At 40.7% G+C, this 144,179-nt stretch overlaps 1 protein-coding gene and 1 long non-coding RNA gene across 2 annotated transcripts; both read left to right on the top strand.

The window, feature by feature from the left end:
* Positions 1–13,828: 13,828 nt before the first annotated feature.
* Positions 13,829–14,582, top strand: LOC102391314 (elongation factor 1-beta-like). Its single transcript, XM_044926673.1, has one exon. The coding sequence runs from the start codon at positions 13,848–13,850 to the stop codon at positions 14,523–14,525; it is 678 nt and encodes a 225-aa protein (XP_044782608.1). The 5' UTR covers positions 13,829–13,847; the 3' UTR covers positions 14,526–14,582.
* Positions 14,583–55,533: 40,951 nt separating this feature from the next.
* Positions 55,534–123,620, top strand: LOC123328715. Its single transcript, XR_006543741.1, has 2 exons — positions 55,534–55,659; positions 123,516–123,620. It is a non-coding gene; the product is annotated as an uncharacterized LOC123328715 (long non-coding RNA).
* The last annotated feature ends 20,559 nt before the right edge of the window (positions 123,621–144,179 follow it).

Genomic DNA, 144,179 nt, shown 5'->3' with positions numbered 1-144,179 from the left:
AGGGAAGCCCAAGAATACTGGAGTGGGTAGCCTATCTCTTCTCCAGTGGATCTTCCTGATCAAGGAATCAAACAAGGGCCTCCTGCATTGCAGGCAGAGTCTTTGCCAGCTGAGCTACCAAGGATGCCCTCTCTAAGAGACGATGTTGTCAACTGCACAGAGTATTGAGATCAAGGAAGGGTTGGCAGAGGAGGCAACGTTTGAGTTCAGTGTTGGAGATAAATAAGGTTGGCCAGGAGATGAGGGGAAAAAAACCAGAAAACAGTATGAGTATAGATACGATAATGTGATGGCCCAGAAGGCTTGTGTGAGTGGGAAAGGCAGCTGTGGGTTTCACTGAAATGAGATCTGTACCATCAGGTGCTGTCAGGTGGAAATGGCAGGGTAAGTAGCATATTTGATAGCAACCAAGATAAGGCTCCCTTGCAAATTGAACTTGAAACAAGCTGGATATAAATACAGATCTATTAAGGCAAAGCGCTTCATGTGTCAGTATCTATTAACTGCTTGATGCTAAGATGTATTTGTGCTGAGTGGCAGGAGCTGGTGGGCCTGCCAGTCCCAGTAGGGTGTAAGATCCAGAGAGGTTTTTCCCAAAGATAAGTATTTGCTTACAAGTACACACACCCCCTATTGTATTACAATGTGATTATACTTCATACTCTTCTAAGAGATAAAATTGTCTATGATGGAAATCAGAGGGAGAGCACAATGCAGGGCTAGGGGCTGGTTGGCAGCATGCAAGATCAAACTCCCTTTTAACTTGTATTAGACGAGGGATTAACATTGGATTTTGTGATATTTTTGACTGACACTCTTACAGTTCCATTAAGAATAATCTTGGGAAATTATCTGAATGCATCTACTTAAATGACAAGAATGGATGATAAATTATATATCTCCATAGCTGTCTGTAAAAAGAGGGGGAGGTTCTGTAGACACTGGAGATTAGGCTTTGCTCTGTATTTTTGTAGTTATATTATTTTCCCATCTTAAGTTAGTGAAGTAGAGTTGATGGCTTTACCTAGTTTCATGGAGAGCAAGCATATCACACTGTGTCTGTACATGCTCAGCCACTCAGTAGCGTCCAACTCTTTGTGACGCTATGGACCATAGCCCACCAGGTTCCTCTTTTCTCAGCAAGAATACTGGAGTCATTTCCTCCTCTAGAGAATCTTCGCAATCCTGGATCGAAGCCGCATCTCCTGCATCTCTTGCTTTGGCAGGCAGATTCTTTACCATTGAACCACCTGGGAAGCCCTTACTTGGGAAACCAGAAATTGTCTTCCCTGGTGGCTCAGATGGTAAAGTGTCTGCCTGCAATGCGGGAGACCCGGGTTCGATCCCTGGGTTGGGAAGATCTCCTGGAGAAGGAAATAGCAACCCACTCCAGTATTCTTGCCTGGAGAATCCCACGGACAGAGAAGCATGGTAGGTTACAGTCCATGGGGTTGCAAAGAGTCGGACACGACTGAGCAACTTCACTCACTTCACTTGTTTATATCACCTCTGAGATACCATAATACAAATGTCTCTCACTGTGATGAAAAATGCACATGTCTATGCAGAATAATATCTGATTCAACATTGTGTTTGTGTTTTTCCAGTAGGCCCCTTTGAAAGGACGAACACATGCATTTCCTTTACCATCTGATCTTGATTTTATTCTAACCCTGTTATTTCCCACCCACGCAGGGCTTTGTGGCTTCCAACCCAGATTTATGAGATAATAGACCAGTGCTGCTGCCTCAGGAAAAGGTGCAACAATGAACGTTTTTCTGTTCAATAAAATTATTAAATGATGTTTTTGCTGTTTTTTCCCCAATATTTTTTATGAACTTTTACATTCACAGAGTTTCATAAAGTCCTGTGGCTCTTCAAGCAATAACCAATTACAATTGTTTGTCCTGTTGCCCAGGGTGAGATGTGATTGAAGTAGGACCAGGTCTGAATGTCCAATGAACACTTTCAAATTTCAGTAAAGTTCGTAATGTTACTTTATTCATGAAAGTGCTTTGAAAGGTTTAATTTTACTGATTGGATAGAAATTGGGAATATGACTGTTATTGCAATGCATATACTTCAGGCTACACCAGTGTGCATATAAGGATAGTGTTTCAGTAACATTTACAAACGGAGAAGGCAATGGCACCCCACTCCAGTACTCTTGCCTGGAAAATCCCATGGACGGAGGAGCCTGGTAGGCTGCAGTCCATGACATTGCTAAGAGTCGGACAGGATTGAGCGACTTCACTTTGACTTTTCACTTTCATGCATTGGAGAAGGAAATGGCAACCCATTCCAGTGTTCTTGCCTGGAGAATCCCAGGGATGGGGGAGCCTGGTGGGCTGCCGTCTATGGGGTCACACAGAGTCGGACACGACTGAAACGACTTAGCAGCAGCAACATTTACAAAAGCAGTTGCACATTGACTGGTCCTTCCTTTTACTTTTCCCCAACAGTTCTGAGAAACCCCAGAATCTTTAATGTAACCTGTGGGCCTGTCAGTTTTCTTTGCAACTAGAATTAGCCATTTTTTTCCCACTATGCTGTGACTTGCTCTAATGATGTCTGGTACTTCAATATTCTGTCTTGCTGTCCCTATTAAACCATTTAAATGTTCTAGTAATTTTAATATCTTTCATCTAGGTCACATCATCCCAGCTTCTTCTTGCCCCTGAAAGCAAGATAAATATAATTATCCAGACCATAAGCTACACTCTCAGATTGAAAATATTGTCACAGCTTATATCATCATGTTTTCCAGTAAGAGGATAACTAGTTGTCACTTGTAAATCTTTCTCTTTTTCAGATTTCGTATAAGATAGGATATGATCTGTAGTCAAATGAAGCAAATCTATTCCAGTCATTAGTTTTCGCTGTCTGTTGGGAGAATGGGGGAAAGTAGGAAAAATGTTCCTGGTTTGACAGCCCTGCATAATTTACCTCTCTGAGTAAAGCTAAAATGAAATATCCTCTCTGGGTCAAACTGAAATGAGCCACCTTGTCAGTTAGTACTAGTATCTTCTCCAGTAAATAGATCTGTCTCTTTGTACTGCTTTTTTGTGTGGAGGACAAGGTTCCCCAAGGTGAGAGCTGTTAGTTTATTATGGTGGTACACAAGTCTTTAGTTTTGTGTTGGTCACATGGCTTATATTTTTAGATCAAAAGATTGTCCCTTTGCAAATTCTTCCCCCTGGGTTAACTGTAATTTCTCAAAAATATATGACAGATGAGGCAGCTTTGGGTAAACATTTATGTACCATGCATTTCAGTTGGACTGGAACTTGGCTTCTAGTTAGGTAGAACAAGTAACACCACTTCCCTACAATCAGTTGCACAGTTTGATTTATATTAGGTTGAGACATCTACTGGGAATCCAACTCAAACAGCAATGGAGTTCAGGCACATCTAGAAGCCTGGAGGATGGGTAGACTCATTGATAACCAAAATGCAAAGTGAGGGTGACTGTGTTCCACAGAGTGAATTGACCATAATAAAACACGAAGTCTGGATTCATGATCAAGATTCTGTAACAGGGCATGAGGTTGAGAAGAAAGAAGCAGTTCTGTTTGTAACATGTTAGCTGGTGAAAATAGCATCATCTGGAATACAACAGGTGACCTTTGCTGGCTCTTTCCTTTCTGTTTCTATCAATAGTTATACGTATGGACACTTCTTCTTTTCTAACGAAAAATACAAATGCATATTTACACATTTATTTGTATAATAGATTAAAACTTCAATCCGTATATTGGAGAAGCATAATGACATTCACATATAAGTATTTGCATATGAAAGTCCTTGATTTGCATGGACAATTATAAGTACTTTTTTTGCTGATGCAAATGAAGAAACACCTTTGGAAAATTGGCCTCATAATTTCTAATCATATATCATTGAATGGTGCATACACTTTTAGGAAAGGAATTGGCATCATTTTAAGAATAAGAAGTCATTTAGCAAGATTTTCTCTGGGAGAAGTGCTTCACAGAATGATCTTTTTTCTAATAATGCTTAAAAATTGAGCATTCAGTAGTCCAAAGCTGAAAGATGAAAGACTGACTTGGTGGTTCCTGGGTAAGCACAGAATGGCATACTTGACTTCACTTGACTGTTATATGAAGAATTTTATAAATGTTTTCATTAGAAGCAATCAGAGGATTGTTTGTTTATGATCTTTACGTTACAGAGGATTGAAATCTCTGAAAGGAAAGAGTGGCAGGAGGCCACTGGTTAAGTTTAAACAGGTCAAAGCTCAGCTTAGAAGGCCAGGGGCCATCCTAGGCGTTTTCAGTAATATTCCCAGGTTTCTATCGCTGCAAATAAATTTCAAAGTGAGCTAAATATTTCCTGAGGGCGTGAAACTCACATTAGAGTTTGAGCAGTTGTCAAAAAAGCTCTAGATCTCTCAGAAGACTGAGTATGTAGCATGATCTTTACTGTCGACATTCTGTCCAAAGTGTTTGGTCTGTCTCAGGGTGTTTCTCCCTGGTTATCAGTGATTTAGATATGTGAAATTGCTTCTTGTCATAAGCATGATCAGGAGGAGAACATTTTCAGTTCTATCATTTATATGCTTTCAGTAATTTCACTTCATTTACTGGGTCATGAGAAATGACATTTTTGTTTCTAAGTGAATAGTGTTATAATGAATTCACTTCAGATTGTTAAATCTTGTCTGTAACTGAGGTGACTCTGCCCTTATAAAATCACTCTGCAGTAAACCTTTTTTCCTCCTTGTTCATCCAATAACATAGCCATCCTCGGCACATGAAACAGATGCCTCTTAGAAGGCTGCTGACTTCTTTATCCAGGGTATTTTATGAAAGGGCATGAGGACACCATGTTGGGGACATATTTTATGAAAGGGCATGGGGACACTAACCACGGTCCAGTGACTCAGGCTCCAGCAGAATGTTTTTCCGGCTTGGTGCAGTGAGCCATCTCCCTTTCCTTCCCCTGAGGCCTGAATGGATTTGTATGTCTGCCAGGAAGGATTCTGGGCATCATTCTCCTCACGCATTTCATTCTTGTACTTTCGTATCTGTTAGCAGTTCCAGAAGCTGTCATTGCTTTGGCATATTAATTAAATTTAAACTTAGAATTGATTTCCAGTCATTTCATTCACATATATATGTATGTATATATAATATATACATCTATATTATAGACTTGTGAATTATATGTCTATAAAACTGAATATATATGTATACACATATAATATATGTATGTGTTTGTGTGTGTGTCTTCCAACTGAAAAGTTTATCCATAAGGATAATAAAATTTTTTCCACTCTCATGCAAGTAGGTTTGAAATCTGAAAAAAAAAATTGGGGAACACTTCAATAATTACAACACTTTTTGTATATCTGTAACAGTTCTTATGTTTATAGTAATCTTATTGTGAAGGTAGGCCAAAATAACAGTCCCTAGTTTATAGATGAGAAAATGGAGTTTGAGGAGGTTTAAATGATCTGTTCAAGGTGATAACATGAGTCACTGCAAGACCCAAGGCTGAACTCAACATCAAGGGCCCTAGTTTGGTGTTTCTTCTGGTCCCACCAGGCCTGTATCTTCTTCTCTTGTATATCTAATAGCAGCTTCCACAGCCTTGGGTAGAGCTTAGAGTCTAGGCTGTGCTTGTTAAATTAATAGAGGCTTCTTCCTTAGCGATCGCACAGTATTCCCAAACCAAGTGGGAATACTGCTCAGTGGTCTCACCTGTTAGCCCAACAATAATATCCTTAAAAATGCTAAGAGAAAGGACAACAGCTTAGAAGATAAAACTGTCACTTTAACTATCCTGAATGGTGATATCATATTATATAGAACCTATTTTGAGAGAGATGTGAGAAATCACGAGAGGATACCATCAATATGTATCTCATTAAACTATGGCAATTAATACTGCCACATTAAGGCCTCATGCTGTTTGAGGCAGTAAAGCTTACAGCCTCTTTCTGTCCTGCAGATTTCTCCAAGGAACAGTTCAGTTTCCAAATCTGCCATGCAGCCTCATCAGCTTCTCCAACACACACACGCACACACACACACACACTGTTCTACCTTGTCCGGCCTCAGATGAGACCCACCTCTATTGTTACACTGTGTTCACATGTTTCATTCTTATCTCTTTTGTCCCACCACTAGTTATGAACATCTGGAACAAAAGGCTAGAACTGAGTTCATTTTACCCTCAAAGCCTAATAGGTACTTAACACATGTTTCTTGGATGAATAGTAGAATCTAAAGAAACAGATCTTAAGTTACATTTGTCAGCCATCTGTAGGCATGCTGCATCAAATTTGAAGCACCACAGTTTAGGAGATACAAGAGGATACAAAAAAGAGTAATAATTATGATGAAGTGGCTGAAAAGTGAGAACTTAAAGGCAGGTTAAATCCCTGGAATAATGGCATGGGTGAGCCTACTTATCACGTTCACATGTATTTTTCTATAACAGATTGAAAGCTTTTTGAAGATACCCATGGAGCTTATTAGTACAGGAAATGGCAAAGAATACTTTCTCAGTTAAAATTTGTCAACCTGATTAATAGAAGATATTTATAAGCAGGCGAAGAGTGTACCTCCAGTCCTTCTTCCTCCTTTGAGTCATAAAAATCCACCATTTGGTTAACCATTGGTCTCCCTAGCCCACAAGACTAAAGTGTTTTGAGAGAGAAAACTGTGGGAAGTGGAGAGGACAGACAGAGTCCCCAAAGGATGCGTGACGTGCAAGATTGGGAGCTGTCCTCCACTCCTCAAAAATCAAAGGCACTTGGCAGCTTCTTAGGACTGAGGAAAACATGCTCTCTGATTGTGCACAGGAACACTTGAAATGGAGATACACATTTCATAACACATAAACAGGCCCCACGCCCACATGGGGGCGACGCAGGGCCAAGAGGGTTGGAGGGCCACAATATGAACTCCAAATTTGTGTTGAGCTTTGCTAAAAACCTTGAAATGTGAAGTAAAATGAGGGAAAGCTGACTTTTTTAAAAGGTACATAAAAGTATTAGTAAAAGGATGCTAACCTACCCAACTTAATAAACACTGAGTGATTTTTAGGCACCAGAACTTTATTTTTTTAAATATGAATTTATTGATTTTAATTGGAGGCTAATTATTTTACAATATTATAGTGGTTTTGCCATACATTGACATGAATCCACCATGGGTGTACATGTGTTCCCCATCCTGAACCCCCCTCCCACCTCCCTTCCCATCCCATCTTTCTGGGTAATCCCAGTGCACTAGCCTTGAGCACTCTGTCTCATGCATCAAACCTGGACTGGTGATTCATTTCACATATGATAATATACATGTTTCAATGTCATTCTCCCAAATCATCCCACCCTTTCCCTCTCTCACAGAGTCCAAAAGACTATTCTATACATCTGTGTCTCTTTTGATGTCTCACATATAGGGTTATCACTACCATCTTTCTAAATTCCATATATATGCGTTAGTATACTGTATTGGTGTTTTCTTTCTGACTTACTTCACTCAGTATAATAGGGTCCAGTTTCATCCACCTCATTAGAATTGATTCAAATGTATTCTTTTAAATGGCTGAGTAATATTCCATTATGTATATGTACCACAGCTTTCTTATCCATTTGTCTGCTGATGGGCATCTAGGTTGCTTCCGTGTCCTGGCTATTATAAACAGTGCTGCGATGAACATGGGGGTACACATATGTGTGTATGCCCAGCAGTGGGATTGCTGGGTCATACGGCAATTCTATTTCCAGTTTTTTAAGGAAGCTCCACACTGTTCTCCATAGTGGCTGTACTAGTTTGCATTCCCACCAACAGTGTAAGAGGGTTCCCTTTTCTCCACACCCTCTCCAGCATTTATTGCTTGTAGACTTTTAAATAGCAGCCATTCTGACTGGTGTGAAATGGTACCTCGTTGTGGTTTTGATTTGCATTTCTCTGATAATGAGTGATACTGAGCATCTTTTCATGTGTTTGTTAGCCATCTGTATGTCTTCTTTGGAGAAATGTCTGTTTAGTTCTTTGGCCCATTTTTTGATTGAGTCATTTATTTTTCTGGAATTGAGCTGCAGGAGTTGCTTGTATATTTTTGAGATTAATTCTTTGTCAGTTGCTTCATTTGCTATTATTTTCTCCCATCCTGAAGGCTGTCTTTTCACCTTTCTTATAGTTTCCTTTGTTGTGCAAAAGCTTTTAAGTTTAATTAGGTCCCATTTGTTTATTTTTGCTTTTATTTCCAATATTCTGGGAGATGGGTCATAGAGAATCCTGCTGTGATGTATGTCGGAGAGTGTTTTGCCTATGCTTTCCTCTAGGAGTTTTATAGTTTCTGGTCTTACGTTTAGATCTTTAATCCATTTTGAGTTTATTTTTGTGTATGGTGTTAGAAAGTGTTCTAGTTTCATTCTTTTACAAGTGGTTGACCAGTTTTCCCAGCATCACTTGTTAAAGAGATTGTCTTTTCTCCATTGTATATTCTTGCCTCCTTTGTTGAAGATAAGGTGTCCATAGGTGCATGGATTTATTTCTGTGCTTTCTATTTTGTTCCATTGATCTATATTTCTGTCTTTGAGGCACCAGAATTTTAAATGGATTATCCTTCCCCATAAACAGAAGTCCAGAGTCCCTACTGCTTCCTTCTGGGAGCTGCCATGTCTCTTCTTGTAGCATCATAAATAAGGGAAATCAGGATTTTTCCACATTCTAAAGGAAACTTGTTACCATCTGCTCCAGGATCTGACTTATCATCCAGGGCCAACCACTGGGATTTGCGTGGAAGGATCATTAGAAAAATGTGGTCCCCTGAAGATCCTACACCATATCTGCTGCTTTAGGGACAAGCTAATAATGGCCCTGCCGGAGAAGGCGATGGCACCCCACTCGAGTGCTCTTGCCTGGAAAATCCCATGGATGGAGGAGCCTGGTAGGCTGTAGTCCATGGGGTCCTGAAGAGTCGAATACGACTGAGCGACTTCACTTTCACTTTTCACTTCCATGCATTGGAGAAGGAAATGGCAACCCACTCCAGTGTTCTTGCCTGGAGAATCCCAAGGATGGGGGCGCCTGATGGGCTGCTGTCTATGGGGTCGCACAGAGTCGGACACGACTGAAGCGACTTAGCAGCAGCAGCAGCAGCAATAATGGCTCTGCACCCAGAATCCTGGGTTTTCGCTGATCAGAATTCAGACTTAATGTTGCCCAGGATGTTCAAAATCACATCAGAGAGAATAATTTGTCATGAGGATAAATAAATAATGCATTTGCTAGTTAGCGTGCAAATAAATGATGACTCCTGGAAACTGTAACCTATTCAAATCCTATCTTTTCGAGCAAAATTGGGCCTACCATATAGGCAGAGCTGCTCCTCCATTTCTAACTTTAATGTTCCTGCTTTGGCACAGGTATTCCTTTTCATTAGAGTTTTTCAACCAGAAAAGCTAATACCGGAATATATTATACTACATATTTACCTCAAACTTAACAGGACTGAAGCCTTGGTGGAGCAGTTGACATGCGAGGAATACTAACAGCACTGAGCAGAGCAGGGGAAGGAAAGAAACAGAAATGAGATGGAGAGTGACATTGTTGCTTATACATGAATAACGTAAAAGGCAGAGTAAGATTCTCAGGTAGGAAAGCCGGTCAGAGGCAAAGTATGCTGAGATAGATTTTCTTTTAATGGCAAAGAGTCCGACAGTAGACATTTTCCACAACTTTTACCAAATAGTGAATTTATAGGATTAAAAAATAAAATATACACATGTAGGTGGAATACTAAGGTTATTAGTAGAAATGAAAGTTGGCTAATGGATTCCTATCTTTTAAGGACTTTATTGTTAGAGTCTAGATTTATAAAGAGGGATACATCCAAAAATAGAACTCATTTTTTAATAACCAAAGAATCACTGATAGGAATTTGTGCAAGCCATAATGTTGCTCATCCCTTTACATGTTATTGATTTGCCTTAGAGGAGATGAGTATAATTTTAAGAGATGGTTGGAAGACAAGACTCAGTCATTTTCACTTTATAGTACTCTTACTATGGTAGTGGTTTTTGTGGTGCATTATTGTATAACTTTCCAAGTATATAATTATAATTTGTCATACCAGCTAAGCAGCCAACTCCGTAGGAGAAATCATGCATTTTTAACTTTTTATTCTGCTATATAACACCTAGCACAGTGGTGGCCACATTAAAACCCAGTTACATATACAAAACACATCCTCCCCAGTAATACTCTTACGTGAAGGGACTGAACTGGAGCTGAGTAGTGGGCAGCCCCACAGTGCTGCCTGCAGACACATGATCATTGCTTATGGCAATCTCTTGTGGACACTTTGAGGGCAGAAGTATCTCAGAATCCCCAGAATCTAGCTTCACACCTAGCACAGAGTGGGTACCCGTAGCTGGCAAATATAGAGGTCTATTTGATTTGCAGTTCCACTTAAGGTATAAACCCACTTTGTTACCTGCAGCTCTACAGTCTTTTCCCTTCATTGTTCTCTCAAAGGATGATTAGACATAAGGTGGAACTAAAAGTCAAGAGAAGAAATTGGGTCAAATAAGCCTCAGGTGTTGAATGTGACAGGAGAGAATTTGTATGACTCCCCTGAGCCCAGGAGCTGTGGAGTGTCCTTAGATGACCCGGGCAGATGAGAGGGGGAGTTGGACAATTATGTAGAGAGGCTGGAATAGAAGCAGAAGCAGTGACTCAAAAATGGCACAGCTCCAAGCTTCGGAACCATGACGGAAGCAGGTGATGATTTGTGGAGCTATCTTAGTCTCCAACAGAAACAAGAAAAGACAGTTTTGATGAAGAAGTTGAAAGGAATAGAATGTAATAGGTAAATCTGAGGAAAAATAAGCAGACAGTTTGCGCGTGTGAGCATAGTAAGTGTGCTTCCACCTTGGGGTCGCTCTCCAGAGAGCCCGTGATTCCCATCTTTTCATTCTTCAGGTCCTTACTTATTCATCACTTTATCAATGGTACAGATGAACCTATTTCCAGGACAGGAATAGAGACACAGACATAGTGAATGCACATGTGGACACAGGGGAGGAGGATAGGAAGGGGAAGGTGGGATGAACTGGGAGATTAGAACTGACTTATATGTACTACAATGTGTGAAATAAACAGCTAGTGAGAGCTGCTCTATAACACAGGCAGCTCAGCTCGGTGCTCTGTGATGATCTAGAGGGGTGGGTGGAGCGGGTGAGAAGGAGGCTCAGGAGGAAGGGAACATGTGTGTACATATAGCTGATTCACTTTGTTGTACAGTAGAAACTAACATAACATTATAATGCAATTACACTCAAATTAAAAAAAGAAAAAATGAGGTTTTGCCTGGCCATCATATTAAAAACATAGCAGTCTATTTCCCCCATCCCTCTGTGTGCTTTAATGGACTTGCCCTGCTCTCTTCCATAGCGTTACTCATTTCTTAAAATACCATTTCCTTTCTTATTTATGATCTGTCTCTTTTGAGTGCAGCAAAAGAGCCATGAAGGCAGGAATGTTGGCTGTGTTAATTCTCTGCTGCCTCCTCAGCACTTAGAATAGTGCTCAGAACTTAGTAGGCATTGAATGAATGAATGAATGAATGAAGCAAACTCTCTGGAGGGAAGCACTGAGAACTGGGGATGCAGATTTCTTGATCCATCACAAATTTTTATTTGCTAGACAATCAGATTCTCTATCCTGGCTTCAATGTTTCATCTGTAATATTGCCTCAGTCATGACAAGTTGGGGGTAAGAAGAACATCGTATTTCCCCAGGGAAAAAACAGACTAGTACATCTCTTTAAATTTCTTCTGCTTCATAGTCCCATGACTTTGTGAATCTAAGGTTTCATGATCTAAATATTCCATTTTTCCCCACAGTGAATCCTCCTTTACCTTTTAAATCAAATGAATATCTCAATTTTATGTGAAATCCTCAAATGGTGACCTTTATCCTTGGTTTATATGTGAGTAAAATACATATATATACAAGCATGTCAATAAAATGCATATATAAACATACAAATGTGATGCTGCTGCTAAGTCACTTCAGTCGTGTCCGACTCTGTGCGACCCCATAGACAGCAGCCCACCAGGCTCCCCTGTCCCTGGGATTCTCTAGGCAAGAACACTGGAGTGGGTTGCCATTTCTTTATCCAATGTATACACACCTATGTGTAAACATAAGATATAAAAGAAACCAAAATAATTTACTGTGCCATTACTCTACTAGTTATTCTATATTGGCAAATTGGCTAGTATATCCAGTTGAACCATTCGAAGCAGTTTTACTGATGTATTTTCTTTTTTACACCTGTTCTTTAAAAGAATTGACCAGATGCAATAGACAATTCCTTAGCTGTTATTTAGAGAAAGCTTTGAGCTTGAATCAATATGATATTTCGCTCTGTAGGTATTGAAAATCATTCTACTGTTGTCACTAATTGCTTTGATATTCTGCAAAAGTACAAAGTGTCAGCTATTTATTAATAAATCTGTTTTTGTAGTAGGGGGCGCATCTTTACTGTTTATCATGTACCAGCAGTAAAAAGTACTGAAGCCCTGAATAGAGCATGTAACGAAAGACTCTGTCAGTGTGCAGTGTATCTGCTGATTAGAAAGCAGGGATCTTGTGTAAAGGGATACACAAGAAGAAGGACAGTATACAGACAATTCTTCCAAAGCCCTCATCGCCAGTGATTACTCTTACATGGATTAAATGCTGTTAGACACAATCATTTATCAAGCAGTTGTGAAATGGGGAAATATAAAACTAAAAAGAGATTTCTGATGGCTTATCACAGTCAGCCACTGGGCTAGGCTTGCATAGAATTCATGAGATTAAGTAGATAAAACACGCATTTATTTGATTCTCTGGTGTAACTAAATTGAGAAAGGTGGTTTGCAAGACAGATATCTCATGTCTTTTAGTCAGCAGTGAGTGATAGAGAAAGCAGTCCTCTATCTTCATCTTTTCCACAGAACTCTTCTAGAGATGCAAACCGCAGCTCCAAACCATCCTGGGAAACAAAATTGTTTCCTCAGACAAGAAGGAGTGATGGGAGAATGTACTCCTCCATCATATACAAGCCACCATGTACTCAAATTTATTGCTGGATGTAGATGTCTATGAATTATTGTTTGGGGAGCATTGAGAAAACTCTCTTAGTCCCCGAGGATCATTTGCACCAGCTTAGACCAGTCTCTGAAATCATCATCACTGTGTCTGACAATTACAGGGACCCAAATTCCATGGATTATTTTTTTCTCCAGGTCTAGTTTAAGGATGTTTAAGGACTAGTTTAAGGATGACACCAACAAAAATGAACTTTATCTGGACAAGAAGTACAATATAGCTCCTGGGGACCCTGTGCTGGAAACTCAGTGGAGCTGAGCATGTGTACATAGCCTCTAGTTCGTCCAGACAGACCACAGACTTCTGCTCTGGCAGAACATCTAAAGCTTTTCAGAACATGTGAATTAAATGCCTAATACAATATGTGCCAAGCCAATAGGGAGGAATACAAGTGACTTCTGTTTCTAGTGGGAGGAAAGTGTATAAATAAATAACTGCACACATGCAATATGCTAACTGAGAAATGCATTATGCTGGTTAGGGTTTAAGTGGAATTAGTAACACATTGGGCTAGAGGAAAGGTTTCATTTAAGCTTTATGGAGAATGTGATTCTAGGAGGAGGCTTCTAGAAGGGTTGAGAGGTCGTCAGATAAACCAGGAAGTTTGAAATATTACAAAAGGCCTTTTTTCCTCTTAGTGCTCAGTGCTGACCAGTTGCGCGCCTCTCTCCTCCACTGCCTCCCATTTCTAGATTAGTTGTCGCCATGGGTTTTGGAGACTTGAAAAGCCCCGCTGGCCTCCAGGTGCTCAATGACTACTTGGCGGACAAGAGTTACATAGAGGGATATATGTCATCACAAGCAGATGTGGCAGTATTTGAAGCCGTCTCCGGCCCACCACCTGCTGACTTATGTCATGCCCTCCGTTGGTATAATCACATCAAATCTTATGAGAAGGAAAAGGCCAGCCTGCCAGGAGTGAAGAAAGCTTTGGGCAAGTATGGCCCTGCTAATGTGGAAGACACCGCAGAAAGTGGAGCTACAGATAGTAAAGATGATGAGCACATGGATCTCTTTGGATCTGATGAGGAGGAGGGAAGTGAAGAAGCCAAGAGGCTAAGAGAAGAACACCTTGCCCAGTATGAGTCAAAGAAAGCCAGAAAACAAGCACTTGTCACCAAGTCTTCCATCTTATTAGATGTGAAACCTTGGGATGATGAGACCGATATGGCAAAACTAGAGGAATGTGTCAGAAGCATTCAAGCAGATGGCTTGGTCTGGGGCTCTTCTAAACTAGTTCCGGTTGGGTATGGCATTAAAAAACTTCAAACACAGTGTGTAATTGAAGATGACAAAGTTGGGACAGACATGCTGGAGGAGCAGATCACTGCTTTCGACGAGTATGTACAGTTTATGGATGTGGCTGCATTCAACAAGATCTAAAATCCATCATGGATCAGTGCCCTTAAATAAAAGTTTGAAAGACAAAAAATAAATAAATAGATAGATAAAATATTACAAAAGAAATGCCGAAAAATGAAATAGTCTTGCACAGTGCAGTGGTACCTCTCTGACGACTGGTGCTTTGAAGTCCTCCCACCCCAGCCTGATTCACATATTTTTTTCTTCTGTGGCAGCTTTCATTCATATAGCACTATGTAGCTTATGAGTATTTACATATGTTGTCTCATTTGATCTTCTGGCCACCTTCAAGTTTTTTCAGGCTTAGGAAAGACTGGCCAAGCACTGCATAAAATTTTCTGAGTGATGATTTTATCAACTTCTTCAAGGAGAGTACATAGCAGGCTCCAGCCTACACACATAGAAACATTAATTCATTACATGTCATGGGTGTCATAGGGCATTAAGACTTAATCCTCTGGTTGAGAAAGCGTAGGATAGATATCCATCAAACTCATCTCCTTGTTGTCCTGACTACAAAGATATGTTTGTCAGCCTCCCCAGAAACAAAGTGGGACCAAGTGTCTAAGTTCTAGTCAACAGAACACACACAGAATTGACGCATGCTGCTTCTCAACCAGCCTCATAAAATCCTCCTGTGTGCTTCTCCATATCCTTTCCCTGTCCACTGGCTGAAATAAGAGGACCCTGAAGATATAGAGTACAGAGTCATAAAAACCACCTGCCAAATGCCATTATCATACTGTTATGGAAGAAAAAATAAAGTTTTATTATGTTAAGCCATTAAATTTGGGGACTTATTTCTTAAAGTGATTAGCCTTCCTTGATTAAGATGGCAGATATATTATTTCCCAAGATTTATAGCTAAAGAAGGGCTTCCCTGCTGACTCAGATGGTAAAGAATCTGTCTGCAATGCAGGAGACCCATGTTCAATCTATGATTTGGGAAGATCCCCTGGAGAAGGGAATGGCTACCCATGCCAGTATTCTTGCCTGGAGAATTCCATGGACAGAGGAGCCTGGTGGGCTGCAGTCTGTGGGCATGAAAAGAGTCAGACACAACTGAGCAACTGACACTTCCATAACTAAAGAAAGAAAGATTCACTGAAAAGGAAACTTTGACCAAGGCAAAATGGAAAGTAGAGAATGGAAACTCCACTTGAATGCACACTATGTGACTCTAGAGCCCCTACTCTTACTGTTCTCCCCAGCATCTTCTCTATATAGAGGCGAAGGACTGCACAAGAACTAGGTCCAGCATAAAAGTTCTTTAATCACCAGTGATTTGGTGACTACCTACAGCCAGCTGAATTACACTTTGGCTTTGAGAATAAAGTCCTGTAATGGTGTTCCCCTCAAAAGTTATAGCTCATTTGGTAAAGAATCCTCTTGCAATGCAGGAGACCCCGTTTTGATTCCTGGGTCAGGAAGATCCTCTGGAGAAGGGATAGGCTATCCACTCCAGTATTTTTGGGCTTCCCTTGTGGCTCAGCTGGTAAAGAATCTGCCTGCGGTGTGGGAGACCTGGGTTTGATCCCTGGGTTGGGAAGATCCCCTGGAGAAGGGAAAGCCTACCCATTCCAGTATTCTGGCCTGGAGAATTCCACGGACTGTATAGCCCATGGGGTTGCAAAGAGTCAGACATGACTGAGTGACTTTCACTTTTCATTTTGAAAAGTTAGCTGAGCTTTGGCCTTTTCATTTCTGCTAGGAAACTGGCATGCCTCCCAACATCTCCTACCCAGTACCAGAGAGACACATCTGTCTCTTTGTTCTGCAACTTTGTCACTCAAAGCATCATCTACAGACCAGGAGTGTGGGCATCCCGGGGAAGTTATTAGAAATGCAGAATTGAAGCCTACTGAACCAAATATGCATCTTAGCTAAACCTCCAGGTGATTCTTATGCACATTAAATTTTGAGAAGTGTGGGTCTGCTGCTGCTGCTGCTGCTAAATCACTTCAGTCATGTCCGACTTTGTGCAGCCCCATAGACAGCAGCCCACAAGGCTCCACTGTCCCTGGGATTCTCCAGACAAGAACACTGGAGTGGGTTGCCATTTCCTTTTCCAATGCATGAAAGTGAAAAGTGAAAGTGAAGTCACTCAGTGTATCGGACTCTTAGCGACCCCATGGACTGCAGCCCACCAGGCTTCTGCATCCATGGGATTTTCCAGGCAAGAATACTGGAGTGGACTGCCATTGCCTTCTCCGAGTGTGGGTCTACAGCATCACTATAGCTTGAGATTTGCTTTCCTGACTTAGAGTATCCCAGCATCTGTTGTCTGTTCTAACCAGTATCCTCTTCATCTCGGCAAGTCTCCACGTGTTCTCTTACCTTGACCACACCCTTCTCTGGCTGCAAGTGTGTTGACTTCCAGATACCTGCTTTGACTCACTTCAGGCCTGAGTTTTGCTTCCTTTCATGTCATCTAGCCATCCCAGATTGAGAATTGGGTTCCACAAGCAGGCACGAGCTCTTATAAAGTAGATGTGCACTCAAGGGAGTAAGATTTTAGGTGCTCTGTAGTTAATTGAAGTGTCATATTAGCTCCAGGTATTAAATGGGAATCTATGAAAAATGAGTCCCTGATTAATCAATGACTAAGTCAGCCTCTAGTAGAGGGAAAAGATCAGGACATAACGGGTTATCCTGGGAGGACCTGCAATGTTAGGTGTTCATTTTTGGACTGATTAACATTGATTAATTCTCCTCCAGGCTTCCCAGGTGGCTCAGTGGTCAAGAATTTGTCTGCCAAACAGGAGACCTGAGTTTGATCCCTGGGTTCGGAAGATCTGCTGAAGAGGAAGTGACAACCCACTCCAGTATTCTTGCCTTAAAAATCCCAGGGACAGAGGAGCCTAGTGAGCTATAGTCCATGGGGCCACAGAGAGTCGGACATGACTTAGCAACTAAACAGAACAGAATTCTCTTCCACAACAAAACATGTTGGCTTATTTGCCGCTTATGGCATTATAAAAACTAAAACTAATACTATCAGCTTCCTCCTTTTAAATGAGAATGTATCACTGCTCGTAACTGAAATACCTCAAGTGTCAGCAGAGAAGGGTGATAGCATCTTTTTTTGTATCTTCTGCATTTATTGCTACTCAGGCATCTGGCTTTGAGAATTAGCCAAGAATAGAAGTGCAGAGGCTTGTACTCTGAGATAACACAGAGCTGTAGTCTCTGAACGGGGTGACTCAAAGAATTTTGTAGGTCAAAGTTAGAGTTTCCGGACTTGAAATTCAATTACTCAAAAATGATTCACATCTCTTTTTTGATCGGGAATCTTAACATGTGACCCATTGTTCTTCAACTGCTAACAAGTAAGGGGGGTTAGTGGCATCATTGGCAGCTGTCTTTGGAATGCGGTGGAGAGGAGTGTGGGTCCCTGGGCCCTGTGGCTGAGTCTCAGTTCTGGAACCATCCTTACTTGTTCTGTGAGCTTGTAGAAGTTGTATAACCTCTCTAGATCTCAGTTTCCTCTAAAAATGGATTCACAGGGTTCTTCTAAGTTAAATAAGACATGAAAAGTATTGAGTTGGTCAAAAAGTTCATTCGAATTTTTCTGTAACAGCTTTTGGAAAATCCTGAGTGAGCAGTTTTGGCCAACCCAACATTTAGAACAGAACAGACAGAAATACAGGATCATCAAGAAGAATCAGCTCTTATCTTTTGCACCCATTTTCACCACTGTCATCTTTAGAAAGTGTAGAAAGAAAGGATTTAAAATAAACTAGTTGCTCAGGTAGGAGCTAAGATGGCGGAGGAGTAGGACGGGGAGAACACTTTCTCCCCCACAAATTCATCAAAAGAACATTTAAACACTGAGTAAATTCCACAAAACAACTTCTGAATGCCGGCAGAGGACATCAGACACCCAGAAAAGCAACCCAAGTCTTCTAAAGGAGGTAGGAAAAAATATAAAAGACAAAAAAAGAGACAAAAAAGGGAGGCACGGAGTTCCATCCTGGGAAGGGAGTCTTAAAAAGAGAGAAGTTTCCAAACACCAGGAAACCTTCTCACTGCCGAATCTGTGCCGAGCCTTGGAAGCACAGAGGGCAACATAACAGGGAGGAAAAATAAATAAACAATTAAAACCTGCAGATTGCGAGCCCTATGGTAACTCCCCCAGCAGAGAAGCAGCGCAGATGTCTGCACACGCCACTAGCAAGCGGGGGCTGGGCAGGGAGGCGCGGTGCGGGCTGCATTGCTTAGAGTAAGGATCTGGCCTGAATACCCCGAGCGCTATCTGATCGAAATAATTTGGGCTAGCAAACCAGGCTGTGGGATATCTACCACGTGAAAAGCCAGCCCTAACCTAAGACAACGCCAGGCCTACGCACGGAACAAAGGACTGAACAGAGATAGCCGGCTGCAGACCATCCCCCACCCCCCCCTGCTGACAGGCAGCCAGAGCTGGAAGGGGGCAATCGCAGCCCCAGAGAGACATTATCTATAAAACTGTAAGCAGGCTCCTTTGCTAACTAAAACTTCTTGGGGGTCTGGACGGTCAACATCTGCCTAAGGTGCGCAGGTTGTACACCTAGATAACCGAGTGGCGGGGAGGCGATAAGTCACAGCAATCGCGCTCGCCAAACACCTCATCACCTGAGCTGCTCGGACCTGGGAAGGGCACAAAATGCAGAGTCTGCACCTCTGAGGACTACCTGAGCGGCTTAGACCTGGGAGGTGCAAGCAGCCCAGGGCCGGCCACGAATGGTTCCCAGCGGAGCAACCTAGAGCCTGAGCAGTGTGTGCAGGGAGGCTACATGCGCTGTGAGTGGGGGCAGACCCAGTGTGGCTGAGGCACTGCGAGCACACACCAGTGTTATTTGTTTGCAGCGTCCCTCCCTCCACACAGCATGACTGAACAAGTGAGCCTAAAAAAAACAAACAAACAAAGTGTCCACCACCTTCCCTTTTGTGTCAGGACGGAAACCAGACACTGAAGAGACCAGCAAACAGAAGAAGCTATAACAGAGGGAACTGCCTTGGAAGCTACAGGCAATAGATTAAACCCTGTGGTTAGTACCGACTACATAGGAAGGAGCCTATAGATCTTGAGAAATATAAGTCAGACCAAGGAACTAGCTGAAGATGAACTGACCCCACAATACTCACAACAAAACCAGAGAAAGTCCTAGATATATTTTTTACTATTTTTATGATCATTCTTTCTTTATTTTTTTTTAATTTTTAAAAATATTTTAAGTCCTCTATTATTCCTTTAATTTTCACTTTTATAACCTACTATTACTTTGCAAAAAAAAAAAAGACCCTGTTTTTTTAAAGCAAATTTCATATGTATATTTTTAAATAATTTTTGTGACCTTATTTTTCTTCTTTTCTTCAACATTGTATTTTTGAAATTCCAAACTATACTCTAGATTTTTAATTTTTGCTTTTTGTATTTGTTACCAATTTTGTACCTTTAAGAACCCAATCTTCAGGACCCATTTTTCATTAGGGAGTGAGATTACTGGCTTGACTGCTCTCTTTCTTTCTGGACTCTCCTTTTTCTCCACCGGGTTGCCTGTGTCTCCTCCCTAACCCCTCTCTACTCTACCCAACTCTGTGAATTTCTGTGTGTTCCAGACGGTGGAGAACACTTAGGGAACTGATTACTGGCTGGATCTGTCTCCCTCCTTTTCATTTCCCCCTTTTATCCTCCTGGCCACCTCTGTCTCCTTCCTCCTTCTTCTCTTCTCTGTATAACTCCGTGAACATCTCTGAGCAGTCCAGTTGTAGAGTGCACATAAGGAAGTGATTACTGGCTAGCCCACTCTCTCCTCTATTGGTTCCACCTCATCTCATTCGGGTCACCTCTAACTCCCTCCTCCCTCTTCTCTTCTCCTTATAACGCTGTGAACCTCTCTGGGTGACCCTCATGGAGGAGAAACTTTTCATCTTTAACGTAGATGTTTTATCAATGGTGTTGTATAGAAGGAGAAGTTTTGAAACTACTGTAAAAATAAGACCGATAACTGGAAGTAGGAGGCTTAAGTCCAAACCCTGACTCCAGGGAACTCCTGACTCCAGGGAACATTAATTGACAGGAGCTCATCAAACGCCTCCATACCTACACTGAAACCAAGCACCACACAAGGGCCAACAAGTTCCAGGGCAAGACATACCAAACAAATTCTCCAGCAACACAGGAACACAGCCCTGAGCTCCAAGATACAGACTGCCCAAAGTCACCCCAAAACCATAGACATCTCATAACTCATTACTGGATACTTCATTGCACTCCAGGGAGAAGAAATACAGCTCCACCCACCAGAACACCGATACAAGCTTCCCTAACCAAGAAACCTTGACAAGCCACCTGTACAAACCCACACACAGCAAGGAAACGCCACAATAAAGAAAACTCAACAAACTGCCAGAATACAGAAAGGACACCCCAAAGTCAGCAATTTAAACAAGATGAAGAGACAGATGAATACCCAGCAGATAAAGGAACAGGATAAATGCCCACCAAACCAAACAAAAGAGGAAGAGATAGGGAATCTACCTGATAAAGAATTCCGAATAATGATAGTGAAATTGATCCAAAATCTTGAAATCAAAATGGAATCACAGGTAAATAGCCTGGAGACAAGGAATGAGAAGATGAAAGAAAGGTTTAACAAGGACTTAGAAGAAATAAAAAAGAGTCAATATATAATGAATAATGCAATAAATGAAATCCAAAACACTCTGGAGGCAACAAATAGTAGAATAACAGAGGCAGAAGATAGGATCAGTGAATTAGAAGATAGAATGGTAGAAATAAATGAATCAGAGAGGAAAAAAGAAAAACGAATTAAAAGAAATGAGGACAATCTCAGAGACCTCCAGGACAATATTAAACGCTATAACATTCGAATCATAGGGGTCCCAGAAGAAGAAGACAAAAAGAAAGACCATGAGAAAATACTTGAGGAGATAATAGTTGAAAACTTCCCTAAAATGGGGAAGGAAATAATCACTCAAGTCCAAGAAACCCAGAGAGTCCCAAACAGGATAAACCCAAGGCGAAACACCCCAAGACACATATTACTCAAATTAACAAAGATCAAACACAAAGAACAAATATTAAAAGCAACAAGGGAAAAACAACAAATAACACACAAGGGGATTCCCATAAGGATAACAGCTGATCTTTCAATAGAAACTCTTCAAGCCAGAAGGGAATGGCAAGACATACTTAAAGTGATGAAAGAAAATAACCTACAGCCCAGATTATTGTACCCAGCAAGGATCTCATTCAAATATGAAGGAGAAATCAAAAGCTTTACAGACAAGCAAAAGCTGAGAGAATTCAGCACCACCAAACCAGCTCTCCAACAAATACTAAAGGATATTCTCTAGACAGGAAACACAAAAACAGTGTATAAATTCAAACCCAAAACAATAAAGTAAATGGCAACGGGATCATACTTATCAGTAGTTACCTTAAATGTAAATGGGTTGAATGCCCCAACCAAAAGACAAAGACTGGCTGAATGGATACAAAAACAAGACCCCTACATATGTTGTCTACAAGAGATCCACCTCAGAACAGGGGACACATACAGACTGAAAGTGAAGGGCTGGAAAAAGATTTTCCTTGCAAATAGGGACCAAAAGAAAGCAGGAGTAGCAATACTCATATCAGATAAAATAGACTTTAAAACAAAGGCTGTGAAAAGAGACAAAGACGGTCACTACATAATGATCAAAGGATCAATCCAAGAAGAAGATATAACAATTATAAATATATATGCACCCAACACGGAAGCCCCGCAATATGTAAGACAAATGCTAACAAGTATGAAAGGAGAAATTAACAATAACACAATAATAGTGGAAAACTTTAATACCCCACTCACACCTATGGATAGATCAACTAAACAGAAAATTAACAAGGAAACACAAACTTTAAATGATACAATAGACCAGTTAGACCTAATTGATATCTATAGGACATTTCATCCCAAAACAATGAATTTCACCTTTTTCTCAAGGGCACATGGAACCTTCTCCAGGATAGATCACATCCTGGGCCATAAATCCAGCCTTGGTAAATTCAAAAAAAATGAAATCATTCCAAGCATCTTTTCTGACCACAATGCAGTAAGATTAGATCTCAATTACAGGAGAAAAACTAGTAAAAATTCCAACATATGGAGGCTGAACAACACACTGCTGAATAACCAACAAATCACAGAAGAAATCAAAAAAGAAATCAAAACTTGCATAGAAACGAATGAAAATGAAAACACAACAACCCAAAACCGGTGGGACACTGTAAAAGCAGTCCTAAGGCGAAAGTTCATAGCAATACAGGCATACCTCAAGAAACAAGAAAAAAGTCAAATAAATAACCTAACTCTACACCTAAAGCAACTAGAAAAGGAAGAAATTAAGAACCCCAGGGTAAGCAGAAGGAAAGAAATCTTAAAAATTAGGGCAGAAATAAATGCAAAAGAAACAAAAGAGACCATAGAAAAAATCAACAAAGCCAAAAGCTGATTCTTTGAAAGGATAAATAAAATTGAGAAACCATTAGTCAGACTCATCAAGAAACAAAGGGAGAAAAATCAAATCAATAAAATGAGAAATGAAAATGGAGAGATCACAACAGACAACACAGAAATACAAAGGATCATAAGAGACCACTATCAACAATTATATGCCAATAAAATGGACAACGTGGAAGAAATGGGCAAATTCTTAGAAAAGTACAACTTTCCCAAACTGGACCAGGAAGAAATAGAAAATCTTAACAGACCCATCACAAGCATGGAAATTGAAACTGTAATCAAAAATCTTCCAGCAAACAAAAGCCCAGGTCCAGATAGCTTCACAGCTGAATTCTACCAAAAATTTAGAGAAGAGCTAACACCCATCCTACTCAAACTCTTCCAGAATATTGCAGAGAAAGGTAAACTTCCAAACTCATTCTATGAGGCACCATCAACCTAATACCAAAACCTGACAAAGATGCCACAAAAAAAGAAAACTACAGGCCAATATCACTGATGAACATAGATGCAAAAATCCTTAACAAAATTCTAGCAATCAGAATCCAACAACACATTAAAAAGATCATACACCATGACCAGGTGGGCTTTATCCCAGGGATGCAAGGATTCTTCAATATCCGCAAATCAGTCAATGTAATACACCACATTAACAAATTGAAAAATAAAAACCATATGATTATCTCAATAGATGCAGAGAAAGCCTTTGACAAAATTCAACATCTATTTATGATAAAAACTCTCCAGAAAGCAGGAATAGAAGGAACATACCTCAACATAATAAAAGCTATATATGACAAACTCACAGCAAACATTATCCTCAATGGTGAAAAATTGAAAGCATTTCCTCTAAAGTCAGGAACAAGACAAGGGTGCCCACTTTCACCATTACTATTCAACATAGTTTTGGAAGTTTTGGCCACAGCAATCAGAGCAGAAAAAGAAATAAAAGGAATCCAAATTGGAAAAGAAGAAGTAAAACTCTCACTGTTTGCAGATGACATGATCCTCTACATAGAAAACCCTACAGACTCCACCAGAAAATTACTAGAACTAATCAATGATTATAGTAAAGTTGCAGGATATAAAATCAACACCCAGAAATCCCTTGCATTCCTATACACTAATAATGAGAAAACAGAAAGAGAAATTAAGGAAACAATTCCATTCACCATTGCAATGGAAAGAATAAAATACTTAGGAATATATCTACCTAAAGAAACTAAAGACCTATATATAGAAAACTAAGACCTATATATAGAAAACTATAAAACACTGGTGAAAGAAATCAAAGAGGACACTAATAGATGGAGAAATATACCATGTTCATGGATTGGAAGAATCAATATTGTGAAAATGAGTATACTACCCAAAGCAATTTATAGATTCAATGCAATCCCTATCAAGCTACCAACAGTATTCTTCACAGAGCTAGAACAAATAATTTCACAATTTGTATGGAAATACAAAAAACCTCGAACAGCCAAAGCTATCTTGAGAAAGAAGAATGGAACTGGAGGAATCAACCTACCTGACTTCAGGCTCTACTACAAAGCCACAGTCATCAAGACAGTATGGTACTGGCACATAGACAGAAATATAGATCAATGGAGCAAAATAGAAAGCCCAGAGGTAAATCCACGCACATATGGACACCTTATCTTTGACAAAGTAGGCAAGAATATACAATGGATTAAAGACAATCTCTTTAACAAGTGGTGCTGGGAAAACTGGTCAACCACTTGTAAAAGAATGAAACTAGAGCACTTTCTAACACCATACACCAAAATAAACTCAAAATGGATTAAAGATCTAAACATAAGACCAGAAACTATAAAACTCCTAGAGGAGAACATAGGCAAAACATGCTGTGACATACATCACAGCAGGATCCTCTATGACCCACCTCCCAGAATATTGGAAATAAAAGCAAAAATAAACAAATGGGACCTAAGTAACCTTAAAAGCTTCTGCACATCAAAGGAAACTATAAGCAAGGTGAAAAGACAGCCTTCAGAATGGGAGAAAATAATAGCAAATGAAGCAAGTGACAAACAACTAATCTCAAAAATATACAAGCAACTCCTACAGCTCAATTCCAGAAAAATAAATGACCTAATGAAAAAATGGGCCAAAGAACTAAATAGACATTTCTCCAAAGAAGACATACAGATGGCTAACAAACACATGAAAAGATGCTCAACATCACTCATTATCAGAGAAATGCAAATCAAAACCACTATGAGATATCATTTCACGCCAGTCAGAATGGCTGCAATCCAAAAGTCTACAAGTAATAAATGCTGGAGAGGGTGTGGAGAAAAGGGAACCCTCTTACACTGTTGGTGGGAATGCAAACTAGTATAGCCACTATGGAGAACAGTGTGGAGATTCCTTAAAAAACTGGAAATAGAACTGCCTTATGATCCAGCAATCCCACTGCTGGGCATACACACTGAGGAAACCAGAATTGAAAGAGAAAAATGTACCCCAATGTTCATCGCAGCACTGTTTATAATAGCCAGGACATGGAAGCAACCTAGATGTCCATCAGCAGATGAATGGATAAGAAAGCTGTGGTACATATACATAATGCAGTATTACTCAGCCATTAAAAAGAATACATTTGAATCAGTTCTAATGAGGTGGATGAAACTGGAGCCCATTATACAGAGTGAAGTAAGCCAGAAAGAAAAACACCAATACAGTATACTAACGCATATATATGGAATTTAGAAAGTTGGTAACAATAACCCTGTATACGAGACAGCAAAAGAGACAGTGATGTATAGAACAGTCTTTTGGACTCTGTGGGAGAGGGAGAGGGTGGGATGATTTAGGAGAATGGCATTGAAATACTTATAATATCATATATGGAACGAGTCGCCAGTCCAGGTTAGATGCACGATACTGGATGCTTGGGGCTGGTGCACTGGGACGACCCAGAGGGATGGTATGGGGAGGGAGGACAGAGGAGGGTTCAGGATGGGGAATACATGTATACCTGTGGCAGATTCATTTCGATATTTAGCAAAACCAATACAATATTGTAAAGTTTAAAAATAAAATAAAATAAACTAGTCGTTATCTTTGGCTGAAATGTTTTCCTGTTTCCTGGTTGGAAAATGTATTATGTAAGCATTGAAAACAATCATATTGGAAGCCAGTAGCACTATAGATGGGGACCCTAGGCCACCAAGAGGCCCCATGAAGGCACTGGACATAGAGGTTAGAATAATAATTGCTTAATTCACTTTGTTGAATATTGTCCTTGCCTCCTCCCTTACTGATAGTCTAGCTTTCCAAAGATTTCCAGTCTGATTTCCCCTGTGATCTTCATTATTCATGGCCACAAGTTTCTTGAATTGATCTAAGACATTTAAAACAAAATATTGTTTTGGAATTCCTCTATCAGTCCCTGGCTTTGGAAGTTCTGCTTTGAAAGCAAGGTTTGTTACAGTGATCAGTATCAGTATGATAAGGAACAACAGCTTAGTCGTCAACTTATCCTGGTTCATATGCCTCTTAAGACTTGAAGTGTCTTGTGTGATTCTGATATTTCATCTCACATTTCCCTCTTCTCTGTCATCCAATCATTGGTTAATGATATCGAAGTATAACACACTTTCAGGTTGCTGTGTCCCCTTCAAATCTTTTCACAACTGATTTTTTACCATTTTACGGGTCTGTGCAATTCATCTAAACCCTTAAATCATTTTTCTTTCCCCAGCTTAAAGCCTTTCAATTCTATACCTCCACTGATAAGGCTTAACATTATAACAGCTTAAGATGTTCTTGCTTTTAGACGTGTAAGGGGAAATAACTGTTGTATCATTGCCAGTGTTTATCATGGAGTTTTTTATGGAGCACATCACAGAGTTTTGAAACAGCCAACACTCACAAAATTCTATTTTCATATTTAGAAAATGTCTTTGAGCAGGGAGTGACAATTGTGGCCAAGCTAACTGTGACTTGATTCTAGTATATTTTTAGCACTGTTATTTTCAGAATAACCAAAGCCTCACATTAAACATATTACTTTTCTTCAAAAACAAATATTCAAAAGCAAAGAAAAAATCTATTATGCATTGCTTATAAAACAAAGTTGAAACTTTTTACTTTTTTCTTGAAAGTTATAGTTTTTCTGAGCACCTATTTCATTTCTACAAACAATATTTTTCTTCATTCAGTGTAACTACTTTTCTAGTTTTTTCCTTCCTAAGTATGTCAGTAATAACTGTTCTTTTTTTAAAATTTTCTCAACATTCTTATTATTGTGGAATAATTATTTTGGCACACTCCATAGTCCCTGTTCTTTGAGGATAAGTTTTCATGTCATATTCATTATCACAGCTCTTATTTACATGGAATAATTCCTTGGATATAGTAGATACTTGTTAAACATTTCCTGAAATTTTAATAGATTCATAAATGGAAGTAGCATAAAATATAACTGGAAGTACCGGGTTATAATTCTGATTCTTCCCCTAAAAATATGACTTTGGGTAAATGTGGCAGGTAGACTGTTTAAGGTGATGCTGTAATCTCTACCTCCTAATGTCCATACACCTAAATGATCCCTTTCTCTCAAGTGTACACATTTCCATGACTTGCTTTTAGCCAATAAAATTCATTAAAGTGTTGAAATGTAAGAGATTAAATGGTTACATTGCATAACATTATAGTGCCCGACCTGATGGGGTTTCTTTCCCTTGCTGACTTTGAGGAAACAAGTAGCCACACTGAGGAACTATACGTGGCAAGGACTGTGAATGGCCTCTCGGAGCTGAGGGAGTCTGCTAAGCAGTAGCCAGTAAGAAACGAAAACCCTCAGTCCCACAACCACAAGAATTGAATTCCTTCAACAGCTGAATGAACTTGAAAGTGGATTCTGTCCCAGTTGAATCTCACATGAAGCTGCCAATTTGGGTGACATCTTTATTGCAGCCAGGTGATAACCTACGTAGGGGACACAGATAAGCAGTTTTCAGACACATGACCCACAAAAACAGCAAGTAGTTGTTCTAAGCTGCTGTGTTCCTGGTAATACCATTACACAGTAGTAGAAGACTAATACAGTAAGTTACACACTGAAGCTCCAACACTTTGGCCACCCAACGTGAAGAGCCAACTCACTGCTGAAGACACTGTCGCTGGGAAAGACTGAGGGCAGGAGAAGGAAGGCACAGAGGATGAGATGGTTGGGTGGCATCACCCACTCAACGGACATGAGTTTGAGCAAACTCTGAGAGATGGTGAAGGACAGGGAAGCCTGGCGTGCTGCAGTTCGTGGGGTTGCAAAGAGTCAGACACAACTTACTGGCTGAACAAGAGCAGTAACTCACTGAATACTGGTCTTCATAGTTGTAAAATGGAAATAAAGTTGTCTGTCCTACCTTACTTATAGTATTATAAGTAGTTAAAATGAAAAGATTATGTGTTGAAGAGCATTTAAAAATTCTAAAAGACTATATGAGCATTGTATTTTAAGGGAAACACTTTACTAATGTGATTTCATTTATTCTTCCAACAGCACTTTGAAGAATGTGATATTACCATTCCTTTTTTATAGCCAAGGGAACTGTTACCTATCAGATGAAGAATCTGAATCTCAGAGAGGTCAAGTAATGAGCTTAAGGCAACACAGATTGTAATTGATAGAGCTCAGATTTAAACTCTGTTTTAAATTCCAAACCCTAGCACTTTCTACTGATTGCTAGTAAGACAAATTATATTTAAAACAATGTAGTACCCATGCCTATGTCTATATACTTTCAAGAGTCTACAGGGTAAATTAGCATTTTAAAATTCTAATTAAATATCATAATTCTTAAGTTTAATGAAGTAACCTAATTTCTATAAAACAATTCATCACAAATTCTATATCCTATAACAAGTATGATTCAGCAACAACAACAACAGACATTTATTAGGGGCTTATTATATGCCAGGTCATCTTTGAGCACATAACTTGTATTGTCTTAATTAACAAGAAATAGAAAACAAAAATTTTAATTAATGATATTTTTCCAATAAATTATCACCTTTATGTCGCTTTTGTTGCTCTTAGAAAGTAACCAAAATAAACCTGGAAAACTAATTTCTGTTCTCTGTTATATTAAGAGCTTGTTACATCATTTTCTAGAAACTGAACAAACATTAATGAAGGATAGAGAGATTATGCAAATAGCACTTGTAGCAAATAATATTAATCTTTAAGTCCTGCTGTGGCCAATGGGTAGCACATTTCTGGTCTCTTGCTGTAACTTAATTACTCTTTCTCAGAGGAGAACTTGATATCCATTGGGCCATTCTGTGACCAAGCAGACTCATGATGCTAGAAAAACAAGAAATAGGACCCACTCTCTGTTTCTCTCTCTAGATGTCTAACTCCTTGATCAAATAGAAGGGCCATCACCTTAATCCATAAGCCTTAAGCCTGCTCAGATGAGCAGGCACATTTATCAGGTATACTTTACCTGAACGGCTTTAATTTTAATCCTTCCAGGGAAACAGTAGGCACCTGCATTTTGGCATCAGGTTCAAACTGCTTTCTTTCATTCATTGCCACCAAAACAGTTGATGCTTTAGAGTTACTTGTCTGTGCGTGCCGTTCGCAATCAGTTGGGACATTAGGGACAAGAGTGGTGAGTGATTGGCTCCCAGAATTGTCAGTTGTGCCCTTTAACCATTGGAGGTTCTGTTGCATCACCCTCTGGTTTTGGTGAGCACCTTTATTGAATTATTTTGGAAAATCTATGAAAATAACTCCCAAACCTGTATTACTCTTTGCTTATCAAATCCTAGTCCAACTGCCTCCAACTTCTAACCATTTACACTGGAATATCATATTGTACCTTGAAATTAGGCCTTCCCAGGTGGTGCTAGTGGTAAAGAACCTACCTGCCAATGCAGGAGACATAGAGACCTGGGTTTGATAACCCTGGGTTGGGAATATCCCTTGGAAGAGGGCATGGCAACCCACCCCAGCATCGTTGCCTGGAGAATCAATCCCCTGGACATAGGAGCCTGGCAGGCTACAGTCCATAGGGTCACAAAAAGTTGGACACAGCTGAAGTGACTTAGCATGCATACACACACATCTTGAAATAAACCACTTTGATTCCTGAATTGTGATGATAAACATTTGGAGCACTAGTTAAACCTGTAATGTTTCAGCTCCTTCCCCATTGGTTCTTGATTGGATTATAGAAATTGTATTTTTAATCAGTACCAGAGAGATTCATATGATACAAGAGTGTTTAATAAAGTGTGTTGACTTGAGGGGTGAAAAACCTCTCAATTACTCTTTGGCAATATCTCTTTCTCTTTAATGACCCTGGTGCACCATGAAATCCATATTATACTGTGTTCCTATGTTTCCAACTTAACTGTAGTTACCTTTGATGTCAGGGTTGGTCACATCCTAAATTTGATTTCTAACCTAAATAGTGATTTTATGACAAGCCTCCAGATGCATCAGAACCTTTACTGAATCAAACACTTTCAGATATTTTTAAAAATTCTCCTTATGGAAAATGGCAAACATATACAAAAGTGGGGAGAATAGTTTAATAAAACTCTGTATACCCCTTGCTAGCTTCAACAGTTAACCATTCATCTATACTTCATTCATTTCTCCTCATCTCTGATTCTTTTGAAATAAATCTCAGACATATTTCATTTGTAAATGTTTCAGTTCAGTTCAGTTCAGTTCAGATGCTCAGTCTTGTTTGACTCTTTGTGACCCCATGGACTGCAGCATGCCAGGCTTCCCTGTCCATTACCAACTCCCGGAGCTTGCTCAAACTCATGTCCAAGTCAGTGATGCCATCCAACCATCTCATCCACTGCTGTCCCCTTCTCCTCCTGTCTCCAATCTTTCCCAGCATCAGGGTCTTTTCTAATGAGCCAGCTCTTTGCATCAGATGGCCAAAGTACTGGGGCTTCAGCTTCAGCATCAGTCCTTCCAATTAATATTCAGGACTGATTTCTTTTAGGATTGACTGGTTTGATCTCCTTGCAGTCCAAACATACCAAATGTTTTAGTATGATTATCTAAAAGGTAGTCTTTTATAAAATCTCACTGCCATTTTCATGCATATAAAATAATCAATAATTTCTTAAATCAGCAAATTTCCAGTTAGCATATATTGAAATTTTCTCAATTCTTGATCTATCATCATCACCACACGCCCTCCTCCTCCTCCTTCAACTTATCATCATCTATTTGTCTTCCCTAATTTTTAGTTTGAGCAGTCAGATTCCAAATAAAAAAATAAACATTGACTTCAGTTGCTGTATTCCTTAGATCTGTTTTTAAGTTTCCTTTCCATATCTCTTTCCTCCTTTACTATTTATTTGTTTAAGATACCAGGTTATATTTTCCTGTAACATTTACCACAGAACTTGTTTGCATTGCCTCTGTTCCTTTTATTTCCTGTAAGTTGGAGAGTTGATCAGATTCAAATTCTGATCTTTACATAGGAATACTTCAGAAGTAGAACCATTTGTTTTCTTTAGAGGTTTCATCCTATCTACCTGTCTCTATTTTTGTGATGTTAGCAGCCATTGATAATCAATATCTTAGTCCATTGCTTTGTTATGGTACCTTATATGTGATACAGTAATATTCTAGTTCTTTCATTTTTTTCTTTATTCAATAGCTAGAATATTGCCTGGAAAGAGAGAAAATTTACTTTATTAACAACTTATTTCCTTTGAGGTGTATTCCTTTTGGGAAAAACAGGAGAAATACCTGATTCTTTCCTTTATTTACAAATTTTCATTAGGTTCCAAAGCATCTTTCAAAGATGACCAGGGAGTTTAGAAAAATAAATATGATGGATTTTCATGTATTTGAAGTGCTCCCGTTCATTGTTGTAATTGTCCTCATTGATCCTCAGATTTTCTTATTTCCTTTCCCAGATTTTTTTGAATCATGATTCCTTTTCCGGCTTTCAATCTGCTATATTTACCAAATGTGACACATGAGCCCAGCATCCCTCAGCTTTTGTTCCTAATTGCTCACTTGCTCCAGTGACACTTGAAAGAAGAGTGGGACTAAGTATAAACTCTACTCTGCTTTATGTCAGTTGTGTTTATGATGATGTCCTGTAGGGAGTCAGATACAGGAGTCTGGAGTTACATGAGGCAAAGCTTGGAGATGAAAGTGTAGGAAGCACTTTCTCATAAGCAGTAGTAGAAACATCAGAGACAATGGAATTCCCCAGGGATATTGAGAGATAAGACCCTTATAGCTCCAGATTACACAAACATGTAAAGAGCAGGCAGGGAAAATTGAGCCTGAGAAAGAAACAAAGAGTGGCCTGAGACAAAACTGGGCAAGGACAGTGTGACTTATGAGAAGCCAGAGTAGAGGAAAGGAAGCATTTTGTGAACAACCAGTAGAAGAGGGCTTAGAGTCTCTTGAATCTGTCATTCAAAGGGCAATTTTGTGACCTTCATCAGATGAGTAAAGAGTAGCTCGGATCAGTTACACAACATGCCTCAAAATCATAGCCGATAAAAAGTTGAATGAGTCTCCAAACCCTGGTAGTCAGATTCCAAATCCTCTGCTCTGGCCACTATGCAATGCTGATCAATCAACTGCATTGTAGTTCTCTGGCAAATTGCAATCCACATTATCCCTGGAGGTGTCATCATTCTGACATCCTAGCTTGATGGGATATAGAGTCTATTTGGATTTCCCTGATGGCTGCAACACAGATCTGAAGTCTCTTCACTCTTGGCCTCATATAAAATGTAAGAAAGAGGCCAGATTCTCTAGATCTTCTGGCATTAGTAGTCTCTCCTCTGAAGTGTGATCCTTCAGCCCGTAGCTGCCCAAAGAGTAATTAGTATGTACGTGTGAGGAAGAAGGATCCCCACATATGTGCATTTATGTGTGTACATACTGACGCTGATGACATTTCTGTGGTCAAGGACTGCTGTACATTTTCTCATTGTTTAACCACAGTTCTAAACACTCTGTAGATTAATGGACCTGGCCTTGACAGAGCCAAGCTTGGTCAGTTCCAGACTCCCAGCCCTGAAATTATAGTAGCTATGTAGGTTAAGAATGGGGAGACTGGTGGGCTACAGTCCATGCGATTGCGGAGTTGAATACAGCTGACTAACCCTTTTCCAGGTTAAGAATAAGAAGGAAGAAGGAAGAATCAGCAGTATTTCAGAAACAGGCTTATAATCATAGAGCTAGAACTCTACCCAATTCGCCTCAATCAAGTCCTCTGCTTTTTCTCCCAAAGCTCCTCTAGCTAAGATTCTAATCTTGCTAAATTTATCTCTGTGGTACCTGTTCTCATATTATGTTCCCTTCATGGATTATCCTTCCCCTTCAGAGTTCTGTTCTGTTCATTCATTCATGCATCATTCATACACACATCATTCATTCATTGGTTTGCTTGTTTGTTTAGAAAGTGTGGTGGCTTTGCTCTTGCTGTTCTTTCTCCCACAAAGCCCCTATCCTTCCCACCATCTTATCCATCACCTTACTCCTCTCACTACACTGGACTTAGTGACCCTCCTCTCTGCTCTCCTAACACTAGCTGCATATTCTACCAATGTACATCACAGGGAAGTTATCTGTTTCCTTTTTGAGTAAGGTCACCGAGAAAGAGGAAATGTTTTATACATTGTCATGTCTGACATATGTAGGAGCTCAATAATAAATATTTGTTGTGGTGAACAATACTTGTTTAGAGCACTATATGAATTGGGTTTTCCGAGTGTTCAGGGATCAATAAGGTCTGAAATATCACTGAAGTGCAGCTGAACTCTAGAGCTTTTGTTTGAATTCAGTTCAGTTCAGTTCAGTTCAGTTGCTCAGTCATGTCTGACTCTTTGTGACCCCATGGACTGCAGCACGCCAGGCTTCCCTGTCCATCACCAACTCCTGGACCCTGCTCAAACTTATGTCCATTGTGTCAGTGATTTATGTGAATTAGTATTCACATATATATATATATGACTTTACATATATACATTTACACACATATATATATATATATATGATCTTCAATATAAAGCTGTAATATAAGCCTGGGGGTATATATGCATATGTATTAAAGGAAGGTATAGCTCTGGATGTGTAGCCTACAAGCAGGTATATTTGGCAAGTCCCATATGGAATCTACAGGAGTGAGAAAGCACTTCTAACTTTAATGGGGCAACTTAAATTTACTTTCCTTCTTGCCCTCACCACCTCCTTTTTGTATCTGGGTCTCCTTAGTTTGAAAGTTTATAACATTAGCTACTTGTATGCCCAGTAGATAACTTAGAATGATCAACTCTTTCACATCGAAAGTTTACTTACCTTACAGTTTAAGCTCTAAGCAACTGGAGGGTCAAGGTCATGCCTTATCTGTATGTGTTGCCAGTAAATGTGTAGACTGAAACTGCAACATAGTGGAAACTTGGTGAGCTCTCAATGGTTAGCAGATACCTGTGGAGAGTCCATGCATGTCACTTAGTTTAAACAGAGTGAGATGTGAGGGCACAAGGCACATGATTTCTGATGGAGCTCCTGGAACGTGTGACTCTGTCCTCAAACCGAAATAGAAGCAAAAACCTCTCTGGGTTTGGGTTATGCCGAAACTTTTCAAATCATCAACAACCAATGAAAAAGGATCATTTCACTGTGAGTCCTCTGAGGTTTCCTTCCCAGGGCCTCACTGAAGATGGGGTAACGATGACTGCATTTTTTTTCAGAGGAAGCTTACCTTCCTGCTTTGTGAGAGTTCAGATGTACATTTAGTGTTTGAAAGATTCCCCAGATATAAAGAGAGAGGTTCAGCAAAAAGTTATTGGGCCTTGAATAATTTTACCACCACCAACAGAGACCAAAAAAATGACCATCTATTTATAATTCTAAGAATTATCCTTTTTCATTGTGTTCATGAAATGTGGTCTTTTGTATGTCTAGAAGAAATGTCATCCCTAAATATTTAATACTATTGGGTTTCCAACTTGAAAAGAAGAAAAAATTGGAAGAAAAAGAATACTTTCAGTGACAATTCTTTGAATTTTTGATGCCTGCTTCCTTTTCCACAGTACAATGAATGTTTCTCAACAAATTAATCTGGCTGTTACATAGGAAGCTTTCTGTTAGACTTTGCTTCTTTTATTGGTGAGATCACTTTTATAAAGTTTCTAGTATTTGCTTCTAGAATGGTATGTATGTGTTTCTTTCTAGCTCTCCCTTGTGAACATCTCTCATTTCCCAGGATGGGAAAAGACCAGTTGCAATTATTCTGAGTTAAGCCTCTTTTTGTTTTTATTGAAATCTAATTGACATATGTAATGGTATTAGTTTTAAGTATACAACAATTAGGACTTCACAGGTGGCTCAGTGGATAAAGAACCTGCCTGTAATACAGGAGATCCTGGAGATATAAGTTCTATTCCTGGGTCAGAAAGATCCCATGGAGGAGGATACAGCAACCCACTCCAGTATTCTTGCCTGGAGAATCCCATGGACAGAGGAGCCTGGCAGGCAATAGTCCAGTGGATCACAAAGAGTCAGACATGACTAAAGCAACATAGCCCGCATACACATATAACAATTTGATATCTGTGTATATTGCAAAATTGCAATTATAATAAATTTAATTGGCAATGGCACCCCACTCCAGTACTCTTGCCTGGAAAATCCCATGGATGGAGGAGCCTGGTAGGCCGTAGTCCATGGGGTCACGAAGAGTCAGACACGACTGAGCAACTTCACTTTCACTTTTCACTTTCATGCATTGGAGAAGGAAATGGCAACCCACTCCAGTGTTCTTGCCTGGAGAATCCCAGGGACAGTGGAGCCTGATGGACTGCCATCTATGGGGTCTCACAGAGTCGGACACGACTGAAGCGACTTAGCAGTAGTAGTACATCACCACACAGTTACAGATTTCCTTTTTCTCATGATAACTCTCCTAGCATCTTTCAAGTGTACAATACAATATTGTTAACTGTAGTAACCATGCTGTACATTGCATGCCCAGGACTTATTTATCTTATAACTAGAAGTTTGCTCCTTTCCTCACTATTGCATATGTTTTATTTAGGATGTCAGACCAGGTACTCAAAATTTTAAGATCATAAATTTTGAAATCATACATCAGACAAGGTAGCTTTCTGGTATGTGTTTCGTGATGAAAGATAAACACATTATATGGATGCAATTTTCTCTAAATTGAATGAAGTGTGCAATTTTCATGGCTTTGTTTAAAATTTAATGCTTTGAGGATTATGATTTTATTTATTGAGCCTCAAAACTCAAATGCAATTAAGAGATAAAGAAAGTCATTCTGATGCCTGGTGAGTGCATTTCTTTCCTCGGGTTCATTTCTTCCCTCACCGGAGGACAACCAGTGAATCACTGAGAGGTGTTTCAGTCCTAATGAAAGCTACACTCATAAGTGTCTGGTCAGTTGTTATGAGATTCAATACATTGATCAAGATGCTTGTTCAAAATTGTTTTCTTGATAATTGCTTTGTAGCTTGTTTGTTCCTTTTGATTACTGCTGCTGCTGCTGGACCATGGCTGACCAATAGACCAGTCTTGAGTCATATTCCACTGTCTTCCATTCAAAGAAATCAAATTACTCCATGAACATTGTCACTTGCACTGCCCTTTTCAACAAAAATGGCATAATTGACACACATTAGTCATTGTATTGCACCTAATCCTCGTTCTGGCTCTAACATAATTTTTTTTTTTTTTTTTTTAAATACTGACTGATCTTGCTTAACTTCTCAGGGCCTTAGTTATCTATTTATAAAATATATGGACTTGGAAGGATGTTTTCTGGAATATCTAAGCTCTGACAGTCTATAGTTTTATATGATTAAATGAAATAAAATTAATTAAATGCTACACAAAAGCAAAGGATTGTGATATAGTGACTAAAAAAGAGATAGGTAGATTGACTATCTGCTTCAGCTTATCCACAAAGTTATTCATCATACCAGGATTCACATCACTGTATTCTCTGCTGAAAGAAGGGGGTGAGCAAGCAGTGATTGCTCATAACCTAGTTAGATGGTGCTTTTCATTTCCTACAACATAGTCAAGATTTGTGTGGTTATTTTTGGCACCCTTCACACACACACACACACACAGTCACACACTGTGAGTGTGTAATAAATCTGATACTTGCTAATGACTACAGAGTCAAAATGTATGCTGCCATTGAGTTTATATTTCACTATGGCTATATTATTCTATATTTTGCAAGGTGATTTTGGTCAATGTTGACTTTATATGATTTTTCAGTTGGGTCGTGTGTATAGGTCTCTATGTAATGTGACAATTCTAGCTGTGTCCTTAAAGCTGTCTTTATTCCAAGTGTCATTTTCTTCTAAGTATGAATGATCCAGAAAAACTTAAAAGGTCTGCCATTCCGTCCTTGTTTGTTCCCTTATTCTTCCCTCCCTCCTTTCCTTCTTTTCTCTCTTTCCTCACCTTTCTTGTCCCTTCCACCTGAGTAAATTCTGCTACTTTCCAGTGAGTTTTTTTTTCTATTATGATGAAAATCAATGGGGCGTTTAAACCTGGAGGTCAGTTCCTGGCTCAGGTTAATGGGAACAGCAGATTACCAGGGGAAGGAGCGTGTATAACCTGGCTAGAGAGGTGGTGTTAACACATGCACTGCTTATTTAATTAATTCTGCCAAAGCCCAGCCCTGCCTGCCAGAGTCACCTGATTTTGACTTTGGAATAGCTACTTATGCCAGCCTCAGCCCAGGGTACTCAAGATCCTGTGCCATTTAACACTTCACTCAAGTATGTTGACAATACCGCCAGAAATTCTAGCCCATGGAAGAATAAACTATTGCCTTCTAGGGAATGTGATTAAACTCTATTCAATGACCAGAGGCATGCCAATCAAAAGATGAGTCCTAAAAGTATGCAATACATATAAGTGAGTCCCCACTATTATAATCTTTCCTATTGTAGAAAATTTTCATAGATTTTGCTTGTTAGCATCCATATTTCCTTTGACAATATTTGGATTTTACACTTGGACACTGGTTTTCAAATTCTTTGAATATAACCTGCCATAAAAGTGTGTTTAATACTGAAACCTAGTAAACATTGTTTAACATGAAATCAAACTTTTATCAAGTAATATTTATTTTTATTACCTGTAATGTCCTCTGATGTTTGTATTCTCTTCACATTTTTCTCTTCTATACTTTCTCTGTCTATTTCATCTACCAAAAATAAAAACAAACTAAAAAAGAATACTTGGTTGCACATCACCAAATAAGGAAAAATGGTTCCTTATTTCCTCTGTGCTCTGTACTTGTGAGCTTCTGGTGGAATTCACAGAACTCCCGGATCTAATTGTGGAGAATGTGAAGTAACACGGTCAACAAGTGGTGTTTCTCTGACTTATGTGCTGTGTTCAGCTGCAGAAGTGTGACATAAGCATGAAAAGTTACCCAGTCTTTGTTGCTTGGCAGGATATTCTGTCCTTTCTGATAGACTTGAGGTGGTGCGAATATAGAATCCAGGGCTGCCTTAGCAATCTCACACCAAAAACCAGAGATCGATCTGTCTGAAAGTGAAACTTACAGGCAGAGCCTTTCTGAGAGATGGAAGGAAATTTTACAGAATTGACTACCAAGGCTGGAGGAAGTTAATGAACTGGTCCAAAATCACATATGTAGAAAGTTATAGAGTTAAAATTAGGGTAGGTTTGTCTGATTCCAAAGTGTTAGTAGCTCAATTGTGTCCGATTCTTTGCAACCCCATGGACTGTAGCCTGCCAGGCTCCTCTGTTGTGGGATTCTCCAGGCAAGAATACTGGAGTGGGTTGCCATTCCCTTCTCTAGGGGATCTTCGCAACCCAGGGATGGAACCTAGGTCTCCTGCATTGCAAGCAGATTCTTTACCATGGAACCACTGGGGAAGCCCAAAGCTGATGCTTTTTTGTATTCTATTATCTTCCATTAAGAACTTTGCAGTCATGTTGCAGAAGCAAGGGCACAAGCAATGTAGAAGCATGTCAGTAATTTTAATTGTTTGATCTGGGTCAGAAGAGAGCATCGCAGTTAAATAGAGAGCATCGTATAAGAATAAGAGTCAGAAGCACAGAGAGCATGTGTGTATGTGTGTGGGTTCCTTGAGGTGAGACAAGAGTTTGCTTATGTGGTAGAGCAGAAGTTTGGAGGGGTAGAGTTAACAGAAAATCTGAGCATTCCTATTCCTGTGGTAATTTTACTTTATTTTTAATTAAAGGGAGACGATTTTATGAATGTAAGAAACACTATCCTTCCTCAAGGCTAAAGGGATAATCACTTACCCATTCAATTATGTATCTCCCCAAAGAATGAACCATATATTATGAACTCCGGGTACACACAAAAAATATCTTTCATTTTAGTAAGGTGTACCCTCTAACAGTGGAAATTTTCTGCAGTGTGGGTGTGTTGCCAGTTCTGCGGGGTTGCATGTTTTGGGGGAAAATGAAGGGAAGAGTATTGTTTCTCATTTAATTTTAGGCATTATAAAAGCTTATGTCTCCATTTCCTCCAAAAACATCTGTTAAACTACAAAGCTGATTCAAGCAAACAAAAGAACTTGAAAGAAAGACCAAATGCTCTGTCTCCAAGAAGACGTATTTAGCCTGGTTCGAATTGACATTCATATGCATTCAAAAGCAATTAAACTCTCACAAAAGCAGCACAACAACAGGAGTCTAGAGCACTCCTTGTTTTCAAGCATTTTCGAGCTCCATTTCAGGAGGAAGAAGGCCTGTGGAGCCTATTCTCATTAGTTATATTTCTAGCTCAGTAAGGCAGTGACTTAGCAGCAGCAGCAGCAGTAAGGCAGTCAACAGACAGCCTTCTCAGGCACATTTGGCTTGAAAGTCCAGACTAGATTAAAAACTAAAGAGAGAAAAAAAGTCTTATCATCCTAATCACCAGTCTAAAATATCCCCCACCTCCAGAATTTTTAATCCACAAATTTTCATTACATTAAATTGCAATAGCAATTGTTACAGCAATTACAACTGTTGGTAATTATTTGTTTACTTGTCTGTTGCATATCTTAGCCATTATGAATGTTCATTTAACAGAGCAGGAAGCTTACCTGCTGATGTATCCAGGCACCTTGCCACTTATACATATCTGATGGATATTATTAAACTGATAAATGAATAAGCAAGTGAATAGAATAGAAATAGAATAGATTTCTATTACTCCTATCTCAGAGTAGTAGAGATCATACTCAAAGCTTGCCTGAGTCTTAAGTTACCATTACATTTCAGTTTTATTATTTACTTTTTGATATTAAACATCCTACGTGTGGTAAACTGATTGGTGAGTTATAATTTTATTGTATGTTGTCCTCTTTCTCACTCTTCCAGGTTAGTAGCTAATAACCCTTTCAGTTTTGAATTATCAAAAGGAGGAATAATAAATATGCCATAATCCTTGTGTTTAAGTTTGTGAGGTGCATGCTGCTGCTGCTGCTGCTAAATAGCTTCAGTCGTGTCCGACTCTGTGCAACCCCATAGACGGCAGCCCACCAGGCTCTACCATCCCTGGGATTCTCCAGGCAAGAACACTGGAGTGGGTTGCCATTTCCCTCTCCAATGCATGAAAGTGAAAAGTGAAAGTGAAGGCACTCAGTCGTGTCCGACTCTTTGCGATCCCATGGACTGCAGCCTACCAGGCTCCTCTGTCCATGGGATTTTCCAGGCAAGAGTACTGGAGTGGGTTGCCACTGCCTTCTCCAAGGTGCATGCTAAAAAGCAGCAAAAATTCGAAATGAGAATAGGTGTGGTAGGTCCCATTTCCTTCTACCCAGCTTCTAGAATAAAGTCAATTATAAATTCTCCAATAATGTGCAGAAAAAAATTTTGTACACCATGAGAGTTGCGAGTGAAGTTCTATTGTGGGCAAAGCAAGGACTGCAGCCCAAGAGACAGCATTTCAGATTAATCTGAGAAGCTGCTCTAAGGAGGCAAGGGAGGAATTTTGCAACAAAAGACAGGTAGTCAGAACATCAAAAGTTGATTGTTAATTAAAGAAAACCAGATATCCCAAGTTAAGGAATTCAGCAGTTTTCTGTGTATGGGATGATGCAAGAGTCTCACTGAAATCATTCCTTTGATGTACACCTCAGCTGTCCGGGACCAGTATCCTGTGTTTTCACATCCTGAGTTTCCTTGTGGCTCACCAGCTCACATTGGAAGGCTCCTTTGGATGACTGTGACATTGTTTGTTTACTGATAAACAGGAAATATTCTTTTATCACAGGGAAAGGAGTAGAGAAGCGAGTAGGGCATTTGTTGGGTTTGTGACATTGTTTGCACCACTCCCTTGGGTATTTTGGCATGATAGGTGAAAAAATATGTGCAGGATCAGTGTTTAGAAGAGCTTTACCTGTGCAACTCAGCTGATGATGGGCAAATGATAGCTGAAGTATCTCTTAATATAATGAAGAATTCTATAGAAGAGAGGCTCAATAGTTTGTTAGGAGCAAAGTGAATGTCTGCTGGCAACTCCAAGCCTTCCAGGGCTACAGGATGTGCTAGCTGAATAGGATGACTTTTTAAAGCCATGGGAAAGGTGTAGAAGGGCTAAAAGAGGACTGACATCAGTGAAAAGTGGGAGGGTATGAGTCAGGAAGACCCTGTCGACTGAAACAGAAATGTACAACCTACAAGTTGAGATTGATGTTTTATTTGGCTGACAAAACTGATGCCTTAAGCTCAGGATGCAGACTCTCAGATAGTGCTGAGGGGCTGTTCTGAAGAGGTAAGGGAGGAGACAGAATATTATAGGAGTTTTTGCTACAAAGACCAGGTAGTCAGAACTTCAATGAAAGAAAACTAGATATATCAAGTTAAGGAATTTAGCACTTTTCTATGTATGGAAAGATGCAAAAAGTCATTGAAATCATTGCTCTGATAGGCACCTTAACTATCTAGGGCCAGTGTCCTGCTTTACTCCATCCTGAGTACCCTAGGGTACATAGTTGGGGATGAATGCAGTAGCTGAGGGCGTGGCAGTGGGCATCCAGTTCGTCTCTATCCAGAGTTCCCCCTGAGCTCACCGTCTGTGGGCATGTAGTGGCTTGATGGCTGCAGTACCCCTTCTTTACTAATGTGGCAGGCAACATTTTTGCAGTCACAACCCCAGGTAATCATATGGGATCTACAAATTGAAGGCTAAGGCAGGAGTTAGGACACCTCTGTAAAGTAACTGGAACAGAGACCATCAACCCAAATCTTTGGCCAGATGACTGGTTACCTCAGTGGCTATCAGCATGAAGGGGATGTGTCTGAAGATCATACAAGACAGGGAACATCTCACAGAAGGTCTGCTTATGCTATTACCATAAAGAGACTATAGAATAGAGATTCTCTCTTTTCTCCATTATTGCTTTTGTAATGGCAGTTGTTTAATATTTCTAGAGGTTTGAATCCATATGGGGGAAAGAAGAGAGAGAATGAAATCTGAGAGTGATTTTAAAAATCTGAATACAGCTGCATTATCCACCTGAATTGACTGAGAAGTGCCTTGAATGGAAGAAATTTACCTGAAAGCAACTTGATATCAGTTTTCTGCTTCAGAGCAGAAATGGGAGCTTAATGATAGAAATTATATTTGACTATAGAAAAATAAGTTACGATTTTGCATATATCAGTTTCTGATTGAAAATTTGAATCCATTATATAGTCCCAGCAATTTAATTTTTCTTTCATGGTTACAACTCCTTATGATTTTCTCTCTTTTTTTTTTTTAAATCTACTATCAGTCATTTGTATGCTCCACCTTTTCCTCTGGGCCTATTCATCATTTAACTAGTTCACAGATAGCTGTTAAAACAATGCAGAAAGTCAACAGGCAAGGAAGTGCTTATTCACTACAGTTAAAGGAAAAAAAAGAAATCTTCCCCCTCATCCTCTCTCCTTGCCTCTGCTTGTGTGGTTTCCTTTGCCTAAAATATACTCCCCCTTCTACTTAATCAAGTCCTATTGATCAAGGCTTCATTCAGTTCTTTCCGCCGCAACTCAGGTTTTTCTGGTTCCTCTAGCCCAACATTGCAGTCACCTTCCTCAAACTATTTTAAAGAATGTACACTGTCTAGTATATAGTTAAGAACTAAATTATAATGGACTGCCTTTAAAAAAAAAGAGTGATTGTCTTCCTGTTTTCTCAATTAGATTGTGATCTCCCCAAGATCTTCCTTATATATCTTTAAACACAAGGTCTTAGGCAAATGGGTAATAACTGTTGCTGATTGATTGAAATGTCACATTTAGATCCAAAGCAATATTTTGACCTAGAATAAAAGTTAAGTGTGCTTACACACCCTGGATTCTTCTGTGTAAACCCAGCTAAAAAACTAATTACTTTCAAAGCAGGTGACTGATTTGATCCTAATTGGAGATATTGATACCCTTGCTAAATTCGACTTAATATATGATATGCTTTTATGCAAAGAAATAGAGGAAGACAGTAGAATGGGTAGGTCTAGAGACCTCTTTAAGAAAATTAGAGATACTAAGGGAACATGTCATGCAAAGATGGGCACAATAAAGGACAGATATGGTATAGACCTAACAGAAGCAGAGGATATTAAGAAGAGGTGGCAAAAATACACAGAACTATACGAGAAAGATCTTAATGGCCCAGATAACCACGATGGTGAGATCACTCACCTAGAGCCAGACATCCTGGAGTATGAAGTCAAGTGGGCCTTAGGAAGCATTACTACGAACAAAGCTAGTGGAGGTGATAGAATTTCAGTTGAGCTATTTCAAATCCAATTTTTTGGGCTCCAAAATCACTGCAAATGGTGACTGCAGCCATGAACTTAAAAGATGCTTGCTTTTGGAAGAGAAGCTATGACAAACCTAAGCAACATATTCAAAAGCAGAGACATTACTTTGCCCACAAAGGTCCATTTAGTCAAAGCTATGGTTTTTTTCAGTAGTCATGTATGGATGTGAGAGTTGGACTATAAAGAAAGCTGAGTGCCAAAGAATTGATGCTTTTGAACTGTGGTGTTGAAGAAGACTCTTGAGAGTCCTTTGGACTGCAAGGAGATCCAACCAGTCCATCCAAAAGGAAATCAGTCCCGAATATTCATTGGAAGGACTGATGCCAAAGCTGAAGCTCTAATACTTTGGCCACCTGATGCGAAGAGCTGCCTCATTTGAAAAAACCCTGATGCTGGCAAAGATTGAAGGCAGGAGGACAAAGGGACGACAGAGGATGAGATGGTTGGATGGCATCACTGACTCAATGACATGAGTTTTGAGTAAACTCCAGGAGTTGGTTATGGATAGGGAGGCCTGGCCTGCTGTGGTCCATGGGGTCACAAAGAGTCAGACATGACTGAGTGACCAACTGCCTGATGCTTTCCATATGGCATTATTTTGGTTGATTTCCAAGACCTAAGACAGATAGAGTTTACAGCCCAAGTTTACACAATTTTGTTCCCGGTCCTAATGATATCCACACTAATACAGCAAAACCTTGCCTGGCCCCTTTGTCTTTCCTTTTCTCATCTCCTGAACAGTATGAAAAGGCAAAATGATAGGATACTGAAAGAGGAACTCCCCAGGTCAGTAGGTGCCCAATATGCTACTGGAGATCAGTGGAAATAACTCCAGAAAGAATGAAGGGATGGAGCCAAAGCAAAAACAATACCCAGCTGTGGATGTGACCGGTGATAGACGCAAGGTCCAATGCTGTAAAGAGCAATCTTGCATAGGAACCAGGAATGTCAGGTCCATGAATCAAGGCAAATTGGAAGTGGTCAAACAAGAGATGGCAAGAATGAATGTTGACATTCTAGGAATCAGCGAACTAAAATGGACTGGAATGGGTGAATTTAACTCAGATGACCATTATATCTACTACTGCAGGCAGGAATCCCTTAGAAGAAATGAAGTAGCCATCATGGTCAACAAAAGAGTCCAAAATGCAGTACTTGGATGCAATCTAAAAAATGACAGAATGATCTCTGTTCGTTTCCAAGGCAAACCATTCAATATCACAGTAATCCAAGTCTATGCCCCAACCAGTAACACTGAAGAAGCTGAAGTTGAACAGTTTTATGAAGACCTACAAGACCTTTTAGAACTAACACCCAAAAAAGATGTCCTTTTCATTATAGGGGACTGGAATGCAAAAGTAGGAAGTCAAGAAACACCTGGAGTAACAGTCACATTTGGCCTTGGAATACGGAATGAAGCAGGGCGGTTTTCCCAAGAGAACGCACTGGTCATAGCAAACACCGTCTTCCAACAACACAAGAGAAGACTCGACACATGGACATCACCAGATGGTCAACACTGAAATCAGATTGATTATATTCTTCGCAGCCAAAGATGGAGAAGCTGCATACAGTCAGCAAAAACAAGACCGGGAGCTGACTGTGGCTCAGATCATGAACTCCTTATTGCCAAATTCAGACTTAAATTGAAGACAGTAGGGAAAACCACTAGACCATTCAGGTATGCCCTAAATCAAATCCCTTATGATTATACGGTGGAAGTGAGAAATAGATTTAAGGGACTAGATCTGATAGATAGAGTGCCTGATGAACTATGGACGGAGGTTCATGACATTGTACAGGAGACAGGGATCAAGACCATCCCCATGGAAAAGAAATGCAAACAAGCAAAATGGCTGTCTGGGGAGGCCTTACAAATAGCTGTGAAAAGAAGAGAAAGCTGTGAAAAGCAAAGGAGAAAAGGAAAGATATATGCATCTTAATGTAGAGTTCCAAAGAATAGCAAGGAGAGATAAGAAAGCCTTCCTCAGCGATAAGTGCAAAGAAATAGAGGAAAACAGCAGAATGGGAAAGACTAGAGATCTCTTCAAGAAAATTAGAGATACCAAGAGAATATTTCATGCAAAGATGGGCTCGATAAAGGACAGAAAATGTATGGACCTAACAGAAGCAGAAGATATTAAGAAGAGGTGGCAAGAATACACAGAAGAACTGTACAAAAAAGATCTTCACGACCCAGATAATCACGATGGTGTGATCACTGACCTAGAGCCAGACATCCTGGAATGTGAAGGCACGTGGGCCTTAGAAAGCATCACTATGAACAAAGCTAGTGAAGGTGATGGAATTCCAGTTGAGCTGTTTCAAATCCTGAAAGATGATGCTGTGAAAGTGTTGGACTCAATATGCCAGCAAATTTGGAAAACTCAGCAGTGGCCACAGGACTGGAAAAGGTCAGTTTTCATTCCAATCCCAAAGAAAGACAATGCCAAAAAATGCTCAAACTACCACACAATTGCACTCATCTCACATGCTAGTAAAGTAATCCTCAAAATTCTCCAAGCCAGGTTTCAGCAATACGTGAACCTTGAATTTCCAGATGTTCAAGCTGGTTTTAGAAAAGGCAGAGGAACCAGAGATCAAATCACCAACATCCATGGATGTTGGATCATGGAAAAAGCAAGAGAGTTCCAGAAAAACATCTATTTCTGCTTTATTGACTATGCCAAAGCCTTTGAGTGTGTGGATCACAATAAACTGTGGAAAATTCTGAAAGAGATGGGAATACCAGACCACCTGACCTGCCTCTTAAGAAACCTATATGCAGGTCAGGAAGCAACAGTTAGAACTGGACATGGAACAACAGAGTGCTTCCAAATAGGAAAAGGGGGACGTCAAAGCTGTATATTGTCACCCTGCTTATTTAACTTATATGCAGAGTACATCACGAGAAATGTTGGGCTGGAAGACGCATAAGCTGGAATCAAGATTGCTGGGAGAAATATCAATGACCTCATATACACAGATGACACCACCCTTATGGCAGAAAGTGAAGAGGAACTAAAGAGCCTCTTGATGAAAGTGAAAGAGAAGAGTGAAAAAGTTTGCTTAAAGCTCAACATTCAGAAAACTAAGATCATGGCATCTGGTCCCATCACTTCATGGGAAATAGATGGGGAAACAGTGGAAACAGTGTCAGACTTGAATTTTGGGGGATCCAAAATCACTGCAGATGGTGATTGCAGCCATGAAATTAAAAGATGCTTACTCCTTGGAAGGAAAGTTATGACCAACCTAGATAGCATATTGAAAAGCAGAGGCATAACTTTGCCAACAAAGTCCCGTGTAGTCAAGGCTATGGTTTTCCAGTAGTCAGGTATGGATGTGAGAGTTGGACTGTGAAGAAAGCTGAGCACCGAAGAATTGATGCTTTTGAACTGTGGTGTTGGAGAAGACTCTTGAAAGTCCCTTGGAGTGCAAGGAGATCCAACCAGTCCATCCTAAAGGAGATCAGTCCTGGGTGTTCTTTGGAAGGAATGATGCTAAAGCTGAAACTCCAGTACTTTGGCCACCTCATGTGAAGAGTTGACTCATTGGAAAAGACTCTGATGCTGGGAGGGATTGGGGGCAGGAGGAGAAGGGGACGACAGAGGATGAGATGGCTGGATGGCATCGCTGACTCGATGGACGTGAGTCGGAGTGAACTCCGGGAGTTGGTGATGGACAGGGAGGCCTGGCGTGCTGCGATTCATGGGGTTGCAAAGAGTCAGACACGACTGACCGACTGAACTGAACTGAAAAGACTCTGATGCTTGGAGGGATTGGGGGCAGGAGGAGAAGGGGACGACAGAGGAAGAGATGGCTGGATGACATCACTGACTTAATGGATGTGAGTTTGAGTGTACTTACTTCATGAGTTAGTGATGGACAGGAAGGCCTGGTGTGCTGCAATTCATGGGGTCGCAAAGAGTTTGACATGACTGAGTGACTGAACTGAACTGAACTGAACCACTTAAAGTGTTAGATTTAAGTTCCTTAGGGTGCATTCAGAGCCAAAACCATTCAGAGGATGGAGTATGTCTAATAAAAGTGGTAATGCACCTTCTTGGATCACGGCCGTCAGGGGAATATAAAAATTGTGCTGAGGTCCAAACTGAAGAACAGAAAAAGAAAAAAAAAGAACCCTTGCCTGGTCTTCAAGTTGAGGATGCATTTTAATCGGCTTCTGCCCCGCTGATTCTTGATGCCTATACCCAGTTAGTTAGTAATCTTTTATTGGCATATGTCAATTAGACACTCTTTCAAGTCACTTTTCATAGACATCCAGATGGTTGATGGAGATGGATTCATACCCATCATCTGACCATCATTTTATCACTTATTCAACTTGGCAAGTTTGATGAAGACCTGTATTTGCACACTGGCAGATTACTTGATGGTCCCAATCCTAATATTGACAATGTGAGGGGACTTTCCCAGTTTAAGCTTTTTGTTTGCTGAAGTATATTCTCCATCCTTATGTTCTTATTTATTATCATGGTCCTCTGCCATCTATCTTTTGCATATTCAGTGTTGGGCAAATCTCCAACACTTGTTAAACTTATGATTTAATTTGTATGACAATTCTAGTGACAAATTATCTTGTTTTGAGAAGGTGGACTAGCTTGTGAGATAAAGAAGGATTCTTTTAACTTGCAGAGTGTCCTCATGATGACCCCTTGTCCCAAATCCTCAAAGATCTTTTCTCTTTTTTTCCATTACCTTCATTTAAGAGAATTTGTTTTTGTATTTTCTTAGTAATCTCATGGAAGTTCATCTTGGGCTTCCCAGGAGGCTCAGTGTAAAGAATTCACTTGCTAATGCAAGAGACACAGAATATGAGGGTTTGGTCCCTGGATCAGGAAGATCCATTGGTGAACGGAATAGAAATCTATCCCAGTATTCTTGCCTGGAGAATTCCATGGAGAGAGGAACTTGGCCAGCTACAGTCCATGGGGTTGCAAAGAGTTGGACACAACTTAGTGACTTTCACTTTCACTTTAGTGGCAAGTGGGACATACAGGAACTAAGTAGAAATTGTTAGGACACATTGATTAATGTGTCCTAAAATTCCACGTTTAGACAAGCAAATTTGTCTTGGAAAATTACCAATGAAGACTTTTTGCATATGTCTGTCACCTTGAGCAAAAATATTCAAGAACACAAAAAGTGGATATAGACTTCACTTCATATTATAAGGTGCTGTGATGACATAAATGTTTCCTGGCGTTTGAAAACAGTGTTCTCTACTGTTTACTGACATATAAGTTTGACTTCTCGGGTAGACATTGCCTCTGCTTTTAATCTGAGTCTCATCAGCATACTTTAGTATGTCATTTTCATTTTTATTCCCTTCAGCTCAATGCTACCCATAAGACCTTGCAAAAGTGCATTCAGCATTGCATCCACAGATCCTCTGTCCCACAGTGATTATCTGAATGTAAGATAATCATGGATATATCCTCCTTTTGATAAAATTAAACTACGTACTTCCTTTGATAAAATCTTTAAATTCACAAAGGGTACCTGATTCACCATCATTCAGAATGCTCTGGGAAATAGGTTAGTCAGGGACTTCCCTGGTAGTCCAGTGATTAAGACTCCATGCGTCCACTGCAGGGTCATGGGTTCAATCCCTGGTTGGGGAATTAAGATCTCACATGCTGTGCAGCATGGCCAAAAAAAAAAAAAAAGAAGTAAAAGAGAAATATATTGTTCGTTTAGTTTTCACAACTTTTTTCTATCTGCAATGTGTGATATGTAATTTTGTAATGCTTCAAAATCACACAGTGTTTGTTAAAATTTGGGAATATAAATACTTATATAAATGTTAACTCTGAAAGAGCAATTCAAACTATTTATTTGTGGAAATGTAAATAAACTTCTGAATTAGAGAAAAAAGAGATTAACAAGGTCATAGAAACTGATCATTTGGTTCTGGTAAATGTGGCAATTTGTTCATAGACATTGAACAGTTGTCTAAGAACAGTTCATAGACAGTTGTTTCTGAATTTCTACTAACATTTAAAAAAAAAACATCGAAATAAGGGGATAATAGTTACATCAGTCCAAGAGGGCAGAATGAGTGCCACCTGCAAGTCAGAATTTTTATGAAATGTAGTGGAAGAGAAAGTCAGGAAAGACTGGCCAGCTGGCAATTTGTTTTATGAGAAGGAAAAGTCTTTCTGAGACGTGAAATGACAAAAGCTCCTGAAGGAACTTGACTATCAACTAATAGCCAGGAGAAGCAGAGAAAGGAGATGAGTGTGGTTTATGGGAAAAGGCAGATAATGAAATGCTACTGTTGTCCTTGGAAAGATATTGGGATCAAGTCTGGTGCTAGCTCAAGGTTTATCCTTTAGATGAAGGCCATTCTCGGGGAGTACAGGCCTGCTTTGTTGTAAGGTGAGCTGTAATACCAGCTAAAGAAGGGCACTTCATCTCTCTGGACTTTAAGACACCATAACTTCTGTGCTCTCACTCTACTGCCACACTCACAACAGTTTTGACATCAATTGTGTGAGTTTTTTTTTCCACAACAAGCAAACCTGTGACACTAGCTAGGGTGTTTTATAATTCAACTTAATGCACAATAAGCATAGTTAACACAGACCCATAGGTTAAGAGCTCAGTTCCACAAGACTGCCTCCTACTCCAGATGCTAATCCCGAGAAGTAGATCCCTGCTGCTGCTGCTAAGTCGCTTCAGTCATGTCCGACTTTGTGCGACCCCATAGACGGAAGCCCACCAGGCTCCCCCGTCCCTGGGATTCTCCAGGCAAGAACACTGGAGTGGGTTGTCATTTCCTTCTCCAATGCACGAAAGTGAAAAGTGAAAGGGAAGTCGCTCAGTCATGTCTGACTCCTAGAGACCCCATGGACTACAGCCTACCAGGCTCCTCCATCCATGGGATTTTCCAGGCAAGCGTACTGGAGTGGGGTGCCATTGCCTTCTCTGAAGTAGGTCCCTAGGTGCCTACAACTTCTAACTGACTTGGCTACAAACTGGAGATTCCTGTGATCTCTTTCTTGGTTTTAATTATTTGCTAGAAAAGCTTACAGAACTTAGGGAAGTACTTATGTCTAGCAGTTTCTTATATCATAAAGGATATAAATCATATTCAGATGAAGAGATGCATAGAGTGAGGTGTGGAAGGGTCCCAAGAGCAGGAGCTTCTGTCCCTGTGGAGTTGGAATATGCAAATCTCCTGGCATGTTGGATTAGTCCAAAAGTTTGTTTGGGTTTTTCCTTAACATCATGTAAAAACCTGAACAAGCTTTTTGGCCAACCCAATACATATGATGGCCAACCCAGAAACTCACCAATCACTGTACTAGTGGGATTCTTATGGTAGCTTCATCACGTAGGCATAATTGATCATTAATTCCATTTCTAGCCCTTTTCCCCCTCTCTGGAGAATGGGAGATGGGCTTGAAAATTCCAGACTTATAATTATAGCTTGGTCTTTCTGGGGCTTGTGTGGGTGTTCAGCTGCTCAATTGTGTCCTACTCTTTTGCGACCTTATAAACTGTAGGCTGCCAGGCTCCTCTATCCATGGAATTTTCCAGGCAAGAATACTGAATTGGATTGCCATTTCCTTCTCAAGGTGATCTTCCTGACCCAGGGATTGAACCCTCATCTCTTAAGTCTCCTGCAGTGAGAGGGATTCTTTATCACTGTAGCACTTCAGAAACCTAGTCTTTCTGCTGACCCAACCCTTATCCAGAAACTCAGAAAGGGTCTCCTCATTAGTAGAAAAGATACTGCTGTCATGAAGGAAGTTCCAAGGATTTAGGAGCCCCATGTCAGGAACTGGGGTCAGAGACTAAATGTTGGAATAAAAGATTCTCCGAACCCCCCTATTTACACATTAAAACCTTGTTAGTTCCTAGGAAAACTCTGTGTCAGGGATTAGAGGCAGAGACCATATATGCATTTCTTATTATTTCACAGTGCACAATTCAAGTCTTGTTTTTTTTTGGTGATTTATCTGTTGGCTGGGCCTTCCCTTGTGGCTCAGCTGGTAAAGAATCCACCTACAATGCAGGAGACCTGGGTTCGATCCCTGGGTTGGGAAGATCCTCTGGAGAAGGGAAAGGCTACCCACTCCAGTATTCTGGCCTAAAGAATTCCATGGACTATACAGTCCATGGGGTTGCAAAGAGTTGGACATGACTGAGTGACTTTCACTTTCTTTTCACTTTTACTTTCTGTTGGCTGATGGCTGAGGGACCTAACTCATAAGGTTGTTTTGAGAATTAAAAGATAGACTGTATGCTAAGTATTTAAAAGCTTAATGGGTTGTCATAAATATTATCTGTTATTAAAAATGTAGAACTTCTGACAATATTTATATCAGAAATATAAATGATAACATTTAAGGTAGTTTTTATTTTCTATTTTTTGTTTAGCTAATTCTGATCATCCTACAATGACTATGCATTAATTTTGAAAAAAATGCAGAAAATAATATTGATGATTTTTAAACATTACTAGCCATTTTTAACTGGAAAAGTAGAATTTTGATTTTATGGAAGAATTGTCTGATACTTCCAAAAATGGCCTTTGTTCTGTGTTAATACTGCCACTATGGACTCATTTTAATGCTTCGGTTGTTCCTTATTGCATTTTCTGCTGTGCTAGTCCTTTGCCTATATTGTCACAGTTCCTAATCTACCCCATTACTCTCTGTTCTCAGATGGGATTCTGGAGCTGGAACACTGGTAACTGCATTTATCAGGCTCTCGTCAGCTGTTCCCTGTTAGGTTTGGCCAATAGGAAGCAGTATAAAGAGAGTGGAAGGGAGAAAGAGGGGCTGAGAAGATACTTTCTTTTTCCTACGTGCTCTTGGCCTCGGCAGCATCACCCGAGCAGCAGCAGTTCTTCAGGTTGTACGGGTTACCCTGGCTGCAGCAGGGTAACCAGCATCTTTCAGCACTCCCAGAACAAGCCTCATCACATCCTCTTCAAGGTACCACCTTGATGTGGTGGCACGCCACCTCCTCTGAGGTCTGTGCCTGAACTCCTAAATGTGTTCTCTTCCCTGGAGGTGTCTCCTTTTCAAGATCTGACCACCAACTCTTTGAGACTCCTCCTCTGGACTCTAAAGTCTTGCTCACACCTGCCTATTCCCTTTCATTCCTCCAACTTTAGGAATAGTAGCTGCTCTCTGCTGTTGTTTTCTCGGGGTCACCTCAGTGTTGCCTCTTCTTTCTGCATATTAAATCTCCTATGTTAAATTCCCTCTGATAAGTACATAGGGTCGTTTTGGTTTTCCTGACTAGACTCTGACTAATACAAGTGGTATTTGTGAATTTGAGAATTAGATAAGGTCCTCAGGACATTCATTCCTAAATCTTGAGCAGCCATTGCATTTTTTTCAAAACAAGAGATGAATTAAGTCTGGTCTGTTTTTACATAGTACTCTTTTGGAAGAAAGGCAGAAAGTTATCATGAGTCATTTGTGTTCTCCATCAGAAAGGATTGGATTCTGCCATCTGAATCATGACCCTGATGAATCTTAACTTAAACACATAGGAGTTTATGTTATGCACTAAGAGATCTGGACTTAGGAAATCCAGGGTTTGTAAGGCTAATCCAGATGCATCAAGAAATTAAACTTCTTCTGTCTTCCTAACGTGCCATCCTCAGCATGTAGCTTTTGTCTTTCTGGTCCCAAGTGCTCCTGCGTATCTTCAATCCAGGCAGGAAGAGGATGGAAGAGCAGGAGGTCTCAGCAGATTTCTCCATGTATCTCATTGATCAGAACTGCTTCAGAGGACCTTAACTGAAGCTGCAAGAAAAGATAGGAAATTGAATATTTAGCTTTTCTTTTTAGCTCTTGTCAATAGGCTAGCAATTACACTACTTACTTTGCACATACACAGGCCCATTATATGACATGGGTGCCCATGGCAAACTGCTGTATTTAAGCCCCAATAGGTAGCATTTATATGACTGGTGCAAGAGGCTGATTATATATTGTCCTTTGAAGTAGACTGTTAACGTTCTTCATTATTTGCTTTCTGTATTTGCACAGAAAGGAAATTTTGTGACTTCCAAGGGGCAGAGAAGAAAGCAAGCTCATTCTAGCACACTTAGCCACCCCATTCGGTAGCATTTGAACTTTCCTGATGATCATTTACCACGCAACAGTGACTCTCTTCAGTTCTTTCACCATTTGCTACAAGGTCACCCTTGAAGAGCTGCAAGGCAAACTCACTGAAGTCTTTAGCACAATGCTTTCCTCTCCTTAATTAGCTGTTGGGAAGGAGTGGAATTGTTTCGCCATTCCAGTGTCCCCATTTAACTCATAGGGACTTGGCTCTGCTGCTGGAGAAGGGGCTGGGAACAGTTCTTGATGGTGCAGCCTAATGAGGCTATCAGTAACACACTGATGTGATTAGACCTCCAGCATCTCAAATATGTAAGGAGGCAACCTGCACAATACTGTGAAAACCTGGAGCAAGAAAAGGATTTAGTGATTGTGTTTTATTTAACTGAGATGAAAGCAGCAATCTTCCCATCAGGCACTATTTATGATTAATTAAGATAGATTTTGCAAAGCAATCTATGCTTTTTGTGCTCAAACGGAGGCACGCTAACAAGAGAGGACAATCATGACGCTTCACAAACTGAACAGTAATAAGCCTGGCTTCAGCCCCACCAGCTAAATTTCATCTCAGTGACATTCAAGGTTTGGCAGCCACCTCCAAGCCTCATCACAGATGCTAATAGCAAATCAACCGAAATGGATGATGTGGGAGATGCCAAACCTACAATGATTTGTATCCTTTTAAAAGTTCCATTCCAATTTTCTAGAGATTTGCTAGAGGGGGATGAAATGCATATGACATGCATGTGGGTTCTGAGGAAAGCGAAGCAGAGGCAAAGTTAACACATTTCAAGGTGGGCTTCAAAATACAGACGGTGGAGAGATATAGGAAAAGGAAAGCAGTTATCTGCATGGAATAAGAACTCATAGAAAGCCATGATTTTGAAGCTTACACTTCAGTTAGCATTTTGAACATCTCGTTATGAACATTATCATTCAATACCTCCCTCATCCCAAATTACCAGATTCAGCCAAAGAAACCAAACTAATTTAGAAAACAGCAAAAACAATGACAATAACCATACAATAGTGACTTTTTGGGTAAATCATGCCTCATTGGATTTTTAGTTTTTTCAAGTTATTTCAATAGATCTGGGCCTATAAACTGATCATTTATTTAACAATCAGTACCAGTTAGTTTGAAAAAGACAAAAAGAAGGGATTTCTTTAATCAATTTCCTTTGAAGTACAGACAAATAGATGCCATTCTTCCATTTATTTTATACTTATTTATTGACCTATTATATCACGAGTTATGTGCCAGGTGATACAATAGACTTAAGGAATACATGACAAACCATTATAAACATACGTTCTGATTTCACCAAATATGCCAATTATGTAGGGTTTCCCAGGTGGCTCAGTGGTAAAGAATTCACCTGCCAAGCAAGAGACCCGGGTTCAATCCCTGGGTCAGGAAGATCCTTTAAAGAAGGAAATGGCAACCCACTCCAGTATTCTTGCCTAGGAAATCCCATGGACAGAACAACAGCAGTGGGAGCCAATTATGAGTGATTTAGATGAGGATGCAGGCAATTAAAGTACCATGTGATACATGCTGTGGGAGGAGAAGTACGGGTTCTGAGAGAGAGGGAGATGCCTAACAGACTTAATGATGGTGGGCAGGAGCCATACCGAAAATTTCTTAGAGAAACGGATGTCTAAGCTGTGACATGAATGCTGAATCGATATTGGAAGGGAGCAAAGGTAAGGTTGAGTGGGGAGAGGGTACCATGAAAAGATAAAGCATCCTATGTAAACGATTGGAGGCTAGAGAAAGATGTATTGAGAAAAACAAAAGATTGTTTTTATGGCTGGAGGCTAGAGAGTGTGACAAAATACAGGAGAGAGGGATACAGAATGAGGAGGAAAGCGAGGCATGAATCTGGAGGTCCCAGATCACGAAGGTTCTCTTAAATCCTCTGAAGGAGTTTGGACTTATCCTAAAGTACTTTTAAGCAAATGTGTACCTTGATCAAATTTGTGTTTTAGAATGAAGGAAGGATGTTCTACAGTGGAATTTACTGAGGGCTGGAGAACCTGTTAAGAAGTGCTTATAGGAATAAGACCAGGTAAAAATATTGCTATGAGAAGCACTATAGAGGCAGGTAGAATTGTGAGACATGGAGATACTTGGAAACTACAGCAAGACCCCTGCAAATACCATCAAGTGTACATGAAATCCTTCAGCTCTACCATTTCCCACCTCCCTTCCTCCTCCACTTAGTAACTCTTCTTGCCTGGCCACTCAGCGGCAGCTGTTGTACTGTACCACTGTTCTTTTCAAGGTACTGCACCCTAAGATTAAAAACGTTTTCTTTATTTTTGTGTTTGCTTGTTTTTTATGTATTATTTGTGTGAAAAGTATTATAAACCTACTTCAGTACAGTACTATGTAGCCTATTGTGTTAGTTGGGTATCCAGGCTAACTTCGTTGGATTTATAAACAAATTGGACTAATGGATGTGCTCTCGGAATGGAACTTGTTTGTAAGTAGGGAATTTACTGTATTTTAGGATGTAAAATCAGTAGGTTTGGTGACCAATTATATGAGCGACATTTTGGATAATCCATAGTAGACAATGATGGTGTTTTCTGAGATAGAATAGCCAAGCTGTGGAACTCAGGGGCTGGGGAAAGGGCTTTAGTTCCTTTCTTTCTTTCTTCTTTTTTTTTTTTTTTAGTTGTAGAGATGTTAAGTTTTAAGTATCTTTGGGCCATTCTAGTAAAAGTGTCTCTCTCATAGACAATGTATATAGTCCCTGGACTCATACATGCTGCAAAATATGGAAGTGCTGATTTGTCTGTGATAAGCCTTTAGATAGTTCTTCAAGAATGGATGGAAGAGGAGTTTGGAGGGGAATGGATATATGTATTATATGGCTGAGTCCCTTTGCTGTCCACCTGAAATTATTACAACATTGTTCATTGGCTATACTCCAACATAAAATTAAAAGTTTAAAAAAAATAAGAAAAAAAGAAGACTGCATAGCATTAGAAGAGAACCTACCTGAATGCTTGGAGAAACATCAGCATTTAAGAGTTGGCCAAGAAAAAACCTCCAAAGGAGACTCAGTATCAGGAAAGTCATTAAAAGCATGAATAAAGTTTTCAGACAGACAATGTAAATGACTTGTTAAAGATGTTTGACTATGAAAGCAAAGAGAAAAATTAGTTGATATTTGAGGTGAATGTGGGGCCTGAAGAGTAATTTCTTTTTAAGATGGGAGAGATGAGCTTAATACATGCACATAGATATGGAGGTTATGATAATCCAACCTGGGGATAAAGTTTACCTTTGAACAGATCATGAAAAGAGGATTTGCTAAGCAAAGGAAGGATGTTAACACATTTGTGGAGAGGCATATTTAACCTACTAAAGGGAACAAAGTGTTTCTGTGCTCTGGAGCAGTTGCTATTTGCATATGCACGTTGTGATTAAAGATTGCTCTTACCTTCTCCCTGGAGCCAGACTCATCTTTGGCAATACATTGTTAGTAATGACTTTGAATATCAAAGTTTGTTTGTTTCCATGTTGTTTTCTTCCTTCTCCAGATTTCCAGGCTCTGTTCTAGGTGTTGAGAATTCAAAGAAGGCAAAGTCTTATTCTTCTTTCAAGGAATTAAGTACCTGGGGAGGAGACATGCATTGTAAATGCAGTGAGTGCCAGGAGGGGGCTTGTGAGGGGTCCTGGGCACCTGGCCTAGGCTATTTCCTGTAACAGGAGGCAGAAGGATATGTCTTCCTGAAGACTTCACTGGAATCTGGGAGATTGAGTAAGAGTTTGGTAAACTACATAAATTTTAGTCTATTACATATTCCACATTACCGATTCAATCAAAATTCCACCCCCCTCCCCCGGCACATTCTTTCTATAAGAGTCAATACACTTGTTCTGTAACAGGGCAATAGTAATAAGTTCATTTTGTGGATCATGGATCTCTGTGCAACTACTTCACTCTCCATAGCAGCAAGGAAGCAACCATAGACAATACAAAAATCGATGTATTTTTATATTGGTTCTTGAGGCATCTCAAGGCATGGCTCTTGAGGATGGTGAATGTGACCTGAGCCCTGTGACCCTGGAAAACAGAAAGATTACAGACCCCACCCCTCCCAGCTGTTTACTAGAAAATGACTTCCTGCAAAGAACCATTTCCCTCTGTGACTTAAAAAAGACTCAGGGATGCCTGCATGTTAATATATGACAAAACCAGGCACAAACTCTCCATATCTCTTTATTTTGCCCTGTAAATATTGTGTTGGCCAAGAATTTCATTTGGATTTCTCTCTATTGTGGAAAAACCTAAATGAACTTTTTGGCCAACCCAATAATTAGCTGAACCATTTTGTCCTCATTGATGAAGAGGAACAAAATACTTGTTAACAAAACTTGGTTAAGATTTTCACCTTCACTTAGGCCTCTGAATTTCAGCCTGCCCTCTGCCTGAGCCAGCGTACAGCCCCTCCTTAAGGGCTGCTCTGAGAAAACAGGCTGGCCTCAGCATGAAATAGTCTTCCTTTCCAACTATAATCAGATCACACCACGCTTTTAACCCACTTCTGCACACTCAGTTCTTTCTAACCTTGTTCATTCCTTTCTAGGAAAGAAAATTCCTTTCTCTTTGAGAAGTTTGCTGTTTTCATGGTCACAGTCATCTTTTCTGTTGCAAAATCCCCCCATTTCCCTGTTTCTGTCATTCCTCACCCCCTGCCTGGCAATAATCTCATTGAATAAAATCTCTCCTTGTGGGTCAGACACTAAAGAATCTGCCCACAATGTTGGGGACCAGAGTTAGGTAGGGAAGATCCCCTGGAGAAAGAAATGGTAACCCACTCCAATATTCTTGGCTGGAAAATTCCATGAACAGAGGAGGCTGGAGTATTACAGTCCATGGGATCACAAAGAGTCAGACATAACTGAGCAACTAACATAAATGTAGATTTATTAATAAAAATTATTATGTTGACACTATGTTTCAATAAAGCACACTAAAATTTGAATTTTGTGTGTAAATTTTCACATGGGGACAGAGTTTTATTCATCTTCTGCTTGTTACCCAACCTTTTAAATATGTAATAATTATTCTTAGCTCACAGACATTACAAAACAGGTGACAGGCCAGATTTGACCTGAGGGATCTAGTGTTACGATCCTTGCTTTATATTAAAGAGACTTCAGGTTTAACAGAACCCAATTAGTTGGCCTTTTAAAGAATTACCTATCAGTTCAATTCAATAAGCATGTATTAAGTGCCTACACTTTGCTCAGCATTATTCTAGGCTCTGGAGGTAAAAAAATGAACAAGACAAATATTGTCCTACTTTCAAGAAACTTAAAAATAAAGGCATTAGTATTTACCTTCACTGTGCTCTGCTGCCTGTTGTATGACATGATGCTATTTAATTACAGGTCTGTTGTAGATGTATTATGACTGGAAGGTACAACTATATGCACAGGCCATTGGTTGCCTTGATAAACATGCCACGCATTTTCAATCTGAATAAACAGTTCTCTCTACAATATAATAGTCAACTTCGACTTCTATACACTAATTCCAAACATAAAACAATCATCCCAAATAAATACTGAATTTCTTATTGAACATTATCTTTAGACTCTGTAATAATTTAATTTCTTCCATAGTAATAACTTTTACATGTTGATGAATTTCAATATTAGAAACTGCCAAAGATTATTTGAAGCCAAGAAAGGTGAATAACTCAGATGAGTAAGAGTAACTAAAGAGAATAAGTAATGTTTTCTCCTTTTGAAACACAAAGTTTCTAATTTCTAAGCAATCCAGTTGAAATTATGTAATATTTTTCTTGAACTGGCTTATTGTGGACCAAAGATTTTGTTCTCAAAAATCCCTGGGTTGAAGCCCTAGCCCCCAGTGTGATTATATTTGGAGATGGGGTCTTCATGGAGGTTCAGTTCAGTTCAGTTTAGTTTAGTCACTCAGTCATGTCCAACTCTCTGTGACCCCATGAATCACAGCACGTCAGGCCTCCCTGTCCATCACCAGCTCCTGGAGTTCACTCAGACTCACATCCATCGAGTCAGTGATGCCATCCAGCCATCTCATCCTCTGTCGTCCCCTTTTCCTCCTGCCCCCAATCCCTCATGGAGGTAATTAAGGTTAAATAAAGTCCAAGGGTGGGGTCCTGGTCCAGTGGGATCAGTGCCTTTCTAAGAAGTGTCACTTAAGATCTCAGTGGCTGTCTCTGCACATACAAAGGGCCATGTGAGAGCATGTTGAAAAGGTGGCAGGAAGTGGGTCCTCATCAGGAACTGAATTGACTGGCACCTTGATCTTCAACTTACAGAACTCCAGAACTGACAAAAGCTTCAGAACTGAGACAGGGTTTAAGCCACTCCATCTGTAGTGTATTGTTATGGCAGGCTGAGTTGATTCATACCTGGCTCTTTAGACATTTCCTAAAGGAGGCTTTGGAGAGTTTTGAGCAAGGTCAGCATTTTTGGAATGATTTTCTGCTCATCAAGGAGACTCTACTGAAGATAAAGAGACATTTTGGATGTGCAAATTCTTGTCAGTTTTTAAAATCACAAATAATATTTTTTATGATGTCATTGTGTGTGTATTTGTTTGTATGGTAAGAATTTGATTTTTCACCCACTAGGTGGTAAATTTTAAGCCCACCTGCTGCTCCTGCTGCTAAGTTGCTTCAGTAGTGTCTGACTCTGTGCGACCCCATAGACAGAAGCCCACCAGGCTCCCCCGTCCCTGGGATTCTCCAGGCAAGAACACTGGAGTGGGTTGCCATTTCCTTCTCCAATGCATGAAAGTGAAAAGTGAAAGTGAAGTTGCTCAGTCGTGTCCGACTCTTCACGACCCCATGGACTGCAGCCTACCAGGCTCCTCCATCCATGGGATTTTCCAGGCAAGAGTACTGGAGTGGGGTGCCATTGCCTTCTCCGTTTAAGCCCACAGTCACCTGCAAAGCTAAAGAAAAGTAAGAGATACATCTCCAGTGTATGGCTGTGTTTCTTATTATTTACTGTTTCTAGGAGGAAAACTATGTAGGGTCTCTTTAGAGAGTGAGTACTTAGTTAGAAATACAAGTGAGGGGAAAAGGAGAAAGTGATGTATCCATGGATAAAACCCAATTCTGAAACATGCAAGGTACTAAATTTACCTTGAATATGACGAGGCTCAGTGTGACATACTTCTTGTGGGAGGTGAGAGTGGGCATGGGGGTGGCTCATGTGGATGACATGCCAGAATACTTGTTACTTCCATGAATGTTAGAATCTTGAAATATCTCATCTCCACAATAATTAAGAACATATATCATTATTAAAAAATACAACCTGGTGAACTAACACTGACATTGATTAGAAAATTGATTGGATTAGTGACTACTGTATAAGACTGAGATTTATAGTTATCTGCTTATTGAACAAATAATCACTAATTATTCTTCTTATAAGAACCAGCTATCCTGCCACCAGGAAACTGGGAATATGAGGGAAAACAGGTTAGGTCCCAGGCTTAGAAGAGCTGATGGCCTTGAGAAGGAGAAAACAAACAGATAAAAGGAATTGCAAGGCAAACTCAGTGCTATAGTGCGGCATTGTGTAAAGTACAGTTGTGAGCCATTCTTTGAGTATGGGTGACAGAGTAGCCGATGCACAAGCCCAAATGTTACTAAGAAAGGAGAAGGAATCGTTGCATCCTATTTCTTCCTCTTTCTATTCATTTAATAAGAGTTCAGGGTCAGATAAATTCAGGAACCCCCAAAATCAATTTACCAGGCAAAATTGGAGGGGTGGGGAATTAACGCTTTTTATGAACTCACTATTTGAGGAGAAAGACATGTTATTCTGGTGGCAATGGGTAACTAGGTAGAAAGAGATTGCTATTAAGTGAAAAATGAGCTTCCACAGGAAGCCACGACAATGAAAGTAATAATTAAATCTTCCTCTAACTTAGGTTGCATTGTAAGTGCTTAGCTGAAAAATGTGTCTGTACCTCCGGGCCTGCAGCAATGACATCTGTTATATTTTAGGAACAGAAAGCTAATGAGGTGGAATCTGGAGTAGTGAGCTTAATTGGGCTTGTTTTGATTAAGTGTATGTGCTGGGAATATTCTAATCACTTGTCTGAATTGCAAAACAGCCAATGTAAGCCCCCAAATTCTTGCAAGCATTTGTGAATCCATTTAGAATAGATAGGGAAATGGTGTGGAGGAAAGAGTAAACTGTAAAGCAAAAATTATCTAAAGTTCAGATGAAGTAAAACGTATGTAGTGTTCCTTGCCTCATTAGCAACTTCAGGCCTAAATAGCAGCCCAGTCATACCTGCCTGCTGTTCACTGTAAGTTAAGGCAGCTGCCCGGAGAAGCATGAAATGTCAGCACCTGAAGGACCACAGTGGACATGATGCTATCCTGCCCTCCTCACTTTTAGAGAATCCGAAGCCCAGAAATGAAGAGACTTTCCTACGACCAGCACAGACTCCATGGCAGAGTCTAGCAAGAACTGAGGTCTCCTGATCCCCAGACCATGACACTCTCCTCTCTGCCACTTGCTCTCCAGTCTAGGAAGTAAGAGATGGGGCACAGGTGGGGTTTCATATAGCAAATCCCAATCAAACATCCAAGATTGCTTAGAGATGCCCATTTGCCTCAAATAACGGCTATGGGAATTTTGTTCTGTTATACCATTTTCCCATTCTGGATTCGTCATCCTTAGAATGGAAATTGAATCATTCTTGTATAAATATTTGGTTAATATTTGACTAGTTCTCTACATTGTATGCTTGATGAGTGCAGCTCTTACCTCTGTACTCCTGGAAATTGCACAGTTCTGAGAACATAATGCATTCCCATAAATATTTTCCAAATGAGAGGATAAATACATGAATAAATAAGAGAGCATCTTGACCCGGCTATAAGTGGCAAAGGAAAAAGACTCAAACAGACAAAGAATCCTCTTATGAGGGAGGCTTCTCTGCTTTGATGAAGAGAGAAAGAGAGAAACAAAGGTCTGTCTTGAAATGAGAAAAGTGAACGTGGAAATTAGAGAGGTCATAGACGTGTGGCAGATGCCTAAAAGGACTTTGAGATATTGGAGTTTAGAGTCTCACTTTTAGAGTACATTTCTTCCATTCAGTTCATATCAGTTCAAACAGCATTTCCTGGACATCCATTTATTTTAAACCTTGTATTAACCCTTGAAAGACAAGGGTAAACACACCCAGCCTCTGCTTTCCAGAACCAATAATCAATTAACTATCACATATCTTAGTAAGTACCAACATATGCCAACTGTTCACGGATGCTCACCACCTCCACACAATCTGCTCCTGTGTGCCCAGATGTGCCTCTTGCCTAAGCAAAACATACGTGGAAAAATGATATGTGGATGATTCTGGAGATACTGAAACCATTAAAAGAATGAGGTCAGAGAGAGAATGTGTGTGTATAGATTGAGAGTGAGTGCAAGAGCAAGCAAACGAGAAATCATATTTGTGATAAGCTCCCAAGGTCAGCAATGAAAGTAACTAGAATAAATACTCTTAATAAGGAGGCAGACAAGCAAAAGGGGAAGAAATGTAAAAGGGATATAGCCTGTGACTGGAGCAGCCATGACTGTGATAGAATTTGCAGAGCTGTATTTAAAAATTACACCCATGATGAAGGGATCTGGGCCAAACCCAAGCTTCTTCACTGCACTTTTGTATTATCGACCCATCACTCTTTGCTACCACTCACAAACTTGTTTGGGGTGCTCTTTGGGTGTAGCAGGAATTGGAAAACAATTGGAGCTGAAAAAATTCAGAAAAGCCAGGAAATTAAGTATAGGTTATGTGAAACCTATTTCCCTTAACTGCCAGCATAAAGGCCCAAACATGCAGGTGTATGAATAATCGAAGTAAATTTTAATTAGTTTTAATCTTGCCTTGTTCTCCTATAAATAGGGTGAGTGGTTTCCAAGGTTCTGACTATTACCTTGGCATGTATGTAATATTTACTGGTACACAGAAACACTATGCAACAATTTAGGATACATATTAAAGAAAAATGCCTTACTCAATGTAAACTGCAGGGATAATTTAAGCTGGCAGAATGTAATTACCCAAACTGGAACACATTCCTCAGGGAGCAAGAATGCGTGAGAAGATGGTATGCAGTTGCCCCCTGTGATGAGAACAGCAGTTTTGGAAAATGAAAATAAAATGAAAGTTACGTAAGAAGACCTGCCCTCTTTGACAACCTTGAATGAGAAATGGAGAACTGGGGGAATTGTATGAGCATCACTTCTTTCTTGGAAGAAACTTTAAGTTCATTACATCTGACACTGTAGCCTTACTGTGTGGATGCTCAGTCTCTTCTCAAGCACTGCTGGGAAAGGGAGTGGATGGCCTCCCCAGAGGGTCACAGTGATCCCTTTTATGGAGGAGAGAACTCACATCCTATAATATCTATCAGCTGGACTTTCTTTGGCCTCTGAGGGTCATACAGTATGCCTGTCTTCTCCTCTACCAGATAAAGTTCAATTATTTCAGTGTAATTTCCATAAACTGTCTGAATCTGCTTCCCCCAGCTAAGTGTCCTTTCTGCTTGTATGCACACTAAATCATACAATTCTAGACACTTAACTGTTTTAATCCACAAAATATGCTGTCATCTATTTTTTTTTCCAATCCTGGTTTCTAGAATCAGACACATTATTTTGATACATAAGAGGGTTGGCCTACGGCCTTTGTAGATCTGTATATTATACTTATGGTAACTCATCTAAATACGTTTCTTTGTCAGTCACATTACATTGTTGATTCAAGTTGGATCAAAAACTCTACAAATTCAACTCCTTTTCTGAGTGTTCTAAGAGAGATTGGCCCTGAGGTCTCCCAGATCTGTCTTCTTTCTACATGTTCTTGGTATGCGTCACCTCTTTTTTCAATACCTGTACTTAAAGTTTCTAATATATCTACATTATCACTAGTGTTCATCATAATCATGTTAAAAATAATAATCCGCATTCTGCTATTTAAGCATGAATGATTTCAGAGCCACATGCTGAAGTGTTTGGGGATTTGACCTTGAAAGTCCAGAACTAGCTGATGGGGGTAGATGGAAGATAAAGCACCTTACATCCCACTTTAGATGAAAAGACATCTTACATCCTGTTTCATCTTGGTGTAATAGGTCATGTTGTCTTTTCTGTTCTCCCAACTACACAGATGAAGTCTATAAATTGTGACACTACCCCAGCCAAAAATTAATTAAAAATTTATGGGTCTATAGTTTTTCTGTTGAAATTTTTCTTCGCTTTGGTCCAAATTCTATTAGTCTCAGCACCCCTATTTGGATAAGGATATGCCATAGTAATATAATAAAGATATTGCTGGTTAATCCTATGGACACTATTTCCCAGTGGTGGCCATGTTGTTACGTTAACGTGCAGTCAGATGTCAGGGCACGAGGATGTGTGTGGGTGTCTGGCCACACTGTCACTTATCAAGGAAGCAAATATGAACTTGCTTTGAGTTTCTGCCTTCACAGTCTTTTGCTACACGTTCCTTCCTTTCTGCAGTTACGTTCAATAAAAAGACGCTCTCTCTGTCAGTTGTTTTTTGGTCAGAGCTAAAGAACGGATTTTGGAAAGAAAGCTGTGAGGGCCTCATGGTTTCAGTCCATCCTGAACGTTGCTTGAATGAGATGGGTGATAGTTTTGTACATTAATAAAAGGCAAATGGGCATTTCAAGGAGCATTAAGATGCATGCTGCTGCTGCTAAGTCACTTCAGTCGTGTCTGACTCTGTGCGACCCCATAGACAGCAGCCTGCCAGGCTCCCCCGTCCCTGGGATTCTCCAGGCAAGAACACTGGAGTGGGTTGCCATTTCCTTCTCCAGTGCATGAAAGTGAAAAGTGAAAGCGAAGTCGCACAGTCGTGTTCTACTCTTCGCGACCCCATGGACTGCCGCCCACCAGGCTCCTCCGTCCATGGGATTTTCTAGGCAAGAGTACTGGAGTGGGGTGCCATAAACAGTTTCAATTATGTGTATTTTGGGATGATGTGGAAATGTTCCCATGAAGGATTCACTAGGATCACAAAACTTCCCGCCACACTATCCCACACCTCCCCAAACATACACGTGACCTTTGTAGCACTGAATATTTTTGTTAGAGTCAAGATTTTCATGAGTCTATCAGAAAGCCCTTGGCCTGCTCTTTAACAGGGAGAAGAAGCTCCTCACCCAACCATCCATCCTGTAGACCAGTACAGTGTGAAGACCCCCATTATCATGACTGAAGAAGACCCCAGCTAGGAGATCCTGGCAGGAATGCTTATTTCTACTTAGAGCTTATGAATATACCATCCAATGTTTTTTCCCAACAAATTTTCATCTCAGAATTTCTCCGCAGTTTACATCTTGGGTCTGTATTCTTTGTTTTACCTTTCACTTGTTTTGGGGGTGTGGAAGTCATATTACATTAGAGTATTTGTTATCCAAACAATCTCAGGGAAAAAGAAAATTATTGTCTCCGACTAGAAAATTAGATAATGGAATTAGATTTCTTTGCCTTTTTCATTAACAATTGCTACTCATGTGCTGTTCTGAGGGGAATCAGCAAAATTTAATTTCATTGTTTTTGGCTCTCTTTGCAATGTAAAAGAAGAAGGAGGCTTGTGAAATTGCAATCCTGGGCCTCTCTTCCCTTGGACAGCCAGGAAGTCTAAGAATATGCACTAAGTTTTCCCAACAAAGACCTTGGGAGCTGCTCCCGGCTCCTCAGGCAGGCCTGGTGGACAAGTGCCGTCTGCGTCCCAGTGCCAGGTAGGCAATGGGATGCAGCCCTCAAGTCAAGGCAGCTGAGAAAGACTGTGACACTGGCGTGGTTGTTGGCTCCAGAGGCCACACCAGAATGCGAGCCCCCAGACCATCCCTGGGCCTTGCCGTAACCCGGGCCCTGTGTCAGGGACTACTTACTGACATCTAGGCTCAATTGCTTAAAGATGAACTTGGTCACCCTTCCTGCAATCTTCTTGTTCAAACCCAGCTGTGAAGAAGGCTCTGAGCCACAGCAAGCAGACACTCTCGTCTGGCTTCTCTCTTCTGTGCTGTCGCCTCCTCGCAGCAGTCTTAGCTCCCCTTCCGCGCTCCACACTCTCTGCCTCAGAAGCAACCTCCCTGCGTGGAATGGCACTCCTTGGCTCTGCTTACTTTGGCTTTGCTACTCATGTGCTAGAGGTTTTTAAGCATTCATGACAGTCTTAAAGGAAAATGACTGTAAGTCTCTTATTTCTTAAGCTATAGACAATTATAGATAAGAATATAAGTACTTTTATCTACTTAGGTAATTGTAGATAGTTATAACTGAAAAAGAGAAATGAAACTGATTTCACTTTTTAGTAATTTTAGACTTTGTTTTCATCTACTTAAATAACTTTTGTAAGCTTACTAATTTATTTAAAAACATACCAAGTATTTATTTATTAATCCAGGATATATATATATATATATATATATATATCCCAGGTGGAAAATTCGTTTTTATGTGGGAATTTTTTGTGGAAAATTCTTAAAGAGATGGGAATACCAGACCACCTGACCTGCCTCTTGAGAAATCTGTATGCAGGTCAGGAAGCAACAGTTAGAACTGCACATGGAACAACAGACAAGTTCCAAATTGGGAAACGAGTATGTCAAGGCTGTATCTTGTCACCCTGCTTATTTAACTTATATGCAGAGTATATCATGAGAAATGCTGGGCTGGATGAAGCACAAGCTGCAATCAAGATTGCTGGGAGAAATATCAATAACCTCAGATATGCAGATGACACCACCCTTATGGCAGAAAGTGAAGAACTAAAGAGCCTCTTGATGAAAGTGAAAGAGGAGAGTGAAAAAGTTGATTTAAAATGCAACATTCAGAAAACTAAGATCATGGCATTTGGTCCCTTCACTTCATGGCAAATAGATGGGTTTCAGTGGAACAATGACAGACTTTAATTTTTTGGGCTCCAAAATCACTGAAGATGGTGACTGCAACCATGAAATTAAAGGATGCTTGCTCCTTGGAAGAAAAGTTTTGACCAATCTAGACAGCATATTAAAAAGCAGAGACATTACTTTGTCAACAAAGGTCCATCTAGTCAAAGCTATGGTTTTTCCAGTGGTCATGTATGGATGTGAGAGTTGGACTGTGAAGAAAGCTGAGTGCTGACAAATTGATGCCTTTGAACTGTGGTGTTGGAGAAGACTCTTGAGAGTCCCTTGGACTGCAAGGAGATCCAACCAGTCCATCCTAAAGGAAATCAGTCCTGAATATTCATTGGAAGGACTGATGCCAAAGCTGAAACTCCAGTACTTTGGCCACCTGATGTGAAGAACTGACTCATTTGAAAAGACCCTGATCCTGGGAAAGATTGAAGGCAGGAGAAGGAGATGACAGAGGATGAGATGGTTGGATGGCATCACTGACTCAATGGACATAAGTTTGATTAAACTCTGGGAGTTGGTGATGGACAGGGAGGTCTGGAGTGCTGCCGTCCATGGGGTAGCGGAGTCAGACATGACTGAGCGACTGAACTGAACTGACTGATACATACACACATGTATATATAATGTATAATACACACCCATATATATACACACATACATACACACATATATATACATACATATGAATATATAATACAAATATATATGTACATACATATGTGTGTGTGTACACATATTTGTTGTTGTTAAATAAACTGTTTCTTGATGAAAAACATTGAAGGGTAACAGAGAGATGAGAAAAATTAGCATTGCCAAGTAACATATCTAAAACAAGAAAGGGTTGGAAATGCTCTAATTTAGAAGTATCAAGATAATTCCAGTAAAGCAATGGTCTAAAGTCAGAGCAGTTTCCTTCTTTCCTCCTTTGGTCATTGAGGTGAATTAACAATGTCCACTGTATGACTATTTTCTGTCAATTCTGACTTGGCTTCTCTCTTCATGAGCTTCTCGGCTTGCTTAGAACTGATCCCTGAACTCAGAGCTCTCAAGATCTAAACTTAACTTGCTCCTAATCATTTTTGCTTTACTTCAGTACCTTATCTCTAAGAAAGCTTTATGTTCATTCTAGGACCTGACACATGGGAAGCTTTTGACAAGTGTTAGTTGACAGAATAATTGTTGATACTCTGACCCCAGCTTCTATCTCCTAGCCATTTTCTAGTCATAGCCACTGATGCAGTGTTGGTTAGTTCTTTGCCTTAAGATTATTTTTATCCTATAAAGTATTTAGAAGATACAGTTGTTTAAGTATATTTTTTAGAAAATTCACTAAATATTTAATATCAACCAGTCCTATTAAGTATATATAAACATTTCATTCTTCTTTTCTTTTGTGGCTGAAGATATCCAGGCTTTATCACTGAGGAATAACTTTGTCCCTATCTTTAAATAATTCTATTGTGTGTGTGTGTGTGGAATAAATGAGTTTCAAAATCATAATTAAACTTCAACATAAATTAAATATGTAATTCTGTATCCAAAAAATGCTTTCTTGGTATGTAGAATCTTGCCTGCAATTTAGGAAATGATCTTGTTATAAAATCGGCACACAAAATTAGTGTTCAGTCTATTTCCCTGCTGACTTAACCAGGCTGTGCCCCCTGGAAACCCCAGGGAAAGAAGAGGCAGCTCTCTGCAGGCACAGGCCTGGGGTCCATGATTAACTTTTGGCTTTGGATTTAATTTCTTTCTTTCTGAGTGAAAACAAGCAACAGGATGTATGTAGGTTGCTGTGCAGTTAAATGATTGAAAATCAGAATTGGAAACTACACAATCCTGTTGATCTTTCTACAATGAATTGCAAGGGCAACTTTTCCATGTAGTTTCCCCAGTCATGCTTTGGGCACTCTGCTATTTCTCCTCAGAAGCCTTGTGGCACTTAAGGTTTTTCAATAATACACAGTCCAGACCTTAGTTCAGGCATGCAGTGTAGAATGAGGAGCCACTCTTTGACCTGGTGTCCCCTTCCTGATAACAGTGAGCTCACTGAAGGCAGGACTGAATCTTTTTTTTTTTTTTTAACTTTCTAAAGCTGGCCAAGAGCTTTGTGCATAAGTGGGTACAGTCCAAATGTTCAGTACATATTTTCTAACTGGCTTTTACAGAATGTATATCATGAGAGACATTGGCAGAAGGCATAGGAACACAGAGGGCTTAGAAAAGAGCATTCTAGGGTTTAGAAGCTGTGAGTAGTTTTGTTGTTGTTTTCAGATGAGGATGCTAGCAATGATCAATAATGACATGTGATTGTGGGTATGTGTACATTTTGTTGGGTTCTTAGAAATGTATCATCTGGCAGAAAGCTTAAGAATATGATCCATTAAACAATATCTCACATTTTCACTTGGTGTAAGGATTCTATGTTTTCGGTTTCTCACTCACATCCTGGATCAATGGATCCAAGAGTGAGGTGAGGGGGGAGAGGCTGCAGACATCAGTAGACTCCAGTGGCTGATTTCCCAAGACTCTGCGGATGGTCTCTCATCACCAGTGCTCTTCCCTTAAAGGAGGTAGAGTGAGAGGAGTATTGATAGGATATGTAGTGGTTGCCTTTATGTTGCTCATAGCATTCAGAGGGAATCAATACTTATACTCAAGTTATGTAGAGATTGACACAGACATTCTGGAATTAGGGTAAAAATAGTGGCGCTGCTGCTAGCCTTGAAGCCTAATCCTGCAATATGAAGTTTACCATACTATGCAGTGTCCCGCCCAGAGCCTTGTCTTGGTGCGACAAAGCAGCAAATGGTGAGCAGATGGCCCTTTTGATCTGAATTTATAGGCGTTCTCTCTGCTGATTGCAAGAGAGCTAGTTTTGCCTCCCTACATCAACACATGATATGGGCTATGTTCTGGTGGCAGAGCAAGAGATTGCCTCTCACAATGTCAGTCATGCCAGCACATTAGTTGATACACTGAGGTTAAATTTGTAGGGAAGAAGAGAATGAAGCTTTATGGTTTATGCTGTAGATTCATTTATACAAGCAATTAAATCAGTGTATCCCAAAAAAGTGTGAATGAATATGGCTGAGATAACTTGGATCAGAGCTCCTATTTCAATGTCTTTTTAATCAATGCCATGTGTGAAAACACTGGAGGCAGGCTAATTACATTTTCATTTGGCCCAAAGTTAGGAAGGTCAATTTAATAAGCAGTTTAATAGACAACATTCAAATAACCTTGCCAAACTATAATAATAGGCCCAAACATATAAAATCATAAACATTTATTTAACATCTGCTAGACATAGAAGAAGCTATTGTACATACATTATCTCAAAAAATGCAATGTACTATTTATGAAAAGGCTATGAAGGAACTTCTGGTTCCCTGTCCAGCATGTCAGAAGCTTGAAGCTTGCCACTTCATCCTCAGTTCAGTTCAGTAGGTCAGTCGTGTCTGACTTTTTGTGACCCCATGAATCGCAGCACAGCAAGCCTCCTTGTCCATCACCAACTCCCGGAGTTTACCCACACTCATGTACATCGAGTCAGTGATGCCATCCAGCCATCTCATCCTCTGTCGTCCCCTTCTCCTTCTGCCCCCAATCCCTCCCAGCATCACAATCTTTTCAAATGAATCAACTCTTCTCATGAGGTGGCCAAAGTATTGGAGTTTCAGCTTCAGCATCAGTCCTTCCAATGAACACCCAGGACTGATCTCCTTAGAATGGACTGGTTGGATCTCCTTGCAGTCCAAGGGACTCTCAAGAGTCTTCTCCAACATCACAGTTCAAAAGCATCAATTCTTTGGCGCTCAGCTTTCTTCACAGTCCAACTCTCACATTCATACATGACCACTGGAAAAACCATAGCCTTGACTACACAGACCTTTGTTGGCAAAGTAATGTCTCTGCTTTTCAATATGCTGTCTAGGTTGGTCATAACTTTCCTTCCAAGGAGTAAGTGTCTTTTAATTTCATGGCTGCAATCACCATCTGCAGTGATTTTGGAGCCCCCAAAAATAAAGTCTGACACTGTTTTCACTGTTTCCCCATCTATTTGCCATGAAGTGATGGGACCGGATGCCATGATCTTAGTTTTCTGAATGCTGAGCTTTAAGCAAACTTTTTCACTCTCCTCTTTCATTTTCATCAAGAGGCTTTTTAGTTCCTCTTCACTTTCTGCCATAAGGGTGGTGTCATCTGCATATCTGAGGTTATTGATATTTCTCCTGGCAATCTTGATTCCAGCTTGTGCTTCTTCCATCCCAGCATTTCTCATGATGTACTCTGCATAGAAGTTAAATAAGCAGGGTGACAATATACAGCCTTGACGTACTCCTTTTCCTATTTGGAACCAGTCTGTTGTTCCATGTCCAGTTCAAACTGTTGCTTCCTGACCTGGATATAGGTTCTTAAGAGGCAGGTCAAGTGGTCTGGTATTCCCATCTCTTTTAGAATTTTCCACAGTTTATTGTGATCCACACAGTCAAAGGCTTTGGCATAGTCAATAAAGCAGAAATAGATGTTTTTCTGGAACTCTCTTGCTTTTTCCATGATCCAGTGGATGTTGGCAATTTGATCTCTGGTTCCTCTGCCTTTTCTAAAACCAGCTTGAAAATCTGGAAGTTCAGGGTTCACATAGTGCTGAAGCCTGGCTTGGAGAATTTTGAGCATTACTTTACTAGCGTGTGAGATGAGTGCAATTGTGTGGTAGTTCATCCTAATGACAAGTAAAAAACAGAACAAACTGAAAATTCAACAACTCTTCTTAGATCCATAAGAGAAATGAGTTCAGGGCAAAGTGCCATTCCCCAAATTATAGAGACCAACAGGCAAATACAAAAAGGATGTATCATGATATCACTTATATGTGGAGTCTAAAAAATGACAAAAATGAACTTATTAATATTTACAAAACAAATAGACACCCAGACATAGAAATCACTTTTAACTAGTGTATTATTTCCCCCTAGCAAGAGTTGGACATGACTGAAGTGACTTAGCAGTAGCAGCAGCAAGAGCCTGGAGAAGTATTTCACTCATTTTATTGCATTGACTTTTATTATTGGTTCATATATAATATATATCCTGTGCTAAAGCCGTTGTCAAATATATATTTTGAAAATTAAAAAGAAAGCTGTAAAGTAGGATCATCTGTTCAGTTCAGTTGCTCAGTCATGTCTGACTCTTTGCGATCCCATGGACAGTAGCATGCCAGCTTCGCTATCCATCACCAGCTCTCAGAGTTTGCTCAAACTCATGTCCATTGAGTCGAGTTAGTTATGGACATCTCATCCTCTTGTCATCTCATTCTCTTCCTGCCTTCAATCTTTCCCAGCATCAGCATCTTTTCCAATGAGTCAGTTCTTGGCATCAGGTGGCCAAAATATTGGAGCTTCAGCTTTGGCATCGGTCCTTCCAATGAATATTCAGGACTGATTTCCTTTAGGATGGATTGGTTTGATCTCCTTGCAGTCCAAGGGACTCTCAAGAGTCTTCTCCAACACCACAGTTCAAAAGCATCAATTCTTCTGCACTCAGCTTTCTTTTTGGTCCAACTCTCATGTTGGACCATATAGTCCAACCAAACCATAACTTTGGACCAAACCATAACTTTGACTAAATGGACTTTTGTTGGTAATGTCTCTGCTCTTTAATATGGAATTATAACTAATGCCTAGTTGATAGGTAAGGAAACTGATGGTCAAAAAAAGTGATGTAATTTATCCAAGGATACAAAGCTAGTAAGTGACAGAGCCAGGATTAGAACCTCAGTAGTTGCATTGGCAGCAGATTCTTGATTATCTGAGCCACCAGTGAAGCATCAGTTAACCACTATGGTGTATTAAATGTTTAGATGTTAATATAGCTTTACCTTTTATATACCTTAAAATTTACTTTATATTTTAGGTAGAATTAGTAGCTGTTCAAGATTGGGCAAATATCACTGTTAATATTTATGAGAAAGGATTTTCAGATTTCAATAACTTTAAGGTCAACCTGAACCAAAGGCATAAGAAGACTATTTGAAAATCCACATGTAAATCTGAGCTCCATGACACCCAGCTCAGGGGAAGCAATAATCCCAGTGTGCATCAAGACCCCATTTGAGGTGATACTAATTTTTAAAACAATTCCTTAAAATGCATTGTGTCCAGAAGAAGCCAATAATAAGATTTTTGAAGGACCTTGAACACACTGCCAAATTAATTCAACAATATTAATTTAGTACTCCGTGGTACACACTATGGTATAGTGATGAACAGAACAGTGCTTATCTCAAGAAGCTTGGAGTTTCAAGAAATTTAGAGTATCTATTCCAAAGAAGTAACAAGTAGGATGAGGTATGATTCAATTAACAAAAACATTAAAATACCAGTTCTATATCATTATGTTGGAGGCTAGAGATACAGGGATGCATAAATACATCATGGTGTCCTTTCTCAAAGAGATCACAGTCTGATTGGTGAGGAGGTCCCATACACCTACCTGGGATACAATAAATCATATGCTAGTAATATACACCAGAGAAGACGATGGCACCCCCCTCCCGTACTCTTGCCTGGAAAGTCCCATGGATGGAGGAGCCTGGTAGGCTGCAGTCCATGGGGTCATGAAGAGTTGGACACGACTGAGTGACTTCACTTTCCCTTTTCACTTTCATGCTTTGGAGAAGGAAATGGCAACCCACTCCAGTGTTCTTGCCTGGAGAATCCCAGGGATGGGGGAGCCTGATGGGCTGCTGTCTATAGGGTCGTGCAGAGTCGGACATGACTGAAGCAACTTAGCAGCAGCAGCAGTAATATACACAAAAGACTAACATAGTAGAACGTGACTGAAATCAGCAGACATACTTCTGTTTGTTTGAGGATGACACAGAAGGGGGTTATTTGATGGCTTTCTGCCATCAAATTTTAGGAGCTGTTATTTAGTACAAGAAAACAGATTTTTTTTTTTTTTAAAGAACCTTCATCATGAAGGAGCATGAAAGTTTGGAAATCACAGAATAGAAAATTTTTTATTAATAGGTGTAACTTCTTTCAAAGCAATGAAAGATGAGTTCACAAAATAGGTTACCTTAAAAATGAGATAGCTTTTCACATCACTCACATGTCCTAGCAGAGTCCAGCCCACCACCTAGCATGGGTGTTGTGGACTCGATTCTAAACTGGATGAAAGTTTGTACTGAATGAATTTTAAGGTCCCTACAAATTCTGAGATGCTGTTACTGGCACGAGCAGCTTCCTAAATTAGAAAAAGCTGCTTACAGGAAATGTTGATTTGGTTTGTTCTCTAGATATTTTGCAGAACTGGGTTTTTCCTGGCTTATAAGCCTTCTGGGTAAGGGCCTTGCACCTGGATCTTCCTGTCATTTGGCTTGAGCTCATTTCAGGACTATGGTCTGGTTATTACATTGCCCAGTAATTAAAAAGTGATTATTGCACAGTGAACCTACACTCCAAGAGGCCAAAGCCAGAGACACAGCATTACAATTACCAACTAATGCAGGCTGATGTCTTCAGCTTTCAGCCTTGAAAAGGGTCAAGCACTTCTTACCTGGTCCTGTCAGTGTGTGATCTGGAAATTCTGTATCATGTCAGCTGAGGGCATCCATACTTTCCTAGGGATCTTTCTTTTTATCTAGATTATTCTAGGGATGTTTCTAGTCCTTCATTCCTCTCCTTTTGGAGTAGTGGGAAATTCAATGCATCAGGATTCAAGAATGGTAAGTTCAGTTTTTGCTTTGTCACTTTATATCTGTATGAATTCTTTGCTCTGCGATTTGGATTCCTCTTTTATAAATCATGAGAGATGCGTTGAATCAGTAGACAGCAACCTGTCTTCTTTAAAGATTTCATGGAGAGCTTCTAAACGACCTCTTCTGGAGCTTCAGCCTCGGGGAGTCTGATTCAGTAGATCTTGAGTAGGAAAAGGAAATAGTATTTTTAAGTTCTTTTGAGGATCCTAATGGTACAGCCCAATTTGGGACCTGAGTAAGATAATTTATAAGTTCCCTATCAGTTCTAAGAGTCTATGAGTTTGTGATTCTGTTTTTCCCTCTTCAAAACTTCAGCGATTTTATATATAGTCTTAAAAAGAAAAGGCTTTTATGCACCACAGCCCATGTGGAAAAATTCAATTCACTTGTGATTATAGGAAACATCATTTTAACAATTTCCTTTTCTAATGCTGCTCAGGTAGTTTGAAGAAGTATCCACATTTTTTTAAAAATCTAGGAGGAATTAAATAAATCTTTAGCCAAGTCAGGACACAGCTTGCCCCACTCCCTTCCCTGCCCTTCTAATTCCTTCCCTTCTTTCTCGTCTCAAACATTTAAGCAACACATAAGAGAAAAACACTCTCCCTTAAGCCCATTTTTGAAATGATTCTATTTTTAAACACTGCAGTTCATCTCAATTGTGCTCAAATTCAATTCACTTGTGATTGTCTGCTATATTATTTTCTTTATCAATTTCTCCTCAGACTCAGTGGGGTCGTGATTGAAATTTGAAAGCTTATGGGGGGAATGAAGTTCAAAATAGTATTGAGGAAAATGTGTCTTGAGTCTGTTGGCTTCAAGGAGCCCTTGCTTTTCCTTAACACCCAATCCACTTTTATCCATAGTCTCTTGATAAACACCATCCAGCCAAAATGACTTAAAAATAAATTTAATTTGATTCCTCCATCATCAAAAATATTATTTTCTCCCTAGCCTTAAAATGCTTCATTTCCTATTGTTGCATCGTGTGCTTAATGCTTTGGCTAAGACTGTCTTGCTTTTGGTTGCTAAATCTTTGCTGTTCTTTATTTAAGTTGGCATGCATCTATGCAAGGTATTAGGGATGTTGGCTATTGCAGTCTTCTTGGAATGGACAGATAGCACTTATTTTGTTCCCAAACTGGCTTGGCCTTTGAACATAATGAGAACTTATTTCTAATACATCAAGCTTTTTTATTATCCTATTTGTGAAACGTGATTTTGTCTAATTTTTCAGTTCAGTTCACTCGCTCAGTCGTGTCTGACTCTTTGCGACCCTATGAACTGCAGCACACCAGGCCCCTGTTCATCACCGACTCCCAGAGTCCACCCAAACACATGTCCATGGAGTCGGTGATGCCATCCAACCATCTCATCCTCTGTTGTCACCTTCTCCTTTTGCCCTCAATCTTTCCCAGCATCAGGGTCTTTTCAAATGAGTCAGCTCTTCGCATCAGGTGGCCAAAGTATTGGAGTTTCAGCTTCAACATCAGTCCTTCCAATGAACACCCAGGACTGATCTCATTTAGGATGAACTTGTTGGATCTCCTTTCAGTCCAAGGGACTCTCAAGAGTCTTCTCCAACACCACAGTTCAAAAGCATCAATTCTTTGGTGCTCAGCTTTCTTCACGGTCCAACTCTCACATCCATGCATGACCACTGGAAAAACCATAGCCTTGACTAGACGGACCTTTTTTGGCAAAGTAGTGTCTCTGCTTTTTAATATGCTGTCTAGGTTGGTCTGGAGAAGGCAATGGCACCCCACTCCAGTACTCTTGCCTGGAAAATCCCATGGATGGAGGAGCCTGGAAGGTTGCAGTCCATGGGGTCGCTGAGGGTAGGACACGACTGAGGGACTTCACTTTTACTTTTCACTATCATGCATTGGGGAAGGAAATGGCAATCCACTCCAGTGTTCTTGCCTGGAGAATCCCAGGGATGGGGGAGCCTGGTGGGCTGCCATCTATGGAGTCGCACAGAGTCGGACACGACTGAGGTGACTTAGCAGCTAGGTTGGTCATAACTTTCCTTCCAAGGAGTAAGTGTCTTTTAATTTCATGGTGCAATCACCATCTGCAGTGATTTTGGAGCCCAGAAAAATAAAGTCAGCCACTGTTTCCCCATCTATTTCCCATGAAGTGATGGGACCGGATGCCATGATCTTAGTTCTCTGAATGTTGAGCTTTAAGCCAACTTTTTCACTCTCCTCTTTCACTTTCATCTAGAGGCGTTTTAGTTCTTCACTTTCTGCTCTAAGAGTGGTGTCATCTGCATATCTGAGGTTATTGATATTTCTCCCAGCAATTTTGATTCCAGCTTGTGCTTCCTCCAGCCCAGCGTGTCTCATGGTGTGCTCTGCATATAAGTTAAATAAGCAGGGTAACAATATACAGCCTTGACGTACTCCTTTTAATTCAATTCTTACTTCTCCCATCCAAAATTTAATGTAAAACAGTCATCAAGTATATTAGAGACAATGAAGGAGACAGGAATTAACAAGAATAGGGTTCAAACACCAGTGTCAGGATATACAGTTCTCATGCTTATTTGTACACATCACAAGAGTATTCTTCTCATTCATGTCCAAAGGTAGAAACACCCTCAGCTAACTGCCTCCTCTGTTATTAAACTCCATGTGTGACTGGGGCTGTCACTGCATGCTTTCCTAGTGTGCTCTCTTGTGTCCTGGTACTTGTAAAATACTTGCTTCTTTGTATCATTGACCCCTAGGGTTTATTATACCTTGTTTGGTATTGAAGAAGTTGGAAGAGGGTACAAGAGATTTATTTTATAGGGGGGTAGAAATAAGAGGCTGGTCAGTGCAGTTTCCCTCACCTTGCACACATCCAGATCTTTGTGTGACCTTTCATATATACCATGATCACCCCCAACTCTATGCTCATGAAGTTATTTTCTCTTTCCCTCTGCTGCTGCTGCTGCTGCTAAGTCGCTTCAGTCGTGTCTGACTCTGTGCGACCCCATAGATGGTAGCCCACCAGGCTCCCCCGTGGAGTGGGTCTCTTTCCCTCTACCATTTACCAAAACTTTGCCCTTTCTTCAAAGTCTGCCACCTCTAAGAAATCTTCTCTGACCACATACATTCCCACTCAGTGTGCACTTCCCTTGTGTTCTTGTTTATGCCCCAAGCTACTTAATGTTTCCAGGATGTATGTCATGCTTCCCACACATGGCCAATCTGTGTCCTAACCTTGTCAGTGCTGACAGAGTCAGCCCATGCCCCTTGCTAAGCAGTATCTGTGGAGTGTAAAATGAATAATAACAGTTAGTTGAACACTGATGTGCTCTACACTTTAGACGTGTTGTTGTTGTTTAATCACTAACTTGTGCCCAACTCTTTACTACTTCGTGGACTATAGCCCACCAGGTTCCTCTGTCTATAGCATTTCCCAGGCAAGAATATTGCAGTGGGTTTCCATTTCCTTCTCCAGGGGAACTTCTGGACCCAGGGATCAAATCCACTGTTATGTCATAACACTTCTATGGATTAAATACCCCTCCTACTCTAATTTATAAATGCATATTTGAAAAATTAAATGGTTTTCCCAGAGTTTGAAGTGTTGGAGTTTGTATCCTAAGTCAGAGCTTTACCTCGGAAAGAATACTCTATGATGTGATGAAGTTTTTCTCCAAAATTTTGCTTTGTGATTTATTCTTTCCTATTCTCTCTCTGTTTCCACTCATCAAAACCATCCTCTGGAGGTTGGAGGTGGAAAAGTGGTCTTTTATGGTTAAAAAAGACAGACTTGTGAGGGGCCAGAAATTATCTATGGAATGCTTAGAGGAGAGAGATGTATATGGGAATAAAATCCCATATACAGTCAGCTAAGGCACGTGGGTTCCCAGGGACTTATTCCATGATGGTGGGAGTACAGTCTTCTCTCAGTATCCATGTGGTTTCAGGGATAGTGGTTTCAGGGTCCCCCACAGATACCAAAATCAGTCTATGCTCAAGTCCCTGATACAAAATGACTTAGGACAGTCACCCTCCATATTCACAGATTCTGCCTTCACTGAAGATGTGGAACTGCAGATACAAAGGGCTAACTGTTTCTCCAACATGGGAGAGGCATCAAAGTGGAGTCTTCACTTCCAACATCTCTAATGAAACAAGAGCCTGCAGAGTCTGCTGATTCTGTCTCATCAGGCCGCTCACCTGGGCCTGCTTGACACGCAACTCCTTATGCTTTCACAGCTGAAGAAAGTAAAGCAGTACTTCCCCTCTTGTGGATTTGCATAATTGTAAAGCATCCATGATGCCATTGCTTTTTCAAAATAATTGTTGGAAAGTGATTAGCTTCTACAAATCCCGGAATAAAGTGCATCTGTATATTTCCTGCCTGTACAAATGCATGGAAGAAGACAATGGGCTGAGAAACATCCGAGAGGAGCAGGCTAGACACATCTGCTAGATCAGTAGCCCCTACACCGTCACTCTCCTTAGAAGGCGAACCTTAAAAGACCCAAAGCAAGAATTTTATTCATAAAAAAAGGAGACAAAGGAGGCAGTATTTTAAAAGTACTTTCAAAATTAAAAGGAACTGTCCAAATGTGAGATGCATTGTTTAAACAGATCATTAAAAGACCCCCTAGCTGGGGTCTTTAGTACTTTGAGGGTGGTGAAATCAAAAAGAAGACGCCTGTGGTCTTAACATGTATAGGAAAGACCTAAAGCCTATAAAAATAGAATAGAAAAAACCCACATGAATGAAATATCTTAATCTCTGATTATCATTGGAATGATCTGTACATTGAGCCTCTAAAATGTTTTCTAGTCTTTTGACAGTGCAGCCTCATTATCACAGTCTCTCCTATTTGAATTCTGGAGTGTAGGTCAAAGAGACAACCTAGTTTGAGGAAAGTAAATGTTCTCTCCTAGTCATGACAATGGGAAACCCACAGGGAACTCAGCTGCATATGTTGGTATGGAGCCTGGAGAGGGCTGGCAGGGCCCCAGTGGGAGCCATCAGCAGCAGGAGCATATAAAAATGTGCTCAGCAGTGTCGGCCTTCTGCAGTTCTTCTCAGTTGGTATTGTGATGGCCAAGAAAGAATTGTGCTGTCCCCTGGGTGGTGTAAAAACATGAAGTGTATATGGTTCCCAGTTACTTTTCTAAAGCAACTTTCTTGGGGTGTACAGTGAAGTGAACTCCACACACACACACACACACACCCTCACACATTCAGCTAGTATTCATTGAGTGTTATTTAGTATTATATGCTTGGGAGTGGATTTCCACAATAGTATAGTAAGGGGCCTGATGGAGGGTAAAAGTTGAATAGAGATGGATGTTCTAAGTTATTGATTGCACTATGGCAAACCAGTTCCCAAACTTAATGGCCCCAAACAGTGGTGATTTCTGATCTCCCACAATTCTGAGTCTGACTAGTTTCAGCTGGGCAGTTCTTCTGTTCTGGTACAGTATTCAGTGGGACTACAGGCTTCTGAGAGCATGAGACTATAATGTCCAAGATGGCTCAGTCATGGCTGGCGGTGGGTGCTGACTGGTAGAGCCCAGCTGAGCTGGTGTCCAGAGCTCCTTATTTCTCCTCTTCATGGCCTCTCTATGTGAATTAAGCTCCACCTAGCATGGCATCTGGGATCCAAGAGTAGAGTCCCAGATACAAGAAAGTGGAATCTAAAGATCTTTTTAAGACCTGGCCCTGGAAATTATACAGTGTCACTTCTGCTGCTGCTTATTGGTTACAGGCAATCCCAGGACCAGTGAAGATTCAAAGAGAAGGGAAATAGTTTAAATTTTGTGTGTGTGTGATTAGTGGCAAAAAAAAAAAAAAACCAACTATATTAAAATAAATTATGACTCTCTTTATTTCATACTGTGCAGGAATGAATATATTTGGGGTGAACTTTAGGAAAGCAAGTGGTCTTATCAGCAGAACAGTGACCATAGTTTACTTCTGTGTGTATATATATAGTTGGGGGATGTGGATTTATTTTTAGCTTGTTACATATTCCATGATAAATTTAAAGAGAGCGAGAGGTCGGTGATCCATGTATGCAAAGCCAAAGTCAAGTGGACTCCGTTTTCAGAGGTCAGAGCGTCCTGTCCCTCATGACCACGAGTTTTCAGGACTGTGACTGCTCCCTTAGCTTTGCTTCCAAAGCTTAGCTCTGGGCTGTGCTCCCGTCACCGAGGGCAAGGAGATACTGACCATATGAGTGAGATCGAGCCTAGCACAGGTGTTACCAAAAACTTGAAATAAGTATCTCAGTTCTCACTCCCTAGCTTTAGTTCTATTGTTTTACTCCTTATTATACAAGAAGACCATGTTCCCAATTCCTTGTGCAAGAGCTTAATCAATATTATTTATTGATTAAATATATGCATCCTTTTAAATCTAAAGAACACTTTTCTTCTTTGGTTTCTCTGATGACTCTGGTTATTTATGACAATATATGCTCAAGGTAAAGGGTTCCCTAATTGCTCAGTTGGTAAAGAATCCTCCTGCAATACAGGAGACCCCTGTTTGATTCCTGGGCTGGGAAGATCACTGGAGAAGGGATAGTCTACCCACTCCAGTATTCTTGGGCTTCCCTTGTGGCTCAGCTGGTAAAGAATCTGCCCGCAGTGCAGGAGACCTGGGTTTGATCCCTGGGTTGGGAAGATCCCCTGAAGAAGGGAACAGCTACCCACTCCAGTATTATGGCCTGGAGAATTCCATGGACAGTATAATCCATGGGGTCAGAAAGAGTCGGACATGACTGAGCAACTTTCACTTTCACATGCTTAAAGTACATATAGAATTCATGGTAAGAATATGGTCAAAATCACAATTTTGTTTAAGTACAAATTCAGCTTGTTTTCCTTAGATACAAAATTTTCCATAGCCCTTATGAGCTATAACTATAGTCTTTGCCACTGGCCCAGAGCTGTACTATTGGTTATAAGGGGAATGTGGTAAGAATATGAATGTCTGACTAAGCAAAGCTCCTGGAATTTTCTAGCAGGACTCAAGATGCTGCAGTAGAATTCTTAATCATCTTTGTATTCAAAGGAATATATAAGTATGCAAAAGAATAAACATTCATATATGTATATGTCGTGATAAGTTTTTACATAATGTCTTGAGAATAATAATAATCCAGGAAATGTTTGCTAAATTATTTGAACTGAGCTATTTTTTTTTCTGCCTTCAGTTAACTCACATAACAAGAAAGGTGATTAACCTCTGATTTAAGAGTTAGCTTTATTGTTGTTTAGTCACTAAGTCATGTCTAACTCTTTCACAACCCATGAACTGGCTCCCATGGACTGTAGCCCACAAGGCTCCTCTGTCCATGGGATTTCTCAGGCAAGAATACTGTAATGGATTGCTATTTTCTTCTCCAGGGAATCTTACCAACCCAGGGATTGAACATGTGTGTCCTGCATTGGCAGGCAGATTCTTTACCACTGAGAATTAGCACACTGAGGTTAGCCCTAATTCTCACTCTGAAAAAGTCATAACGAAACGCCTTTCTTGTCCATAGGTCATGTTGCCAGCGGTCCCATTCAACAAAGCAGTTGAAATTAAACAGTTATCTAAGACGCAAAAAAGCTCTTACAAATCCTATGCCCTTTTGTAGTTTGGGGAGGTATAACTACTTCAGAACAAAGAAGATAGCATGGCTCATAAAACTAATCTTAGGAGAGATCATTAGAAATGGTGGACCAGTAAGAGTTTTAGCACAGAGGCAAAGCTATATAATGGTTAAGTCTATTGTAACACAGTGCCTAAGTAGTAGTTCCATGTTTAAATTTGTTTCACCTCCCTGATCTTAATTTCCTAATTTGTGAAATGGGGCAGCTTTATAGGGTTGTTGTAAAGTCTTTACATCACATGCCTTAGTGTCATGAAACAGAACAAATCAAGTTAAACTTAAATTATATGGAAAAATTATTTATATGAAATGGATAGTTTCCTAATAACACTGGAAAAATAAGTCATCAGTCTGTATATCTGCATTTCTATTATGTTAAACCTGACAGGAAAAAAAAAAAAAAACAGCACAAAACACTACTTATGCAATTCCTAAGACATGCATACAAGATGCATACATTCAGCTCATCTCTGAGCTCCATGGAGAAGGATATAGTATCAAATGCAAACATATAGTTAGACAAAGATACCCAAATACACATGCACATGCATGAAATTGTTAACATTCAGGAAGTATGAAAAGAAGGAGCCTGTAAAATTTGTTTACTCCAGAGTTTTGTTCATTTTCTGCAAACAGAATAGTGATTGAAGGGAGGTACTTTCACTGTTCTCCCTGTCTGAAATTCTGAAGCCTGGAGGCCATCTGAGTTTTCCTTTTAGGTTTTGGCAGTTATTTGAGAAGTGGCAGAGGAGGGTAAGTAATCACAGCAGGTTCTGGGGAAGGAGGCACCACCTAAATTGCTATTCTCAGGTAGTAAACAGGTTCAGGCAACTTCTGAGAGTCAGGTAACTTCTAAGAGGTGAAACCCAAGATTGAAATGGGATATTTAGCCCTGTTCTATGTGCTCCACTCTTCTGTATGGTTGGATGGTTTATTATTTTCTCTTTGGAGCATGGGTGCAATTTCAGCTTCTTGAAGTAGGTTATTTTAGGATGCAGGTTACAGGACTGGGTTACTGAAGAACTTTAATGAAGTTAGACAGTCACAGTTGGTTTGGGACAAAGATGAACTTAAGGTTGGATGGTGAGAAAAAGAAGTCAGGACTAGTGTAGTTACTGGAAACTTTGCATTACACCGGTGTGTGTAGCACAAGCAGTTGTTTTCCTGTACTTGGCAGATCTCTATTAAACTGCTTGGTCATATTCTTAGTCTGGAATCTATACTTGTGTTTTCCAGAGCAGTAGCCACTAACCACATGTGCCATTCAGCAACTGAAATGTACTGGCCCAAGTGTGCATATGTGTAAGTGTAAAATACATACCAGATTTCAAAGATTGAGTATTAAAAAAGGACATGACATATATATCATATTACTATTTTTAATAGCTTGCATGTTAAATGGCAGTATTTTGGATATCTATGGGTATCCATACATTATTTAAAATTAATGTCCCCTGTTCTTTTTATGTTTTAGAGTGGCTACTAAAATGTGTAAAATCATAGATGTGCCTCACATCTTATTTGTATAGGATATCACTATTCTGTACAGTGACAGACTCATAAAATAAGTATGGCTTATCCAGCTGTACTGTAGTCTAGTCACATCCCTTGCAGGAACCTGTTTGCCCGACTGGGGATGTGGATGAGAGTATGATGGATCTGTGTCAAAATGCTGTACTATGTTTCAAAATTATCATTGGTATAATTGAGATGGAGTGTTAGAGAGTGATCGAGTATCATCTATAAATGCAGATACAGTGTCCTACCTGACTCCAATCAATACCTAAACTAGGCTGTACCAACCAAATTTATAAAAGATAAACTTTTCTGTATCAAGCACTGGAGATATTCTGCATCTCATGAAAGGCCAAAATCACTTCAGACAGTGAGCAGATCAGCTCTAAATTTGCTTTTAGTTCCAATAATCTGTCCTTGATTTTCTTTGGAAAGAACTGTATTCAGTACCATGGACAGCTCATGAGGACCATGAGTTAGGATGAGAAACATAGGTTCCTTCAAAAGGAGCTAGTTTTGAAGAATAGTACCAGTGAGAACTACACACACACACACACACACACACACACACACACACACACACACACACAAAGACTATAGAGTTTGGAGGAGGGGAAATACTTTTTTTCCCTATTTACCTTGTTTTCTGTCATACTTCTATAATTTATTCATAGAACAACCCAGCTGTCACAGGCTAATGGTTGAGCAAACAAAAATCTCAAAATGTTAGCTATCCTTAGTTCACATAGAGAAGATAGTGATAGACTTGGGATTCTGTTTCTAAGTTTCCAATGATTTACATTCTCAGGCAAGATATGTAGGGCAGAGAATATTTTACCTAAAGAGGGCTCCTCTTTGATTAACTTCAGTTCAGTTCAGTTCAGTCACTCAGTCGTGTCCAACTCTTTGTGACCCCATGGACTGAAGCATGCCAGGCCTCCCTGTCCATCACCAACTCCCAGAGTTTACTCAAACTCATGTCCACTGAGTTGGTGATGCCATCCAACCATCTTATCCTCTGTCATCCCCTTCTCCTCCCGCCTTCAATCTTTCCCAGCATCAGGGTCCTTTCAAATGAGTCAGTTCTGTGCATCAGGTGGCCGAAGTATTGGAGTTTCAGGTTCAACATCAGTCCTTACAATGAGTATTCAGGATTGATTTCCTTTAGGATGGACTGGTTGGATCCTCCTTGCTGTCCAAGGGACTCTCAAGAGTCTTTTTCAACACCACAGTTCAAAAGCATCAATTCTTCAGTGCTCAGCTTTCTTTATAGTCCAACTCTCACATCCTTACATGACTACTGGAACTTCTCCCAACTTTAAATGGCCAGGGAGGTAGAAACTGGCATTTTTTTAAAGAAAGAGCTCTGGCAAGGAGCTTAAGAGTATAGTTGTGGAAGACCGATTAACTTAATGCATCAGCTAAGCTATTTGTGAGTTACTTAACCTCTCTAGCAGAGACATTGCTTTGACAACAAAGGTCCATCTAGTCAAGGCTATGGTTTTTCCAGTGGTCATGTATGGATGTGAGAGTTGGACTGTGAAGAAAGCTGAGCACCGAAGAATTGATGCTTTTGAACTGTGTTGTTGGAGAAGACTCTTGAGAGTCCCTTGGACTGCAAGGAGATCCAACCAGTCCATTCTGAAAGAGATCAGCCCTGGGATTTCTTTGGAAGGAATGATGCTAAAGCTGAAACTCCAGTACTTTGGCCATCTCATGTGAAGAGTCAACTCATTGGAAAAGACTCTGATGCTGGGAGGGATTGGGGGCAGGAGGAGAAGGGGATGACAGAGGATGAGATGGCTGGATGGCATCACTGACTCGATGGACGTGGGTCTGAGTGAACTCCGGGAGTTGGTGATGGACAGGGAGGCCTGGCGTGCTGCGATTCATGGGGTCGCAAAGAGTCAGATGTGACTGAACTGAACTGAACTGAACCTCTCTGAAATTTACTGTCCTCTTCCTGGATGTGATAGTGATACTTACCCATGGTGTTGTCACCACACATACACACACAGGAAAGAGTTGATACATGTAGAATGCTGAACAGAATAACTGATGCATATTAAAGACTCAGTGTTAGCTGTCATAATCTGCAAAGGCCCCATGAGGATTTAGCTACATAATAACACTTTGCTCCCTTTTGAAAGTTGAAGTTTTGGGGGATCTGATTCTGAAATGGAGAGAAGTTTCCAGAAAGTTTATTATGGAGTGCTGTTGAAATCAACTCTTGTCACACACAAAAAAGTAGAATCAGGTAGTATTGATTAGGAAGCAGAATTTGCCTTAGGGGTAAGATATGTTGTGATACAGTTTCTTGTTTTTCTGAAGTCATCTCCCATGCAGTTCTTTTTAACTGAAGTATAATTGACTTACAATATTATAATTAGTTTCAGGTGTATAACATAGTGATTCTATATTTTTGTACATCACAAAATGATCACCATAAGTCTAGTTACCATCTGTCATCATATCAAGTTATTAGAGTATTATTGACTGTACTCGATATGCTGTGTTTAACATTACTGTGACTTACTGATTTTATAACTGCAAGTTTGTAGCTCTCAGTGCCCTTCACCCATTTCACACATTTCCCCATCCCCTCCCATATGGCGACCAGCTTTTTGTTCTCTGTATCTATGAATCTGTTATGTTGGTTTATGTGTACTGTTTATTAGATTCTACAAATAAGTTCATACTGCATTTATCTTACTATTTGATTTATTTCATTTAACATAATACCCTCCAAGTCCATCCATGTTATTACAAATGCTAGATATTATTCTCTTTAATGGCTGAGTAATATTCTATCTATCCCTCTGTCTAGATATAGGTATATAGATATGTATGGAAAGAGCAAATTAGGTAAAATGGCGGTGGTCAGGCTCTCTCGCCCCACGGTTTCTCGCTCTCCTGCCACATTTTGTAAATACATGGTCGTGTAACAGCTGAGATCACTTATAGCACTGCACATATGTATGAAGATGTACCTGCTGGGCCACAGGCCACTCTTGCTCTGTAAGTATATATAAGCTCTACCTGAAAAACTATGGAGGCTGCATTTTGGCTGTGTCCTCTGGGTTAGCCATCAAGGAATACAGCATGGCTGCAATACGGCTGCTGCGCCAGCCCGGAGAGAATAAACCTGTCTGCAGTTCCTATGATTCCTGAGTCTTCCAGCTTCCCTGCTCACGCCTTGTGTACCCTGGGTTCAGTTAACAGTGAAATATAGCAAGACAAGATACGTCCCATCTTCTGTGTCCTTTCATCTATGGATGCGCACTTAGGTTGCTTCCATATGTTGGCTATTCTAAATAATGGTGCAACGAACATTGGATGCATATATTTTCAAATTAGTGTTTTTGTTTTCTTCAAGTAAATGCCTAGAAGTGGAATTGCTGAATTGTGTGGTAGCTCTATTTTTAGGAACCTCCATACTGTTTTTCGAGCTTCCCTGGAGTCTCAGTGGCAAAGATTCCACCAGCAATGCAGGAGCCATAGGAGGCAGGTTTGATCCCTGGGTCAGAAAGATCCCCTAGAGAAGGGAATGTCATCCCACTCCCACGGACAAAGGAGCCTGGCACCTCTGTCCATAGGGTCACCAAGAGTTGGACACGACTGAAGCAACTTTACACACACGCACACATACTGTTTTCCATAGTGGCTATACCAATTTATCAGCTTCCCTGGTGAGTCAGCAGTAAAGAATCCACCTGCCAATTCAGGAGCCACAGGAGATGCGAGTTCGATCCCTGGGTCGAGAAAATCCCCTGGAGGAAGGCATGGCAACCCACTCCAGTATTCTTGCCTGGACACTTCCATGGACAGAAGAGCCTGGCAGGCTACAGTCTAAAGGGTCACAAAGAGTCAGATGTGACTGAAGCACACGTATGCACACAGGCAACACATACCAACTCACATTCCCACCAGCAGTGCACAAGGCTGACCTTTTCTCCACATCCTGGCCAACACTTGTTACTTGTTGTCTTTTTGATTACAGTCATTCTGACAGGTGTGAGGTGTTATCTCATTGTGGTTTGCCTTTTAGTCAAGGCAACTCTCTTTAGTGAGGCAATTCATGCAGAAGGCTGTTTGCTAGCAGTGCTCCCAGGAGCTGGGAACTAAGGCTTCACTTCTGAAAGGAGCACTGGGCACACCTCACGGCGTCCGTGAAGTTGCTCGTGCTCGGTGTTCTTGCTTGTCAAGGAGCTCTCAGTATCCTAGAAGGCAATAATGTCTGTTGGGTTTTGAGGGTGATTTTATAAAAAATACATTCTTAATTTTTTTCTGCTGAGTTTGAAGCCAGTTGAAAAATAAGATACAGGAATGATACACATGGAGTTAAAATGTCAGTTTTTTTATGATAAATGCAAATTGGAGAATATGTAGTTATTATGCTCAGTAATCACCCAGTATATCTCCTATCTGAAACTAAGCATATCCTCAAACTGCTGGCCTCCCTCTGCACTGCCTGGAATACATACTCCTGGACAAGCAGAGGACACCTCGGCCCTGAGGGCAATCTGTGCAGAAAGAAGAAGCATCCTCAGAAGTAGCTGAGCCTCCTATGCACCATACCTTCTCCTAATTTTATCTGAGGTCATAAAACAAAGTAGAAAGTGTTTCCATGCCTTTCTCTCATGGGGCATAGAAAATGAGAACATACTTCATTGTGCAAAAATAAGGAGTGAAATTTAAGCATTCCTTCTTAATTCTGCTACTTCCTCTGGATACTTTTGGTCTTTCCCGCAGGCTTTGTGTCCTCAAAATAGCTCAACAGAAGATGTTATCTTCATTGGCATCTTCTAACAAGGTCCTTCTGTCCCTGAGGCTAGCTTCAGGCTTCTAAAAAGAGAACGTGTAACTATGAGTCTGAACTATAGATATGAAATGCTTTCTTTTTTCCCCCACATAGCACATCATTTAAAGATGCACATTCTACCAGACTAATTATGAAAAACTATGATTGTCTTACCATCCCCATTCAATTGCTGCTCTAGAAAATGGCCACTTTCAAATATTTTGTTTTCCTTTAATATCTACCTTCATGTTTCTTAATAATCCACTTACATTAGCATGTCTTGATTTTTACATTTAAAATATTATCTGTTGACTTCTCACTATGGAAGAATAAATACTAGATTTTTGGTTCTCTTGCTTCTCACTTTACACATGTTCCCATCTCACCCCCCATTCTACCACCATAATTATGACATAATTTTGTTTAGATCAGACTCAAGGCATTGCATCATTATCACTATATGTGTGTGTGTGCATGCTGAGTTGTGTCCCACTGTTTGCGACCCCAAGGACTGTAGTGCTCCAGGCTCATCTGTCTGAGGAATTTTCCAGGCAAAGAATACTGGAGTGGGTTCCCATTTCTTATTCCAGGGGATCTGCCCAACCAAGGGATTGAATCCGCATCACCTGTGTTTCCTGCATTGACAGGCAGATTCTTTACCGCTGTGCCACCTGGGAAGCCCTTCCTTATCAATGTCAGTGTTATTCACATTTAAGCCATGTTCTACACCATGACTCGGAGAAGGTGATGGCACCCCACTCCAGTACTCTTGCCTAGAAAATCCCATGGATGGAGGAGCCTGGTAGGCTGCAGTCCGTTGGGTCGCTACAAGTCAGACGTAACTGAGCGACTTCACTTTCACTTTTCACTTTCATGCACTGGAGAAGGAAATGGCAATCCACTCCAGTGTTCTTGCCTGGAGAATCCCAGGGACAGGGGAGCCTGGTGGGCTGCCGTCTATGGAGTCGCACAGAGTTGGACACGACTGAAGTGACTTAGCAGCAGCAGCAGCTACACCTACACCATGACTACTTTTTCTTTCTTGCAAAACTTCTTGGTTTTCCAGGAATTAAGAATGGTCTTACTTTTTGTATGTGTAGTGTCCCAATGTTTGATCACTGATTTATTCCTAAGTCTAATCTATTTTGTATAAATCTCTTCTCAATATGTTGAAAAAAGTCATACTTTAAATTGCTTTTATGGGTACAGTTTCTGAAAGAAACTTTCTTTTTGCTCTTTCTTGCCTGCTCCAGTCTGAGCTAATTTGTCTCTAGGACTGCAGTGCTATTTTTATTCTGATATTTCTTTCCATTATCAAGTTGGGGCTTTCCTTTTCTGCTTTGATTCCTATATCCCATATATTTTCATTTCCTGTTTACTTATTTGTAATTCATCTTCTAGCATTTTCCTGAGAAAGGGTACTTAAAAGGCAAAACTTCTATGGCATTACATGTTACAAAATGTTTATTTTCTTCTACTTTCTGAAAGATTATTACAATTATGCACAACTTTATGGTTCCATCCCTTTATTCCACTTTAACATTTTTGCCTTCTTATATTTGTTTCCGGATATTTTTTTGTTCTCTGTTTATCTTCTTTGTCTTACCACTCTATTCTATTTGAGGGTTGCATTTTTTTCTTTTATTTTACTAAATGTATTATTAGAGCAGATGTGGGGTTTTTTTTGTTTGTTTTCTACATTTTCGTGTCCTGGAAGATTCCTTGTTTCCTCCAAGATATTGTTACTGTTTGCTTCATTCTTTGACTCTTGCATGGCATTATCCTTGAATTTCATGTGATACCTTTTACTAAATACTCATTTAATAGGATAATGCAGAAAGCCTGATTAAATGCTAATCAGGTGTGTTTGTTGGTGGGTTTTATTATAGATGGAACTGGTTAGACTTTTCACTGAGAGACTTGAGTTTTTTTCTCTTGGACTGTGAACTTTATGCCTAGACTATATGCTTCTGGCTTCAGACACATTTAAGGCTTCTGGGAGAGGAGTATCCTATCAAATCTCCACTCTCAACTGTGTCTGGTCTTTTCCCCCATCCAAGGATGACACTTCCACCTCTAATCTGCCTGCAGGGTATGGGGGAGAAGTTGCTCAGCTGAGCCAAGAGAAGACGGGAACCTCTTATCTAGCTTCTTAAGCGATCTTCTACTTAGTCTTTTTCCTCTTTGCCCACCCCCCCTTCATTTCCATAGCTCTAGATACCTGATATTGGTGATTATTAAGCTTACAGGAGACATTTTGTGGAGGGTAAATTGGATTACTCCTCTGTTGTTCCTGCTACTAGTTGAAATATGCCCACACCTGACAGGTTAGATTCTCTCATTCTTCTGCTTTTTGGCCTGTAGTCTTTGGTTATTTTCATTTTGTGTCCCATTCATTTTGTACTTGGGGTGCAATTAGTCCCCTTACTGTTGTTTTAGTTAGGTTTCTTTGGAGAGATGGCAGAGATAAAAGTGTTTGCTCAATATGCCATGTTTAACAAAAATGTCTTCTTCAATATATCAGCACTGTGTTCTCCCCAGATGCATACACTTACTCTCTTTCCTTTATCTCCCATATATTCACATCTTTACGTTTAGAAAACATGTATTTACAGATCTTAGAATCTTCTGAATCTTCTCAAATGAATATACAAAATAGAGACTTGATTTCCAACTGCTATCTCCTTACAAACTATCCAGAATAGGTCTTACACATTTCATCTTAATGACTACTTTAGACCCAAAATAATTTTTATTGATAACAGTAATATGGTAATTCATTATGGTATGCTGTTACCCAAGTGCTAATTAAAAGGAAAGATAGTTGAAGGATAAAAGAGGGCTTGAAAGCACATCACACAAAAGTTCCTTCCTAATATATTTCCTGCCTATCACACTTATTACTGCAGGGTGGGTTGACAGGTTAATTATGTACTAGGCAGGAGAGCTGGTACAGAGGATGTTACAATCTCAAAAGCAAACACTTATAATCATTTTATCTAAATATAAGACAAACTCACCTTGGTGAAGGACTGCATTTAGTGATTATATGTAAGGCAACCTCCCTATGTATAGATTACAGGTGGAACCTAGTTAAATGTTACACCATACAGCTGGTACATAAATGCTAACCCTGAAGCAGTTACCTGGGACTCCTGTCTAGGAATTCTGTCAACATTTGCAAATTTGCTTCATTCTTCCATTGCTAATAATTCCGACTTCTCTATTTCTTTCTCATAACCAAAGTTTTTAATAGCAGATTTTCCACATGGTGTTCTAAAAGTATATATGGTATATAATTGAAAAATTTTATATTCATAGTGTATATTTTTAAAATAGTGTATTTTTTAAAATGTAGTGTATTTTAAAATAGTGTATTTTTTAAAATATAGTGTATATTTTAAAATGGTGAGAATGTATCATTTTGCTTAGGGAGGACCTTTATCCTATGAAGGACTCTCCTGTCAAAATCCTGCTAGTGGTTCCCATCCTCCTCTATCTTGTCCTGAAATATATCTGGGCCAAGAAGCTCATCTCCATGTTGGACAGCTCACCACCAATTGAGAATCCCAATAGAAACTTTTGGGTCTGTTTTATTTTGTTGTAGATTGAGAAGATCCTTCTTTTTAATTTCTTTCCAATGACATTAATTCTTACCTTCTGGAGTTACACATCAATTCTCAACCTCTTTCACAGGACAATTTCCTAACATCTGAATATAGTTGACATATCCTTTGAAAGTTCTGTTTTCTCTTCTGTACGCTGCTCATTTTCTTCTTTGTTTCTACTTGTCATTTTTTTTCCAGAATCTTCTTTATGTTAGTTGCCATTCTCTGGAAGATTTTCCACGATCCTTCAAATGAGTAGCTTATAACTTAATATAACACTTTAGATGTGTGTGTATACACACACACATGCACACACATTTTAGGGTGAACCTATTAAACTTGCTTTGAATGTTGTTCTTTCACTGGCGCAGTCCAGGCTCCAAGGGCTGCGTTGGCAGCAGTTTCTCACTGTGTTGGCTTATATGAAGCACCAGATCTTTTCTGTCCCCTCAACTCACCTATTGTTCCCAAATAAATGTGATTTTTTTTTTCTACTTCTCACCAAAAATATTTTCAGACTTTGGAAAAATATTAGCAATGTACTGTTTTATGACATTCTCTCAATTTATTTCCTCTTTCAAAAATCGCACTTCTTCCAACAATGGGTACATTTTTTTTCTAGTGTGTACACTGTACTTAGAATTTATTTTAACTCATTTCTCTTCATTCTTTGGCACTTAAAATATGGTGAATGGTCAGTACTACTTAATTCACTTCAACTTAACAATCAAATACATATTTATGGAACAAATACAGCCCCAAGTACAGTATTAAGCCCTTCTTAGGCACACATTAGCAAACCAGTATGTCTTTGGGACAAGACAAAATGTGAACAGGTAACATTCGAACAGAGTGACACCTACTGTGGAAGGAGCATTATAGCTATAAGGAAATGATGGCGAGGTGGAATGATTTGTCCCACCTTCCAGGCTACCCTGAATATGTTATGCCTTTGGGTGGCTGAAATTATACTGTTGGGCCATGAATTGATATGACACTTTGATAACTTTGCCTAACTCGACAGCTTATGATAATACCACTGCAGTAATTCTACTGGCTTGTTTCTATGGCTTTATTGGTGTCATCAGATGCTCGACTCAGAGAAAAATAGTAACCAACTATGAACAAAGCCAAATACAAGTTATTTAGATTTATTGTAAATACCCTCTGAAGAACATGAACAATGTCACTCTCTCTCTGATCAGCCTTGACCTAAGTTCAAAGCTTTGCTCCTTGCAAAGCATTTTCACACCTGGAATTCTCTTTGAGCCTTATAGTAACATGATGAGGTAGGTAGAATAGAGATTACTGTCTCCACATTACAGATGAGAAAACTGAGGTGGTGTGACTTGCTAGACCCAAGTTGTAGAACCAGTACAAAGAGCCACTGTTCCCTGAATCCTGGCTTTTTCATTCTACCAGAAGTCAGTCTCAGGGGCCAGCCATTTTCCTGGTTCTCTCTGCTACATGTATTGGAAGGCAGAATGTTTGTTTACATGATGCACAGAACTCACAGAGGGCATGTGTAACTTGTGACCTTTAGGAGTGAGGATTACTCAACACAGATCCAAAAAGAGCCAAGGTTTATGAGGAGAAGCAGGCCGATCTAATTTAGACCTTCCTTTGTGAAAGCTAAGCCAGTGAAACCATGTGATGGATTCTTTTTAATATGGTATTATTGTCAGGGAATAGCTTCAATATGCACCGTAAGCATTAAATGCTAAAAATAATAACAGCAATTATAGATTGTTCTGACACCAGAAGAGTGGAATTATGCTTCTTAACTGCATTGCCTTTAGCCAATAAAAATGCAAAATCTCTTTTCTGGAAACTGTTTTCCTCTGTGCTAGATTACCAAGAGATGGCAGCATTCCATCCATCATTCAGCAAGTATATATTCTTTGCTTGGGAACTGAGATTTCCTCTTTTCCCAATGAAGTGTTGAGCACAAAGAATAAAATTAAAAATATGAATCTGTCTCATAATCACCCGTTTTCACACAGTCACATGGCTTTAGATTGCCCAGATCTAAATTTAGGTGCTGATGGTACATAAGTGTAAAGATTCAAATGACCTACTTTAAAATAATACATGGCATATAGTTCATGGTAATGCACAAAATCCACTGAGTGATTCAAGGAAGGATATGGTGATATATGATTCCTCCTGGATGTACTTGAAGATTTCCATGTGTAGGCTTCCCTTTTCTGCATACATTTGGTAATTCAGTATCACAAAAGTGAAAGTGAAAGTTGCTCAGATCAGATCAGATCAGATCAGTCACTCAGTTGTGTCTGACTCTTTGTGACCCCATGAATCGCAGCATGCTAGGCCTCCCTGTTCATCACCAACTCCCACTCCTGGAGTTCATTGAGACTCACGTCCATCGAGTCAGTGATGCCATCCAGCCATCTCATCCTCTGTCGTCCCCTTCTCCTCTTGCCCTCAATCCCTCCCAGCATCAGAGTCTTTTCCAATGGGACAACTCTTCGCATGAGGTGGCCAAAGTACTGGAGTTTCAGCTTTAGCATCATTCCTTCCAAAGAAATCCCAGGGCTGATCTCCTTCAGAATGGACTGGTTGGATCTCCTTGCAGTCCAAGGGAGTTTCATGTCCAAATCTTCGTGGCCCCATGGACTGTAGTCCACCAGGCTCCTCTATCCATGGAATTCTCCAGGTCAGAATACTGGACTGGGTAGCTGTTCCCTTCTCCAGGGGATCTTCCCCACCCAGAGATCAAACCCAGGCCTCCCACATTGTAGGTAGATTCTTTACCATCTGAGCCGCCAGGGGAGCTGGATTCAGTATCACATGTACTGTATTAATAAAGCTGAGACCAGTTTGTTTATAGCTTGATATTCTGTTTGGAGTTTGACAGTGTTTGCCATTGGAAACTCTTAGTAAGTGTGACATCACAATCTACCCCTATGTACTAGTCAATGAAGAAAGCCTCAAGATATGCAATCATAGGGAAAGGTGGAAGCAATTTGTCTTATTAGGGCAGATTCAGAAATGGTCATAAAGTTAAAATTTTCAGACGTTTATATTTCCAGTGTTCAGCTGGTCATAAAAACTTCCTTCAGTTTTTTTTCCCATAATTTGAGTTATTACCTTATGGCAGAGGCCAATGGAAAAAATAAATTTTGAGGCCTTTTTCATAACAAAAGGAATGCTTTTAAAGTATATGGCTATATTACTGGTCTCCTTTTTCTTTTCTTTTGGTAACTGTATAGTTTATTTTACCAGTAATTATCTTCAATTGTCAAATATCACAGATTTGTCAGAGAGTTAACTTGTCCACCAGGGGCTCTGACTGTGAAATACCTTAGACCCAGTTTTGGAAACTGCAGACTCTCTGCTAATGTGTCTCATTGCTTTCTGCTTTAGTGGAGATCATTACAGCTTCTCTTGATCAGAACACCATGGTGCTGGGAAGCATCTGTGTTATTTATCTTCATCTCACTCAAGAGATGACTCATTTATCCCAGATTTGAAGGAAGGTGCCAGAAGTCATACAGCAAGTTAGCAGCAGAAGTAGGCACACCCAACTCTAGTCTTCTGACTTCCAAAGCAGTGGACTTTCATTACACTAAAAATGTTCAGAAAATTACACCGTTGGTTTTTAAGATGAGGCAGTGCCTCAGTCTCCTTCAGGTATCCTAGTTAATTGGATTGGAGGAATTTGAGCCATTCTTACATGAGGTCTGGGTAGAGAAAGCAGATGCTTTCCACATAGTCAGGGATCTGCACATAGTCAGGGAAGGTGCTGGTAACTTCTGGGTGCTTGCTGGGAAGCCTGAGTTCCCATCTTAGACCAAAGGCTTCAGTAAGCTCAGATTTCCTCCATGTCTGAAGGCAGGAATCTTTATCTCTTGTAGGAAATTTTATGCTCTTGTTTCTATACAGTCCTGAGACAGGGTCAACTGAGCAGGACTTCAGTGAAAATGTTGTCACTTAGTCATGTCTGAGTCTTTGTGACACAGGGTCTGTAGCCCATCAGGCTCCTCTGTCCATGGGATTCTCCAGGCAATAATCCTGGAGTGGGTAGCCATTCCCTTCTCTAGAGGATCTTCCCAACCCAAGGATCAAACCTGAGTCTCCTGCATTGCAGGCAGATTCTTTACTGTCTGAGCCACCAGATCCTCATGGGCTTGCCAGTTGTTTTTGTAGATAAGACGTTTTTCCTCAGGAAACTCATAGCTTTGATGAGAGGAATACATCCTTCCCTCTTCGGAGACCCCAGGCTAAGTTTTCCACAGATCAGGTGCTAGGTACAGACTTGTCAAGGGCTACAGTACTGCTGTAACCAAGAGAGGCCTGAAGGATGGGTCCTACATGGCTGACGAGCAGATTAACCGACCCTCCTTTTTCTTCCATCAGCAGTGCCCTGAGGGGTTAGGAGGGGGGGGGTGTCCCAGGGACATGGGGTTTTTGTTGGTGATGCACATTGCTTATCTCCTTGGCTTCCATGTATGTGCCTGCAATACACACCCAGGACACTGGAATTCATAAAGGAGCTGTCTCCTACAAAGCTCTTTTTCCTTTCCACAAGCAAGTCATTATTAAGGCCTGCATAAGGGGACCTAGTTCTCATTCTCCCAAGATCCACTTGGGGAAAAAATATGAGCAATTCTTGACAATAATGATAGACTTTGTTAAGTGCGAGGCTATCACACTTAATAATACATTCAGAATAACAGTACTGAATGCTTTTCATAAATTAGTGTTTATTCCTCACAAATAGCCCTGTGGAATTGCTGCTGTTATTACCTCTGTTTTGCAGATGGAACTGAGTCTTAGAGAGGTGAAACAACTTCTTGAGGATTTGAACACAGAGAGACTGACTCCAGACTCCTTACTTGTAACCACACCACACTGTCTCTGTGCCCGTTTCTGCCCCGTCATGGGTAGCATTTTATTTCTCTCTTTAGAAAGTCAAAATACAGCTAGTGATGGTGTCACCTATTTGTTCCTTATCTTGCCACCTTCCTTATATTGCCAGAGAACACAAAAACAATCAAGGCGTAAGCCTAGACAGCTGGAGATTTGATTCCTGGATTGGACATGTACAGGCTCTCTGATGTGGACATAGATGTGGCCCAACCCTGGGGACAGCAGCCTCCTTGCTGGAGATGTCCTGCCTCAGATGACCACAGCTAGTCCACTGAGAGTGAGGCTGCCACAGGTCAGGCCCAGGTGCTGATGCAGAAAGGTGATCTGCCATGTCTTCCCTCTAATGAAACAGATCCCGTAGACATTGATTTTCGCACAAGCCCCAGAGTCATTTTGCGGTCAGACTTTACCTGTTTGAGTCCATCAGGTTCATCTTGTTTCCACTTATTGCTGGAAACAGAAATATGACTCTGATTTACACCCTCACAGAATATAAACTTTTCAGCTATGCTTTCCAGAGTTTCCTTAAGGGAAAGGGAGGAGGGAAAGGCCCTTGTGGAAACATTTCCCTAAGGACTTTTCTCCACCTCCCCACCTAGTTTAGCCATGACTAAACACAGACTCTATTAAAATTCCAGCTCCTGCTTTAACTTTGCAGCTGCATACCACTCTCCCCACTTCAGGAGTTTTATTCCAGCCTCTGCTTCAGGGTCTCTACCTCCATAGCATTGAGTTGAGGTGACCTGAGTCTATCTGTTCATGAATCTCTCTCTTTTTTTAAATTTGCTTTACAATGTTTTGCTGGTTTCTGCTCTGCAGCAATATGAATCAGCCATAATTATATATACAAATTCCTTCCCTCTTGAACCTTCCCATCCCACACACTACCTGCCATTCTTGTTCCTGTACCATTAGGCTCAGGACAGTCTTAATTCAAGCTGTGCGCTGCACATTGACACACAGAGAAAACTAAGCATTTAAGTCAATCAAATCTATTTCTAAGATACATTTACTTTCTTGGTCATTACACAGATTCAGTTATAAGGCTAAGTGTCTCTAAGTAGCAATATTCACTGGCTAGGTTTTATCTGTTCTGCTAGATTCCATTGTCTTGCAGGTGACTATAGTTGGCCTGCCCCAGAAGAAGATGATGAGAGGCCTTCTATTAAATTAAATTCATTTTGGTTAAAAAATCTGTAGTTAATAATAGTATCATTCAATAAAAGTATCAGATCAGATCAGTCGCTCAGTTGTGTCTGACTCTTTGCGACCCCATGAATCGCAGCACGCCAGGCCTCCCTGTCCATCACCAACTCCTGGAGTTCACTCAGACTCACATCCATCAAGTCAGTGATGCCATCCAGCCATCTCATCCTCTGTCATCCCCTTTTCCTCCTGCCCCCAATCCCTCCCAGCATCAGAGTCTTTTCCAATGAGTCAACTCTTCGCATTAGGTGGCCAAAGGACTGGAGTTTCAGCTTTAGCATCATTCCTTCCAAAAAATCCCAGGGCTGATCTCCTTCAGAATGGACTGGTTAGATCTCCTTGCAGTCCAAGGGACTCTCAAGAGTCTTCTCCAACACCAGCAACATTTATTGACATGCAATGTAAGCCAATAATTATACTAGGAGTTTTACTCATATTGTCTCATTTAAATAAAAAAAGATAACCCTGCAAGGTAAATACTGTTAATGTCTCCAAAATACTGTTAATTGTCTCCATTTTACACATGAGAAACTTGCCCAAAGTCATATTGTTAGTAAGTGGAAAGCAGAGGCTAGAATGTGGAAAGTCTGACTAGGCAGGTGGCACTTAGACAATGATGCCTCTCTCTGTGTCTGCTTGGGCTGGAGTTTGGTCCTAGAGTGCAGGCCCCATGTTTCTTATCCTTCACATCCTTGAGGCCTGAAACAGTGGAAGGTGCACAGGAGATACTTATATGATGGAGGCAGATTGGGTTTATGGCCCTCCTCTTCTCTGACTTATTCAATGTGCACTTGATACACTAGGTTTTAGAATGCATTCTACTGCTTAGACTTCAGACCATGTTTGTATACTTTTATGTATATTTTTTTATTTACACACCATGTTTTTTTATTTACATACCATTTACTTTTTTTTACATACCATGTTTGTGTTTTATGTATACTTTTTCATACATAGATTTTAAGTTCCTTAGACGTAGATATTTTGTCTTCTGCTTCATTTACTAGCTAAGTCCTTTAAACAGGGACAGTCTTATTGTGTGTGTGTGTGTGTGTGTGTATAATGGTATTAATAAGAATGTTTACTTAGTATTGTGTGTGTTAGTCGCTCAGTTGTGTCTGACTCTTCATGACCCCATGGACTGGAGCCCGCCAGTCTCTTCTACCCATGGAATTCTCCAGGTAAGAATACTGGAATGGTTTGTCATTCTCCTCTCCAAGAGGTCTTCCCCACCCAGGTATCGAACCCACATCTCCCGCATTGCAGGCAGATTGTTTACCATCTGAGCCACAAGGAAAGCCCATCTATAAAACTACAGGAAAAACTAAAAGTATGTTTGAGCAAATGGAAAGACATCACTTGGAAACACCAAAAGAGAAGGCATCAACATGAAGATAAGGCATGGCTTGAACTATATCGCAAAAAGTCATCCTGGGGTTGGCTTGCTCAGTTTTAATGACAGATCTGCCATAGGCTTTATTATTTTCCTTTGTACCAAGCTTTTCACAGTACCTGGTGTATTTTGCAGTAATTGTGTCTGTTCAATTTTCTGTCTTTCTTGCCGGACTATGATATCTGGGAAGGCAAATACCATTTATCCACAGAACTCAGCACATGATTGCTCATTAAATATTTGAGGAATGATTGAAAGTGCTTATCTGTGGTTATCCACATCTTCAGATACTAAATACTCTGTATGAGTCATTTGGACTGAATGAACTAAAGTCCAGTCCTGAGACTCAGGCTGGCAAGCACATAGAAACTTTTCAGAAATAGGTAGAAAATTATTTATGTGGCATTCTCAACAACAACAGTAACAACAAAATAGTACAAATTTAATTCTGTGTGGACGGATTTTGAATTCTCGTCCTTCTGACAACCCTTCAGTTCAGTCGCTCAGTCATGTCCAACTCTTTGTGATCAACCTTTGCTGCTGCTGCTGCTAAGTCGCTTCAGTCACGTCCGACTGTGCAACCACATAGACGGCAGCCCATCAGGCTCCCCTGTCCCTGGGATTCTCCAGGCAAGAACACTGGAGTGGGTTGCCATTTCCTTCTCCAATGCATGAAAGTGAAAAGTGAAAGTGAAGTTGCTTAGTCATGTCCGACTCGTCGCAACCCCATGGACTGCAGCCCTAGAAGCAGCAATTAGTGAACAGGAGCCTGAAATTGTGCACACCACAGTGACATTGAATTCTTCTAAAGGCAATGGACTGGGACTTCCTGAAGTGAAGATCCTGACTTATTCAGGACATAGATATGACAAAGACAGAGCCTGTGAGTTTGGGGGTCTCAGGTGAAGGTTACCACCCTAGAGGTGCGAGGTATAAGCTGAGTTGCATGGATACCAGTGACAGAGCTGTGTGCTTGGTTCTGGGGATTCCACAATTCAGGGGAAAGCTGGAGAATCCTTTTATTTTCAAGGTTAACAGCAGATAAAGGGTTTAGTAGGCCTCTCTCCATCTTTACAAAACTCTAGTCAGACTGTGAGTGGTTTTTCTCCTTAACACAGATCCCTGCAGGAACTGGCTGCTCATTTAGAAATGGCAGTACCAGAAAAAAAGCTGCTCTAGGCTGAATAATTATTTCATGTCTGATCCCTAAGTCTAATACCAAGTGAGTGAAGCAAGCCCTTTAGTAAAACAAATACCCACATTACACCGAGAGGAACACAGAGACAAATAGGAAGAGGCAGCCAGTTCTGGTGCCAGGCAGGCGCCAGGGAGGACTGCTAGAGGGCATCCACCTCAGCTAACAATAGAGCGCATCACAGCGTGCCGTTCGGGGTGCCACCAGCTGCCGGCCTGCGTGGACCCCCACAAGGAGCATAATGCTGAAGGGTCTTTTAGGGCAGCTCTGCTTCCAGCACGGCCATGGCGTTTGGTAAATTGATTTCCATTTTACTAACTGAAAGCCAGTGGCTAATGGGAGAATGATTTCTGGCTGCCATATGGGCACATGGATATTTTCTAATTTAGTGGCTGGAATATTAGCTCTTCCTCTTTATATTAAGACATTTCTATTGTAATTATTTCTACTGCCCCCAGCTGAAACAAACAGAGCTCTTTGTTGAAAGGCTAAATGAGGAGAGTTGATAACTTCGGTTCATGTTTCGGGAATCAAAAGAGATATGACACCCACATTATTTCAATTATATTCCAGGAAGCACAGCATGTCAGGAGAGAGTGTGGTCTGCAGTGTTGATCAAAGCATGGTGATAAAGCTCAGATCTCGTTCACAGCCTTAGAGTCACGGGCAGACGGGGTGGGAAGAACCTTAGGGATCATTTATCCAAAACTTTTCACATTAGAAATCAGGGCCTAGATAAGGGAGGTGACCCTCCCAAGATCACATAGCTCTGGGCAAGTTTAAGGATGTTCCAGGTCTTCTGAAGCAGTGTGTGAGCTTCCCACTTAACCCCGTTGTTCTGTCTCCTTTCAGGTGAGCTAGGAAATGGCAACCCACTCCAGTGTTCTTGCTTGGAGAATCCCAAGGATGGGGGAGCCTGGTGGGCTGCCATCTATGGGGTCACACAAAGTCGGACACGACTGAAGCGACTTAGCAGCAGCAGGCTCGTTTTCTGGGTACAATGTCATAATCACACTGATTGAATAACTTTGAAACTTTACTAAGACATAATTTTTTAAAGTTTTAAAAATAGAAAATATAGTACTCTATGTGTTTGTTTTTTTCTGATGAGAACTTTCAAGATTGACTAGGCAACTTTCAAATGTGCAATACACTTTTAACTGTAGTCACCATGCTATCCATTACATTCTTATGACTTCTTTTATTTTTACAAATTTTTAAAGAGGTTTTTAAAAAGTATTTATTTGTTTATCTGGCTGCATTCGGTCTTGGTTGCATCATGCAGGATCTTTCGCTGTGGTGCATAGACTCTCTAGTTGTGGCACGTGGGCTCAGTAATTGTAGGACACAGGCTCCAGAGCACACAGACTTCATTAATTGCAGTGTGAGGGCTCTCTGGTTCTGGCATGAGGCCTTTAGCTGCTCTGCTGCATGTGGGATCTTAGTTCACCAACTAGAGATTGAACCCAAGTCCCCTGCATTGCAAGGTGGACTCCTAACCACTAGACCACCAAGGAAGTCCCACTTATTTCTTTATAATTGGAAGTTTGTACATTTTTATATATTGTCTTTGTAATAAAAACTAACAGTCAGAACCTACCACCAGGGGGATGTGGTGATTGCAGTACTTACATGAAACAGACTATTATAAATGTTCCATCCACATTTATAGCTGAATTTCTCAAGAGCACACAGTCCTTGACCTCGTTCTCTAGGTTGCTGAGGGTGGAGGAGCAGAAGAGATGCTAGGGCCCAGCTCTTTTTTGATGAACACCTGTCATCTGCCGACAGGTCCACTTCTCCTAGACAGACAGGAATCTCTGTCTCACACACAGACACTCACCCAAGCATGCATGCATGTAGACTCATGCAAAGTCAACTCAGTCAGGTATTTGACAGTTGCTGCATAATTGATTCACTAAATGCTACAAAATTTAAGCAAACAGATAGGCATCTTTCTCGAGGAGGAGTCTTACGAGTTCTTGGAATGTTGAAAGATGAGAAGAATTTGGAGAATATTTCAGAGGAGAGAGTACACAATGAGGACAGAAATTGATGTGTTGGTGATGGGGTGGGGCTGGGATTAGGAAGAGCGATTGGCCTTGGTCTCCCTGGCCTGGGGCTCACATGTAGTGCAAGAAGCTTGCACTGTGCTTTCAAGGAGGTCCAGGAGATTACGATTATAGTGAAGACACACTAAGATGATAAACCAAAAAGCTGACACTCTACACTCAGTGTGGGAACATTGGGGTTACACATACATGTTTTTGTCAAGAATTAAAATAAACTGGATTCTATGTGAAAGAGCTGTCTTTCTCTTTGGTGACTTGTAGAAGAAGCTTTCTCTTCCCCGACTCCCACATCCATCTGGCCTCAACCTTTTTCTCTGTCAATCTAAGTCAAACTTAAAGGAAGAAAAAATTCTGTAATTGAAGTTGTCTGTTTTTTACTAGTTATAGCTGTCTCCTCAGTGCTGTCTATGATTAAATCAAAAGCTCAAATAACTGCCAATGCTGATAGTTTAGGTTACAACTTTTTAATCTCATTCAAACACATACTGAACAAAATACGTATTAAGTCTTACTGGGTGCCTGAAATTGGGCTGGGACTTGAAACCAGAACAAAATAGGGATTCAGTCCTTAAGCACCTTGAATCTAATAGGGGAAATAAATGTTGGAAAATATTCCAGGTATGATATCAGAAATCTGTACACTGAAACAGGGTATATCAAGAGCAGTTAATAGGTGTCTGTTGAATTGAACCCTCCTCTTGCACTCTTGGAGAAGGCAATGGCACCCCACTCCAGTACTCTTGCCTGGAAAATCCCATGGACAGAGGAGCCTGCTAGGCTGCAGTCCATGGGGTCGCTGAGGGTTGGGCACGCCTGAGTGACTTCACTTTCGCTTTTCACTTTCATGCATTGGAGAAGGAAATGGCAACCCACTCCAGTGTTCTTGCCTGGAGAATCCTGGGGACAATGGAGCCTGGTGGGCTGCCGTCTATGGGGTTGCACAGAGTCAGACACAACTGAAGTGACTTAGCAGCTTGCACTCTAGTTCCTGTTCTTTCTTACTGTTTCAAGGACTTGGTTCCTGTATTTCTTGCCTCCCCCATTCACTGAGATTTCCCTTTCTATAAGATCAGTCCCATTAATATATAAACACATTCTAATTATGCCTACCTAAACAGTAAAATGAGGGGAAAAAAAAAATAAAACAACTCTTGACCTCACAGCCTTCTCCAGCTACTGTCGTCTCTCCCCCTTTACAATCATTTTTCCTTCTTCACTGAACATCGTTACTTGAATTTATTCCAAGGAGTCTTCATTCAGTCCTCCCTTCTTCACTGACAGTGCTATGATTAGAAGCATTAGAAATCCCTTTGTCACCTGTCCAAGTGACATCTCTCTTTTTATCTCACTTGATCTCCAGTAGCACTCAACAAAATAAACTCTGACTTCATGGAGTGTGTTTTCTTGCGGATCCTGGCATAGACTCTCCTGGTTTTCTTCCAGGCTAATGTGTCACTATTAAATCTTCAGGGCTGGCTCCTCCTCTTTGCTCTACCTCTGTTTTTACCTCCTGCTTCTGTCTCTCTTTGCATCCCCCTCCTTTGGTGATCTAACACATACTCTGGTTTTAAATACTTCATCTGTGTCGATGACTCTCAAACTATGTCTCCAGTTTCTACCTTGCCACAATAATCTAAGTATGAATATCTCCCTCTCTATTTGACATTTACAGATGGATTCCATATAGAAATCTCAAACTTAACAGGATGAGTATCATTTTCTTTGTTCCCCACATTGCCTCTTGTATTACATAAATTCTCTACCTTTCAGTTTATGGCACCACCATATACCTATTTTCTTAAGAAAAAAAAAAATCAGAAATTATCCTTGATTCTTCCATTTTCCTCAACTTCTAGATCAAATCTATGAGTTGAGAACTATATGTTCTAGGGAATTCCCTGGCGATCCAGAGGTTCGGACTTTGCACTTTGACGGCTGGATCCTTGGTTGGGGAACTCAGATCCCACTTCATTTGCACTGCTGCACCCTCGTCAAAGCCTTTGTCACGTCTCATCCAGACTAATGCGGTAGCCACCCAGCCGATGTTCCTGTTTCCTCCCCTATTTTTTTAACCCACTCAAAGTTTTCTGCAAAGGAGCCAGACTGTCTTTTAAAAATGCAAATCAGGTTATGTCCACATCCTACTTAAGACCTTCTAATGGCTTCCCATCACACTTAGAATTAAATGGAAACTCCTGGCTTATAAAGCCTTTGAGGACAGGTCTCTGGTTACTTCTCCAGTTTCCTCTGACATCCTCGCTGTGGTGTGTTGGCAGCTGGTTAAGAACAGGTTCTCTGAGTGGGGGCAGGGGCTGGGAACTGGAGGAACTCTTGATTTATACCGTCTGCCAATTTCTCTGGTGTAACCACTCCCACCATAGCCAATAACAGGCTACCAAAGTCATGTCAGAGGGCTCACAAAATTCCTGAAAATGTAACAATTGCCTCTTGCTAGTGGACACACTCCAGTCTCAGCACCTGGTGTAACTTTCATCACAACCACGTAGCATAGCCTCTGCTCTTCACTTATTCCTCAAACACCTTCATTACTCAAGTATCTGGTTTAGGCCTTGAACGTCATTTTTCTCTCTGCCTGAAATGCTCTTGATCATGGTATGGAACAGAAATAATTTTAGTTATTTAAGTCTCAGCCAAGCTCAAAGAACTCCTTATTGCAGTTTTTCTTAACCATCCCCTGAAGTGACTATTTAGTTATTCTCTAGTACATAAGCTGATATGAATTCTCTCTATAAGACCTCAGGGTATCTGATGTTTACCTAATATGTCATTTATTTATATTCCATTTACCACGCCAGAATATAATCTCTACATTTACAGGGTCCTTGTCCATCATGTTCGCAGCTGCATCCTCAGCGTTAAGACCAGTGCCTGACACACACACGCTAGATGCTCAGTTTCAAAGAAAAAAAAAAAAGTCAATGACTAAGATAACGTTTCTGGAACAGTTGCTGTCTGCGTGTTTATATGGCCTTTGTGATAGTCAAATTGATAGTCTTGTTAGATAGTTAGATTTCTCAAAAAAAAAAAAAAAAAAAGATTTCTCAAACATAACTTGCTTTTCTTCTATTCTGCCATTTTGTAGTCACTCATCTCCTAGCCTATATCTTCCCCAGTGGCTCAGATGGTAGAGTCTGCCTATAATGCAAGAGACCCATGTTTGATCCCTGAGTGAGGAAGATCCCTTGGAGAGGGAAATGTCCACTTGCTCCAATATTCTTGCCTGGAGGATTCCATGGACAGAGGAGCCTGGGTGGCTACAGTCCATGGGAACAAACTGAGCAACCAACACTATAGCCTATAGTGCTATACCCGTTCCTTGGTTTTTTATCATCAGAATCTTTTTACCCAAAAGGCTCAAATCGCAGGCCTTCTTTTAGGAAGTCTTGCATGGTCATTTCAGGCTATGGAGTCCCTCGCTTCTAGTGGCCAGCAGCACATTTTACCTGCATACATCCCTGCTAATTACTCACACACTGCCAAGTGACGCCCTGTGTTGCTCTCTTGGGCTGTGACTTTATTTTTATTTAGTGTTTCCAGTGCCCACATAGTCTTCTACCTGTTTTCTTCTGAGCTTCTGTAGTTCCAATAGAGGCTGGTACTTCCTTCATTGTTCACTAAGATTCCTGGTGCCAGTCCATAAACACTGCATATTTAGTAAATGTCTGTTATATTTGCTGTCTGGTTTTGCATCTCCATGAGCTGGCTCTTTTTTGGTTTCCCCTATAGCTGGATGCTTCCTCTTTCTCTGCTTTGTGCCATAGAAGATTGATGTATATGTACTTCGAAGAGGCCTTTTTCTGTCTGACTTTGGATGAGTTGAGCCTAGGTCAGAGATCAGGGGCAAGAAAGGAGAGTAAGGTGAGAGTTGGCATTTCCCTGGCCCCTCCTCACCTTGCATGGTCATCGTGGACTTTCTCCAGCATTTGTTATAAAGCCTTATCTCTCATCATAGACTATTCTGTGCACAATGCTGTCTTTCTGAGCTCCAGGGGCCAGTTCCTCCCCTCAGTCCACCAATCCTAAGATGATAACTGGATCCGTGGTACCTCCTGGTTCTTTGTGATTCTTACACACACTGCCCTACAGAATGTTCCCTCCACTTCAGGCACTTTTATTTCTCAGATGCCCCTATTCCCTTCTAACAGGGAGCCTTGACGTGTAGTCACCATTCTTCCTTCTCTCATTCTCAATTAATTCCTGCTTATCTTTCTTATGTGGCATTTTTCTCCAGAAGTATCCCTGATTTTTCTAACCTGGTCATATCTCCTTATTTCCGTACAGCTTCTCTTCATAGTGCTCATCGTTGTTGCAGCTTTACCTAGGCTGGGTGGTTGTTGATATTGTATCTGTATCCCTTAGCAACCCATGAGCTCCATGATCGCCATGTCTAGATGGTCTCACTCTTGTCCCCTCACCATCTGACAGCACCGGCCAGAACTCGGTGCACATCTGCAGGGAAAGCGTATGATCCTGACTCTGTTGTGGGTGTCACCTCCTATCTGGTGATTTCCTCCAGAGTTACATTTGTAGTTCTCTTGACAGGTATTTCTCTTTTAATCAGTTAAGTCATCTGGCCAAAATAATATATATCATGATCAAAATAATATATAAATATTTCAGGTTCGTTATAAAGTGGGATAAATACAGATAAGTAAAAGAAAAAAAATCCAGAGAGGAGTAGTGTGGATATATTGGTGTATACCACTGAAGAATATATTTCTGTATTAATCAGGAGTCCTTTGGGCTAAATTGAACTTAGAAGTAGATTTACTGGAAGGACATCTGGTAAGGGTATGTAGTCAAAGAAGGAGAGGCTAATATTCCAATTTAGGAAGGCCAGGACAATAATTGGAACCCAAGTCTCAAATTCCATTAGCACTTCTGTTCTTCACCTTCCTGACTCACTATCCCTCTCTGGCTGCTAGGATCATTATCATTTTCTGCAGTCCAGCTTCTTACAGGTGGGGTAAATTCTGACTTCAGAATGAAACAGACTTTCCCGTTTCTGGTTTAAAAAAGAATTCTTATTCTGGGAAAGTTTTCATATTGGCCCTATTGGCTAGAGTCCAATCCTGAACAAGCGAGTTGGCATCTATAAAAATAACATTGGTCTTGGGGGAGGAACAGTTATAAAAAGAAAAGAAGTACCTCGAAAGGTAGGTGGGAGTGTTCATTCCAATGTGTGTGTGCCTGTTTCTGTTTCATAGCCTCTTACCTCCCATACTGATACATCATGACCATCTTTAAAAAGATGGCTCTGTAATTGTAGCATATCTGTCATCCTGACAGCCCAGACAAAGCAGAGCTCGGCCTTGGGCTGGGTGGCGGGAGAGAGCAGAGTTGCTCTTCATTTTCATTCTTTCAGCGAGGGCACCACTGCCTAGCAAAAGGTGGAGATGAGGAGGCCACAGGGCAAAGGAGGAGGCCTAGAGGGGGTTCAAGCAAAAGGATCCTGGATTTAGGCCACAAGGAGGAAAAGTCATTCAAAGAAAAGGCAAGCAGCCCAAGTGAGCTCATTTCTGAGAGAGGAAACGAGAGTTAATGAATAAAGATAGAACTAAGAATCTGAGGAGATAATTGGCCTTACTAGATATAGGGTCTCTTGCCAGAACAGTACATCCTATAAATGCTAATTCAGAGCCCCAGAAGATTGGAACAGCCTTAGATAAGAGCAGGCTCATCAGTCCTATTTGCAGAAAAGTCCAGAAGGGCTTGGAGAACAGGGATATAAATCAGCATCTCCAGCGTGGGAAGGAAGATGTATGTCACTCATTTTGCTCTGGCTGGGCCGCTTTCTAAAATCTCCTGGGCTCAGCTCCTCCCTGCCCACTGTTTCCACACACTGGAGGAGGTTATGGGATCGGGTCTCTGATCCCTCCCTGGGGTGGCTACTATAGACGCTTTCGCCCATGCCAATGCAGCTGTGCCCTACATCCCGGAGTCTCCCAGGAGTTCTGAGGGTACATTTCCAGCTACCTGTCCCCATCCCTCAGGGAGGTTATCGGTTCCAGGGGCCTACAGCCGTGACTCTGGATGTAGCCAATGCCAGCTGCCCCCTGAGCAACATTAGCATTACTTAAATACTGTTTCCCATTTTATATTCTCATGGCAGGTAACATGATCTCAAATTCATGAAGCATCTGCTCTCCTCATCCATCCACTCTGGAGATAATTTTTAAAAGATATATATATATATATATATATATATATATATATGTATATTTTTTTTTTTTTTGGTAATGACTTTACATTTAAAGCTTTTTTGAAGTGGAAGTTTGGGAGACTTTGAAAAGTCATGCTCAGCAAAAAAAAAAAAAAAAAAGTAATTTATACTCTCTCTAGTTAATAACCTCTTATGTGCTTTAATAATTTAAACCAATTATCAATGGGAAGGTCTATAGTGTATACTTCAATGATTGCTTTTCATATATTTCCTCCTTTCTTTCATGCCGTATGCCACTTGTCCTCAATGTGTCTCCAGTGCCTATTATCTCTGCTACACACATAAAATAACTGCTTTAACTAGGAGAACATGACCTTGACATGGAGAAAAGCAGTCCTTTAAAGGATAGCTCAATTAAAATCTAAGGCCTCCGTTCCTGATTGGATTTCATTATTATTCATAAGACTGTGCAGTACTAAGCATGTATTTGTAGGGTCCTGAAGGCTGGTTTCAGAAAAGGTGCATTAAAGTCATCAATGGGATGCCCTCCTGGAGCCTGGTGATGCTTAGTCACCAATAAACTCATTAGCCTGATCTGGCTGGTGGAGGCTTTACTCCTCCAAATGAATCTACTCTGTGTCCATTAGACTGTGAATACCTTGAGGGAGGCTGTGTAATGGACTAGTCAGGAGCATAGGTTATTAGATACATACAGATATAAATTTAGATTGAAGGTCTGGAATTTTATAAAGCTGATGATCCTGAGCAATTTATGTAAATTCTCTGAGCTCAGTTTACCCACCTGAAAAATGGTAATAATCATATGTTCCCTGCAAAGATGAGGTGGTGCATGTAAAATATTTAGTACAATTCCTGGCCCATAATAAGCATAAGCATTGGAGATAATAATAATAGTAAGAATGATGCAATGTCTTACTCTCTCTTTCTGTGTGTGTGTGTTAGTCACTCAGTCGTAGCTGACTTTTTGCGACCCCATAGATTGTAACCTGCCAGGCTCCTGTGTCCATGGGATTCTCCAGGCAAGATTACTGGAGTGGGTTGCCAGTTCCTTCTCCAGGGGATCTTCCTGACCCAGGGATCGAACCCTAATCTCCCACATTTTGGCAGATTCTTTACTGTCTGAGCCACTAGCTGTATGTGTGTGTATACACACATATATACATATATACACTTAGTGTCCTTAATGACCATTCGTTGCTGAGAAAAGACAATGGTCAATGATCACTTAACACAAGGTGAGAGTATGAAGGCATTTTACACTAGTGCTCCCAGACAAAAAGAGAGAAGTGTGAACTAGAGCAGGTAGGGATGGCTTCCTTGCAAAGATGGGATATGAAACATTTCACAAAGTTTGGCTATGGACCTGGAACTTTTTAGCATACAAAGGACCAATGATTTGTGCCAAGTGGACAGAAAGTGTTTCATGGATGAAACACATTTAATTCTAAGGATAAGACATTTGAACTAATCAGAAAGAGGCCAGAGAGGGTATTGCCAGCAGAATCTGTCCATAAATTATCTGAAGGCTTCAGAGAGGAGGGCCACAGCTGAATTATGTGCCAAGTTCAAAGCAGAAACTTAGCTATTTTAAAGGCAAACCCTGGTCTCTGTTCTCCCATACAATAGGACCTTCTTCCCCATAGAGAATAGTGTGTAAAGTGTTTCATGCATAGAATGAATATGTAGACCAAGCACATAGTACAAGATGGAATAAGGATTCGTATCATGAGGATGATGTGCCAGTGAGAGAGAGGCCTGAGGAGCATGGATACCTGCCACTTGAGGTAGAGGAGTGCTAAGAGGCATGCCATGACTCCCAGGTACAGCTAGAAAATCATTTTAACTTCAGGACTCTACTGATTCTAGGACCAGGTTTCTCAGCTTTGACCCTTGACATTTGGGGCTGGATAATTTTCAATAGCAGAGATCTGTCTTGTGCATTGTAGAGTCTTTAGCAGCATCCCTGGCCTCTGCCCAGTAGGTATCAGTAGCCGCCTGTCAGTTGTAACAACAAAAAATGTCTCCAAACATTGTCAGATATCCCTCCATGGGGCCAAAGCACCTCAGCTGAGCTTATCACTCTATACAGCAATAAAAATCTGGGGAGATAGGAATTCTTAGACACCCTTATTCCTGCTGCCCAGAGTCTCTGATCTGAATCTTTTTTAATACTGAGGCTCAATTCTGGCATTTCTGAGTCTAGTTGACTTTAGTCTGTTGACAGATGGGCAGCTTCACGACATGAAGCCAAATGCATTGGCCTAACAGAGTCAAGATGGAGAAGGCAATGGCACCCCACTCCAGTACTTTTGCTGGGAAAATTCCATGGATGGAGGAGCCTGGTGGGCTGCAGTCCATGGGGTCACTAAGAGTCGGACACGACTGAGCGAATTCACTTTGACTTTTCACTTTCAGGCATTGGAGAAGGAAATGGCAACCCACTCCAGTGTTCTTGCCTGGAGAATCCCAGGGATGGCGGAGCCTGGTGGGCTGCCATCTATGGGGTCGCACAGAGTCGGACACGACTGAAGCGACTTAGCAGCAACAGAGTCAAGAAGAAGCTAGCTAATATTAAAGAACTCAGATGAAGATCTCTTTCTTAAGTATAACTTTCCCCACCCCCAGAGTTTATTACAGCCTTTGGGCAAACAGTAAGCAAAATTCTGTATTCCCAGAACAAAATTCTATATTCCCAGAACAACAGTCCATATGCCAAGGTCAAGCCTGTTTGCAGCAGGGTTATGCTCTTTTGTGACATCTCAATTTTGACCTGCATTTCTGACATTTGGCTCCATCATGACAATGGAGAACTCAACTGAGTACAGAGGCAATCATGGGTGGAGCAGGAGAAACACATGTCAAACCGCGCTGGCTTAGGTAGTGCTGGAGGAGGTTAAATGTAAACTTCTTATCTTGTTCTAATGATTACAACTTAGTTGGACCATTTGAAACCAAGCTTAAGGGAAGCACTTGTTTCCATTATCCAGGTCCGCAGGATACACATTCCCCTTGAGTGTCTTTCCAAAGTCAGAGTAGAACTGAGTTCTAAAATTGTAATCATCTGCTAAACACAAATCGTATGACTTCTCTTTATATCAAACTCTTCTTCAATTGTTATTCTTGGCCAAATGCACTTGGAGGGTGTTCCATTTATTTCTCCTCAAGAGAACCAGGGCCAACTCTGCATCTTTGATGAAGTGTGACTGTGTCTCAGAGCCTATTGGCAGCAGCCCTAGCTACCAGCTCTCAGGATGCCCATTAGTCTGGGCCATAGCTGGAAGACCAGGCACAGAAACAGAGAGAAGACTAGCCAGCCCTCATTTTTTTAAGGCTAAGATTATACTTGGTGAATCATTCTTTTTCTTTTAGTTAATGTTTCTCATTCTCTCCTTCAGTAAAATTTGTTTTCCTCAATGTTTTCAACATTCTAGTTTGTACTTAGCTTTCCTTTTAAATTCAGCATCTTAGTCAACGACCAGACTTTCTGTTCAAGATTTAATGTCAGACCCAACAGAGACTATGGGCGAAATAAAAGTTCTGTAGCTAGCTCTGTACTCTGCTCCAGCCTTTCATTCCCTGCTATTCTAAGTTCTTTGAATTCATTTCCAGTCCTTTGTGTTTCCCATCCAGGTGGGCTTTTGAGTTGAAACCCTAAATCAGGGATTCCTCAACCTCTAGGATCTAATGTCTGATAATCTGAGGTGGAGCTGATATGATAGTAACAGTAATAAAGTGCACAATTAATGTAATGCACTTGAATCTTCCCTAAACCATTCCCAAGCCCAGGTCCCAGTCCATGGAAAAATGGTCTTCCATAAAACTGGTCCTTGGTGCCAAAAAGACTGCCGCCCTAAAAGACACATTTCCATATGATACTTAGACCTCCAGATGGAGTTTAGAATGGCAAATGCAATATTACAGTGAGTTCCAGTGTTCAAACCACAAATAAAGTTTGAACTGGCTATGTTGCTTTTGAAATTCAAACACCCAAAGACTGAAGAGTCATTGACATGATACGATTACATTTTTAGCTTTAAATTGGATTTAAACATTTTCTTACCATGGACAGAGACTGCTGATCCATATAGAAATTAATTGCTTAATTATCAGAAGTTTTAATGTAAAGTCATTGCTATTGTTTGATCTTATATAAGAGGAAAAAATATGTCCTTTCTTTAAAAAAAAACAAAAACTAACATCTTATTTTTTTTAGATGTCTTTATTGAATTTGTTAGAGTATTGCTTCTGTTTTATGGGGGTTTTTTTCCCCTTTGTTTTGGGGTGGGCATGAGGCATGTGGAATCTTAGTTCCCCAACCAGGGATTGAACCCTCACTCCTAATTGAATACCTGCATTGGAATATCAAGGCTTAACCACTGAACTGTCAGGGAAATCCCTATCAGTCCTTTGTTCTCACTGATTGCTCGATAGGACCTATTTCTGTCTTTTACTATTTAATATGGAGAATTGTGAGACCTGGGTTACAATTGTCAACACTGAAAAAGATGGGTAGTCATAAAAATTGTGAAGTAAACCAAGACCAAAAGCCCATTATAAGTCACAGGAATCTCCTGAAAAGAGGTGTAAGTATCCCTCATATTACTGTGTGATTTGATGTCTTCTCCCGCCTGAGCAAAGCAGCTTCACTTGCTTACTAGTCAGTGTTTTCTTACAGCTCGACAGTGACGTATGGACAGGTTGAGGCCATAGGAGCTGCATGATGGTGTGAAGTGGGCACAGGACTAAACACAGTACCAGCCTTGCAGTGAATGCTTGTCATTCAACTACCATGTCACCAGTCCTCTGGTCCAGAGAAAAGGATAAGTAGGTGGTAGTGGTAAGCCATTTGGCTCAAGAGTTCAAAGGATGAAAAATCACAGCTGCTTCCCTTATAAACCATAAGGGTAAGATCACTGTTAAAGACAACTTACGAGAGTTAAGGGAGAAGTAAAATCAACATGGAAAATTGGAGCCGCCTTAATGTGCTGAGCCAGCATCTGCTGCAGAATCAATTAACTGGGCAGGCAAAGCTCAGGCCACGCAGAGAGACTCCTACCCCTTGCCAGGCCAGGATCTTGAAGAAAGACCTGCACATCTGTTGGCATGTTCATTGCAGGTCTGAGACCACGGAGATTCCTGGGGCCAGATTATTAGAACGAGGCTTTTTCTGAGTCCAAACATCTCTCTGAGGAGAAAGACAAGCAGGAGATTGTCCTGTGGGCAGGACAGGGGGCTGCAGGCTCAGAAATGCAATGGGCTTATCTGATGCTCCAGGTGCCTATGAGCTTTCTGTTTCTGCCAGTGTTTATTCCTTTTGTTATCATTAATATACAGATTATCGCTTGCCAACTCCCATGAGCTTCCTGACTGTAAGGAAAGCATTTCTCTCATCATCAGCTAATGAGGACATTTTGTCCCTGTAATCCCTGAAGAAGTGTACTCCTTCCCTAATTAATCAACAAATATTTATTGAGCAGCTTTGGGCACACAGTCCCACTGCCTCTCCCTCCCAGGCTGTCCTATCCTCTGTGCTCTCCAAGAACTCCCTCTGCTTGTACTTCTGTCACACGTTGACTGCACTATATAATCGTTCCTTGTTCACAAGGCCGATTCTCTTACTAGATCAAGAGTTCTCAAGGATAGGGCCCATATTTTTTCATTCATCTCTGTAAGTCTAGGGCCTAGAATAAGTCCTAGCCTAGACTGGTTTCTTGATAAATGCTTGTGGAAGAAAGGAATCAATGGATGAATACACAGAGAGTTTCATCTCCTTGGCTCTGGGAAGAATCCAGGAAAAACAGAAGCCACACCCTCTACTCCTTGCAGAGCTTGCCGTCCACGCACAGGTCAGAAGAGAATAAATACAGCAGACAATGAATTACTACCAAGGTTCATGTCGTATGTATTATGGGTGCTGAGATGGGGTGATCAGGACAGGCTTAGAGAAACCAGGTGAGGGGCTCAGACTGGTGGCACTTGAGTTGTGTTTGGAAACTGGAAGTGGTGATGCTGGGTACCAGGCAGACAATGGGGATCTCCAGCCCTCCTGACCCACTGGTCATTCCTTGCGAGCACTTAATTTTACCTGGTGTATAAAATGCAGAGCCTCACATTAGACTTGGGTGTCAAAATGAAAAGTCTGTGATTTTCTTTTAGGTGGTTTACAGTCTTTCACATAGAGGAGATCAGGGAAGGAATGAAGTTAAGCATAAGTTCTGTTCAGGAAGGCACTTTCTGAGGTGCTAAATGAAACAGGAAAGACCTCTGTGCCCTTGTGAATCTTCTCAGAACCTGACCAGGCTCTGGCCCCTCCTCAGGCCTCCTTTTCTTTTCTCTTTATTACTTCACTGGGCTGCGGAGATGCTCAGACTTCTTTGGTCTAAACACTGTCAAGACATAGTCAAGTGTGTGTGGAAACCTTGAAGGTAGCAGCAGAGAATAAAAAACGTAGAACATGATAGGTGGTGGTCAGTGGTGATTGCAACCATGGAATTAAAAGATGCTTACTCCTTGGAAGGAAAGTTATAACCGACCTAGACAGTATATTAAAAAGCAGAGACATTGCTTTGCCAACAAAGGTCCTTCTAGTCAAGGCTGTGGTTTTTCCAGTGGTCATGTATGGATGTGAGATTTGGACTATAAAGAAAGCTGAGTGCCGAAGAATTGATGCTTTTGAACTGTGGTGTTGGAGAAGACTCTTGAGAGTCCCTTGGACTGCAAGGAGATCCAGCCAGTCCCTCCTAAAGGAGATCAGTCCTGGATGTTCATTGGAAGGACTGATATTGAAGCTGAAACTCCAATACTTTGGCCATCTGATGCAAAGAACTGCCTCATTTGAAAACACCCTGATGCTGGGAAAGTTTGGGGGCAGTAGGAGAAGGTGACGACAAAGGATGAGATGGTTGGATGGCATCACCAACTCGATGGACATGGGTTTGGGTAGACTTCAGGAGTTGGTGATGGACAGGGAGGCCTGGTGTGCTGCGGTTCATGGGGTCGCAAAGAGTTGGACATGACTGAGCAACTGAACTGAACTTAACTGGTCGGTGGGATGAGATTTTAATGGAGGCCAGCAGTAGCTTCTTCCTCAACAGCTGCATTCTCCCTCGTGAGGTTCTGTCCCAACTCACATTCCACATATCCTCCTCTCTGGGATGTCCACTCAGTCAGGACCTTTGTGTCCCATCTGCAATCCCAGGACTAGGTCAGCATCCTGCAGCTGGCCTTCCCCATCCAACTAGCCCAACAAAAAAGGCTCTTCTCTGTCCCCTTCTCTGTTCCATCTCAAGTGTAGATTAGACCCAGCTCTGCTTCACCTGGTCCAGGGAGTTCTTGGTAAGTTCTAAGCCACATATGTCACACTACAACCCTACTGCTCATCCAGGCTTCTATCTGGTGTCACCAGACATCTATCTGGTGTCACCCAGATAGAATCCCTTAGTGGCTTTCTTTCAGAATGCACTAGGTCCTTTGGGCCAGTTATTTGCAGGAATCCTTAGAGACAGGAACTTGAGAAGGAATTGCAAAGAACTGATTAAAATAGAGCCTATTTATTGACTGGTGTTGTAACTGGGTGCCTCCACGTGACTCCTGAAGATGTCTTGTGAGACCAGGGGGGATATGAAGGACAGTTCCCTTCTGCTCCTCGGTGTGACGGACCACTTTCCGGTTTGTTGTGGGAAGCTGACTTGTGGACTAGCAGCCAGAACCACACTTCTTTTAGATGTGATTCTGAGTCTTGGGGAAGAACTTTCCAATGTAGCCTTGGATACCTTTCTCTTCACATAGCTTAGCCTGAGCTCTTCTTCAGGGCTGACCTCTGTTGCAGATGTGCCCTGGGACAGGCACATTTTGTGGAAATGAGGGCTGGGTTCAGGAAAGTCAGAGAGAGAAAGTTTAGGAAACTAGGCTTTGGACCTAAAATAAGACATAAGGTTTCTGCTTTGTGTTCATTTTTATGGGGTTTCTGTGGGGATTATCCTCTGTAGGATGGCTGCCCTTTGGCTGGAGCTTCGAGTGAGGGTGAGGGCCATGAGAACTGGGAGAAAACACGGGGAGGCAGGGGAATGACCTTGGGAAGTTGAGGTAGATCAACATCCCTGACAGTCTTCTGACCCTAATAATGCCTATGAAATGTTTGTAAACACAAAAAAGAGTGCAGAGAAGGATAATGTGGTAGAGATGGGCTTCCTTCCTCATCCCCTCTGCTGCCTGTCTCTGACATATCCTGGGAGCCAGGTACAATGAATTCTTTGGCCTCCAGAAGAAGGAGGTTAAGTCAGCAATGCATAGTAAAGAGCTCCTGTCTACAAGCAGAAACCCCCTGTCACCTAGCTAGTATGATGTTGAGGGACCCCACTCTTATCTGAGTCTAACAAATAAAATGAGAGACTTGAAGAAAGTGGCCTCTGAGGGCACTTGTGGCTACAATATTTGTGGATCCATGGCTTCACTTTGAGTAGCTGATGAGAAAAGGCTGATGAGGTGCATTGTGGGTTAAACTGTGGATTCCCAAATGCTGGCCTTTTAGCTGTTATGGAGGGAGAGAGCTCTGGGAAGTAGCTACCCTGATTACTTATCAGGATAGCTGGTTGGATATCAGGCTGTTGGCACCTGTGTTCACTAGGCGAGTCCAATCCCTGGGAATTTAGGCAATGCATATTAGTAGGCTTTTATTATTCATTTATTCTGTTTTTAATTGACCCATCCAAATGTTCTTGAATGACTACTACAACTGGCTTTGTGTTGAGGACGTAAGAAAAACAAAAGCAAAAACAAGAAGCTGTCCTTACCCTCAAGTTGCTCAATACTCAGTGAACAGAACGGGATCCATAACTCAGGAGGGGCCCCCAGTCCAGAGGTGCAGCCAGAAGAGGCTTCTGGCAGAAGACTCTCAGAGCTAAATTTTGAGGACTCATTGGGCTTTGATAAGATTGGGAGTGTTGGAGGGGAAGTAAGTAAAGGCCAGGAGGGTGTTGAGAACAAAGGGTCTACTTATTGGATTTCCCAGTGGGGAAGGTGTCTGAGTAGAGATGGGAGACTGAGAGTGAAATCTTCTTCCTCCTGGGCTCCCTGACCTCACACAAGGGGACAGGACAGGGAGACTTGAGCCACAGAGGATAAAGAAACCTGAATCTGGCATCTGTCGTGTTCCTGCCATGTTTTGTGGCTTTGTGCATCTTGCCCGGGGTACATTCTGCAGCTTGTGGACGCTTATTATCCATAACAATCATAATAATTAATAAAACCTTTTAAAGAGGGCTTTAATCATGCTTGTGCTTTGCTTCCAAACACATAATAAAAAGGAATTACTTATAAAAGTGACAAATTTATTCCTAATTATACCATTATTTTGTTATGCAATACAAGTAAAGCAATCTTTGAAGCTGGAAAAATGTCTCATGCAGAATTAATTAGAACAGTACGCTGTTTGGAATTAGGCAATTATTTTATTGATATTTCACAACTAGAACTTTGTAAGAGCACCTCAAATATTTTCATTAATGCCAGTAAATAGTTATTTTAAACACTTACCAGTATGAGTTCTCAAGACATACTTTGGACTGTTTTTGGACCTTATGAAAGTGTTTTTAATCTGAGAGAAATTTTATAAGACACAGGAGTCGCTGCAACCCCAGGGAAGTTTTGAGGAAGCAGGTGGCAATGTTTGGGGAATTAACTTCATGACACCAGTGGGGCGGCTGCAGAGACATAGCGGTAGGTCCCGGCCGAAAGGGGGTCCCGGTGTCATCACCTTGCAAATGAAGGAATCAGAGAGGGAGAGCGAGTCCCAGGTCCAACAGGAAGTTATGGGCTAAGACCATAACTCTCGTCCCTGGACTCTCATTTCTGTGTTCTCACTTTGCTTAAAAAATATCGACTTATTTTGCAGGTTATGGAAGTAATACCTATTCACATCCAATCTTCCTTCCTGCTGCCTTCAGACCCATGCCCACACTGATGTCTTTATTTCATTTTTTAGTAGATTAAATAGCTCGTGAGTACAGCCATGTATTCTTACTTTGCCTCACACATGTAAAACTTGCCTCTTTGCCCACCTATTCCTAGGTTATTTTCTCTCTCAGTTTTCTCCCAACAGCCCATGTTCAAGGCCTGGCTCATAGCACAAATTCTATAAAGATTTGCTTGGCTTCACCAAGCTCACAGCCCATAACCAGAGTGTAGGAGACTCGATATCTCATGAGATTCTTGTAGGCTGACTTCTTGGGTTCAGAGAGAGGTTGTGAGTGAGGAGGCAGCCATGTTTGTGAGACTTCATCAGAGAATATCTGCAACCTCTGGTGGGAATGGACATGCTCATGTAGTGGCCATGGCCTCATTCATGGGTTGTGTCTTTGGATGTCACTGAGGGAGCAAAGTAACTTTTGTTTCCTTGTGTTGTTAAGAACAAAACTTTTTTTTTTTTTCTACTGAATGTAGCTAATTCTGGGAATATGCATGACCAGAAAACATGTTGGCAGGCAGGTCACTGGCATTCAGATCAGTTGGTTCCACACTCCAAAGGGGGAATAAGCAAAAGAGCTGTGAGAACTTCATGGTTTGCAGGAAAGACTCAGGCCATGAGTTCACTGACCTCAGCTTTAATCTGCATTGTGTCACTTCCTCACTGAGTACCCTGAAGCAGAGAGATGCCTGCTTTGGGCCTCAGCTGCCCAAATTGTAAAATGAGGACATCAGACTCCCAGTCACCTAGGACTTGTCTGAGATTCACTGCGGTTACTTGCCACACCCCACATGGTGGCTTCTTTTCTTGCCAGAAGCACAGGTCTTGTGCGCTCTGAGTAGCTGAAATAATAAAAACGTTCTTCAGTCTTCCACGGCAGCTTGCTCAATCACTGCAGCTCTCTCTCAGCTCGGCTTTGCTACCTAATATTTAACCTAAACCTTTTTGCTGCTTTTGTTTTAGTTCATCGTCACTTGCTCGCTTCTATCAATCTACCTATGCATTTCTATGCCACCTCTCACCAGAGTGCTTTGCACCTGTCCTCTCTGAGCAATGAGGTTAATATTGAAGGTAAAATCCATTTCGTAGAGATAATGTACTATAGACCTTTCAGAAGAGCTCTCTATGATAATGAGGAATGAGTTACCATGCTGAGGTTGTTTAAATGTCATTTATTTTAACAAGTGACACTCTGAATTTATTTAAAGTTGACTACAATGAAGGAAGGGTGGAAAGTTTTAAAGTTTCATGAAACAATAATAGAACTGCAAAGCAAGGAGCCCTGAAAGATGGATCTGAATGGCAATTCTGATTACAAGCTCCACAGGAGGCTAGTTGGGCAGAATGCTTCCTGCGACTTTGGAAAGACTGCAGAGACATGGAGAATGAGGATGTCACACAGAGAGCACTGGTTGGACTCTGACTGCCTTCTCTTTTCCGTTGTGCTCATGTTTGTACATAGGCACCTGTGTGTAAGCAAATGTCTGGGCAGGTACACGTGTGTGAGTGAGCTAGCAAGGAAATATTCTTTCCTGTTGATGGCACTATTTAACACTCCTCCTGGTGCTGAATCAAGGCTATGAGTCCTAAGGCAGCTGTCACTCAGTTTCTCTTGCTTTCTTGTCTGGAGAAGCCTTTGACTGTCTGAGAATTGAGACCATGTCTTATGCTCATCTCTACCAACAGGAATTAACAGAGTTAGATATAATGATTTATGAAGTTAAGTGAAAGTGTTAGTCGCTCAATCACGTCCGACTTTTTGCAACCCCGTGGACTGTAACCTGCCAGTCTCCTCTGTCCATGGAATTCTCTAGGCAAGAATACTGAAGTGGGTAGCCATTCCCTTCTCCAGGGGATCTTTCCAACCCTGGGATCAAGCCCGGGCCTCCTACATTGCAAGTAGACTATTTACCATCTCAGCCCCCAGGGAAGCCCAATGATATATGCTTATTCATTGAAAAATTGAGCTTGGGAAGGTAGACAATGGTTAAGAGCTACAGAGTCTCCTTGGAGAAAACATGGTAAAGTGCTGAGGAATTCCTTTCCTTGACTTGAATGAGTGTTCTTAAGGATCTAGGAGGGGATTCATTTGATTGCAAGCAACAGAAACCAATAAGAACTAATTTAAGAAAGAGGTGGTAGAATAAAGAAGGATTGGTTGTCAGGATGTTGGTGTACCTTGGCAACATAGGGCAGCTTTCAAGGGCATGGAAGAAGGGGTTGGAAAGCTGTCAAGGAACCACTGTAGCAGGGACTCCTTCCTTCTTTGTCCTTTGTCTCTGCCTCTCTGCTCACCTTCTCTTCTTCCTTCTTCCCCTCTCTGAGACTGGCTTTCTCTCTCTCTCTCTATGTATATTTTGAGCAGAAAATAGCTGCCCAGAAATTCCCAGTTCTATCCTCTCAATTCCAGCTACACATGGAGAAAGCACTGGTTGAATTCAATTCCACTTCCATATTCCTAGGAGAGATCATCTGATGGGTTTGACTTACTTCAAGAGTCCACCCTTAAGAGCTAACTATGTATATTCCCCTTGCCCTTCTCTCTACTGGTGTAAATAAAGAACATCTCCCCATTGGTAAATAGTAATAGCAAACATCACTTTTATATGAAAAAAAAAAGATCTACCCCTGGTCCAAGACAAGCGTGGGCTACTGGGGCCTTGTTCCTGAGTGTGGAAGAGGCAGTTCTCATGGAAGGTGGCCAGTCTGAGATGGGCAAAGAGCACAGAATATTTCTAATACACCAGGGAATTTTAGAGCATACATAACACTGAGCTCAGAATCCACTCCACCCTGTCTTCCTCATAAGGGAACGTGGCATAGAGTAGTTAGCCTATCTAAGTGAAATGATGTCTGAGGTGGGTGATTTCATGAAGAGTTAGATCATAACAACATTTTTAAAGTTAAATAAGTTATTTTCTTTTCAGTCCAATCAATTCCCTATTTGAACATTTAAGATAATTATAGGTTACAGGTAAATTATATATTATACTCATGCTAAATTATAACCCATCTCCACCAATTAATATTTATTGAGCAATGAATGGGCAAAATATGCTAACTTAGGGATTCCAGACCTGAGTGTAATTAGGTATTTCGGCTGGGAAAGATTATAGCTGCATCTTCCCAAACATCCCTCCCTTCTCTCCCCAGTGTATGTGAAGGGAAATGTGGAGATAATATGCTAACCCTTCGCTTATCTCTGAAGTTGTTTACACAGGGAAAAAATCAATTACTTTAAATATTTTAGATTCTATTTCCCAGTAACTAACCAATTGCAATTTATGATGATCTTAAGAGCCATGTAGAAGAGTGAAATGTAATGTTCTATATTTTTCCTTCCTTTAGGGCTTCTTGTGAGCCTCTCACATGCAGGCATGGAGGAGATGACAGCAGAGTTGACAGCCTGGTGCTCCTGAGCCTGGGATCCAGTTTGGGAGACAGAATGGTGAGTCCTCTTGGCATCTCTGGTGGTGCGGTCCAGTTCAGGAAAGGAGGTTATCATTGTGCAGAAAGTAGAAATCACAGGATATCTGTGGCTTTGGTGACAGTGAATGGAACTTAGGGCTTAGCAATTAGTAAAGCATTTTGAAATACAGAAATTAAGGTTTAAACCATGCAACAGATGATTGTTTTAAAGGAATGACTATAATCATGCAGGAAGATATGGCAGTAGACCAGTGATTTAACATTTGTCAACCCCCATGATGACTTTAGGACTTCCCTCGTGGCTCAGATTGTAAAGTGTCTGCCTACAGTGTGGGAGACTCGGGTTTGAACCCTGGGTCGGGAAGATCCCCTGAAGAAGGAAATGGCACCCCACTCCAGTACTCTTGCCTGGAAAATCCCATGGACAGAGGAGCCTGGTAGGCTACAGTCCATAGAGTCGCAAAGAGTCAGACATGACTGAGTGACTTCACTTCACTTGTGATGACTTCTCTTCACAAAAAGGATTAATACCGAAACCTTAAGGATGCTCTCAGTCTCTATGGACTACTTTGGCAGTCAGGAAGGGGAGGGCAGAGGGAATCAGAGAGGGTTGGAGGTTGTCCATGGCAGATGTGACACAACTGAGGCCTTCCATAGAAAGCACATTGACCATCAGGACAGCTTGACAGAGAACACATTTCCTGGCCTGACTCCTTTAAATCTGGAACCCTATTATGGTAGGAGTTCATACGAAGTTTCCATAGGACATTCCAGTTTCTGCCTGTCTGCATTTGGATGATGAAATGCTTTATCCCTTACTTATCTCAGACATCAGCACACACAGAGGTTTTAGAAACCACCACCTGTGATGGACTGATCCACTCTTCAAGTTGCATATATTAGTGGAATCCTTTCTAAGCCTGTACATTCTCTCTTCCACCCATATTTGTATTTCTGACAGCTCTAAATATCCCACCTAACATACAGGTGTGCACTCGGTGCAATTTCTACTTCCCAAGCTTATTCTATGAGTTTTTCCCTTTGAATCTTGCAATTACCAAGGGATAGGCAGAGACTGGGCTATTACTGCTCAGAGATATTAAAGCATTTACTCAAGGTGATCATGGTTGTCAGGGGCAGAGCTGAGTAGAACTCAGACTCCCAATTCCCAGGCCAATGCTTTTCCTGCCATATGAAGGGCAATGCCATGTACAGACTGAGGTTTCTAACCCGTCTCCCTATCCGGGTTTCCCCGTCGTCAGCATCCTATGTAGTCAGTGTCCACAAGGCTTATAGAACCAAGAGAGAGACAACAGAACTACAGATGTGGCAACTTGGGCTACGGGTTCACTGTTAAGTGTCTATGTTACATGGCTCCTCCCTCCTTTTAAAAACATGTCTGGTTCTTTATTTCTTTCCTATAAAGTGAGAGCAATGAGATTAATCACTTTCCTATAAAGTGAGAGCAACTCCACTCAGGAGTTGTAATGATAAATATATATGAAAAGAGTGCGGTAACATTTAGAAAAAAGAAAATGCTCAATATTTAAAGTAAACAGATACAGAAATATAATAGGTTATTTTCCCCAGAAAGAGCCTTAAATGGTTGTGCACAGAAAGGCTACTGCAGCGTTTGTTTAATCATCAGTCCAGTTCCCCTAAAGCCCTGAGTGCTCTTGGTCACCACTGTCTCATCTCTGCATGTCACATGCAAAGTGATTGTGCGATGCAGTGGGTATAAACCATCCAAACTTTAATCTTTGTAAAAGAAAATGGAAGGCACGTCCTACACATAATGTCCATAATCTGCATTTTGGAATTAAGAAAGCCGTGTTTGTCCTTTTTAGAGGCACATTCATTATACAGACACTTGCTTAAGGGGCCGTGCTTTTCCCTTTCACTTCCTCACTGGAACTGTTGGGTGTGCTGCTGTTTTGTTCTAGAGAAGGCATATCTGAGTCCAGAGGAAATGCTAGCGATTTAATAGGAGATAAAGTGATCCAACACAGCTCACACACACAATAAATGAAATGAGAGGCGACAGACTTGTAATGTGTCCTTAATGTAATCACAGCTATATTCCAGGGATGGAGGTGTGATCTCAATTTGTATGGATGCACACGACTTTCTCATTTGAGATCATCATTAGCAGGTTGTACGCACCTTGTTGAAATGGGAATCTGCCCCATGGAAATTTAATGCTCTTAATGAAACTAGAAAACATCAATTGTGACAGAAGGGACTGGGCTGAGTCAGATCACCCACACAGCCTAATGGCCTGATTTTCATCGGTCAGTACTAAAGAGTCTATTCTGCCCTTGACTCAGAACAACACAATGCAGTCTCTTCCCAACACTGATGGTGAACAGAAGACCAGCCACCAACTACAACTGATATCACAAAACCACGTTTATGGGGTGGGACGTCATCTAACATCTCTTGGAGATATGATTTATAAACAGGGTTTGATTCTTGTTCCTATTCCTCTGCAAGGTTATTTACATTTTAAAGAAGGCTTTTGTCACTCATATTTCTTACACCCCTAGATATTCCTATGGCTTTTTATCTGTTTATTATCACATTCAACCTGTCTCCTAGTTATTTGTGTCTGCGTTTTATTTTCTCTGGCAAACTGTGAACCCTTTGATATTAAGGTCCAGCTTGTAATCATCTTTGCTATCCCTCCTTGTACCTTAGCTCAGGGCCTGAAAAAGAGACAGCTTGCACTCGTGCTTGGTGAACTGAGTTGAAACACTTCCTTTAAGTCCAGCAAGCAGGGCCATCCCTCTGGGTAAAAGCCTGCACAGAAATTAAATTAATCAATGTATTACTTGCTTTTTCCCTCCCATGTTAACTTAAATTGTGCCATATTATTAGCTATGAGGGAATTCTATTTAGGAAAATACTCTCCTATAAATTTCTGACTTTGTTTACAAATACATTTTATATTTTCCAAACTTAGCTAATGTTTCAAACTCTTTAATGGATTATACTTATAATTAAAAGTAGATTCTCCTGATCCAGACTTCATCACTAAGCATAACCCAGGGATTCTGAGGATTGGTATCATATAAGGAAATCAGAAGAACTAATGCAGTTGAGCTCAGTTTGGATTGTGTAATTTGTTCATCACATGGCCTTGGGCAAGGGGCACCTGTGCGTCTCAGTTGGTTCAGGATTGAAACAGTTATAATCATACCTATGCTGTGTGCTTCACAGGGTTATAATGAAACTAATGAGGTGATTGGTGTGAAAACACCTATAACCTGCAGAGTTGTGTGTAAATAAGAGAGTTTATGGGAAATAAAGATGGAAATGATTAGATATGCTAATGTCCCCACGTCGCAGTAATTCAAGACTGTTTCATTCTAGGATTCAAACAACCTGACCGAGACTGGCAAGCCCATGGGGGCAGGGACAAAGTGGTCTAGTTGTAGGAAAAATAACACAATTCATGATAAGAGAGCTGAGCACACAAGGATGTTCCAAGGGCAGGGAGTTGTGGACCAAGGTGGCGGCACCTGCTAGTGTGTGACTTATCAAGCTCTTGGCTTGCCGCTCTCCCATAAACCACAATTCCAGAACTCTTAGGAGAACCCTAGGAAGTAGAGGATATAGCAACAAGGAACTACAACAACAACAGCCAAAAAAACGAAATGTTCCACTGACATCACTGTGAGATTGTGTTGGTGAGGAAGCCCTGTTCCGGTTACCGTGTTGTAATGTGTAACTCCAAGGGGAAATGGAGGCCCTTTTACTTCAGTGTGGGAAAGGGAATGAGTTGGAATGTAGTTAGAGTTACAGAAGACACAGCCTGGGCTGGTCACACTGAGGGCTTCAGCACTTACAGAAGGAGTCATGGCAGTGGTAGCACCCAGGGTGGGCGCACCCAATTTGGGGTGGCCATGCCCAGCACCTGCTGCAGCAGGAGAGCACACACCTATGAATAAAACAGGGTGCCAATGACTCTGGGAATGATGGGCACTAACGGCCTTGCTCTGGACATCACTGTGCCCTCCTTGAAGATAGGAGGCAGCAGTGTGGTGTCCCTGCATGAGGGACACTAATGTCTGGTGGGCTTGGCATCATTAGCAGTTTTGGCATCATGGCAGTTTTGGAAGGCATGGCAATAATGGCACCTGAGAGGATTGGTGTGGCAGCATGGTAGCTAGAATAAATTTCATGAACTAATGGGAGAACACCATGAATATCAATTACAGAAAACTGAGAGGGTACATGTTATGCAAGTGGTGGTGAGAATCAAGTCTGGGGACACCACCAGTGATACAGATAGGAAGAGCTGAGTGTCTATATTGCTTCAGATAGGAAAGGATTACAGGCCACTGTCAGCATAGCTCCAGCAGCATCTGATGATTCCAAATTATTTAAATAGAGGGACCTGTCTGCTGCTGGTGTATTGGAAATGCTAGTAAGGAATGCGGGGGCCCTTAGAGTCTGGGTAGCAGGTGGTTATCTTCAACGGTAAACAGGATGGGAGAATGCTTTTCCTGTTTCTTCCATTTACCATCCCCAGAACCACAACCTTCTCTGGCCCAGGAAAGCACCCCCTGATACCTTAGAATTTACATTTCACAATGTTAAAACAAGATCGGTTGTAGATAATTTAACCCCGGGAAGCTTAAGCCAGGGACAATCAAGCAGGGCTTCAGTAAAAGAGAACACCAGGCCTCTTTACTTCTTTACCCTGGGACTTTATTTCTGAGCCAAGAAGATAACACATCTTAATAGCAAGCAGCTGAGTTAACTAGATAAAAGGTTTCATAAACAGTTAGTGAAATCTTGAAATCAGAGAAACGGGAGATTCACAGCCTTACTTTGCTTGACTGGATCTAAATGTATATCACTGAAAGCAACACAGAATGAGATGGTGAGATACCCAGCGCTGTTCCTACGAGCCGATGCACATGAGCTTCTGTTCATTCATTCATTCCATAGATAGATATTGAACACTACACAGTTTCCTCTCAGCTTATGTCTGAGGATAAGAGATGCCAGAAGAATCAATCAGCTAAAATGGATTTAATGATCTTACAAGATAATGATTACATTAAACCAATGAGTATTGGTGCTATAAAAGGCCATTTTTCTGTTCTAGTGGTCAATAGCAAAGAAATAGAAAACCTAAAAAGCTTAGATCCATAAGTAAAATAATGGTACTAGGAATTAATATAAAAATGTGCAAGATGACTTAAAATGAATAAAATTGACATGTGGTGAAAGGATCAGGATTATAAACTTTGGTGATTTCTATGGTTAAAGCTATGGTTTTTCCAGTAGTCATATATGGATGTGAGAGTTGGACTATAAAGAAAGCTGAGCACCAAAGAATTGATGCTTTTGAACTGTGGTGTTGGAGGAGACTCTTGAGAGTCCCTTGGACTGCAAGGAGATCAAACCAGTTCATCCTAAAGGAAATCAGTCCTGAATATTCATTGGAAGGATTGATGCTGAAGCTGAAACTCCAGTATTTTGGCCACCTGATGCGAAAAACTGACTTATTAGAAAAGACCCTGATGCTGGGAAAGATTGAAGGCAGGAGGAAAAGGGGCCAACAGAGGATGAGATGGTTGGATGGCATTACTGACTCGATGGACATGAGTTTAAGTAAACTCCGAGAGTTGGTGATGGATAGGGAAGTCTAGTGTGCTGCAGTCCATGGGGTCTCAAAGAGTCGGAGATGACTGAGCAACTGAACTGACTGATATGGTTAAAAGGAAATGATAGGCAAATGAAAATAGAAAAATTCAAGAAAAAGGAAGAAAAGTTACTTGATGGGAAGATAGAGGTCTGGAACATTTTAGGAAATTGACTTTGGTGAAGGGAGGGGATAGAAGTGAGACTGGAGGGACCGAAAGCCTGGGGCACATGGTAGGGGGCTGTGGGCTTGTGAACTACTGCTGGCCCCCAAATGGACCACCTATAACCAAAAGATTTTAAATAAAGTACACATTCAGGAAAATTCCAATTACTGTGGCAGCAGCTAGAAAAAGGGAATATCAAAGGAAGTATCGAGGGGGAAAAATGATTGATTCTGAACAAAGGAAAATTAAAGATCAAAAGCAAGAAGATAAAGGAAATCATACTGGTTTTGGACAAAGACTACACGCATTCCGAACCTATAAATAGATAAATAGGGAGCAATTTTCTGAAAAAGTTAATGAAATGGAGCAACAACTGAGATATGGAAAATAATGATTATGTGACGATGGGAATAAAGCCAGTCAAATGCTACCACATCAATTAAGGAAACAGCAGGCCTCCAAAGCAGAGACAAAAATAATACAACTTCTGAAGACCCAACATTTACAAGACAACATGAAAGGACCAAGAGAAACATGTGCCTTTCATTACTAATCTGCTTTTACGTGAAATATTACCAAAAAAATACTTTTAAAAAAACATGAAAATTATTCAAATTGCAAAGCAAATTCTTCAAAGCCCTGTGCATTTCATCAGAGCAAGTTTCACTCTGTGCTCCAGTGTGATCTCTGGGCCCTGGGCCCTCATTTTTGTGGGTGACCACTCCGCAAATGGTGATATCAGCTCTGTAGATGTTCAGACCCTCCAGTGGACACAGAAGGTCCATGGCCTCTGTGTCCATTGAATTCTTGTGTTGACTCCTAGTTCCCCTCAGGGAAAGAAGGAATACTTTTAGTTATTTGTTTTCTGGCTCCCGCCTCCCAGTTTCTGATACTAATGAGTAATCTGTCCATGGAGCCCGTCTCTAGACACACCTGCTGAGCACACAGTTGGATGAACAGTTGGACTGAAGGATTCGGTGTCCCTGACGACCTCTTTCTTCCCAGTTACCAAACCAAGGCAGATACTAATGTTCTTTCCAATGTCATTAATTAGCTGTGCTTCACTGGCTGTGAGTGGTACAAATGAAATTTCGTCCTTAAATGTTCACTCTCTTCCTGGCTTCTCTCATTTGTTTTGACATCTGTTTATTTCCTCTGCATCTTCGGTGACTAGCAGAGTTCCTAGCTCATTGCCGATGTCAGTAAAGTTTTGTTGAGTCAATAGATCTTCATATACTGACCTTCCTCTATGTTAAATCTGCCACACTAACCCCTGCCTCCACCTGTTCCTTCTCTGTCAATTTTTCAGGCTCTTTCTTACATACTCTGTCTCCAAACCATGGGAGCCTCTGAGTATTTTGTCTTAAACCTTTCTCTCATCCCATTTTATGTTTTTGCTCTTTCCTTTTATTTTCTTTTAATCCTGTTTATGTTTGTTTTAGCAAAGTAAAATAGTTAATTTCAAGGCAGTGGATAGATCACCAAAAGGTGAAAAAACAATGAATGCTTTTATAAATCCAGAACTCAAGATCTTATTTAATTCCTCATAGGTACATCTTCTTTAAGCATGATTTGCTAGAAGTGGGTAGGGCTTCCCACAAAGCTTATTTAAAAATAGCAAAACACAAACTGAAATAGCATACATATTTATAAAACATAGTATGTAAAATAAATATAAATATTACAAGTTAAAGAAAATAGTAACACAAATCTGTAATTATAACTGAATATAATTTTTTACCCATTTATAATTATTTCCAGTAAAAATAATTCTAGTTTTCTGTTTATGCTTGCCATTTCTTCAACCTATACTAAATTAAAAAAAATTGAGTTATAAGTTTCTGGTAGTGGGTTTAATAGCTCCTGATAGTGTATGTTTGCTTTGTAATTAAAAACAAATTTATTAACGTTATACATGAACATGATTTAAAGTGTCAAATATGTCTTCAAAATTTCTTATGAAAACCTACAGTCCCTGATCCCCTGCAAATATTTCCCACTTCTCATGTGAGTGTTCTATTGTCATAACAAATTATGACAAACTTGGTGGCTTAAAACAACATATATTTGTCATCTCCCAGTTCTGGAAGTCCGAAGTCTGACATAGCTCTCACTGGGATATAATGAAGATATCAGTGGGGTTGCATGCATTCCTGAGGGCTTTAGGGGAGAATCTGGTGTCTTGCTCATTCAGGTGTTGGCAGAATTCAGTTCTAGGCAAGTGTAGGATGGTTGCTGGCTATCAGTCCACAGCTGCGTGGCACCCTGATCCTTAAACTAGCCACCTACATCTCAAAATAAGCCACAGGACTTAGGAGCCTTCTCATCTTGCCATCTGTGTCTCTCATCTCCTGCTTTTCTTGTCTACATTTAAGGATTCATGACCAGATTGGGCCCACCCTGATAATCTAGGAGAGTCTGCATTTAAGGTCCTTAAGCTTTCTCATATCTGCAGTTACTTTTGCCATTTAAAGTAATGTTCATGGATTCCAGGAATTACAGCTTGGGCATCTTTTGGGGTAGGGGCATTATTCTGCCTACTATATCATAGGTACCCATATTCAGATCTTCTAGGTCATAATTATCCTAGTATCTCTAAATGGAAACACTTTTTTTTTTTTTTTTTTTTTTAGTTTCTGTAATTGTGTGCTGTGTGTGCCATGCTTAGTCATTTAGTCATTTCCTACTCTTTGCAACCACATGCACTGCAGCCCTCCAGATTCCTCTGTCCATGGGAAATCTCCAGGCAAGAATACTGGAGTGGGTTGCTATGCCCTCTTTCAGAGGATTGTCCCAACCCAGGGATTGAACCCAGGTCTCCTGCATTGCAGCAGATTCTTTGCAGTCTGAGCCACCAGGGAAGCTTGGCTTCCAATTATACAAGAAGATATAGCCACTGTTTTCTACTCAGCCTCCTATAAAATATGTTCATTTCTTGTCCCCTTTATCTTTCTTATTTGGTCAAATTAAGATGTGATCAAATATAGTTTTTATATTGTTACTTTATAGCTGAATTATGTGTTATGCTATCATAATTTTTTTCTGCCAAAACAACTTGTTCGTTAAATTTCCTCTGCGTTTCTCTCTCACTTATATCATACTGCCTCTCATTTGTGTAAATTCCTTTCCTGTCCTGTTTCTTCTAATCATGTTAGGTATTGTCAGTTCCATCTCCTAGTAAAACTCCCAGGATTTTCTGGCCTGTTCAATTTGGATTTATTTTTTTCTAAGTATGCTACCCAACTATATTATGGGAGTCTCTCTGTAACTACATCTTGAACATTCTTTTCACTTCCTATTGTGTGGGTTCTCACCTTGTTTTTTTTTTTTTTTTTTCCGTTTATTTCAGCTGAATACATTCTTCAGGAACTGCTTGATTAAGAATGTAAGGGAAGCAGAGTATTTTAGACTCAGGCATCATTGTCCTACCCTCAAACTTAACTGAGAGTTGACTGGTTTTAAATTTTAATTGGATATTATTTTCCATCAGGATTTTGGACTAAACATTTAGTTGGCAGTTGTAAGCTTGATCAATCCCCCTGTTCACATAGCCGTCATTATCCCTGTCCTCAGTGGTGATCAGCATCCTGCAATCTAGAGTGTGTATGCTCAAGGACTCAGTTGTGTCTGACTCTTTGTGACCCCATAGACTGTAGCCCACCAAGCCCCTCTGTCCATGGAATTTCCCAGGCAAGTATCCTGGATTGGGTTCAGTTTCTTCCTCCAGGAGATCTTCCCCATCCAGGGATCAAAACCACATCTCCTGAGTCTCCTGCACTGGCCGGTGGGTTCTTTATGACCTTCTATTTTATTCTATCTAGAGGAAAAAAATTAGGCTTCTGCAGTGAACAAGGAGTTGCTTGGAATGGAAGGAGGAACTGGGAGCCTAACTGCTTCATAAAATTTTCTATTAGCCACCCTGTTTTTAACTGTATATTCCCACCCTTCAATATACATACATATATTCTGGGTACCTAGTTCTTCAGATTCCAGAGCCTAGGGGATTTTGTAAATGAGGATATTTCACTGTTTACCCGGTAGCTCAGCTGGTAAAGAATCAGCCTGCAATGCAGGAGATCCCAGTTAGATTCCTGGGTTGGAACGATCCACTGGAGAAGGGATAGGCTACCCACTCCAGTATTCTTGGGTTTTCCTATGGCTTAGCTGGTAAAGAATCCGCCTGCAATATGGCAGACCTGGGTTTGATCCCTGGGTTGAAAAGATCCCCTGGAGAAGGGAATGGCTACCCATTCCAATATTCTGGCCTGGAGAATTCCATGGACTACAGTCCATGGGGTCGCAAAGAGTTGGTCACGACTGACCGACTTTCACTTCACTTCCACAGGTTAGGATTTAACATTCTCCAACCAGCTAAGGCAGTTAATACTGACTACTTTCCAGCTTTAAAATACTGTTGCTATTGTATTCACTTCTGTTCTCTTTACCATTGTGTTTTGTCCTTTTATAATCGCTTTACAATTGATTTTCTATCTTTATTTAGTATTCATTATGGCTGAATTCAGTTTGTGTGATCAGCTGTCTATCTTTAAATGACAGTCCCCATCAACTTTTAGAGTTCAACTATTTTTTTGTTACTGTTGATAGGAATGTCAGAGTTTCTATTAATAGATATATTAGCCTATTTGAGGTCTACTTTTAAGTTGTCTGTTTCCTACAGGACAACTTTACCTAGATATTTGGTCAAATTGTAGCTAAAACTCAACTGGAAAACTTGAACATATTCCTTCTAGGCCAGTGCTTCTTCAGGCCTTCCCTTTATGTCCATGGATATCCTATTTTCCATGTTCCCGAACTATTCAGCCAGGTTGCCAATTGATCCCTTAGTTCAGTCTGTTAGTAAGGCACATTGATTTTTTTCTTCATGGCATTTCTCAAATGTGACCTTCCTATCTCTCACCATTTCTTTCTTCCTTTTCTAGGCTCTTGTTATGTGTTAATAGGATTATTGCAAAACAGCATATTGACGAGTTCTGTTCTCTCCCATCCTTCCCTTCCCCTCCTTTTTCCCTTGCTGAAGACCACTGCCACCAGGATAGCTTCTACCTGTGTATTTGCCCTCCCTTTCTCTTTGGATCAAATTTAGACTTGATTGTCAAAGTCTGGATATAGAAAATACTCAATAAACACTTGTGAAGGGAGCAACTAAATGGCATTCAGAGATCTCTATCAGAGCTTTTCACTTTGCCTAACAACATTTTTGTCTAACTGAATAAGGTGGATCCTCTCCACTTGTCATGACGTTTCTCCCCATTTCTTGTGTAAATCCTCATTCCTACTTTAAGCTTGACCTTCCCTTAGTCTTTTTACCTCGCCACCCACATCTGCACTTCCTCAATGATCTACTTTATCTCTAAACACTCAAGGCATCTTGCCCTGAATGTCAAGAAAATATGGAGCTAGCTGTCTTAAAAAAATATGTTTGTCATCTGCTGTTTTGCATGCATCTGCATTTTCTTTCTCAAGCTCTTTGAGGGTAGGGATTACATCTACCATTTCTCTCAAACTTATCAGTATGTACATGAGTTGGCAGATACAAACTGGTATGTTTTAATCTCTTTCTACAAAAATATCCTTATGCAAAGATGAGTAAGGACTTCACTCTAACTCATGTGCTTAAAAACTTTGTCATTTCATTGAATTTGACTAATTTTTTTTTTTTTTGCATAAACTGTAATTTATTTGTGTCAGTGTACTGAGTCCAAAATTTGACTCCACCACTTAGTACTATTACAGCTTTGGACTAGTTACTCAGCTTTTATATATATCGGTTTTCTCATTTTTAAAACAAATATGGTAGTTGTTTCAATCTTATTGTTGATAGGGGCAAATAAATTAGTTAATCTGTGTAAAGCACTCAAGACAGTGTGTTAGTTGCTCAGCTGTGTCCGACTCTTTGCGACCCCATGGACTGTAGCCTGCCAGGCTCCTCTGTCCATGTGATTCTCAAGGCAAGAATACTGGAGTGGGTTGCCATTTCCTTCTCCAACTCAAGACAGTGCTAAGCAGTTATTAAGTGCTCAATAAATATTAGCTACTATTTAAAAAAAGATTATTTTCCTCTGATAAATTGCATTAACTTAATGCTTCAGAAATATGAACCATATTTATCCTGTGGTTTCAGAGAATCAGGGTGGGGCCACACAGCAGACCTTCATATAACAGAGTTGTTGAGTCATCAAGGCAACCATGGTGTGGTCCTGCTTGGAGAGACTGAACTCCAACAACTGAGCCTTGTCCCACATCACAGAGGAGCAGAGACCTGCATTTCCCACTTCTCTAGCCTCAATGTGGCCATCTCAGCCCACAGCCATCTCCACTCTTTAAAATACGTGGATTTGGATGATGGTTGTCCCTCAAAAGATTCCATGTAATGACACCCCTATACCCTGTGTGCCTGGATTTGGCTTTTATTTTAGGATTTCAAGAGTGCCCACTATAAAGAAGAAACACTTCTGTCTCATGATCAAACCTGGCTCTTTTGTTTTATTATTCAGAGTGTCTCCAAATTACAGTCCAGTGTTATCCCTCTGTGATTTTCAGGGGAGACTTGAATAGGGTAGGTTTTAGATTAAATCTTGGAACATTGGTGTTGCAGTAAGAAGTGAGGAAAAGAGAACAGAGGGACTAATAAAGGGATTAAGAAGTTGTTGTTTCATCACTAAATCGTGTCCTCTTTTACAATCTCATGGAGTGTAGCCCACCAGGCTCCTCTGTCCATGGGATTTCCCAGGCAAGAATACTGCAAGGATCTGCCCAACCAGGGATTGAACCTGCATCCTCCTGCATTGCAGCAGATTCTTTTACTAGTGAGCCACTGGGGAAGTCTGCCTGAGATGTAACCAGTCTGCCTGAGATGTAACCCAGAGTGCTATAAATTACCTCTACTTGAGATTTGCTTCTCAATGCATGTCTGCTCTAAGTATAAGTGCTCTGGTTCCCAAAATACTTCTTCCTTTTCATGTCCTTTGATAATCTCATTCCCTGAGATATTGCAGACTGGTGTGAATAGGTAAGTGCCCTTTAATTCTCTAAAGTTACATTCAGTGATATCATTTTAGCAGATTAAGAGGTGTTTCAGGAAGCATCAAGATTGTGGTGTCTTCTTCTCAGTTATGGCACATGGAGAAGCCACTTGATTCCTGGAGGTAGAGAATGATGTCTCTCCTGAAGATAGAAGCGTCTGTTATGTCCACTTATCTCAGCACAATGTCCATTTGAGGGAAACGCTGTGCTCTATCTCTGTTATGGAACTCATGTGTCCTTCAAGATCTTGTGCTGTAATGAGAATTAGGACAGGATACAACATCAGATTATGAGTTCATTCAGGGCAAGGATGGCTGAAGCCAATTGCCAACTTGACTTTTTCTAAAGGAAGCTGCGTGACTTGGGTGCTGTCTCTGGGTCCTTAGTCCTAGAGCCCTTCTATGAGGCCAAACCTTGAACATAGGAGGGAGGTGACTTATCTGAGATGCTCCTTCTTCCCTTTCCACTCACTGGTGGTGCCCTAATACTTTTACCTTCTGCTTTAACCAGATATTCTCCCAATCACTGCCCAGTTCGCCTTGGGCTCTTTTCTCTGTGAATAATCTTTCACTTAAGAGATTTGAGGGAGCAGCTTGAGCATTCCAGAAGAAAGACTTTTTTTTTCAATAGGGGTTTTTGTCTACCTACTTACTTCTTCTGTCTGCAGTAAGGTAGTTGTAAAAATGACAAAGCATAGGTCTTTGGTGGTTTTTGTTTTTTGCTTGGCCTGAAATTCATCTCAATGGCTTTTTTCCCCCCCCAGTAAATGCTCCCCCCTTTAAAACTGGTTAACAATAGGCATCATCGAGAAAGTATACCTGAAGCCTCTGTGCATATGAAATCAATGGAAAACTCACAGCAGTCTCCAAGGACTTTTTCAAAACCACCCCGGACCCCATATCTCAGAAAGAAACTCAAAGAAGAAGCTAAATATCATTGCCATGCACGAGGCATTTCACTACTTGCTACTTTAATTTCAAAAAAAAAAAAAGAGAGAGAGAATACAACTCTATTATAAGGAGCACATAGTCTATTATCTCTTGATAATAACCTTAAATAAATGTCAAACACAGAGGTCTAAAATTATTTCTGGCCTCATGCATCACTTATGTTCTATGTGATGGCCCTGCAATTGACTAAAAATAATGAAATGTATTCATTATGCAGAATTGTGTGTGTGTTTAACTCTTCCAGACCTTGGTGCCCAGATACCCTCTCTGATAATGTTAAGCTTTTGCATAAATGGAAGGGCCCCAAGTGAGCCAAATTATAATAAAGTGCCTTTGTCTCCCTTCTTTCCTTTGTTTGCCACCTCCCTTTGATTAGCAAGTCCTGTTCATTGATCTTCATCAATCCAACCTAAAACCCATACCCCTTCCTCCTCATCCTCATCTGCTCCATCTATATTGGCGGGTATCTCCACTGAATTTCTGCTCCAGCCTTACTGGTTTTGTCTCCAGCCCCTCCATACTACTACCAGAGTAATTTTTTTTTTTTTTTTTTTTAACCCTTGAAACTAGGCTTTTATATTCCAACTTACTTTCCCAAGGTTAAAGCTAAACTTTATATTTCAAATACAAGCTTTTATGATACTGCTCCTGCCTGTAAGTCTGTTTTGCAGCACAAACCTATAAATGCTCCCCACTTCAGCCATAGCTATAATCTTGTAGGTGCTTGAACACTCCATTCTGCGCCATGTCTCTGGACTTCTGTTCATTCTATTCCACCTGTCTAGAATCCCTTTCTCCTCACTGTATGCCTGCTTATCTCCTCGAGGTCCATCTAAGGTCAGTAAGTTGTCCCCATCTCCACCAAGACTTCCTACACTGCCTATGAATCTCTCTGAACTCCTTCTTGTTCCCGAAACACCCTATATGTCAAACAATCCTAAACTCATCTCCGCGATGTCATTTTTGCTCGCCCTTCTCTTTTATTTTCTTTACCAAACTCCCAAGCCCTTCTCTAACCTCCTGTGTCAGAATCTGGGAATGAGGTCCAGGAGTTTGTATTTTTGTTTTTTAATTAATTTTTAGTTGTGCTGGATCTTCGTTACTATGTGTGGACTTTAGTTGAGGCGAGCAGGAGCTACTATCTATCTAGCTGGGGGGATGTGGCTTCTCATAGTGATGGCTCCTCTTGTTGTGCAGTACAAACTCTAAGGTGCACGGGCTCTGTAGTTGCAGCTCGTGGGCTTCTGCTTGCAGGCTCTGGAGGGTGGGCTCAGTAGTTGTGGTGCAGAGGCTTCACTGCCCCTCGGCATGTGGGATTTTCCTGGACCAGGAATCAAACTTGTGTCCCCTGCACTGGCAGGCAAATTTGTAACCACTGAACCACCAGGGATATCTCTCTCTTCTCTTAATAACTGGCTGTATTTTAAATCTCTTCTGGGAAATCATGCTATCTTTGTAGCCCTAGGATTTAGCATAATGTCTTTAGCACATCTTGTACCAAATTAATGTATTTAAGTGAATTAATGGGATGGACTTGTACTTTTAAGAGATAAGTGGGAATTTATGTCTTTAAATAAACATTGTCTTTCATGACAGAATTTTCTTGGAAGTGAGAAAAACCTCCTTAATCCAGTAAGGAAAACCCCAAACCTGATGGAAACTCCTCTTTGGGGCCTGCTTTTGGAGCCCAGTTATAAATCACACAAGGAAACTGGGCCCAGCTTCACTAGCACGCAGCCAGTGTGGCAGAAAATGAACTCCCAGTTTCATCACCCCACTTGACTCATCAGAGTGGGCTCTGAGTGACTTTTGAATGAGGTTGAATTTTATTTATTTATTTATTTTTGGGGCAATAAAAGATATAGTTTGCTACAATTGAAGATTTTAAAAAATTCCTTTGTAAAGAGGGGCCCAGACGTATTATAAACAAAGGTAATATCCTTGGAATACGTATATTATCCTTGGATAACACACAGTACATATTCATATCCTTGGATAATCATAAATAGTCCTATGGAGACTATTGGAAGAATCGATCTCAGTTTTTGCTGGAGACATTGTCTGCCCATTTAGTATGTGACATGGAGGTAGCTTGGGCCTGGTTACAAAAACATGGCAGTTTAAATTCAGAGGCTTTAGACTTGATTTCTTACCCTGTTGCTTGCTACTTATGTGGCTTTGGATAAGTCACTGACTTTAGGAGAAAATGAATTTCAGACTATTGTGCTAAAACGAAGACATGAACATTCCAGAATGTAATAATCAAAGTATCTATTATCATGTAATTTATTTTTAATGATTGAGCGTCTACTAGGAACTGGGGCTTCCCTAGTGGCTCAGAGGGTAAAGAATCTGCCTGTAATTCAGACCTGAGTTAGATCCCTGGATGGGGAAGATCCCTTGGAGGAGGAAATGGGAACACATTCCAGTATTCTTGCCTGGAGAATTCCATGGACAGAGGAGCCTAGCAGGCTACAGTTCATGGGATTGCAAAGAGAACTGAGCTAAGCAACTAACACTTTTAAACTAACACTATGAACTAAAATTTTCATGGTAATTTTCCCATTTAATCCTCTCAAAAAACAATTCATAGATAAGGAAACTGAAGCTCTCAGGGAGATCAGAAAATTTGCTCAGGGTGACATAGGTATTACAGAGTAGCAAAATGCAAAATTTTTCTCTCAATCTGACTCCATAGCTCTTATTCTTAAGCACTTTTTTCCCTTTTCTCCAAAATTATCACCAAATCTGGACCCCCTAGCAGTATGAATTCAACATGTTGATGAATATAAATTTTGGACTATTTCTTTGTCAAACTATAATCATATAGATCAAGGCTTTTGGTGGACCTTATAGGTGAACACCCTACGTTATATACATATAAAATTCAACACAGATATGAATTTACTCTAAAAGTCCAAAATACAGTATGTAACTCCCCTGGAGATCCCTTTCGAACCTTCAGTTATCCCTTTCAGTTATCTGGAGATAACTGATGTATCTCCAGAAAGGAATCGGAGAAGGCAATGGCACCCCACTCCAGTACTCTTGCCTGGAAAGTCCCATGGACGGAGGAGTCTGGTAGGCTGCAGTCCATGGGGTCGTGAAGAGTCGGACACAAATGAGCGACTTCACTTTCACTTTTCACTTTCATGCATTGGAGAAGGAAATGGAAACCCACTCCAGTGTTCTTGCCTGGAGAATCCCAGGGATGGTGGAGCCTGATGGGCTGCCGTCTATGGGGTCGCACAGAGTCGGACACGACTGAAGTGACTTAGCAGCAGCGGCAGCAGCAGCAGCAGAAAGGAATGGCATTTTTTATATTTTTGTAGAACTGCCATGTGGAAGAGGATGCAGATGGATTCCAGAAGGCAGAAGTAGGACAATGGGATGGAACTCACATGGAGACATGATTAAGTTTAATGCAAGAAGGAAATAGGTGACCCTCAGGACAGCCTACCAACAGAGCAGGCTGCCTTGTAAGGCATGGTGCTTCCTGTCACCAATGGTGTTCAAACAGAAGGTGAAGGCATTTCTGCCAAGGATGCCATAATCACTAATCCAGGGGGATGTTGGGTCACTTGTCCTGTTCAGTTCAGTTCAGTCGCTCAGTTGTGTCTGACTCTTTGGGACCCCATGAATTGCAGCACGCCAGGCCTCCCTGTCCATCACCAACTCCCGGAGTTCACTCAACTCACATCCATCGAGTCGGTGATGCCATCCAACCATCTTATCCTCTGTCGTCCCCTTCTCCTCCTGCCCCCAATCCCTCCCAGCATCAGAGTCTTTTCCAATGAGTCAGCTCTTCGCATGAGGTGGCCAAAGTACTGGAGTTTCAGCTTTAGCATCATTACTTCCAAAGAACACCCAGGACTGATCTCCTTTAGAATGGACTGGTTGATCTTCTTGCAGTCGGGACTCTCAAGAGTCTTCTCCAACACCACAGTTCAAAAGCATCAATTCTTCAGCTCTCAGCTTTCTTCACAGTCCAACTCTCACATCCATACATGACTACTGGAAAAACCATAGCCTTGACTAGACGGACCTTTGTTGGCAAAGTAATGTTTCTGCTTTTGAATATGCTATCTAGGTTGGTCATAACTTTCCTTCCAAGGAGTAAGTGTCTTTTAATTTCATGGCTGCAATCACCATCTCCAGTGATTTTGGAGCCCCCCAAAATAAAGTCTGATACTGTTCCCACTGTTTCCCCATCTATTTCCCATGAAGTGATGGGACCAGATGCCATGATTTTAGTTTTCTGAATGGTGAGCTTTAAGCCAACTTTTCACTCTCCTCTTTCACTTTCATCAAGAGGCTTTTTAGTTCCTCTTCACTTTCTTCCATAAGGGTGGTGTCATCTGCATATCTGAGGTTATTGATATTTCTCCCAGCAATCTTGATTGCAGCTTGTTCTTCTTCCAGCCCAACGTTTCTCATGATGTATTCTGCATAAAAGTTAAATAAGCAGGGTGACAATATACAGCCTTGACATACTCCTTTTCCTATTTGGAACCAGTCTGTTGTTCCATGTCCAGTTCTAACTGTTGCTTCCTGACCTGCATACAGGTTTCTCAAGAGGCAGGTCAGGTGGTCTGTTATTCCCATCTCTTTCAGAATTTTCCACAGTTTATTGTGATCCACACAGTAAGGTCCCTTATCGTCTTCAGCATTTGAAATTTCATAGGAAACCTAAGACTATGGTGACCCTGCCATGCTCAGGGGACCATGCATCTGCCGGACCAAATATTCAGTAACTTAGAGTAAGAGGGGCTCTGGGAAGGTCCTTCAAGACACAGACAATGGCAAAGATGATGTCTCAGTGTCTCTCCTAGTTTTTGCCAGAAACTGAAATACCAATGCATAAGTCTGTGCACAAATTAATCATCAAATAAAACAGCAGCAGCTTCTTCTGTCATTGATATTTGTCAACATAATACTTGCATATTAAATGGATGATGACTGCTGGAAGTGGTGTCTAAAGATTCAAATGGCTTTCTTTAATGGCACTTATAACACCAGTCCTTGTGTATATGTTTATTTATTAATCCTCTCAACAAAACTGTGTATGTAGGTATTATCCTTGTTTAAAGATGAGGAAACTGAGGCTTCAAGAGCTGTGTCGTCTTCATTGCTGAAAAGTAAAATGATAGGCATAAACATCACAGGAGGCAAACTGAGAGGACCCAAAGTGCTTCCTGATAGAAAGCTGTGGAAATTTATTGCATAAAGTAATAGATGACATGTCTCCATTTGTATGAACAGCTTCTTAGCTCTCCCCTTTCCAGAAGTTGGGATCACATCTTTAGTCCCACCTTTCCTTACCCATCACTTTCTTTTTTTTTTTTAATTTAATTTTATTTTTTAAACTTTACATAATTGTATTAGTTTTGCCAAATATCAAAATGAATCCACCACAGGTACCCATCACTTTCTTGACCAATGGTCCACCTTTCAGTTCCTGCTAGTAAACCTCAGTATCTCAGCCACTGGTCAGGGCTGATAGAAACTCCCAGGTATTTATATCTGGCCAGTGTTTGCTGAAGTTAATTCTCAGTCTGGTGTGTTAAATGGTATGTATTCAATAGACAGTGGAAATCTCTGTTGTAATGATCCCTCCCTCATGTCAGTAAATAAATCATTATGGTTTTGTATCAAGGATGATCCAGAGGAGATTTCTAAAATTATCATTTTCCCCCACATTTCCTCATATCTCCTCAAATAAACTTAGTCATTAGAGTCTGAGGTTTTTGCATTTAAGTTTGTGCCAACCCTAATCTGTAAAACATAGCAGGTGGGTATCAGGATTAGTAGATAGTTCAGAAAATATAATAGTAAACAGCAATGAGAATGAATGAACCATTGCTACATGCAATGGTATGAATAAATCTCAAGAGATAATGTTAACCAGAAGAAGTCAGATATAAAAGAGTACATGATGAACAATTGTATTTGTGAAAATGTAAAATATAGTGTTTAAATAAGAACGATAACCCTTGTAGAGTAGGTATAAGTAGAACTCCAGCAGTATTTTTGAGGATCTGCTGAGGTGTGTTTGTTTTCCTTGAACAGGGTTTAAAATTTCACTTAACATTTATGAATAGTTTTTTTTTCTTAATGAAGGCCATATTTAAATAAAGAGATTACCCAAAATTTTATTTAGACAGAGGAGACCACACCCAGACCTCTATAAGTTCCTGGGAAGCAGGTGATTTGCCTGAGTGTGTGGTAAGATCTTCACGTAGAGGACTGACAAAGGCTCCTTGACAACATCTTATCTGCCTCACACACTCCAGACACTGGAGGATCTCCCCGGTCTCGTGATCTAAGTGGCAGAGGGGCCAGTCTGGCTCTCTTGGCTTGTTGCCAAACCTTTCTTGCTCTGGGATCTTGTTCTAGAAGCCTTCTAGGTTCCTTGGCAAATAAAATAGAGGAGCATGCTAACTGAGGTATATATTAACTCTGAAACCCAAAGAGACCCACTACACATTGTGCCCCGTTTTGGTAAGAGGAGCAAAATGCAGCAACTTATCCTTCTTGATATACCCTAGTTCGCCAGACACCAAGTTTCACTGAGTTGGCAGCAGGCCCTTGAATTTCTGTGAGATTTATTTCCTATCCTCTGGTGCCCGTGTGCCTTTCAGTGTATCTGCAGAAGTTACTACTTTTGCCCACCAAGTGCACTCAGTGTGATACCATCAGTTAAAACAGAACTAAAAACCTGGATTTTTTTAATGGTAGAAAATACACACAAAAGGAATGTAATGTAA

This window comes from Bubalus bubalis, chromosome 12 (genome assembly GCF_019923935.1).
Source record: "Bubalus bubalis isolate 160015118507 breed Murrah chromosome 12, NDDB_SH_1, whole genome shotgun sequence".
NCBI lineage: Eukaryota > Metazoa > Chordata > Mammalia > Artiodactyla > Bovidae > Bubalus > Bubalus bubalis.
This window is presented reverse-complemented; position numbering and strand designations above follow the sequence as displayed.

Bases quoted from the DNA above. Each gene is read 5' to 3' on its own strand.
- LOC102391314 (XM_044926673.1), top strand. From the start codon at position 13,848: ATGGGTTTTGGAGACTTGAAAAGCCCCGCTGGCCTCCAGGTGCTCAAT.